The sequence below is a fragment of the Microcaecilia unicolor genome, chromosome 4, assembly GCF_901765095.1.
Source record: "Microcaecilia unicolor chromosome 4, aMicUni1.1, whole genome shotgun sequence".
Lineage (NCBI taxonomy): Eukaryota > Metazoa > Chordata > Amphibia > Gymnophiona > Siphonopidae > Microcaecilia > Microcaecilia unicolor.
Window position 1 is genome coordinate 165,682,649 of NC_044034.1, and position 144,179 is coordinate 165,826,827.

At 43.6% G+C, this 144,179-nt stretch overlaps 2 protein-coding genes across 7 annotated transcripts; one reads left to right on the forward strand and one right to left on the reverse strand.

The window, feature by feature from the left end:
- Positions 1-660: 660 nt before the first annotated feature.
- MDK (midkine) lies at positions 661-30,289 on the forward strand. 2 transcript variants are annotated; one of them, XM_030200858.1, is made up of 5 exons: positions 661-827; positions 26,122-26,198; positions 26,331-26,492; positions 27,740-27,901; positions 29,325-30,289. In XM_030200858.1, the coding sequence occupies exons 2-5, from the start codon at positions 26,123-26,125 to the stop codon at positions 29,351-29,353; spliced, it is 429 nt and encodes a 142-aa protein (XP_030056718.1). In that variant the 5' UTR covers positions 661-827; position 26,122; the 3' UTR covers positions 29,354-30,289. The 2 variants fall into 2 exon arrangements, with proteins under 2 accessions (XP_030056718.1, XP_030056720.1); XM_030200860.1 differs by having other exon boundaries at positions 666-827; positions 29,328-30,289.
- Positions 30,290-31,183: 894 nt separating this feature from the next.
- CHRM4 (cholinergic receptor muscarinic 4) lies at positions 31,184-118,877 on the reverse strand. Of its 5 annotated transcripts, XM_030200853.1 has the most exons (4): positions 118,606-118,877; positions 114,121-114,260; positions 42,972-43,095; positions 31,184-34,006 (listed from the first exon to the last, which is right to left on the reverse strand). In XM_030200853.1, exons 2-4 carry the CDS (start codon positions 114,170-114,172, stop codon positions 32,527-32,529), a joined length of 1,656 nt encoding a protein of 551 aa, XP_030056713.1. In that variant the 5' UTR covers positions 114,173-114,260; positions 118,606-118,877; the 3' UTR covers positions 31,184-32,526. The 5 variants fall into 5 exon arrangements, with proteins under 5 accessions (XP_030056713.1, XP_030056715.1, XP_030056714.1 ...); XM_030200855.1 differs by lacking the exon at positions 42,972-43,095; XM_030200854.1 differs by lacking the exon at positions 118,606-118,877 and having other exon boundaries at positions 42,972-43,082; positions 114,121-114,169.
- Between the last annotated feature and the right edge of the window lie 25,302 nt (positions 118,878-144,179).

Genomic DNA, 144,179 nt, shown 5'->3' on the forward strand with positions numbered 1-144,179 from the left:
GGTTCCTTTATAGAATATCTAACATTTAGCTGCCTGCATTTACACCAACCATAGACCTGGTGTAAATGCAGCAAGATGCTTATAACTTACAGTATTCTATGCAGAAGTGGGAGTCCCATTTCTGTCCCATCTGTTCTGTCCATAAATATGCCCCCTTCCAAAGTTTAGTGGGTATTTGCAGAAGAGTGCTTAGGCAGCACACTGCATAAGCAGAGGAGTGGCCTAATGGTTAGCCTAGCAGGTTGCCGGCCTAGGTTCAATTCTCTCTGCAGCTCCCTGTGACTCTGGGCAAGTCATTTAACCCTGTTGCCCCAAGTACAATGTACCACCTCGATTATGAGCCCACTAGGGACAATCCCAGTAACTGTAAATTTAAGCGGAATGAATGAACATACTTATGTGCACAGTGTGTGCCTAAATCTTAGCTGTAGTGCACAACTCAAACCCAAGGGCTTTTGAGCAGAGATCTGAGCATTTGTTTGATACTTTTTCTCTCTAAAGGCACCAAGGCAGTAGCCCAGCCCCGTGCTCTTTTTAAGCAGCCCAGTTGCCCCACCGCTTTTCCTTGCCCCACACCACGGACGGGAATGGGACGGGCTTTGTCTCACTCAGAGTCTGCAATGGGGGAGGGGCGGGACCGAGTTTTGCAAAGTTTGGGAAAACTACCTTTTGTTGTCAGCAGGGGTGACGTCACGCTGCAGCCCGTGGAAAGGTTTGTTCACATGTGACCAGCTCAAACTAGTTCTTCTCAGGACACAAAGAGAAGGAGATCAGGAGGGGAGAGGAGAGGAGAGGAGCCGGCCGAAAGCGGAGCAGCATCCAGACAAGTAAGTGAGAGAGGCACCGCTGGCCACAGCTGCAGCCTGAGCAGGGACCACAGGGTACAGCAGTGCCCGACTCCATCTGGAGGGCGACCCAGGGCAAATCTTGCTGGGTCCTGTCCCCGGGTGGCGGGGCAGCTCTTCCCGGGTCCCTTTCGTGATCCAGAGGGGGAGCCAGGTCCGTCCCCTGGACCATTGGGCGACCAAGATCTCCCTCCTTGGGCATCTCCGCGGCTTTCCTTTGTCTTAGTTTTGCGATCGCGCTTCCCTTCCCCCCTGCTAAACGAGGAACTTGAGTCTTTAGGCTTTGGCAGTCCTGTTTCTGAGGACCTGTGACTATTCCTTGAAAAAAAACCAAACTTTTGGAAATTGGTTTGCGAAGCTGATTTTAGCCTGCCTGAACACCGCTGAACTTCCAGCGCCTAATCTCCTGGGAAGACACAGTAAACACCTTCCTTCCCTACCTGCAGGAGTTGGTTGCAAGTTTTCTGCTTTGAAGCTTTGCATAGGTGTTGATTCCCCCTTTGTGTCAGGTTTTCTTCAAGTATTTTACTTCTTATTTTCCTAAAAGATAAGTAGAAGCAGTAGGTGATACCTAATAGATTTGTGATTAACTTTGGAGAGCTGTGCGCCTTTCATTGACTTGTCAAAGCTAACCACCGATGTACTAAGCCGGTCCAATGATAAGGTATCACCCGTGGGTGCCAGTTTTGTGGAGTCTATGGGTGCTAGAGCACCATCAAAATTTTATTTATTTATTTATTATGTAGATTTTGCTCACACCTTTTTCAGTAGTAGCTCTAGGTGAGTCACATTCAGGTACTCTGGATATTGGGAGCAATCCTTCATGGGGGGAGGTATCATTGTAGGCCGAGTATAGTACCCCCAAGCTTTTTGAAAAGTTGGCTTGTAGGGTATCACCTAGAGCTTGTTGGGCTTTGTTTCTAGGTTCATAACCCAGACTGGCACGGAAATCTCGATACTTGATCCCAAGAGACAGCTAAAACTATTGATGTTCACACAGAATTGTAAGAAAAGTCGAGCTCTTTAGAAAAGCAATATTTCTGTATTTGTAAATTTATTTGATTTCCATTTTAGTTTACCACTGCGGGAGATGGAGGGGGGGGGGGCAGTTAAAAGAATTTATGAAGAACAGGAACAGATCAAAATCTGAGGGAGAGACCGCAGTGACAGGGAGAATGGGATAATGAGGAGAGAAGAGGGCATGGACTGGGAAGAATGGGTCAGAGGAGGAGAGTGCACTGATGGGGAAGAATGGGATAGAGAAAGGGGAAGATGACTCCAAATGGGAAGGTGGGACTGGACAGGGAGAAGAAAAGGATAGGGTACCAACTGGGGAAGAAGGGGACAAGTGGAGTAGAGGAGCAGCTTAGTGGTTAGAAAAGTGAGTTGCGAACCAGGGAAGCCAAGATTCAAATCTGGCTTCTCTCGCTGATACTCTATCTGACCTTGGCAAGCTACTTTGGGTTTGAGTTTGGGCATAGAAGTCGCTCATGTGCCTGGATATGTCATTTATTTGTCTTGAGCTTGGAACTGGAAAAGGTGACAAATACATCTAAAATCCAAATCCAGGGAGAGGATGGAAGGGAACACAAACTAGGACAGAGAGAGGAGGGGAAGAGAATACCCACTGGAGAGCCTGGGACAGTGAGAGGTGGAACAGAACATCAGTGGGGGTGCATGGGACAGAGGGAGAGAATGGGAAAGGGAGAAGATGGCAGCACCTGGGGAGAATGGGAGAGTGATCGAAAATGTAGCGAGAGGGAGCCCTTGAAACAGAGAGAGGAGAGGGCATAGAGCATATGACAGGCAGAGGAATACAGAATCAATCAACAGGGAGAGGAGGGGGCACTGGAGGAGGAGGGGACACCAGCTAGGAAGAAGAGGAGAAAGGGCAGGGGAAGGAAATGGAGCTTTCTAGGGTAGATATATCCTGTTTTTTTCTGGCCCCTAAAGAGTCAGTTCACCATTGGTCCTTAATTGGAAGTTTCTCAGTGTTGCTGCTTTGGTTTGGAAGGTCTTCCCTCCCCCCCCCCCCCCCCCCTCCATTTGAAGACTTTCTGCAAGGTTCATTTATTTACTTACCTTCCTTCTTCAGTAGATGGACACTTAGAGCCAGATATTTCTATTTTAAATGCTGTCTTCTAGGTCATGTCTCCCAAAAGCAGATCAGGCAGTAAGCCGAGGGGAAGTAATCGCAAGCTTCAGGGTTGTCTGGGTATCCACCCTCATATAAAGTTTTTTTTACATTTTTAAACTTAAGCACATGAAGCAACCAACTTGTCTGTTTAATCACCATAGAATGATGTGGGGCTATAACAGGAGGTTGGCATCCATAACACATGAGGAGCTCATTAAAATTCCAGTTTGAACAATAATTCCTCCACTCCTTTCCCCTGTATCTTTTGGGCACATCCCTCCACAAAAAAAAAAAAAAGCCTCACAGTTGGAGCTGGAGGACTTGATTGATGGTAGGTTTCTGTGGAGGATGGCTGACACTGCAGTAGCCGAACACAAGTCAGGTCAGAGCTCTGAGTAGTCAGTGAAATGTGTTGGTGCTTTTATGGGCTGCACAAAAAATATGGCTTTTCTCGACATTAGGTTCAAGGGATAATCACAATGTCTGTGGAGCAAATGCAGCTGATTAGCTACAGAGCTGAAAGGGCAGAAGATCTTACACCTAGAAGAACATTAACTATCCAATTGAAGTTGATATCTGGTTCCCTAGTCTTTGTTCACTTTTTTTTGTTGTTGTTTAATCTGGTCTATTTCCTCCTTTCTGTTCTTCCTGCTCAGTTGGAACCCTTGCTGGGATCCTAGACCCAAAAGCCTTGGTATGCAACTACCTTAGGGATTTTCCCACTTTTTTAATAGCCCCCTTCGTCCCATAGTTTCTAGTCTGGTCTTTGCTTGGATTTGGATTTCTACACAGCTCTTCTCCAAAGATCCAGAAAGTTACATAATTAATTAAATTAGATCAAGTTCAATCAAATTACAGAAAAATATAACAGAGCTGGTATCCACTTCCCCAAGGTCCATACCTCTCCCCACTCCTTCCCCTTCACTCTCCCCATCCTTCCATAGCCTAAACATAACACCCTGCAAAGAGACACAACACACCAAATTGGAGTAACAAAAAGGCCACAGCTTCGTGTATTATTACAGTTATGCAATAAAACAATTCACGCTACATAAAATAACTTTTTGAGAAACACAGTTCCCCCAAGCTACTCGCCTTATCAGCTGAGCAGCCAAATTCAGCATGCCATCATATAACAACCCCTCTTACCCTGCCCTGGCAGCAAGGGCCCAGGGACAGGCATGAGCCTCCATGCCTGCATATCCAGGTCTTCCAAACCAAAAGTAAAACTCATGGTTCATCCCCCATTGCAACAAAGGCCTCAAGCTCCGTCTATATGGTCCAAAGAAGTCTTCGCATCTGAGGGGTGAGAGGGTGGGAAAGCCACCTCCGAGGAGCAAAAAAAGCCTCATGCCTCGGAGGGGTGGCCCTTAAATATCCCAACCCCTCACCCCCAAAAGCCTTGCCTGTCCAGCATGCACTAGCCAATCCCTGGTCACCTGACCCTGAATCTTTTAAACTTAGCCAATCGGAAACCGTTTCCTTCTTTGATCTGTTTCCTCTCTCCCTCCCCCCCGATCTGGCTGTCAGTGCTACCCCCTGGAATATTCTACCTGGTCTGCCATCATGGGGTAAGTGGGCCCAGCCTTCTGTTAGGGTCACCCTCAAGACTAGCTCTTAGACTTTCTATTTATAAGTACATAAGTACTTCCATACCGGGACAGACCGAAGGTCCATCAAGCCCAGCATCCTGTTTCCAACAATGGCCAATCCAGGTCACAAGTACCTGGCAAGATCCCAAAACAGTAAAATACATTTTGTTCTAGAAATAAGTAGTGGATTTTCCCCAAGTCATTTTAATAATGGTTCTTGGACTTTTCCTTTAGGAAGCCATCCAAACCTTTTTTTTTAAACCCTGTTAAGCTAATTGCTTTTACTACATTCTCTGGGAATGAATTCCAGAGTGTAATTACATGTTGAGTGAAGAAATATTTTCTCAGATTAATTTTAAATTTACTACTTTGTAGCTTCATTCCGTGCCCCCTAGTCCTAGTTTTTTTCGAAACAGTATACAAGCGATTCATGTCTACCCGTTCCACTCCACTCATTATTTTATAGACCTCTATCATATCTCCCCTCAGCCATCTTTTTTCCAAGCTGAAGAGCCCTAGCTGCTTTAGCCTTTCCTCATAGGGAAGTCATACCATCCGCTTTATCATTTTCGACGCCCTTCTCGGTACCTTTTCTAATTCCACTATATATTTTTTGAGATGTGGTGACCAGAATTGAACACAGTATTCGAGGTACGGTTGCACCATGCAATACAAAACCATTATAATGTTCTTATTTTTGTTTTCCATTCCTTTCCTAATAATACTTCATTCTATTTGCTTTCTTAGCCACCGCCGCACACCGAGCAGAGGGTTTCAATGTATCATCAACTATGACACCTAGATCCCTTTCCTGGTCGGTGACTCCTAATGTGGAACCTTGCATTGCGTAACTATAGTTTTGGTTCCTCTTTCCCACATGCATCACTTTGCACCTGCTCACATTAAACGTCATCTGCCATTTGGATTCCCAGTCTCGTAAGGTCCTTTTGTAATTTTTCACAACCTCTTGTGATTTAACAACTTTGAATAACTTTGTGTCATCAGCAAATTTAATTACCTCATTAGTTACTCCCATCTCTAGATCATTTATAAATACGTTAAAAAGCAGCAGTCCCAGCACCAGTGGCGTTCCTAGGGGGGGCGGTGGGGGTGGTCCGCCCCGGGTGCACGCCGCTGGGGGGGTGCCGCGCGCGCCTGTCCTCCGTTGGTCCATGCTTCTTCTCTGCCCCGGAACAGTTCCTGTTCTGGGGCAGAGAAGAAGCATGGTCCAACGGAGGGCAGGCGTGCGCGGCACACCCCCCCCCAGCGGCGTGCACCCGGCGGGGTGGGGGGGGGTTTCTTCGCGGGGGTGTCCTTTCGCTGGGGGGGGGGTCCGTGCTGCATCGGGGGGTGGGGGGGGCGCTTTACCTGGGGGGCAGGGCACATCGGCGATCCGCCCCGGGTGCCAGCCCCCCCAGGAACGCCACTGCCCAGCACAGACCCTTGCGGAAAACCCCACTATCTACCCTTCTGCATTGAGAATACTGACCATTTAACCCTACTCTCTGTTTTCTTTTAACCAGTTTTTAATCCACAATAGGACACTACCTCCTATCCTATGACTCTCCAATTTCCTGAGGTACTTTGTCAATTGCCTTTTGAAAATCCAGATTCCTTGAGACTAGTATGAAGAGAACAACTCTAACAGTCCAAGGCTCAGGATCCGTGCAGCAGGGGTCCTTTTGGAACCCTGGATCATGCACTCTAAATCCAGGTACCAGATGTTCATGACTGCTGCTGCATCCCCAGGGGCTGTGAATTCTTCCTGTGCAACATCCCCACTCCCAGCTGGTCTGGCATGCAAAAAAAAAAAGCTTATCTGAGAATCTAACCTGGACCAAGGTGCTGCCTGAAACAATAAGGCTTAACAACAATCAGGTATTCAGAAAAGCAATCATGTGTGTATCAGCCATTTATTTTAAGCCTTCCTGCTACATTTAGTTTAATTCCTTCTTGGAAGACTCATAAATTGCCTGTGGAAAAGAGAGGCAGAATGGCTCTGAGGAGTACTCATTTCCTCCACCGCCAATTCTGTACACATATTTCTCGTAGGGATAAACAGTGCTTGCACTTCTACCTGCAGGGATGCTGGACAGCATTCAGAAGTGAGACTTATGCATGTTCACACTTGCACAGCTGCAGGACATGCGTCAAATGTGAAACACAGTTTAATTGTTTTTCTGCTGTAATTATGATTCCTAAGGGACAGTGTTAGGTAGGATAACAAAAGTGTTCCTTAAGGAAAATAATTATTAAATAGCCTTAAAAGGCAGTATAAATATGCTCTTTCAAGTGTGTGATTGATAGACTGAACAACAATACCTTGAGTGAATTCCTTCAAAAAGGCAGTAAATAAATCCTAATAAGTGGCCTAATGGTTAGGGTGGTGGACTTTGGTCCTGAGGAACTGAGTTCAATTCCTACTTCAGGCACAGGCTGCTCCTTGTGACTCTGGGCAAGTCACTTAACCCTCCATTGCCCTCCATTGAGCCTGCCATGAGTGGGAAAGCACAGGGTACAAATGTAATAACAAATAACACAGAAACCCAGCAAAATGATTGAGAGAAATATATTAAGATATATTTGATCACCACACACAAACATAAAACCTCTTTACAATCCCCTGCTAATTTAAAGTAAAATATAAGTTTATTCAAGTTCAGACAAGTGATGTCATTTTTGTCAGCCACTACTTTGAGGAATCCCATTTCCATTCCCTCCACTCTTGAACCCAGGGCCAGTGGAGGCAGCAGGAGGGTTATTGGGGATACCCTTGGGTAAGGAGTGGGGAACAGGTCCTCTGCTTTCCCAACCCCCTTCCTCCATTGCCTCTGACGGTCCAGATCCTCCTCCTTCCTGGGCATCCTGTCTCATGTTTGCTGTTTGTCCTGTATGGGCGATGGGTTATTCAGCAGCAGCAGTAGTAAATCTTGTTTCAAAATTCAGTGCTGAACTTGCAAGCCCACCTTCTCCCCTGGCAGGGGATTCCTGTTAGAAAAGTGGAGGGAGTACGGCCCAACAGGACTTGTCAGTGTAGCAAGACTCTTAGGCCCCTCAGGACTGGAGTGGAGGAGTAGCCTAGTGGTTAGTGCAGCGGACTTTGATCCTGGGGAACTGAGTTCAAGTCCCACTGCATCTCCTTGTGACTCTGGGCAAGTCACTTAACCCTCCATTGTCCCTGGTACAAAATAAGTACCTGAATATATGTAAACCGCTTTGAATGTAGTTGCAAAAACTTCAGAAAGGCAGTAAATCAAGTCCCATTTCCCTTTCCCTATTTGAGATTCTACATGGAATGTTGTTATTGCACTAGCAACATTCCATGTAGAAGCCTGCCCTTGCAGATCAGCAATGCAGCCGCGCAGGCTTCTGTTTCTGTGAGTCGGATGTCAGACTCACAGAAACAGAAGCCTGCGCAGCTGCATTGCTGATCTGCAAGGGCAGGCTTCTACATGGAATGTTGCTATTGGAGGAGTAGCCTAGTGGTTACTGCAGTTGACTTTGATCCTGGGGAACTGAGTTCAATTCCCACTGCAGCTCCTTGTGACTCTGGGCAAGTCACTTAACCCTCCATTGCCCCTGGTACAAAATAAGTACCTGAATATATGTAAACCACTTTGAATGTAGTTGCAAAAACCTCAGAAAGGTGGTATATCAAGTTCCCTTTCCCATTGTACAGGACAATGATGTGGTGACCTCAGGGCCAGACTGCAGCCTAGCAGCGGAGTAACATTCCTATGCCTATTGCTATGTTGCCGATGCCTAAATTTGGTTACTTAGTTTCATTTCCTTCTGAATGTGAGCAGAGCTTTTCTGAAATCACGGAGGCTTCAGAGTCCTGGAACTCATAATTAAAAAGAAAAAAATGATATAGCAGCAGAGATTTAGCAGTAATAGCGTGCAAACTTGTTTATAATTAAGGAAAAATCCAATAACCCAATTCATTTTGTATCAGTAACAAAACATATTAAACAAATAAAATCTTTTTCCAAATGGAGGTCTGTTTTCTGGTTGAGGTCTGTCCCCCGCCCCCCCCCCCCCCCTCTTCTGATAGGTCCTGAATGTGAGTATGTGGTCATATCTTTGGAAAGACCTGTGTTTGAGGAGTGATGTGGGAAATTACAGACTGGTAAGCCTGACATCAGTGCCGGGCAAAATAGTGGAAAATATTATAAAGAATAACATTTCAGAACACATAGACAAACATGGTTTAATGGGACAGAGTCTGCATGGGTTTAGCCAAGGGAAGTCTTGCCTCACCAATTTGCTTCATTTCTTTGAAAGCATGAATAAACATGTGGCTAAAGGTGAGCCGGTTGATGTAGTATATCTAGAGTTTCAGATAAAGTTCCTCATGTGAGACTCCTGAGAAAATTAAAGAGTCATAGGATAGGAGGCAAGGTTTTGGTGTGGATTATGAATTGGTTATTGGACAGAAAACAGAGGGTAGTGTTAAATGGTCATTTCTCTCAATGGAGGAGGGTGAACAGTGGAGTGCCACAGGGATCAGTACTGGGACCGGCGCTATTTAACATAGTTATAAATGATATGGAAATCGGAATGACGCGTGAGGTGATTACATTTGCAGATGACACAAAACTATTCAAGGTTGTTAAAACACAAGCGGGCAGTGAAATATTGCAGGAAGACCTTAGGAAACTGGACATCCAAATGGCAGATTAATTTTAATGTGGACAAATGCAAGGTAATGCACATTGGAAAGAATAATCCGAATCATAGTTACCTGATGCTAGGGTTCACCTTGGGGGGTTAGCACTCAAGAAAATTATCTAGGTGTCGTAGATAATACACTGAAATCTTTGGCTCAGTGTGCAGTGGCAGCCAAAAAAGCAAACAGGATACTAGGAATTATTAGGAAAGGAATGGTGAATAAGACCAAAAATACTATAATGCCTCTGTATGGTATGACCTCACCCTGACTATTGTGTTTGGTTCTGGTCACCGTATCTCAAAAAAGATATAATGTAATTAGAAAAGGTTCAAAAAAAGGGACCAAAATGATAAAGGGGATGGAACTCCTCTCGTATGAGGAAAGGGAAAGGGAATGGGACTTATATACTGCCTTTCTGTGGTTTTTTCAACTACATTCAAAGCGGTTTACATATTATATACAGGTACTTATTTGTGGGATACAAATGCAATAAATAATAAATAAATAATACCTGGGACAATGGAAGGTTAAGTGACTGCGACGTCAGACTCCGTCCAACTGGAACTAAGAATGCATGCAGCTTTCACAGCACGACGAAGATGAAGAAGTTAAAGAAGACCGCGGCTGGGCTGGCGGGGGGTTGGGGTCCCCCGCCAGCTGAAGCAATATTTTAAAAAGCTGGCAGGAGGAAGCGGACCTCGGGGGTAGGTGACGGCGGTAGGCGGGGGAGGGAGGGAGGGTTAACGGCGGTAGGGGGCGGGTTGACGGTGGTAGGGGTGGGCGGCGGCGGCCAGGGGGGCTATAATGTGCCCCCTCACTCTAGCCCCTGCCCCCCCTACCGCCGAACCTCAGATAAGCCCCTGGGAGGAGGGACAGCTGTAAAGGAGAACCTTGTGGGCCAAGAGAAATTGTGCCTGAATGTCTATAGAAAAGATCTGCCAGGAGCATTAATGTCTTTGCGGAATCTGTGATTTCAGGACAGGCTGATTGTGGTTTGGAAGAGCAGAACAGACCAGAGACAAGGGTATGGGGCTGAGGTTGGGGAGGGGGGGGAGATGGTACATGGTTTTCTGCTTTCTTCAAGAGCTCTGCAATTTTACAGTCCCCAGGAGCTTCACTCTGCCGTGCTCCCTCTCCACCATCTCCTTGTGACACTGCCAAGTCACAGAACAGTTCTCAGTCTCTCCAAATGTGCAATTAGCTTGGATGGAGATGAAAAAGAAAAGTTTTGAGACCAAACTAAGAACAGATTTAGGAAAGAGAAGCCAATGCTCTATCCTGTGACAGCTGCACTGGAAATGGCACCAGCAGGGTTTGATACTGGGATGCAGAAGTGACACCCTGTGCATGATCCCCTTGTAGACTGCACATACTGCTTTGCAGACTTCATTTGGGGGCCTGACTGGGCTTTATATTGGTTCCTGTAGCATCTGCCTGGGCAGCTCCCAGCTTCTTTGTCAGAATCAGACTGTTTTGTATGAACGGTTTCTGAAATCGTTAAACTAAACAACTTATAAACAAAGCTATTTACATGAAAGATTCAGGCTCTGAACAGCCAGACTTAGCTGGAAAGTCGTTGTTTAAACATGATTAAGGGTAAGGAGAGGAGATTGTTGTTTATTGCCTGGAAAGGTCAGTTTGTGGACCAGTCAGACAGTGTGTTTACACTGGGGAATGTGGAAAAGACCACACTAGTAATTTGAAGCTAACAAGAAGGAAATTTAATTTTAAAGAAGAGCTGTTTTAATGTTGGTTGATAAGGATGTTTGTAGAATCCACAGGGCACAGCTCTGCAGGAACCAGCCAGGAACACTTTCATGATAAATGGGATCATTTCTTGATTATATGGAGTTACTAAGGGACCGTGGTGATATAATATTAGGAGGGGGGGGGGGGGGGGGGCTTGTGAGCCACTCCAGCTAACACCCCATGGCACAGTATGGCACATGGCATAGATGTGTGTGATACATGGCATGACATGGTATGCTTTATGGGTGCCCTGATAGTATGATGCTGTGAAGTGTGAGGGTAGTATGATATCATACGGGGGGGGGGGGGGGGCAGCAGGATACCTTTATGTTTGTAGGGCCAAACAAATCACCACCTGCCCCTGCCATCAAGCTCCCTAGTAGCCAACAGGGGCGTAGCTAGGTGGGGCCACGGGGGGTTGGGCCCTCACAGATTTAGCCCTGGCCCCCTCTACTTTCCAACCCCCTGCCAACGAACCCCACCACTTTCGATCCCCCCTACCGCTGCCGCTGAAGTCTTCAACGTTCATCACCGGCACCTTCGCTGATCAATTTCTATGAGTCCTGACTCCTGACGTCCGTCAGGACTCACAGAAACAGATCAGCGAAGGCGCCGGAGACTGGTGAGACTTCGGCTGGCGGGGATTGGGGACCCCTGCCAGCAAAGGTACCAGGCAGCGGCGGGAGGGGGGATTGAAATTGGCAGGGGAGGGTTGGCAGCAGGAGGGGGGGTCGAAAGTGGCGGAGGTTGGCAGCGGCAGGTGGGGGGTCAAAAGAGGCGGGGGGGTCAGCGTCTGGGGGGAGGCAGGCTAAACTGTGGGTGCGGTGTGGGGTCAGGGGTCAGTATGGGAGTGTAAGTGTGATGCAGTGGGGGGTGGGGGGTCAGTATGGATTTTTGGACATGGTGCAGTGTGGGGGTCAGGGGTCTGTATGGGTTTATGGGTGTGGTGCAGTGTGGGGTGGAGGGTCAGTATGGATTTTTGGACATGGTGCAGTGTGGGGTCAGAGGTCTGTATGGGTTTATGGGTGTGGGGTCAGGGATCAGTATGGGAGTGTGTGATGCAGTGTGGGGTGGAGGGTCAGTATGGATTTTTGGACATGGTGCAGTGTGGGGTTAGGGGTCTGTATAGGTTTATGGGTGTGATGCAGTGTGAGGTAGGGGTCAGTAGGGGCTTGTGGGCATGGTGCAATATGGAATTAGGGTCAGTATGATTTTTGGATGTGGTGTAGTTTGGGATCAGAGGTCAGTATGGATTTTTCGACATGGTGCAGTGTGGGGTCAGGGGTCAGTATGGGAGTGTAAGTGTGATGCACTGTGGGGTGGGGGGTCAGTATGGATTTTTGGACATGGTACAGTGTGGGGTCAGGTGTCTGTATGGGTTTATGGGTGTGGTGTAGTGTGGGGTGGAGGGTCAGTATGGATTTGTGGACATGGTGCAGTGTGGGGTCAGGGGTCTGTATGGGTTTATGGGTGTGATGCAGTGTGGGGTCGGGTCAGTATGGGGGCATAAGTGTGATGCAGTGTGGGGTGGAGGGTCAGTATGGACTTTTGGACATGGTGCAGTGTGGGGTCAGGGGTCTGTATTGGTTTATGGGTGTGATGCAGTGTGGGGTCAGGGGTCAGTATGGGAGTGTAAGTGTGATGCAGTGTGAGGTAGGGGTCAGTAGGGGCTTGTGGGCATGGTGCAATATGGAATTGGGGTCAGTATGATTTTTGGATGTGGTGTAGTTTGGGATCAGAGGTCAGTATGGATTTTTCGACATGGTGCAGTGTGGGGTCAGGGGTCAGTATGGGAGTGTAAGTATGATGCAGTGTGGGGTGGAGGTCAGTATGGATTTTTGGACATGGTACAGTGTGGGGTGGAGGGTCAGTATGGATTTTTGGACATGGTGCAGTGTGGGGTCAGGGGTCTGTATGGGTTTATGGGTGTGATGCAGTATGGGGTCAGGAGTCAGTATGGGAGTGTAAGTGTGATGCAATGTGGGGGGGGGTCAGTATGGATTTTTGGATATGGTACAGTGTGGGGTCAGGGGTCTGTATGGGTTTATGGGTGTGATGCAGTGTGGGGTGGGGGGTCAGTATGGATTTTTGGACATGGTGCAGTGTGGGGTCAGGGGTTTGAATGGGTTTGGGTTGTGAGATGGTTTTGTGTATAGTAACTCTCACATGGCATGCTACATGGACACAGTACAGTGTTTGTTGGGCAGAGCATGCTGAGTAGACGCATATATGCCCAGTGCTGTAAATGGGTTATTTGAATAGTCTTAGGAACTAAAATAGACTGTAAACTCCTTCCTGTAATATATTTGCATAAGTGCTGTGTTTAAACTGTCTGATAGCAGCCCTGCTCCATTCTCATCAGTTCCTGTGTGAAAGAGCTTATTTTGATTTTAAGTCTGTTGAATACTTTTCTTATCTTATCTTCCAGCTGTTCTTCCCTAGCTCCAGGAAAGGGGAGGTGTTGAGCTGGCAGGTTGTGCTTAGCAGAGAGACTGTGCCCTCTTCAAGGGGACAGGCAGAGAGAAGGCCTGGCCCTGGAGACATAACTTATGCTAGAACTGAGGGAATGTTGTCTCAGGTGTTACTGACAGATGTCTCTATGCCTGGATCTCTCCATAGCCTTCTCATTCTGCCTCTTGTCCCTTCACCCGGGTTCTCTTTCTCTTCCTCCTTTTCACCCCTCTCTCCTCCTTTCCTGGCCCTCTCCCTCTCTTTCATCCTTCAGTATTCCCCTCCACATGTGCAGGAGCTAGCTGCAGTGATGTGTTCTTTGTACTGATATGTTAATGTTTTACTTTCAGGGGGAGGCAGCACATTCTCAGGCTCCCCATGGGACACCTTTTGTCTGTTTTATTTTTAATCTCCTGTTTTATTTCGGGTAAAAAAGAAAAAAAAGGCTCCAGGTTTTCTTGAGTGCTGCATTCTTTCTCTGCCTGATGAGGGCTCCATGGTAGCTCCGATACTCCCCCACCCCCCAGATCTTGCGCCCTCATTGGCGCAGGCCAGGAATGCCAGCACACCTGCTGAGCTGGAGAGAAAGGGGCTGGGGGAGGCTGAGAGTCCTCACACAGCACAGAAAGCTGCTGTTCTGGAGCAGTAGGGGTGTGCTTTATGAGGACTATTTCTCTGTTTCATACCCCTGTAAAGAACTGTAGGAGGACAAAGAGCAGTGCAGGAAAGAAATATGCCCCCCCCCCCCCCCCCCCAAACACACACAGGAAGAAGCCTGGTGGTGCAGTAACAGAGAGAGAGAGAGGAGCCTGCAGCCTTCCTACCCACTAAAGAATGAGTGGAAACTCCTCAGGGAGGCTGAAATAACAGCACAATGTTACAACTTGCCTCAGAGCCAGACATGTAACTTGACAAGAGATAAATACAGAACATCAGTAGAATGTGGGAACTGGCTTTATTTCTCTTCTCTGCTCGTATTACTTAAACTATATGACTATGTGTTTGAGAAAGGGGTCAGTCATAGGGCTAATATAGCAGTGAGGGACTGAGTGTCACTCTTTCTCCTGCCTCTCTCTCTGAGTATCTTGCCTGAGGTGATCTCTCTCCTTGACCCATGTGTCTCATTCTTATTCTGTGTGAATGAATAGAAAAGCAGGATATCATTATTTTTAAATACATTAATATTGGTCACTCTATGTTTGTTTCTTTGAGTCTGATTTTCTGTTTGAGTGAGTCTCCATCTTTCTTGTCAAGTTTAGAGGCGTATTTTCAAAGCACATAGACTTAAAAAGTCACATAATGTAAGTCTATGTGAATTGAAAATGAATACCTTAGTCTGTTTCCTGTGTGAGTGTGTATGTGTTGTCTCACTCACTTTTTTCTTTCTCTCTCTTTTCTTGACCTCCTCTGTTAGTGGGCCTATGTTTCTGACCCTGAGAATTTGTATTTCTCTCTTTTGACCCTGTGCTTTAAATGGTCGTTCCCTTCGACCTTCTTTCTTCCTTTCTAGGTATTAGTTTGAAACCAGACGTTTACCCTCTCTGCACTCTTTGTGAATGATTTAGGTGTTCTAAGGTGGCTCTTGTGGTCTCATGTTTTGATACATGGATATGAATCCCATCCTGCTTCGCTTGCTCTGAGGAGTACTTTGATAGTTTATGTAGAGAAATATATTCCTTTCAGACACAGACCTCTTTCAGGGATTTAAGAAGATCCACAATCTGTAGCCAGTCTTCTGGTTTTTCAGTAGCAGTGTGGATTTAGATTTTGGATTTGAATTTAACTCAGATTTTTTTTTAAATAGTAGTTGAAGGTGAGTTACATTCAGGTATTGTATGAGGGCCTGGATTCAATTCCCAAACCAGGTCTTCCACACGCCTGGGGTCATTCAGGGTTGAGGCTGCTGCGGACAACATTCACTAGTCTGGGTGGAAGGCATCCCAGTCATTACACAATGGAGACACCTAGTGGCCATATGTAGAGTCCATGATTGCAGAGCTCTGGTAAAAGCCCTGGTGCATGGCTGCCAGCTGAGGAACTGACTGTGTAGGTGGGTTGGGAGGGGATTATAGTATAAAATAAATTATACAATATGAAGGTGCATGATGCTAGATTTCAGCCCTAGTTCTGACTGAGCTGGAAGCCCAAAGAAGCTGGAAGAAATCACCATGCTCCTCCCCCTCAAAAACGAAAAAAAGACCTCCAGACCAAACAAATCTGACAACCCTCTACCACAAGGTTTATCTATATATATAAAACTCACCCTCAACGTTCTATTTGCACTGACGTCACTGAAGCCAGGTTCGTAAGTTCGAAGCTCTGAAGCCACACAAAATCACAGTCTGTGGGCCCCGCCCTCGTGTCAAACGTTATGACGTTGAGGGCGGAGCACATTCTCAGCTCCAACGTTGTACTGCACTGTAGCTCTGCTCCGCCCTCGCGTCAAAACGCGATGACGTCGAGGGCGGGGCACACGTTACTCTATCGGTTCCTACTGCAGGGGCATTCACATGACGCTAAAATCTTCTGTTTCGGCAGGTCAGTGGGGTGGGGGAGCCTTCGGAGAGGGGGGAGTGCCGGCAGCGACGACATCGGTGGGGGTGGAAGGGGGTGCACTGGCAACACACACATCAGGGGGAAGAGAACGGTCACGGACGCTGGGGGGCGTGCCAAAAGGGCCAGGGTCACAGCACATTCGCACGGAGGCTGCAGGGGGGCTGGCGATACACGGAGACACAAAGGGACGGAGGGGAGCCTTGCTAGCGCCCGTTTCATTGCTATTTGAAACGGGCCTTCGTTACTAGTTTGTAAATAAAAATAAACAGGCATGCCCATTGTTAGATGTGAGAAGGGAAGGGGGTAAGTATGAAGTAAGTGAGGGATCTTGCACGTCCCTCTGTCTGAAATGATATACAAGAAGGAAGACAAGAGTCTTTGGATGCGAAACTTTTTTGTTGTTGTTGTTAATCCTCTACTAAGGTAGTATCTAATGAGCAGGCTTGTGAGTGTTCCTCGGCTACTTCTCCAAAAGTAGTTTATTGCCTTTTGTAAGCAAGGTATCACTGCAAAGACCATGTTGGCTGCATTCCTTTCCAGATGTCAGAAGGTCATGGAATTTGATCTACGAAACATGATCTCTGACCTCTCATTGAAAAAGGTAGAAATATTTGCAGCATCATGACCCATCTTTGTAGTAGCTGAAAAATGCCATACAGGTCAACTTCATCCATTATGCGAATGGCACGAAGTGGCACTTTTATGAACTGGATTTGGTGTACCTGCACTCCAACATGAATGCTAATGTAGTCTTTGTAATTTTATTTGCATTCCACAGTTCAGTGGATACATGATCATGAATGACATAATAACAGTCTGTGCCCATGGCAGATAGGTGATAAGAAGGGGTGCTCTCCTAAGTAACTGCAGGTACCCACAGACCTTAGCAGTATGGGCTAAATTATGATTAGCTACTTGGTTGAGAGGTTGGAATGAATGTGAGCCTGGGATCAACATCTGCCCAGTTGTAGACTCCTATAGTCTCGCAGAACATGCAGAGATGTCTGTAATTCTGCATGCACAGAAAGTACACATTGCCCAGCAATGTAAAGCAAAGTTTGGCTAGGCATATCACCAAGATCTTTGACTTACCATAAAATGGATCATTTAATACCAAGCATGGATTTAGACAGCCTTGCCCCTTCCTCCAAATGGGCTTTCGATTTCCATGGGAACCCCCGCAAGGAGGGGAGGGGGTAGGATTGACAACTAGACCCAGATTCGTCCGACAGGGTTGATCCTGCCCCGGGCTTACCCCAAAGCATGCAGAGACTTGTAGCTTTTTGTAGGGACTCCAATGGGGAAATTAGAATCACAAGTCTTGTATGCAATGGGGTAAGCACAAGACTGGATCCAACCCTGTTGGGCGAATCTGGATCTAGTTGGCAACTCTAGATGAGGGACCGGGAGATGCCACAAGGCCTGTCAGTACATCAGAACTTGCAGACCCTGCACTGATTTATCTAGCTGGAGTTGTTGCAGCTGTGGACCTGGCACTGCTATTAAAAAAAAAAATCAAGTGGTACCACAACTCTGAGGTATGGTAATGTAACTGAGAGAGAGGAGGATGCGAGGGGTGTTGGGCAGAGGGTCTCCTTTTACCCATGATAACCTCTGGGATGGAACACCCCCACCCTACATTTGTTTCTGGGGGAGAACCCCCACATTACATAAGTATTGCCATACTGGGACAGACCAAAGGTCCATCAAGCCCAGCATCCTGTTTCCAACAGTGACCAATCCAGGTCACAAGTACCTGGCAAGATCCCGAAAAAGTTCAATACATTTTATGCTGCTTATCCCAGAAATAGCAGTGGATTTTCCCCAAGTCAATTTAATAATAGTCTATGGACTGTTCCTTTAGGAAGCCGGCCAGACCTTTTTTAAAGCCTGCTAAGCTAACCGTCTTTACCACATTCTCTGGCAATGAATTCCAGAGTTTAATTCCAGAGTTGAGTAAAGAAAAAGTTTCTCCGATTCGTATTAAATTTACTGCTTTGTAGCTTAATCACACGCCCCCTAGTTGTATTTTTGGAAAGAGTAAACAAATGATTCACGTCTACCCATTCTACTCCAGTCATTATTTTATAGATCTCTATCATATCTCCCTTCAGCCTCTTTTCTCCAAGCTGAAGAGCCTGTGGGCACTTCCATTTTAAATCCAGCTCTGCTTAATACAAAGCATATATTGTTCCTATTAAAAGTGAATATGTAGTACTGGGTGTCTCACACATTTTAGGTAGATTGGAGGAGGTTATATGTGCAACCGGTGCTGGTATAATTAAGGAAATGACAAATTGTTCCAGCCCAGGTTGTGGCTGGCTGACTGTCAGATGTGTTTCGATTTCTCATTAATGGGAACACATGTTTATTGAGATCATTGAATTTAAAGCGTGTCTCAGTTCAGCAAATAGCTTGGGGTTACCACTGAACAGTACTTACATAGGATCCGACTTGAAAGATCTCAGGTTTGGAAATATTTATTTATTTGGTAATATTCGATTATCTGCCTTTCCCATAACTTTAAGGTAAGGGAGAATGAAACGATTCTAAGTTTACATTTCCAAACCTTGCCATAAGTTTAAAGAATGTTCATCAGAGTTGTTTCAGAAATGCTAGGACAGAATTTCATCAACATAGTATATAATGACCTTTCAGGAGTGATGCTATTACCTGGAAAACCTTCAATTCCTGAGGATTCTCTCTTAATATGGGCTAGAGAGTCTATAGCTAAAGCTAGTGATCAGGATGACTTTCTGGGTGATAATATAGGGGTTCTTTTACTAAGCTATAGTAAAAAGTGGTCTTAGTGTGTCTTTATGCTGGTCTTTCCCATGCAGTAAGGCCATTTTTACCCCAGCCATAAAAATGACTGTTATTCCTTCTTTTTTTTTCTCTTTTTGATTTAAATTAATGGTCATGTGCTAATAGAAACATAGAATCATGACAGCAGATAAGGGCTGAATGGCCCATCCAGTCTGTCTTTCCCAGTAGCGTAGCCAGAGTTTAATTTTTAGACAGGCCTGGAGGTGGACTGGGTGAGCACGGGCCTCACATTTCCTCTCCACCCTCTAACCCCCCCCCCCCCCCCCCCACGACAGCCCCCTGCACATGGTCAGTTCTGGTCATTTTTACTGACCTGAAGCGCCGTTCTCCCTCCAGCACCGGCGATTCCCGTAGCCAGCCTTTTGCCGGCGCGCGTCGTTGGAGCCTCTTCTCAGGCGCGTCCCACCTACTCTGCAACTTCCTGTTTTCCACGTGGACGGGGAGAGCGGGCAGAAGAGGCTGGGCGAGCCTGGAGCAAAAGTGGCTGGGCCTGGGCCCGTCCAGGCCCACCCGTGGCTACGCCCCTGGCAGAGGCGTAGCCAGACCTGACATTTCGGGTGGGCAGCTTGGTTAAAGCCTGCTGCCGGCGCTGAACTGGGAAATTCAATGCCGCACTATATCCAGCTTAATTTTTCAGTTTAATTTTTGGCCGCTGGAACTTAACTGGTTACAATGATATTCAGCGCTAATCAGTTAAGTTCCTAGCAGTAAAAGATAGGGCTGCTATTTATTAAATACTATTTAACTGTTAAACCCAGTGCTGAATATCGGCACTAATAGGCTATATTGTGTGATATAGCCGGTTAGCCGCTATGCAATAACTGAATATTCAGCAGAGATAACCGGTTATCTCTTCCTGAATATTTGTGGTTAACTGGTTAAATAGCGCTGAATATTGGGGGCTATGTATAGAGGTATTGATGATATTAAGTTTATATTTAAAAATAACCCCCCCCCCCCCCCGATTCATAGAGAGGAATAGTAGAGGTTAAATGTTGGTATAGTAAATAAGATGGAAAATGACTAAATGCTGTCTTTACCACACGTGTGCAGGAAACTTTTATTAGACATAAACATGTTTGGAAGAGAACAGGGAAGTGAATGTGATGCATGCAGATGACTGAGCATACAGATGATGCATGGAATAAATTAAGATAGTTCCACATTTCTATAAATGTTAGATTTTTACCGGAGCCGCTAGCAGTTTTAGGAAGTACCCTGAATTCCCTGAGCTTGCAGATGTAAACAGAATACGATCTAGCCAATGATTTTTCAAAGTTTGTGTCCCATGGTTTGTGATGTAACCAGTTAATTTATGACTTAATGCAGAGATTTTGAGACAGTTCTGGTTGAACTCACTGTCATTATATATATATATATATATATATATATATATTATTGGTGCTGTGTGTGAGGATTTCTTTTCCTTGGTCTCTTACAGTTGAAAATAAAGGACCAGGTATGATCCTGTTCTGGGCAGGGTCCAGGCAATCAGTCAATCAGTATGAGTACTGCTTTTTGGGATACTGCTAAATAATGCCTTAGAGTACACTTGATGATGGATTTTTAAGTAAACAGTCTGCCCAACAGCTGTCTTGTATCAACATAAACCACATACCTTCACACTGTCAACATCAAGATTTTTTGCCACCTACTGTGGAATCTGTAGCATACACAACATAACTAGAATGTTTCATTTTACATCTTTCCATAGAAAAAATGTATTCAAATTGTGGTAGCACCTCAATAATAGGAACACAAAATCCCTTCACTGCCAGATACTTTGGAGACCTTTTACTAACAATTAGCTCATGTTATTTGCCTTAGGCCTAATTTTATTCCTATGGGTCCTGCAGCACAAAACATGCACTATTCATTAGTAAAAGACTCCCTTTGTGAAGTTACACTAAATCCTGCGAAGAAGCTTTTCAGAGCCTATGATGCAAAGCTTAACACCACCAATTCTAAACATACAAATACCAATAGCAATACCTTTAAAAAGGAATCAGTGGATATACACAACAGTAATATGTGTCCTGTTGGAAAAGCCAGACAATTCAGACTGATATAGATCCCTACACTAACCACACGCTAGAAGAATCTCTCACCTTGGTAACAGGAAGAACACAGACAAACCCTTGTCAATTACAGAATAAAGGACCAAAATTTGAAATTGTCCTGTAACCTGACATCAACCCTTCCTGTCCTTACCCCCATCCCTCTCTGTGGCCCAGGTCCCCAACCCCCCCCCCCATCGCTCCCCTCCCCCCTTCACTCCCTATAGCCCAGCATCAGCCCTTCCCTTCCCTACCCACCACCACTACATGTAGTCCAGCATCAGCCCTCCCCTCCCCCTCACTTTCTCCATTGTCTGGCATCAACCCTGCCCTACCCAATCCCCCATCTCCACCCAGAAGTACACCAGCATTGAACATTTATCTTACATAAAACTTTTTTTTTAACTTGGGCACTGCAGAGCCCACCCCCACCCAGAAGCCCACCAACATAAATTTAAAAAAACAACAACAAATTTTATAACATGGCCAGTGCAGAGCCCACACCCCTTCAGAAACCCACCATCAATCCAACATTACACAGAAACCTGCTTTTCTTTTTTTACCTTGGCAGCACTTCCCTGCAGAAGTCTACTGCAGTGCCCCTGATGAGGTCCTGACCTGATCGGTGTGCTGGAGAGGAGGCCACCACCGCCAACTCCAGGCTCCGCCCTTTCTGCCTCGCCTCACCCTATGCTTGGAATAAACTCCCTGAGCCCATACGCCAAGCCCCTTCCCTGCCCATCTTCAAATCTTTGCTGAAAGCCCACCTCTTCAATGTCGCTTTCGGCACCTAACAATTATTCATCTATTCAGGAAATCTAGACTGCCCCAATTTGATTGACTGCACTTTTTTGTCCTTTAGATTGTAAGCTCCTTCGAGCAGGGACTGTCCTCTGTGTTAAATTGTACAGCGCTGCGTAACCCTGGTAGCGCTTTATAAATGTTAAGTAGTAGTAGTAGTAGGGTCAGGGAATAGGCTTGACTCGGTGGGGGGGAGGAATGCTGCTGATGAGTGCCCAGATTTCTGCAGCAGATACGGGATGGGGGCCAGCAGCCAGCCAGCTTAATTTAAAAACAAAAACCCAGTGCCGGAGCTCCCAAGTTCCAACTCCCCGTGACGATTTTGCCGCAAAGCCGAGCCATGCCATCTGGTGCGCATAGGCTGCGGGGGCAGGTGACAGGAGCAGAGGCTAGAAATGCTGCCTGCAATAGAGCAGCAGCAGGCCACGTGGAAGTTGAGGCAGAGCAGACTCGGCAGAGGTAAACTTGTAGCGTCCTCTGAAGCATTGGAGCCGACTCTGTGGGTGCTTGAGCACCCCCAATATTGAGAAAATTCCTTGTATGTGTCCAGGGAGGGGTCATTTCCATTGGGCTTAGCACCCCCATAATTTTGAAAAGTTGGCTCCTATGCCCTGAAGCCCTACTCCAGGCCCGAACAGCAGCACACAAGGTAGGCAGGAGGGCGGCTGCTGCTGCTTGCTTGCTTGCTGGAGGCTGGAGCGTAGATAAATTGTAGCTGCAATGTGCTCATAAGAATCTCTTCCTGCACATGGATGAATGTGAGTCAAGCAGTACTGCGGCTGTGCAGGGTTTCCAACACATAAAAAGACAAGGCACCTGATTGGTGGTCAGACTGAGACTGGGTGGGCCCAGGCCCACCCGTAGCTACGCCCCTGGTAGATCACAAGCTGCTGATGTCATGGTATTTTCTACCAACCAAAAAAGAGAGTTTGATTTATATATATACAAAGATAGTTTGGAGGTGTCCCTTTAAATTGGTGGAAGATAAATTCTTTCACCCCATACACACTTTAAATCTTAACAAATAGAACCTCAAACCTCCTAATAGGGAACAATACCACAGTATTACCAATCCCTTGTATGCACAGGAGTAGGTTAATATCATAGGTTCTGTTTAAGGGAGAAAAAGAGAAAAAAACCCTAACGCAAAAACTCATGCTACATGAGAAAACCGTATGGGATAAAAAACTCTCTTTCCCTCTGGTATTTTCTACAACATAATTCAAGGACCAGCAGGTTATCAGCCTTCTCACTAGAATTCTGCATAGTATACATAAACACTTTCTCAGCAGCCTCTGGCTGGAGGATGGATTTGCAGTATTTCTCCTACTAAGATCAAGAAACTACAGACACAGGCATTTGCACATATTGAGAATGGGATGTGGAATAAGCAGAGATGTCCTGGATCTTCATTACTCTAAGGGGTAAGTTATTAATGTGGGCTAAGGTTCAGATGTGTTATTTTACTGTTAGCCCCAGTTATTAGTAACTAGGTCTCATTGCATAACAGGGGACCTATGCTAAAACAACATGAGTTAATGGTAAAATAACATGTCTTAACAGCAGGTCATGTTGATAACGTCCCCCTTAGTGTGAAGAGTTTCAGTCTCTGGTAACCAGAGTTGATATTGTGATGTCATAATGCCTCATTCCACCAATGCCTAGGAGCTGACCTCATCAGTGATGTCACAATGGCTTGATTACCCTATATTTGTCTCACTTTTATTACATATAGTAGTGATTTTGATTTCTAGAGACACTTCCTTTTTAATTCGTTAAGGGGGGGGGGGGTAGTTATCAATGTGGATAACATTAAGACATGTTATTTTGCTGTTAACCCAGGTTATTAGTAACTAGGTCTCATTACATAAAATGGGATTCATGCTAAAATAGCATGAGTTAGTGGTAAAATAACCTAACTTAACTTCCCCTCTAAACCAGTTAACAAGAAGTGATTTGCAACGCAGGAAACACATTGGGCTACCCTTTGAACTGGGTAACTCAGACACATTTAAATTTTAGGTGGTCAATCAGATTCAAATGATACTAGATTCCTGCTCTCTTTGGACTGTTGAATTGAATATATTTTATGTCCTCTATTATAAAGTCAAATGTTATATCAATTGTGGGTAAACAGAGTATTATAACAAAAATTAAATGTCCCCATCAACTTAGACAACTTTAAGGCACATAAAAATGTTATATAATCAAGGTCATGGGAAAATCAGATGTGTGTGAAGAAAAGAAGTGTCTCCCCCGGAGGTCTACATAATTCCCTGCTAAATTCTAATTTCAGTGTCTGAGAATGCAAAATTTACAAACTATTCACTACAGACATTACTGTGCAGTGTTCTATGCAAAAGGCAGAGCATGGGAAAAAAAACCCTGCCAGTTCGGCATCATTTTGGGGTATTCAAGAATAAAATTAAAAGGGTATGTGAAAGTGTCAGGTGACATGGGGATTTTTTTATTTCTATTTTTTATATTTCTGTAAAGACTTCTCCTTGGAGTTTATGTAAAATAATGAACGGAAATAGTAAATGGGAGGTAAACACTAGCTCGGCCCATCCAGTCTGCCCAGTGAGGCTGTTAGAGTTGTACCTACTGCTCCATGCAGGCTACCCTCCCTCCTTTTCTTTTTAGGGTTATAACTGCTGCTCTGTGCAGGTTACCCCCTCTCTATGCCTTTTTTAAAGTGTGAAAGTCATTTAAGTTTTACTTAGAGTGGAAATACTCTATATTTTTATTCAAATCTTCTTGTCATATAAGACTCCTCTGCATTTATTCCATGCCTTTTTGAATTCTGTCACTGATTTTGTCCCCTCAGAACAGGGCATAGCCAGCCCTCCAATATTGGGGGTGGACTGTGGGGGGGGGGGGGGCAACACAATCCTCCCTCCTTCTCCCCTCTTCCTCCCATGCATATACGCTAAACATACTTTTACTTGTTGGGATGCCGAGGCCCCACCAGCCAAAGAAATACAGTTTCCGAGCTGCTCCCTTCCTTTTGTGTGTTTCTTTAATGCAGAAGTCAGCAACGTGCCTCCAGCCATTGACTCCAGGACTCCCTGAGCATGCTCAGTTCTTGTGTGAACAGAGCATGTGTGAGAAGTCCTGGCATCAGCGACTGGAGGCACGTCGGCGACTCCTGCATTTAAGAAGCAGCACAAGGAGGAGGGGAGCAGCTTGGGAGCTGAATTTCTTTGGCTGGGTTCAACATGTATTGCTTGGAGCAGCCTAGTGGTTAGTGCAGTGGACTTTGATCTGGGGAACTGGGTTTGGTTTCCTCTGCAGCTCCTTGTGACTCTGGGCAAGTCACTTAACCCTCCATTGCCCAAGATACAAATAAGTGCCTGTATATACTATATAAACCGCTTTCTGTGCAAAAACCACAGAAAGGTAGTATATCAAGTCCCATTCACTCCCCCCCCCCCCCCCCCCCATTGTAAATAGCTTCCATTTGGGCATCAATGGAAAACTTAATGAGTTCCTCAGTGGCTAGTAATGGTAGTCTCAACTGGATCCTCCTGCAGCCCCTCACTACCTCTCCACCCTCATCTCTCCCTACATTCCTTCCCTGGAACTCCATTCAATAGGCAAATCTCTCCTAATTGCACCCTTCTCCTCCATCTCTAACTCCAGACTCCACTCCTATCTCGCCGCACCTTATGCTTGGAATAGGCTTCCTGAGCCATTATGTCTAGCTTCTTCCCTGGCTGCCTTCAAATCCGGGCTAAAGGCCTACCTGTTTGATGCTGCTTTCGACTCCTGACTTGTAACTTTTATCTTATCCTTATGTGTCCTTCTATCTGTCCTTCCCTTATCCTTTTTGGTCCTGTCTGTTTGTCCTTATTTAGATTGTAAGCTCTTTTGAGCAGGGACTATCTTCTTCATGTTCAATTGTAAAGCGCTGCGTATGACTGGTAGCGCTATAAAAGTGATTTATAGTAGTAGTAGTAGTAGTAATGTTGCAGTGTTGTTTTGTCTCTTGGTAAGACATTTCAAGAACAAAAATTATTTCTAAAGTAGGAGGCTCAAGGTCTGTTTTGGTTTTCAGCAGCTTGGGAATGCATGGTGTAAGGCAAAGGGGCAAGCTCTGACGGTGTTGTGGGTGCTTGAGCCCCTTCCCCCCCAATATTGAGAAAACTCTTGACTTTTATCCAGGGAAGGGCAGCTTCCATTGGGTTTAGCACCTCCAATCATTTTGGAAAGGTGGCTCCTATGGTGTAAGGCATATAATAACACTGAGGGTTGTGAAGAACTTAAGTGGCTCTTTTGTGCCTCAGATCTAGATCATGCTGTGTTAATTTGAAGTGGTTGGGTTGAGTGGGTTATGCTGGGGTAGGGTAGGTAGAGGTAGAGGTGGCTGGATGGGGTTGGGTTGTGCTTCCATGGTTAAGTTGTGCTATACAGTCACTCCTCCTTTCTCTTTCAGAATGCAGTTGCGTGGGATCATCTTTATCCTGCTCCTGGCTCTTATTGCCATTTCCAGTGCTGCCAGGAATAAAAAAGGTGATATTGGGTTTCTTTATTTGCGGAGGAGGACAGAACAGGGTTGGTTTTTGGCATAACAGGATACAGCAGAAACTTTGGAACAAGAGCTTATCTATAATGTATCACAGCCGTTGTTTCTTTCTGATACAGAGAAAGGGAAGAAAGGGGCCTCAGATTGCGCAGAGTGGCAGTGGGGGCCCTGCACCCCTAACAGCAAAGACTGTGGGGTGGGTTTCCGCGAGGGCACCTGCAAGGAAGAGACTGTCAGACTCAAGTGCAAGATCCCCTGCAACTGGAAGAAAGAGTTTGGAGGTAGGAGCCAAGCTGTGCCTATGTAGTGATTTTTTCTTCATAGTAACATAACATAGTGACATAGTAAATGTTGGCCAATAAAGACCTGCATGGTCCATTCAGTCTGCCCAACAAGGTAGCCAGATTTGTATCTAGCTGTTTGCCCAGTACCAGTCCTACTACTCAACTGCTGGAGTTACCATTGAAGCCCACCCCAGCCTTGATCCTGATCTGTTCTTGCTAATTATGGGACCCTTAGGCTGTAGAAGTTTGTATGGCATTGGTCTTACTTCCCAATCTCTGAAGCTGCCATCAAAGCTCACTCCAGTTGTGAGGCCATTTAAATTTCGCTTTAATTGGATTCCATCCTTTTTCTATGTAGTGATCCTCTGTGTTTATCCCACACATTTTTGAATTGTGTCACCGTTTTTGTCTCCACAACCTCTTGCTGGAGGGCATTCCAGGCATCTACCACCCTTTCCATGAAAAAGTATTTCCTGACATTGCTCCTCAGTCTCCCACCCTGCAACCTCAACTCATGACCTCTAGTTCTACTACTTCCTTCTAGTTCATAGACCCACTGTGGGCTCCAGCCTCCTAGCCAGTTCCAGCGGCCTAATTTAAGCTGCCATCCAAAGGACAAGCACTGTCACTGGCAGATGAATTCACAAGACTTGAATGTATGATAACTGTACTCCTACCAGGCAGTGAATCAGGGGTTTCACTCTCCAATCTTTTAAAGACTAGTTTAAGATTCTCCCAATCACTCCCCCCCCCCCAGCTCCCCCAACCCCATCCTCTGCAAAAAGATTTAAAAAATCTATTTTTTAAGAGTAAGCCACTTCCATGAGTGTACTAAATCTGTGTAGTGCTCCTGTAGTTTTGAGACTTTTAGTTTCACCCCATGGCTCACAAACACCTTGAGCAGAAGCTAAACTTTCTTTAAGATAATACCCAGTTCTGCTTTAGAACTTTCTGGAAAGTCTGTTTTTATGTATATAATAAGAGGAGCACAGGATAAGCAGGGACAGTTCTTTGTCATAGGAGAAAAAGAGTTTGCTACAAACTATTAACCTCTATTGTATGTGTCACTCTTCTCTCCTATCTGCCTCTCTTTCTGTCTGCCTTTCTCCTGTCTTGCCTCTTCTCTTTAGATAACGTCTCCAAAAGGGTTTATTTTGCATATAATATGAGCAGAATGAACCTAACCCTTTCATCAGGGTAGGTGGGGTATGACCATTCTCATCAGCGTTGTTCATGCCTTTCAGCTGATTGCAAGTACAAGTTTGAGAGTTGGGGTGGTTGTGATGCAGCCACGGGGATGAAGGCCCGCTCTGGAACCTTGAAGAAATCTCTGTACAATGCAGAATGCCAGGAGACCATTCAAGTGACCAAACCTTGCTCTCCCAAGACCAAGTCAAAACCCAAAGGTGAGTGAGTCACAGCACCTGCCAACCTCAACCCTTTTTAGCATTGTATAGCAGTGTCAATCATCACACCTGAGAATGGTACCTGGGCTTGACTCTATGTAATAATGCTCAGTCTTCATGTCATACATGAGCAGTTGCAAACTAGGTCATATGAATGAAAAATATTTATTTTTTCAGCTTTATATCTGTACAATCAGTTTAGAGCAACTTGGCCTGGTGGTTGACAGACTTGGGCATCGGCATATAGGCACATTTTGAGCTGGATGTGAACCTAGTGAACCTGGGTGTGCAAATAATAAGTATGGACATTTGTACAATGATATGGATGACTCAGAAATGGACATGATAGACTCACGCATGAGCCAAGTGAGTCTTGGATGTGGACATATGGGGGTGTTATGGGTGTGATAGCCTCAGACATGGATGGAGTAGATGCTGTAAACTCTGACATATGGGTATAGTAGACCCATGCCTGGGCCTAGTGGATGTGGTACTTTTGGGTAACGTCCCAGGTTGTGCATCAGGCATGGGTATGATTGGTACAGTGGACTTAGGTGTTGACACAATGGGTATGGAAAATATAGTCCAAGACATTGGTAGTGGTAGTCATACACTTGCCCCTCACTCTGTAATGTGAGTGCCTAACTGTACGCTCCATTTGCACACTCAGATTATAGAATACTAGCATGTGTTTGAATGTTACAGATTCATGCATAAGTGCCAGTTGGGTGCTAAGGAATATTATATTATCTTAGCACGCAACTTGCACAGCACACAAACGTAGAGCATTTATTCACATGAGTGGGGCATGGCCACCTCCCACAATTACATGCACATTATATAAAAGATTAATTTACGAGTCAAAGTACAGCATTTATCGTGCGCATTAGATATGGTATTAGTGGCTGCGTCGACATGTTGGCGTATAAAAGCTGATTTACACTAGTATTCCACAATGGAATTTGGATGCCCAGATCCTGCAATAGAATTTGCATTTGGCACCTAACTTTTGGCGCACTTTTTAGAATTCCCACCTAGTAGGTACATTGGTCTTAGGGATAGGTACCATGGGTGTGGTTGTGTCCAATGTGAGTATAGTAGCCCTAGAAGTGAATGCAGTGAGTATGGTGATCTCTGATGTTTGCACAATGGGTATGGTGGCCTTGGGCAAAGAGATGGTAGACATGTATATTTGCTGTGATGGGCATACTGGTCTTAGGTGTGACTTCAATAGGTGGATTATCTTTGTATGGTGATACTAATTTCAGATGTGGGCATGGTGGTCTCAGGCACGCAGAAGATAGCTTTGGGTGCAGGTGCAGTAGCCATGGGCACGATTGGTATGCTGAGCCAATTAGCTTTGTGATGTTAATCTCAGACACTGAAATCTTTTTTAATGTGCGCTCTGTGTTTTTGTTTCAAGCAGCAAAGAAAGGGAAGGGGAAGGAGTAGAAGAAGGGAGCTGAAGGGAGACCTGCTTCCGGACCATGCCTGGGACCTCTCCTTGGAGCTACAGCCCAACCCCCTCCCCCACCCCCAACCCTGATCCCGACCCCCAACCCCCGGGCTCAGGCCCTTTCCTGATGCACTCTTTAATTGCTAATCCTGTAGAAAATTCAGAGGAAACCGGAGCAGAAGAAATGACCGACGTTTGCCTTAAAATACTTCCTCCTTGCTCTTTTTTATGGCCAATTTAGTGAATTTTTTTTTTGGTTGTTGTTGTTTTCTTTTTGTTTAAATGTACAGTGGGAAACCTTTGGAACTAAGGTCCTATGCTGTTGCTTTTGCTGTTCCTGTTGAATTTGTGAGAGCCATACCGGCCTCTTTGTGATTCTGCTGCATGTGCACACCTGAAAGCTGGGTCTAGGACAGTGAAAGAGAGAGAATACCACTAACTGTGTCCAGCCCAACAAAGCACAACTTAGCTAGTGGTACGGTGGCAGGGGGAGCTGTGTCATTTATCTGTTCGTACAACATTACCCTCCTTTTACGTGCAAAATGGACCTTCACCTCCACAGAGGTCCTGCCTAACAGGAGGTGAGGGATGAGTTAGCAAACTTTAAGCCAAACACCCAGGTGCAGAAAGAGGATCCATTCTTCTTCTGAGCCAGGAACATCACATAGAAAAGCACACATGGGGGCATCACACATGAAATCCTCTGTATCCTTGTAAAAATTGCAGAGACAAAAGGAAATTAGAGCCAAGACAAGGAACCTCTCAGCTTATAACCCTCTTTTCTCTTTGCCTCCTGGCTCCTTCGCTCTCTGGCATGTTCCCTGCTTGTCTATCAATCAATGACCGAGCTTTCTGTCTGTGGAAACACAGTGTCGGCTCTTTTTTTTTTTATTTGTCATGTTTAAAATTTCCAATAAAAATATTTTAAAGGATCTTTTTGTTCCACCTCATAGCATAGATGTACCACACTAAGGCAAAGTCCTTCTCTAGTGCTGTCGGCAAATTGCAGGGATCTGTTGTCTACAGTCTGTATGTTGCATATACTCTTACAGATTGCTGGTCCCAGCATCTGCTTGACCAAGGAAGTCTGTTAGAGGCAAAGTCTAGCATAGGTTCCTCAAGGTCAGGCTGCTGGAGCATTTGTCCTAGTGCTTGACCCTTCCAGTGGAGTCTGAAGCTTCCTGAGTGTTCGTTTACTTTCAGGAAGGACTGAGGGCCTAGAGTCTGAACCTTGACCTTCTGTGTGTTACTGCCAGAGAAGGAATATTGCATCAAAAACCAAGTGCATTAATGGCAGAAAAAAAGAAAATTGAAGAAATACTGACGTCAGAGACCCATGAAGAAACCTGCAAACTGCAGCCTATGTAATTCTGCATTTCTAGTCCTCATTTGCTGTTGTAAATTGGTGTGGGCTTTTAGGTGACACTACAAAGAGAGCGAGGATGGCACTAATTGAGAGGTAAGGAAGAGAGAAATAGCATATCTTGTGATGGGGGTGTGGAGAGATGGAAGAAGAACAGAACTTGAGAGAAGAGAGAACAGGGGTGCATTAGAGTGGATAGAGGAGATAGGAAGGAGTAGGAGACAGTGCAAGGAAGGGATTTGAGATGAGGGGATGGAAAATAAGAGAGAGGAGGGAAAGTGAAGGCCAGCCAGAAGAAGGTGAGTTCAGAGAAGAGGGCATGTGTACAAGGGGAGGAGAGGGGACAGGTGTTCTGGAGAAATAGTACTTGTGCTTGAACTGGTTTGCTGGAAGAACACCACACAGTGAATATGTAAAGATGCCTTTTTACATAGTTCTTTATTTAAATGAGTAATAGTTGTAATACTAATTTTTTAAAAACGCAATGCATTGTGGGAAATGCTATGCAAATTATGATTAAGGCAAGTTTGATAAATAGGGCAAAGCAGCCTTTTTATAAATTGCACAATATTTCCTGCGTGAACCATATGCAGCATATACTCATACCCTCCCACCCAACCACCCACACATACACATCTATATATTTGTTTAAGTATCCCTGGGGTTTCCTCCTGGTACAGTATATGTGCATGGCAGGGAGAGATGCTTCTGCTGCTTGGTAGCTACTGAAGTCAGTCCATTGTGGGGGCATCTAGAATGTGTCTGTGTGCAGGTTCATTTTTACTTACCCTTAGCGCACTCAGGGAAACTCAAGCATTCAACTATATATGTAGGAACACTTAACCTTGCATGCGGGGGGATGGGCTATTCACAACTTGACAATGTCCCAGAAACCAACAGCTGCCCACTTCCGTGCCCAAGGGAATCTGTTACACACTTTGGTGCTTCTGACAGGGAGCCTGGATCAGAAATAAGTGGGGGCTGGTTTCTGTTTCTTGTGCCCTATGTGGGTCGTTACCTTCTGATTTATTGTTCTGACCATGGGTAGCACTGGCATGGGCCAGGTGAGTCAGCACAAGCTTAAGTTACCCAGTCCAAAGTTAAGCTATGCTTTCCAGGTCAAGAAGTGACTAGCAGGCTTTGTTGTACTGAGCCTGTGCACAGATAACATGGCTTCTCAATCCTTGGCTACTAGAGTCAAAATCACAAGAAGATGGGGCTATGTTATGATAAATATTCCCAAGATCTGCTGCTATCCTGAATATCAGGAAAGGAGAGCACACATTGAGGTTTTCCTTTTTTAAGGGCATCTTGTGGCAAATATCAGATGTAGCTTTACCTAAGCTGTTGATTCCTCTTCAGCCGGCAGCCTCGGAGCCTTCCAGAGGGTGAGATATCAAGGGCAGATTCTTAACATTCTTCTTTATCAGCAGAGAGCAAATCACCACCACTACGAAACCCAGCTGGAGCTAGGAGCCAGGTCTCAGTTGCTGTGTAACTACAGATCATGGAATCTCTGTGGAAAAAATAGTTTGATGGGTTCCAGGGTGCTCTTGTTATTGTAGTTGGTTTTTTCCAGTTTGTAATAGAAATGTACAAAGTTCCATGCTTCTACACCTCAAATGTTCCTGGCACTAGCAGTGAAAGAGTGAAATTTGATGACTGTCCCCATCAGCGTCTATTAGTGTCCAGGGAACGGGGGTTCCTTTCTTCTTAGGAGAGAAATTAAAATGAGGAGGGTAAACCCTCCAACCCAAAGAGTTGACAGTGGCAAGTTCCTGCTGTTCCCAGTTAGTCCTCCACCACTTATCTGGCAGTGCCAATATTCCTGTACTGGCACATAAGCAGATGCTTGAAGGTCTTCTTGAAGGTGGCATTGCAGAGAGCATAGCATGCTGGGTTTATTGTACTGTTGACATAGCAAAGCCAATAGCCAATAACCCACACTGTCTCTGGTACACATGGATTGCAGAAGGTGCTGATGAGAACCATCACATTGTAGGGTGTCCAGGTGATGATGAAGGCCAGCAAGATTGCAAAAATAGTGCGTGTGACTTTCTTCTCCCTGGCTGCCATCTGCCGCTTCTTGCGCACCTGGTTTCTGGCAATGTTGGCAAACTTTCGAGCCACATTGGTTGGGCGAGTGTTGGGGAGAGCAGTCTGGGTTGAGGACACAACTTCTGGAGGTATGATTTCAATGGCTGTGATGCACTCTGTGCCAGTCTGCTTCGTGACAATCTTGATTTTAGACCATTTAGAGGAAGGATTCAGGCGTGGATGGGTTGGACTGTGCCCTGCTCCACCAGAATGGTCTTCCAGCAGCTGTTTTTCCTTGTTGTTCTGAGAGATACTGACTGTGCTGGATTCATTTGATGTCTCCTTTTCTTCTGCCTGGCCCTCAAGGTCAGGCCCTGTAAAGGATTTATCATCCACCTGCGCAATTCGCACTTCTTCTTTCACCTCCACTGTCTTTTTGGGTGAGTTGTTGTTATTCTGCTTGATTAAGGGGCTTTTCAAGAATGAGAGGGGCTTAGGCTTCTTCTCTGACTTGGCCTCAGGCCTGTGCTTTTTGACTCTGCTTCTGCTAGCCAAGGAAATATGAATATACAGTATTGTCATGATGACCACTGGAAGATAGAACGCAGCAATTGCAGTGCCAAAGGTCACAGCTGGGTTGGAAAGAAACTGAATATAGCACTCTCCCTCCTTCACTGTCCGCTTTCCAACAATGAACTGCCAGAACAAGATGGCAGGTGCCCAGAGCACAAAGGAAAGTATCCATGCAGCTGCAATCATCAGTCCCGCCATTTTTGTGGTTCGCCTTGCTGGATAGGTTAAAGGTTTGGTGACACAGAAGTACCGGTCAAAGCTGATGATGAGTAAGTTCATCACTGAAGCATTGCTTACTACATAGTCTAGAGACAACCAAAGGTCACACACCACAGCACCAAGTGGCCAGTAACCCTTGATGATATACACCGTGTACAGGTTCATAGAGAAGACGCCAATGATGAGGTCAGCACAGGCTAAGCTGAAGAGAAAGTAGTTGTTGACAGTCTGAAGCTGGCGATTCACCTTGATGGACACCATAACTAGAATATTACCCACCACGGTGACAAGGCTCAAAGATCCTGTCACTGTGGCAATGAAGATCATTTCCACCATCTTGAACTGGCCAGGTGGCTGCTGGATGGCCACGTCATTCTGACTGCTGGTGGTGATATTGTCGTAAGTGTAGTTCTCCATCTTTATTTGCCAGTGCTGGAACTGATATTCTGCAGGGAGTCTACAAGGGGGGGAGAGAAACAGAGGTGAGAAGAATGATAGGGTAGGCTTGAAGTTCATTGACAGAGCTATGTGTGGGTACTAGTACTCAAAAAAGGAGAACTGCAGGCAGGATTGACATGCATTGGGAAAGTTGTATATAGGGGGTCTTAGTACAGAGCTGGGTGTGTGGTGATCTCAGAGGTGCTACAGAACATGACTAAGGTGCATTGGCAGAGCTCTGTGTGGTGGTCTCAGTACTAGAATAGCATTCTGCAGGACAAGAGGGGGATGAATTAGGAAGAATTTTATGTACTATCCACCTATTCCTAGTAGATCTTTCTGTGGGTTTCAGTTCTGGAACAGCAGGGGGAGCTATAGGACAGGGCTACTTAGTGCATTGGCAGAGGTTCACTTGCAGTCAGTACTGACAGAGCAAGGAGAGCTGCAGGGAAGGACAGGTGCATTGGCAGAGCTCTGTGTGGTCTCAGTAATGAAACAGCAGGGGGTGCTGCAGAGCAGCACTGTGATTCTCTTTCTTCTGTCCACATATGTATGTGCGACATGCCTGCACAGGTTGCTTTAAAAACACTTATGTGGCACCAATAAAAGAGGTTCTGATTTTGGCATTATCAAAACTGATTAAAAAAAGCAAAGCAATGAGCAAATACTTTATTCAGAGTGCACTTCAAAAATGAGCTCAGCTTTGGTCATGAAAATAGAATACTGAAAAATGGGTGGGCCAGGGGACTCAGTGGCCATGCTGCATACTGGGTTGTCCAGAGCTAAGGATCCTGCAGAGACAATATTGATAGTCTCTGGGGAAGGGGGATGTCCACCATCACACAACAGCAAGGGGGCAATTTTCTATAGACCCCCTAACATTTGCACTAAGCACAAATTCTATATCGGCGATTCCATGCACAATCGGTGTTCTAGAATACTAGCGTAAGTCTGCAGTTATGCATCTAACAAATAAATAAACTTTAGGCACAAGCAGTGTAAATGCTTGTGCCTAACAGCTAGTGTTCTGTAACATCTGCGCACAAATGCTGAGCACTGCTCCTGACCTGCCTGTGCCACTCTCAGGTTCATGCTGCCTTTCCACTTACATACCTTGGGTTCCGCACACAGTTTATAGAATATCGACTTAGGGCAGTTATGCATGTAACTGCTAATTAGGGCCAATAATTGATTGTTAATGCCAATTAGCTTGTTAACTGACTATAGTCTATAACTTGCATGCTCAGAATAAAGTTATGTGCACATATTTATAGAATTACAGGGCTAGTGCCTTGATTTAGAACCCATGATTGCAGAGTCCTGGAAGCAGCCCTGGACCCCTAACCCCCTAACCTGAGCTGAGGCTCAACGCTTTGATGACTTGGCTAGTGATTTCAGAATCCTGGAAGTGGCTCTGGAGTGTGGCCCCTAACTTGAGCTGAGGCACAACACTTTGATGACTTGGCTAGTAATTTCAGAGTCCTGGAAGCAGCCCTGAACTGTGGCCCCTAACCTGAGCACAGGCTCAATACTTTGATGACTTTGCTAAGTGAGCTAAGAGGGGAAATCAGGTGGAAAACCTGTAGGTAAGAGCAAATGAAGGCTCAGTCTCAGCTACTACTGAAAGTAATTGAAGAAAAGTGCCAGGCCCCTAAAATAATTAAAATATATTTGTTTCATATTTGATCTTATATTGGAATGTGAAACAATTGCATTTCTAGACAAATGCTGTGAAATTAAGATGGATATCGCAGAGATGCCAAATTACCCAGTTCCAGGCTGGAGATTTCAGGCAGTCCTGGATTTCTAAGCATTCCATCCATTGATTTCAATGCACAGGATCAGACACTACAGAACCCAGTGTTTTGGAATGTAATCTCAAACCAGGACTGGTCAAAGTCTCCAGTTTAAAATTGGCAAGTTGGCATCTCTGATAGGGCATTGGTCTTAAGAAACAAAAATTATATTGCAAGATAATACCAAGTGCTACAATATTCATGGGGCTTAAGAATCTGAAAGTTTCCCTTTTGACCACCAGATGTCCCCCTTACTCTGCATGTACAGAGAAGCTTCCCATAACCTTCTAGACTAGTACATCTACTTTCTATAGGCTATGTTATACACAGATAGTCCACTAATCCCAGTATCAATATTATATTTAATGGAGGGGGTTCTTCATAGACAATCTTTTATACCCAACTCCAAGTATTTCTGAACAATATTCTTACATAGATTTCAAAGGGATTTGAGTAATGGATCTGTCAGATAAACATGTCACCACCATTCAGGCTATATATATATGAGCCAGGCATTTTTTTCTTATGGTGGGCGTGTATTCCTCATTGACCCATACTTTTTAATATTTAAACTTTCACCCATCATTTTAAATCTTAAATGTTCTATCTTGTAAAAAATACACTTAGCTTATGTGAATCTTCCGTTCTTTTTTTCTTTTCACAGATAGTAGCATAGTAACATAGTAAATGACGGCAGATAAAGACCTGTACGGTCAATCCAGTCTGCCCAACAAGATAAACTCATTTTACATGGTATGTGATACTTTATATGTATACCCGAGTTTGATTTGTCCTTGCCTTTCTCAGGGCACAGACCGTAGAAGTCTGCCCAGTACTGTTCTTGTACTAAGGTCTGAAGCTAGATGGCGATGGCTAGAAGTGTGAGCCATCTAGCTAGATGCTAGATGGCTCACACTTTTATACAAGCCAGTACGTGAAAGCTCCAAAGACGTCCATCCTTTATCCTTTTGTTAGCCATGGAAATCACCTAAATGCAGTAATGCCTTACATGCATAGCACCACAGTAAAGGTATGTGTCGGGAAATAAGAATGATTTCACCCATCCAGTGTACTCAGCTGACCATTCCACAGCACTTTAGTTCTGATCATCACCCTTCCTTGACAGTACCTCATTCCACTGTGCTAAGCAGATCTCACAACTGTCAGCCAGACAAGCCTAACCCCACCTGCAAGAAGCAGTTTATCGTTATAGTTTATTCAGGTTTACTATACCGACATTAGCTAACTTGCAGATCAAAGTGGTATACAATTTCTAAAAATAAGCAGGAAACAACAGAAGGGAACTACAATATGAACAGGACAGGTTGGAAGGACTCACACAAGAAAGAGGTAAGTTTAGAGAGGAATAGGGAAGGGGGAGACCACGGGAAAATATGGAGTAAAAGGTCAGATAATGAAGGGAAAGGATGGAAAAGTGAGGGAAAAGACAGAAAGTAGTATTGCAGGAACCAGGTGAAAAACAATGAATACCTCAGGGCAATTCAAAAGCCTGGTGAAATAGGCCAGGTTTTTAGGGCAGTTTTAAACTTTTGAAAGATAATTCTGCACAGATCAGGAGTGGCATAGAGTTCCATAAGAAAGGTACAGCAAAAAAAAAAAAAAAGCCCAGTGGTGGGTTGATTCCAGCTGAGCAACAGGGACCAGGAAGACAGAGGCGGTGGTCACTGATTGAACGAAGTAGCTGTGCAGGGGAATAAGGGATAGTGAGATTAGATAGATATTCATTTGACCTAATTAATAGCTTTAAAAGCAAGTGTCAGAGTTTAAAAATTATTTGTTTTTCTACTGGGATAAATGGACAGTCAACTGGACAATAAGGTCTGCGTGCTGCTATCCAAGCCCCACTCACAAAATATCCACCATTCAGGCATGGACGAGTAGCCTAATGGTTAGTGCAGCAGGCTTTGATCCTTGCAACCTGGGTTTGATTGCCACTACAGCTCCTTGTGATCTCAGCCGAGTCACTTGCCCCTCCATTGCCCTCTAGGAACAGAGAAAGTACCTGCATATAATGTGTACAGGGCTGCATATGCCAAGTAGCACTATAGAAATGATTAGTAGTAATCAATGAGAACAAGAACTTCATTTTGGTTTGCTTTGATAGCAACCAATGACAAGGCAGCTTTGTCAGTGCTTATGACATCATAATGCTGATGCATGACCTCTGATAGGGTACATGTTAGGTATTATTAGGAAAGGAATGGAAACCAAAAATGAGGATGTTATAATGCCTTTGTATCGCTCCATGGTGCGACTGCACCTCAAATATTGTGTTCAATTCTGGTCGCCACATCTCAAAAAAGATATAGTGGAATTAGAAAAGGTGCAGAGAAGGGCGACGAAAATAATAAAGGGGATGGGACGACTTCCCTATGAGGAAAGGCTAAAGAGGCTATGGCTCTTCAGCTTGGAGAAAAGGTGGCTGAGGGGAGATATGACAGAGGTCTATAAAATAATGAGTGGAGTTGAACAGGTAGATGTGAAGCGTCTGTTTACGCTTTCCAAAAATACTAGGACTAGGGGGCATGCGATGAAGCTACAATGTAGTAAATTTAAAATGAATTGGAGAAAAACTTTCTTCACTCAATGTGTAATTAAACTCTGGAATTCGTTGCCAGAGAATGTGGTAAAGGTGGTTAGCTTAGTGGAGTTTAAAAAAGGTTTGGATGGCTTCCTAAAGGAAAAGTCCATTGACCATTATTAAATGGACTTGGGGAAAATCCACTATTTCTGGGATAAGCAGTATAAAATGTTTTGTACTTTTTTGGGATCTTGCCAGGTATTTGTGACCTGGATTGGACACTGTTGGAAACAGGATGCTGGGCTTGATGGACCTTTGGTCTTTCCCAGTATGGCAATACTTACGTACTTATGTACACATGTAAATGAAATAGGATATGAAGGGTGGAGACAACAACATCCAAGACATGCTGCTATCTCTCTACCACATTCCTCCCTTGCTATGATTAGGTTTGGATATTGCTAGCAAAGATCCTGCCTGCCATTGTATGTCAAAGGCTGTGTCTGACAGTCTCAGAGGTGTTTACTAAATTTCACTGTGTGCCAATGGAAGTGTTTTACCCTTGAGACAAGATCAGGGAGCCAGTGAGCAGCTGCCAGCAATCCTCTTTCAGCGGTGAAGTCATCATAACCCTTTTCGAGCATCCAAGCAACTAATAAAACTGACCAGAATCCATGCAGGGAATATTGTAATATATAGTCCTAACCAGGACCCCAAAAAGCTGTACAGTTAATGCTTTATGGAGATGGAGAGAGAGAGAGAGAGACAGACAGACAGACAGTGGGGGAGGGGGGCAGAGTGGGGGGGGGGCAGAGGGAGGGAGATGATGAAAAATGACTAGATAAGGAAAATATCCCATAAGCAGTCCCCAACTCTGTAACTAGCAGCTGGAATATATCCTTAGCAGTGTGGACAGGAATAACTGGTCTTTTCTGCCATTATCTGCTCTGTTACAGTGGTTCTGGGTCAGTTCCCACTGGACAGTTCCCACCCACCAGTTCCCATCTGGACAATTCCCAGTGAACCAATTCCCATCATACCAGGGAGGACAATTCCCACCCATAACCCCAAAATACAAAACACCCTAGGACAAATAATCACCCTCCCTTTTCTTTTCCACATCATTTGGGGGGCCAGTATCCCCTCACACCCCCCCCCCCCCATAACATTATTTTTCAGACATCACTTTCCCCTTCCTGACATGCAGTTCATGTGGGGGGGGGGGGAATGCCCTCCACACCCCCCAAACTAGGTTTCAACCTAATTCATGTTTAATCTGGGATCTAAATGTCATAAATAAATAAGTAAGTAAATAAATAAATAGATAAATACAAACTGCAGTTCATGTGGGGAGAGGGGGGCAACTTAATTCAGCCCCTCAAAATGACACGCTGATTATGATTTATAACAAATTACTACTCTACCTATGAAAAGTTATTCCATTATTATACATTCCCTGTGTACATCCGTATGCTGCTCTAACCTCCTTGTTTCAGATGCCGTTAAAAATTTTTTAAAAACCACCACCAGGACTTATGGGACCAAATGCTACAGTTGATAAAAAAAAAAAAAGGGCTAGGGAGGGTGGGAAATGTCCGGGGGGGGGGGGGGAGTCCTTGGTGGGAATTGTCTCCTTAAGTGGGAATTGTCCCAAGGGGGGGGGGGGGGGGGGGGGAATTTGCCTAGGTGGGAATTGTCTCGGTGGGGGGGGGGGGGGGGGGGGGGGGGGGGGGAATTGGTGGGTGGGAACTTGCCTGATACCCTTACAGTGCAGTGCAAAGTTACAGATAGGAAAGGTTGTTCATCAGGAGAAGAGTTTGTGGTTTCTAGCAGAACTAGAACATTGCACCAGGAGTTCGTGGGATAATAGTTATAGTGCTGGAATGAAATATCACAGTAACATAGTAAATGTCAGCAGATAAAGAGTTATATGATCCATCCAGTCTGCCCAACAAGGTGGTCAGAGCTGTATCTGGCACTCTGCATGGGTTTCACTTCTCCATGATCAAGTACTGGCATCATAAGTAGGGCAGTTGGCACCTTGCTAACTCCATATAGGCAGTTATATGACGCAATTTTGGAACATAATACCATAATACTGTTCCTTTCAACTCTTAAGAATGTCTTCCCCTGCCCACCACTACCTAGCATCATTTATTTTGCTAATATCAACTTTATGATTCTACCCCTCCCCCATAGACAGCACATTCAATCATGACATATGCTTTGAATGTGATAGCATATACGCATACTTATTTCTATCTCTCCTCGTCAATTTTGGGGCACAGACCGTAAACGCCTGCCCACCACTGGTCCTACTTTCCAGCTACTGGAGTTGCCATCAAAGCCCATTCCACCCTTGATCCTGATCTGGTTTTTTTTTGCCATTCACGGGACCCAGAGTGTAGAAGTCTGCCCGGCAGTGGTCTTACTTCGCAACCTCTGGGGCTGCCATCAAAGCTCCACAACCAGCTATGAGGTCATTTAATTTTTGTATCAAGAAATAATTCTATGACAGAATATATCACCTCAGAATCCCTGGTGAAAAACATCTCTAGTCCTTCTCAGCTTGTAGCTTATTTTCCATGAAGAGATACAACCCCTCTCTCCTCATCCCGTCCCCTTCTTCTCCTTGCATCTCAGGCTACACTACTACACATAATCACACATCCCTGTCTTATTCCTCTCCCTCCCCCCCCCCCCCCCCCTACTTTCTTACCTTTTCCCCTGCATATCCCTCCTATCTACAAAACTGGTCCGCTCTGCAGACTTCACTTACCTAGGAACCAAATGTGGAACTCCTTACCACCCAAATAAGAAATATACAGGAATATACTAGATTCCGCAAAATCTTCAAATTGTTCCTGTTCAAACAAACCCTCACACAGAACAACCATATCTCAAACAATTAATTTTGTATCTCAAACCAATAAAACCCTTAACTATCTAGAACACAATACCTCTCCACCTTTACTCAGAATGTATCTTGTTATAACTGCCTGACCAGATACTCTTGTCTTCTTTGACTTCTTTGTAACACCAATTGTATTCTCTACCCTGGTATGTAACAGTGCTTTGTAAGCCACATTGAGCCTGCAAAAAGGTGGGAAAATGTGGGATACAAGTACAATAAATAATAAAAGTAATAATTAATTATTACCTGAATTGGTTATTACTCTATTTACCGTTAACTTTCTCTTTGCTTCATGTACAATTTCTCATTCATAATAGATTTCTAATGTTAAGCATCCATTAGCTATCCCAGTATGTTTATGATATTATATTGTAAAATTGGATTCTTACAATAAATACTTTCTTATTCATTATTCTTTGTTATGTATCCTATACTGTTTATTGAAAGCCACATTAAGCTCAAACTTGCTTGGGATATAAATGTCACAAATAATAAATCCCCTCCCTTTTCTCTCTTACACCCTAAACCCCATCGCAGACAGGATCATACCTATCCTCATCCAGTTCTGTCTCCCACCCTCAGACTCTGTATGCTTAATGATAAGGGTGTTCCACGAGGCTATGAGGGAAAATATGGTGACTGCATGAAATATTTATTCCTTAACAATATAAAGGTGAGACTACAGTTTTCAGGGGTTAAACCATGTCCTTGGGAGGTCACTATACAGTAAAGAATCGGAGTTCCTCATTGTCCAGCTCCTACAATGTGTACCCAGGCACCAGCAGAACATGCAAATCAGTGAAAGACACCAGGCAAGAAGACCAAACAAAGTTTTGCTGAGATAGGACAAGCAAGTCATAGAGAAGGAATGTTGGGAGAGAGAGAGAGGAGCAATGTGTGAGGAACAGCTCCAGGTTCTTGTTTATCTGTAAATGAACAGGATTTAGTACATTATTCTGCAAAATCTCTCACTTTGACACTTTATAGTCTTGCTTTTCATGATTTACTGTCTCTGCTGGAGACGGAGGTGGTGTTTTACTTAGCTCTCAGTCAGTGTTTTTTTTTTCCCCATTACTGACTAGAAGTTCCTCCTTTTGTACTTCTGGTACAGGCTTTCATCAGTGAAGGGGGCCTTTCTCTCACCAGAGGCATTGCTAATGGGACGCCAAGCAGAGGGGGGCATTGAACGACATAAGGAAGTGGCCTCTCCTGTATTTATTTTGGACTTAGCTCACACCTTGCAGTAGTAGCTCAAGGTGAGTTACATTCAGGTACAGGGGTATTTCCCTGTCTGCTTACAATCTAAGGGGCCCTTGTACTAAAATTTGGGCTTAACACAAATTTAGCATGGCACCTTTTGGAAGCATATCCTCTATTTTTTATGCCAGTGCCCATTAATATTACTATTAAAATGCGATATCTGCAGGACTTAATGCAGGACCACTTATGGCCTCCAATTTAGGATGCACTAAGTGCTCCCACATTAACTCTTTGTTAGCTAGTTAGCGTGAGATATGTATAGTACGCTTCTTTTAACTGTTGGTGTTGTTTTCCATTTTCTAACATTTTAATTGTATACCACCTTGACCCTGCTCTGATCGGCAAAGGCGGTATATCAAGTCTGGAAATAAATATAAACATGCCCACTCTCCGCCCATGCCGCGCCCTCTCAGAGAAAAATTCTGAAAAATGCAGTAACGTGCAGTTCAATATGTGGTAACAAACAGACTACCTCAGAGCTCCATTTTCATCATGGACTTCAATTGTTGATAGGTTGTAAAGGTCCAATTTCCCTGATGCAGCAGCGACTCCACGAAACACTGGCCACCGTCGGTAAATGGACCTGGTAAACAGACCTAAAGTTTGGTTAATGGACCTACACTTTGAGCCTAAAGTTAAGAGCTCTTTTTGAATTATTATGCAAGTTTTTGTGAACTGAAAGAAATACAAGCTCTGTGTACATTTATGGAAGTTTTTTTTTTAAACCAATGATGAGATATTAGCGCATGTTTCAGCTAGAAGTCAGACTCCTTTGCAGCTGTATTTTTCCTTCTTCTAATATGAGTGTATGAACATGAACCAGGTTATATGAGCAGCAATATTTTGAATGAAGAAAATTGATTTAGTGACAGCATTCTGTGGCATTTATGCGTACGAGAGCTCATAAATGTGGGAATCTAACGGCTGATTTTCAAAGAGACTTAGCCGCTGCTGACTGGTTAAATCACTTGGTCAGGGCTAGTTGCTAATTTTCAGTGGCATTTAACCGGTTAGTGCCGTTGAAATTTGCGATTAAAGCCTAACTATGAGTGGGGGAGTTCTGGGGTGAAGTCAGCTCTTAAGCAGCCAGGCTTAGCACATAAATGAGACCACATAAATGTCTGACCCAGTGGCGTAGCTACGTGGGGCCATGGGGGCCTGGGCCCCTGTAGATTTGGCCCTGGACCCTCCTGCTGCCGACTCTCTCGACCCCCCTCCCGCCGCCAACCCTCCCCTGCCGCCGCCATCGCCATGGGCTATACCTTTGCGGCGGGGGACCCCAATCCCCACCAGCCGAGTCCTCTCCTTCCTGCGAAGGCTTCGTTTGTTTCTGACATTGACGTCAGAAACAGAACGAAGCCTTCGCGGGAAGAAGAGGACCTCGGCTGGTGGGGCTTGGGGTCCCCCGCCAGCAGAGGTAGCCCATGGCGACGGCGGGGGAGGGTTGGCGGCGGGAGGGCGGTCGAGAGTGTCATCCGCAGGGGGTCATCAAAAGTTGGTGGTGGCGGCGACGGTGGGGGGGGTCAGCAATGGCCGGGGGGTGTCGGCAGCGCTGGGGGGGGGCTAAAATGTGTCCCCTCACCTCGGGCTCTGGACCCCCCTCCCGCCGAAGTCTGGCTACGCCCCTGGTCTGACCTATCTTTGGGGTCCCTTTACTAGCTATGGCAAAAGGGAGCCTGTGCTAGCATCAGCGTGTGTTTATGATGCACGCTGAGGCCCCCTTTTACCACAGCAGGTAAAGGTTGTCTCTTTTTTTAAAGAAATGGCCACATGGAAAGTAACCACTTACTGTGCGTCCAATTCAGGGGGCAGCATTTACCGCCACCCATTGAGGTGGCGGTAAGGGCTCCCATGCTAACCTGGCGCTAACCCGGTGGTGATTACCACTGGCTAAACAGCGACACTACAAAATTAGAAAACAGTTTTGTAGCACTGGAAATGGCACGTGCTAGGGGTGGAAACTGCTGCCAGGCTGCTGCGGTAGCCCGGCGGTATTTCCTGTTTGGCGCACAGTAAGCCCCACGATGGGTTTTCCGCTGCTTTGTTAAAGGGCCCCTTTATGTGCTAACCCATGGGCCACATAAGGGCTGAATATTGACTTAAGTGACTAAGAGCTCATTTTCAAAAGAGAAAAATGTCCAAGAAGTAGCATAAATTTGCATGTGAACGTCCAAATTGGTATTTTCACAACCGATTTTTAGACATTTTTCTATGAAGTCCATCAGAAGTGCATTCAAATCATAATGGGGTATGTCAGGGGCGTGTTAAAGGTGGGATCTAACACTTGGACGTTCCTAACCCTTGGACGTTTTTCAGCCATAATGGAAAAAACAAAACCATCTAGGACTAAAACTAAGATGTTTTGAGCTGGACCTGTTTTTAGTAGTAGAAGACGGCAGATAAAGACCTGTACGGTCCATCCAGTCTGCCAACAAGATAAACTCATTACATATGGTATGAAGTGATATATCATATGTATACATACCTGGGGATGCTCACTCTCTACACCCACAGAATTGGGACCTATATATGTATATGTAAAGCAGAGGTATTCGAGTTTTTTCAGAAATTCATGAGTTTATGGACTCATGAATACATTAGCCCCCTACAGCACAATTTATACTGACAAAATTTGTGAATCTCTTCTGAAATCCTGACTACATACCCACCAAATAGCTCAGCAATGTTTTTATAACTAATAAGGCACAAAAAGGTGCTCTAAATGAACAGATGACCACTGGAGGGAACCAGGGATGACCTTGCCTTACTCCCCAGTGGTCACTAACCCCCATCCCCACCCACCTCAAAAAATATGATTTAAAACATTACTTGCCAGCCTCTAGTGTAGTGTAGTGGTCGGTGCAGTGCACTGCAGACAGGTGGCACCCATAAATCCCCCTACCTGTTCCACTTGTGGAGGAAACTGTGAGCCCTCCAAAACTCACCAGAAACCCATGGTGCCCCCTTCACCCCTAAGGGCTATGGGTAGTGATGTACAGCTGGGGGTATGGGCTTTGGGGGCAGGTCAGCAGACAAGGGAGCAATGGTGAGATGTGTACCTGGCAGCATTTTATGAAGTCCACTGCAGTGCCCCCTAGGGTGCCCTATTGCTTTCCTGGGATGTCTGGGAGACCAGTATACTAAAAATGCTGGCTCCTCCTACATCCCAATGTCTTGATTTTGTGCATTTTGCACTTAGATGTGTTTGTTTTTTTTAATGGACCAAAAAACAAAACGTTCAAATCACAAAACCTTGTTCTAAACAGTATTTATGAAAAAAAAACTTAGATGTCTTTCTTTTTTGAAAATGACCTTCTTTCCTATTCAGACTTTGGACGTTTTTTTTGCAAAACGTCCAAAGTCGGACTTAGACGTCATATCGAAAATGCCCCTCCATGTGTTAGCCAAAGCTCAAAAATAACCAGATATTCAAAGCCAGACAAGTCCCAGCTTTGAATATCTGGAAATAAATCTTTGGCGGTGAGCAAATTGCTCACCTCCGCCAGCTGAATATCAGGTCCCTTGATTATAGAATTGCCCATCACATGAGTACAGAGAATATTTATTGCCAATGTATTCTGCAATTCTTCCCCTGCTCCACCAAACTATGCCCCCGGGAATGCTTAGGCATGGTGTGTACAGAAGCATAAAAAACGTTTTTGATACACATACTTACACACATGTATATGGCTGCACTGTGTTATAAAATCCCTTTTTCACATGTAAAAATAAGCTTTACATACAGAAATACTTTATAAAATAACACCCTCAATGCTTTTTTTTTTTAAATTTTGAAAACTACTTGATCTTTTATTCCTGTGACATCAGGTTTCATCACTGCAAACTTTTATAAGCAGTGGCATATTGAGGGCGGGGCAGCGGGGGTGGTCCGCCCTGGGTGCACTCTGCAGGAGGGGTACAGGGAGCAGCCGTGCAGCTGTCGGCTCCACTGGTTCCCTGCTCCCTCTTCCTGTTCCGGGGCAGAGGGAGCAGGGAACCAGTGGAGCTGACAGCCACGCGGCTACTCCCAGCACCCCAGCAGGTAGGAAGAATGCACCCAGGGGGGGCTTGGAGGTGATGGCGCGGGGGGGGGGGCAGTGATGCTCTGAGGGGGGCCACTGCACCCAGGGGGGGGGGTGTTGTGCTGCACCTGGGGGGGTGTCATGCTGCACACGGGGGGGGGGGGGGGATGACACTGCACCCGGGGGAGATGGACAACGCTGCACCCAGCCCGGGGGGGGGGGGGGGATACGTAGCGGTGATCCGCCCCGGGTGGCAAGGAATGCCACTGTTTACAAGTTTCTATAGATTGCTGCACTGATCAAAGCATTTGAGGTTAACATTAACTTCCATTCTTTTCTCTACACCGGCTTCCACATCATTGCAAGCAACATGAAGCAAGAGAATCTCAAAGACATCACCAAATGCCATGAACAGAACATACAGGCTTAGAGCCCCTCCTTGTGTTTTTGGAACATTATTCCCTACATTGAGGGGCAATGAGGAGCATGGCGTTGTCATCAAGAACAACATTCATGCATTAAATCCAATGTTTCAATACTTGCCCAATGGAGTATTTTCCTGTTTCAGTTCTTCATTATGGAAGTGGAATATGCTCTGATGTACATCTTACTGAAGTCATCCTCAAAACATTTCTTGGGCAGAGTAGATGGTTTTCCTTTGGGCTAGAAGAAGTCCTTTAAAGCTGGAAACATCTGAAGCTGCCTTGTAATTCCAGGAAATCAACATAGCCTGAAGGCCTTCCTCTAATAGAGCAGTTCTCTACATTCAATGTCCACAAAGTTGCAGTCATTTTTCAGGAGATTGATCTCAGTATGCACATCAAGGGCTAGATTCTATATATGGCACCAAAAAAATTGGCACCGAAAAAAACACTATTCTGTAAGCCACACTTAAAGTTAGGCATGATTTATAGAATAGCACTTATGTCCGGGAATTGCACCTAACTTTAGGTTTGGCCAGTTGCAACTACTGTAGGTGCGTAACCCTGTAATTTTGTAACAACACAAGTTAATATTAGAAATGCCCCCATTATGCCCATGTCCTGCCCATTTCCTGCACCCCTTTTCTGATCGCACGTAAATTTTACATATGGATTCCCACGCCTAAATTTATACACATGTCAATTAAATCTCATTAATGCCAATAACTGCTTGTTAAAAAGCCAATTATTGGCTCTAATTGGCTTGTTATTCAATTACATTGCACACCAAATTAGGGGGCAAGGGTGTCTGCACCATCATGGACACAGGTGTTCAAAATGTTTGCAGGGCAACTTAAACCAATTAAAGCCTCTTTTTGCATCAGTTCAGCTTAGCAGAACATATGTTCCTTCTTCGCATCATCAAGTCCACCAACTACCATATTGCAATTGTCATCAGCAAATTCCACACACTTTGTCAGAGTTTTAGAGATGTAGCCTGCAATTGTACCTACAGTCTCACTGGGTGTGCTCTGGAGTCCTAAGTACATAAGTGTTGCCATACTGGGACAGACCGAAGGTCCATCAAGCCCAGCATCTTGTTTCCAACAGTGGCCCTTCCAGTCTGATTTTAATGAATCGGGCCCAGTTAAGTGCATTATTACATAAGTACATAAGTGTTGCCATACTGGAACAGACCAAAGTTCCATCAAGCCCAGCATCCTGTTTCCAACCATGGTCATCTAGGTCACAAGTACCTGGCAAGATCCAATACAGTACAATACATTTTATGCTGCTTATCCTAGAAATAAGCAGTGGATTTTCCCCAAGTCCATTTTAATAATGGCTTATGGCCTTTTCTTTTAGGAAGCTATCCAAACCTTTCTTAAACCCCGCTAAGCTAACTATTTTTACTACATGTTGAGGTGAAGAAATATTTTCTCCCAATTCTTTTTAAATTTACTACTTTGTAGCTTCATTCTGTGCCCCCTAGTCCTAGTATTTTGGAAAGAGTAAACAAGTGATTCACGTCTACCTGTTCCACTCCACACATCATTTTATAGACCTTTATCATATCTCCCCTCAGCTGTCTTTTCTCCAAGCTGAAGACCCTAGCTGCTTTAGCCTTTCCTCACAGTTTGGTCTGTAAACCACCATTCTTCAAACTATTATATTACCAGTGGAAAAAGTTTGATAACACCATGGCTGCTGATATCTTTGGCTACAGCATGGGTGTAGTTTGGGGGGGTGAGGGGGGCATTGCCCCCCCAAATGCAGGGCTAGTGCAATCCGGCTGCAGGCAGCTCTTGGTCCCTCCCCCCCCCCTCAGCTCCCCTTCCTCTGATGATGTATTTCCTGTTTCCTTGAGGGCGGGACACTGAGAGGGAAGAGAAAGGGAAAGGATGGCGGTGAGCCCGCTGTGCTGTTCCAGTGCTGTCGCTGCGACTTAAAATAAAAGGTTGAAATGCAGGGTGGCAGGAACAGAGAGGAGGGCTGTCAGGGAGCTGAGGGCGGGAAGGAGGGGCTAGGTTGGAACTGAACTGGGGGACTGAAAAGGGGGAGCTGGGGAAGTCACTGGACATGGATGGGAGGGGAGGGTGAGGGTCAAAGAAGAATAGTTGGACATGGATAAGGGGAAAGGCAGAGGAGAATCGCTGGACATGGATGGGAGGGGAGGGCAGGAGGAGAGAAGAGAAATCACTGGATATGGAGAGGAGGACAGGGGAGAGAGTAGATTTGTTGGACATGGATGGATGGAGGAGAGGGCAGGGGAGAATGGAGAGTTGCTGGACATGGATGGATGGAGGGGAGGGCAGGGGAGAGAAGAGAAATCACTGGACATGGAGGGGAGGGGAGAGAGGAGAATTGCTGGACAAGGATGGATGGAGAGGGCAGGTGAGAGAGGAAATTTGCTGGACATGGATGGATGGAGGGGAGGGAAGAAAGGAAGGAAGGAGATACACATGGATGGAGGGGAGGGAAGAGAGGAGAAATGCTGGACATGGATGGAGTGGCGGGCAGGGAAGAGTGGAGAAATGTTGGACAAGGATGGAGGGAAGGAAAGACAAAGGAAGGAGATATGGATGGAGGAGAAGGGAGAGGAGAGAAATGCTGGACATGGATGGAGGAGTGGGAAAGAGGAAGTAGATGCACATGGATAGAGGGGAGGGGAGTGAGGAGAAATGCTGGATATGGATGGAGGGAAAACTGGTGAATTTAAGGGTTGGATTGGAACACTGAGAGAAACTGGAGGAAGGATAGGGACAGGGCTACAGATGGTAGACAGGACGCATAAGGACACAGAAGGATGGTGGACATGGTGAGTGAAAAAATATAAAATGGAAAGAAGACACTGCATAAAACAGAAGACACTGGGACCAAAGCGAATAGAAAAACTAAATGCTCAGACAACAAAGGTAGAAAAAAGTATTTTATTCAGAATTTATTAATTGGAATATGTCAGCTTTTGGAAATGTGCATCTGTGATACTTTGCATGTAAGTTTCAATTTCTCTAGTATTGCTGCATGCCAAGTCTGACTTCTTGAGGTAACTTTCCAGTTCAGTATTTTGCCTTCATATTTTTTTATTTCTAGTTCCTTGTGTCGTCTGTTGTGTCATGTGTTTTTCATGTGTGATCAAGGTGCAGTATTCTGCTAGCGTGTACTATTTGCAGCCCTTTTGGTTTTGTTTTTTTTCACAAGGTAGTGTGGTGTAATTACAGTGCTGCCTTTCCACACAGAAGGTTGTAGCTCGTCCTGTCCTTGGAATTAGTGCTGTTATGGTTTGGTAAGGTTATGAGTGTGTTTTTGCACAAGTTTGTGTATAGTGTTTTGCAGTGGAGAGATTGTGTGTTGGCCTTACTGAGGTGGCACCAAAACATCAGAAAGGGTTTTAGAGCCTAAATCGTGACACACTACCTCTTGAAGGATCTACATATAGATCTTATGCATTTCTAAGGTCAACACTGGCATGGTATGGGAAAGGGGGTGGGAAAATACTACTGGAGAGGAAGAGGGAGTGCTGGGTAAGGAGGAAAGAAGGAAGGAAAGAAGGAAGAAAGAAAGAAAGAAAAGAGCTGGTTTTTTTGGGAATAACCATAATTAATATGTATGCGATATGTCATACATATTCATTATGGTTATTCCCAAAAAAGCCAGCTCTTTCTCCCTTCCTTCCTTCCTCCATATTAGCACATTCATATTAGCATATATATATATATATATATATGCAAATGAAAATGCTAATATGCCCCTCCCCATCCTTTGCCCCCCCAAATGAAACAGTCAAACTACACCCATGGGCTACAGCACAGTATAGTATTCCATTGTTTTCCAGTGTTTCTAGGTCACAGTGAACAGGATGAGGTGGAAACACAGGGTTAATAATTGCTTCTGCCTTTCTCTGGGCACCTGGAACATTTTCTTTGGCTATTTCTGAATCAGAAAACACCTTCTTCAGCAAGACAGAAATGTAGTCCATTGACTTATGATGCATAACAGTAACAACTAATAAGTGTTATGATGCATAACACTATGGAAAGCAAAAACTCCTTCATTGTGCTGCAAGGTTTTACAACAACATGTTAATTTTGAAGATGAGCTCTCTCTCTCTCTCTCTCTCTCTCTCTCTCTCTCTCTCTCTCTCTCTCTCTCTGAACAGTCTTCTTATGCTTATCAGAGTGAATGTGAGCTTATAAATTACCAGCACCTTATCTGTCAGAAAGATATTAGTTTAGATTTGCAAACTAAGCACTCAGCTTCCCAGTCAGCTTGAACCTTCTCAAAGCATGGAACTTTTGTCCTCATTTCCTAGTAAAGTGACACTTGCATTTGGCATTTAATTCTATTCAGTGAATCGCAGATTAATACATTGCCACATGCTCTTTTCTTTCAATTTCTTTCTTTCTTGAATGAACAACTTTTAAATAATAGTGAACCAGTGATAGTCACTTCCTACTTATCTTTTCTTTTATCTGAAGAAGCAGGGGAGCACACCTGAATTGAGACATGTCAATGCATTAACCCTACAGAGACTTAGAATGTGGGCAGTAGACAACAAGTGAATAGAAAGTGCTAGAGTGACAGAGAGAAGAGTCCGCACTCCACATAAAGTAAACAAGCAAGAAGAAAACAGCGGAGTCAACGAAAATGGCAGGATTTCTTTAATTAGCAGTTCTTCAAAATGACTCGACCCAGACTGTGTTTCTGCGACAGGGCCTGCATCAGGAGTCTGAAAAACATGTAGACAAAATGTCTACACAACAATTAGATCTATATCATCTGAGTGCACAATTGGCGAATAGTGTTCAGTATGGACTTGTAGAAAACTTCAACTACCGCGTTTGTCGGGTTTATCGCTTGATGCAATCTCAGATGTGCTGCAGTATTTACAGTTTTCAACAAGTTCACATAGAACACTATTGTGTACTCAGGTGCTTTAGATTTAATTGTTGAATAGATGGTCTTTAATAGTCTTATTCAAAAATGACAAATGAATATTAATAACATATTTGTCCATCCCGTTCCACGAGCAGGGCCCAAGAGGCAGAGCTCTGGAGTCTCAATGCGTGGATGAGAAGATGGTACAGGGAGAAGCTGACGAGTTGGAGAAACTTAATGAATTCTCTATAAACCTGGAGGATGTAATGGGGCAGTTCTATAAACTGAAGAGTAGCAAATCTCCTGGACCGGATGGTATTCATCCCAGAGTACTGATAGAACTGAAAAATGAGCTTGTGGAGCTATTGTTAGAAATATGTAATTTATCCTTAAAATTAAGCATGGTACCGGAAGATTGGAGGGTGGCCAATGTAACACCGATTTTTTAAAAAGGTTCCAGAGGAGATCTGGGAAATTATAGACCGGTGAGTCTGACGTCGGTGCCAGGCAAAATGGTAGAGACTATTATTAAGAACAAAATTACAGAGCATATTCAAAAGCATGGATTAATGAGACAAAGTCAACATGGATTTAGTGAAAGGAAATCTTGCCTCACCAATCTACTTACCGCCGCTTTGTAAAAGAGGCCCTTAGTAACTTAGCTATGGGGCCTTTCTACTGACATGTACTAAGCAGTTACCATGAGAATTAGTGTGTGGTAACTATTGCTGACTGGCCATGCTAAGCTGGTATGACAGTGCGTGCTAATTTACGCACAATTATATTTTATGTTTAATCTGATTATTGAGAATCAAAATTATGCAAACTTCAAAGAACAAGAAAATTCAATGAGAACAGTCATGAACGGCAACCAAAAATATAAAACCAAAACAGCATGTAAGAGCATGTTTTGAGTATATTTGATACCCCAAAGTCCCTATAGTGAGAGAAATTCCCTGGATTTTGCTATTGATTACCACAATTTCTAGCTTGATTATCATGGGAAGCCTGTGTCCTTATAGCCACCACCCACAAGGTCTCTAAGGATCCATTCTCACTCCCCTAAGCTCTTCCCACACCCCCTTCCACCCAATATGAACCCCACCCCTCCAACATTTACCTCTTCCTTTTCGAATACAGTGATGATCAAATATCAGGCATAACTGTTACAAGTTGAGTTCATTAAGCACCAAACTACGTGCTTTGGGCAACAGAGACAGGGCTCCGATATGGACCAAAATAACTTCTTCCTTTCTTGTGTAAGACAAGCATCATGAGCTATAATGGGCATCAGGGTGTGGTAGACATTTCTCCAATATCAGTAATTAGGGGGTCACCTCCTGTGTAAAGTATCGGAGTAAGCATTTCATTCCCACAACAACACAGGCCTTGACTCTTGACTCTGTTGTATGTTTCCTGCTGGTATCCAGTTCCTGCCCAGTCCGGTAAGTCCTGCCGGCCACCTGCACCCAGGGGCTCAACTCCTGGGGAAGGGTGGTCAAGTGCAGGTGAAGCCTTGCTCCAGTCCTGTGTTCCAGTCCAAGTGTTCTTGTCCAGTGTGTTCCTGCTTTGCTTATCCCTGTCTGCAGTCCCTGCTTTGTGTGTGTGTTAGCCCAGTGCTGGTTGGGGTGGTTTTGCCTGCCACTGCCGCTCCTTGGCAGCGGCCCAAGGGCTCACAACCTAGTTGCTGCTTTGGAAAACGTGACAGCAATATAGTGTGAAACTCACATTCATGCAACAGTGCGTTATATATGATAGAAGGTATGTTCTTGAGCGAGGAAAGTAGGTCTTCAGAAGTCACCACACTTCTAATTCCTCACTCCATTTCCCGGCCTGTACCATAGCATTCCAAGGGGTAATAGAGTAGCATAGGGTCCTTATGAAAGCCAGTCACAGACTTAGATCTTGGAACCTCTGTTTAGTTAGGATCCCAAAAGAAGATTCTTAAGACTATGCACATAGGGGTCCTTTTACAAAGGTATGCTAGTGTTTTCAATGCACACTAAAAATAAGCATGCACTAAACGCTAGAGATGCCTATATATTCCTATGGGCATCTCTAGTGTTTAGCGCGTGCTAATCAGCCCATGCTAAAAATGCTACCGCACCTTTGTAAAAGACCCCCCCCCCTAATCAGTCAACTGAAAATAGGCAGAGCATGTGTAATATACAGGAGTGTTGCTGTAGACTCTCAGAGGACGATAAAACAGAACAGAGGTGGTGATCTGCATGCAGATAATCCTAAAGTTTGGAGCAGTTTATAGAATAACGCTTAAGCGGAGAGGTTGCACGTAAATTTAGGTGTAGCCATTTGCACCAATGAAAATGTAGTGAAATGCCTGTGCCTAAATTTATGGGTGGAGCATCCATATTCTATAATTATATGTATAACTCAAAACCACACCCCCGATCCTCCCCAAAACGCCCACGATCCTCTCATTTCTGCGCTCCCTTTTTTAGGCCATGCATAAATTTTAAGGGTGGATCGCATGCCTAAATTTATGCATTTGGACCCCTTTTACAAAGGCGTATAAGGACCTACACGCATCCAGCGCACGCCAAATAAGCATTACTATCCGGCTACTGCATGCCCGGGCGGTAATTCTCAATTTGATGTATGCTAAAAACACACAATAGAAAATATTTTCTATTTTCTAATGTGTGGCGCTTACCCAATGGTACACGGCAGTGAGCGTACGCTGCATGCCTACCACCCAGGTAGCACATGAGACCTTACTGCTAAGTCAGTGGGTGGCGGTAAGGTTTCAGACCAAAAATGGGCACGCTCTGGCTTTTATTTTGCCACACGTCCATTTTCTGGCCTCTTAAAAAAGGCCCTTTTTCCAGGATGCAGTAAAAACTGGCCCAGTACGCGCACAAAAGACACAGTCACACTGCCGCAGGCCACTTTTTGCTGCGGCCTAGTAAAAGGGCCCCAGAAGTTCCAATTAAATGTAATTAGTTCCAATAATTGCTTGTTAAAAAGCCAATTATTAGTACTAATTGGCTTGTTAGCTTATTAAATTGCACATGCAAATTGGGCACATGTCTGAATTTGAGCGTGCAATTTTTGGCAACTTTTATAGAATCAGGGGGTTAATGACTAACAGAAAGATTTCCTATTGGTGAGTGAATATAATTTTATTTATTTATTTTATTTATTAGGATTTATTTACCACCTTTTTGAAGGAATTCACTCAAGGTGGTGTACAGTAAAAATAGATCAAACATAAGCAATAGGCAATTACAGCAGTAAAAATATTCAAATAACAATACAAAGTATGATAGTATACTACTTGAAATTAAATTATTTGCTCAAATTGTTAAATCCTTGTTTTACACCTGAAACACAAATGTTATCTAATTTTTAACAATTAGCCTCATAAGCCCAGGGTACCTCTTAGAATTAGGACATCAACTGTAGTGGCTATCATCATTGGCTCTACCACCAGCCAAAAAAACTACAGAGAAAAACTCTCAAACTAATGGTCTAACTGAGAGAAAAGTTCGCATTGATAAGGACAATTTTGTTACTTTCTCTTTTTTGTTCTTTCGCCTGACGAAGTTGCGAAACAGCGGGAGTCCTACGTCTGTTGAGAAATGAGAAATATAGCGTTCGGGTGATGAACCAGATTCTAGTTGGATGGAAAAGTTGATTCTGACTGAATAGATGTCAATTTCGGAACTGACGGATGAATTGATGGAGGAACTTGACAAAACAAGACTTTCAGGGGTTCTAGTTAGACTTTGTTTATACACTTGATTCAAAATTATTTAACCCTATCGACCCTTTCACTACAGACTTTCCTCTCAGTTAGACCATTAGTTTGAGAGTTTTTCTCTGTAGTTTTTTTGGCCGGTGGTGGAGCCAATGATGATAGACACTACAGTTGGTGTCCTAATTCTAAGAGGTACCCTGGGCTTATGAGGCTAATTGTTAAAATATTAGATAACATTTGTGTTTCAGGTGTAAAACAAGGATTTAACAATTTGAGCAAATAATTTAATTTCAAGTTTCTGATTTTGATTTGCTCTATGCAGTTAAAAAAATTTATAGTATACTACTTACAATGTCAACACAATACATAGTAGAACATTTTAATTGATAGTGAAGGGTATAAGCAAAGATGGAGCATATAGATAGGTGAGAGAGTAAGAAGAGTAAGAGTAAGAAAGAGAGTAAGAATATAAAATTCTTTTTATGATTTTTAAGCTTTTACATGGAATGGCTCCTGCCTATCTGTGTTTGCGGATTTGTCATTATATGCCAACTCAATGTCTCCGTTCACAGAGACAAGTATCATTGGAAGTGGCAGCAGATATTAGCCTGACGTCTGCTAAAAATAGAGCTTTTTCTTGTACTGGCCCTAGGAACTGGAATGAGCTCCCTCGAGTTGATGTCTGATCCTGCTCCTTTTTGGAAACATTGCAAAGTGTGGGTCTTTGGGCTGTTTTTAATGTTTGCTTTGGTTGTGTTGTTTGGATATCGTTGTACTGTATGTATGTATTGTGTTGTTTTATTTTATAATGTTGTTCACTTCTTCAAAGCCTCAGGGAAAGGCAGTATAGAGGAATGAGAAATACATAAATCAAATAAATAAGGTGCATTAAGCATTTCTACTTATAGCTAGAAATACTGTAAAGGTCAAGTACACTTCTTACAGCCTGGGTATGTGCTCTTTCCTTTCCTCTTTTTTTTTCTTTCTTAATTGCATTTAAGATTATGGTAGGTCCTGCAGTGCTTATCCTTGATGACAGACATCCCAAAAGCATTAGGTAACTGGAACGCTAGGAAGGGAACATTGCTTATCTGCATTTGTGCTTCTGGAATAATTGTAAGGATTATTATTTGTATAAAGCCTGTGATTACAGACTTGCATAACCAATTTAAAAAAAAAAGTTCAGAGACTATGGATGTCTTTAAGGGGCTCTGTTCAGCACAATCAACCTTAGCATGGGCTTGTAAAAATGTTAACAGGAGCATTCAAAAACCACTTAGGAGAAACTTTTCACAGTAGAAGCTCTGCCAGATTTTCCAAGTGAAAGTATCTGTGTAGTTTGGCTTTGAAATTACCACAGAAAAAATGTACACTTACATCTGCCATTTGGCACAGATAACTTTTGAGGTAAATATGTGCATACTTTTTTGAAAATCCAAAAACCAACGCTAAATGTATAAGTCCCCTGGATAATGATTTTCAGTGGCACTATATAAATAGTGCTGCCAAAAATCCCTTTAAATGTTATGGCACTATCATGGAGGGAGGAAATTCATCCTAATAAATGCCCTGGTACTTCTGGAGAGGGGAGGGAGGGCATTCTTCCTAATAAATGCACTGATGGTATCTGGACAGTGGTGGGAGGGCGTTCTTCATAATAAATGCCCTGGCACTATCTGGATAGGGAGGAAGTTCTTCCTTATAAATTCCCTGGTGCTATCCGGAGAGAGGAGGGTGGGTATTCTTTGTAATAAATGCCTTGCACTATCCGGACAGGGGAGGGAGGGCTTTCTTCCTATTGTACATATAGTGGTAATATACAGCTATATAGATAGTAATTAACTATCATCACTTCACATATAGCCTTCAGGTATGCTTTCCTTGTATATTGAACACCACTTCCTATCCTGATAGCAATGTTGAATATGAACATTTTTAAATGCAGTGGCTTGCAATAAAAAAAAAATACGCCTACTGCTGGATCTGACCATTACCCCTCTAATTTCCAAATTGTAAAATCAGTTTTTAGGACTGGTGCTAAATATCTTCTCTTGGCTTATTAAAACCATGTTTAAACAGGGATGTTTGTTTTTTTCCTGATTTATGGAAGATTAAATAAGCCTGAATTCTTCTCTTACCATGAGGAAGTTTATTCTATAGCTGGGGACCAATTATTTAAAACGCGCCCTCACAAGTTACCTTAAGCGCACTTTTAAAGAAGGCCTTGCTAATAGGTTACTTTGCAAAGTATGGCTGGGGCAATAAGCGTAAAGATAGTTGCCACCTTATTTAGATTTAAAATCTATGAGATTCATTTTTCATTTAGTGCACCTTCATTGATAAAACTAAAGTGCACTACGTGCAAAGGCTGTGCAGTAATGGTTGGGAGTGCGGCATGTTTTCTGCAATTAATGCGTGCAACCTGGTAGCAAATAGCACAGATGCACTTCATGCCTCCTACTGAGGAGGCGCTGAGGGAGCCTGCACTAAGTACAAAAGTGACGATTAGTGTGTGATAAGTGTGCTACACCTATTCTCTGCCCATGATGCACCTAGTTCCTGCCTCCTACTACAACATGCAGCTTAACACACACATTAACATGCACTAACCTGCCACACCAGCGTGATATTTGTCGACGTGCTTGTGCGGAAGCAGTTAACAAATGCTAAATCATGTATTAACTGCTTAATGTATTTTAGAAACAGGGCCCCTAAGTAAAGTATTGTAAACTAAATTGGGGACAATATTAAGACTACAGAAGGCAGCCCACTATCTCCCGCAGTTGGTGGCGAATCCAGAAATTTCTGGGAGATTTCTGGCTGCTATATACATAGCTGGTTAAACTGATATTCATCGGCTGGCTAAGTTATAGCATCTGCAGCTCCTTGTGATCTTGGGCAAGACACTTAACCCTCCATTGCCCCAGGTACAAAAAACTTAGATTTTGAGCCCTCTAGGGATAGGTGTTGCAACCTCGTGGTTTGAATTCAGAGGTGGACTGGTGGTCGCTAATCTGATTGGGAGGTGCAAGTTTTTGGCGGCCCAATCAGGTTGGGAGGTGTTTGATCAGCTGTGACCTATTTAAATTGGAGCGGCTGCTTAGGACGCCGCAGCCATTTTTTCTTTTCATTGCGATATGAAGAAATATACTTTGTGACGGTAGGATCTCATTGCTCAGCATTTTAATATGGTGATAGGCTCTGAATTAAATGTTGAGAGGAATAATGGTTTATATTTTTTTCTCAGCATGCCTCTTCCCTGAAGAAGGAGATCGAAACCTGGCCATGTCGGCGGAGGTTTGCTTTGGGAGGAAAAATGCTGCTGAACTACGGTTGCAAAGCTAAGTTTTTAAATTGAATTATAGCTCAAGTTTATAAAGAAGTACTTGGTATAGATTTATTCAGAAGCATATAAGAAGTAAAATGAAAAAAGAAAAAAAAGTAAAAAACTCTGCACGGGTTGATCAATGAGGATGTAAGCAAAGCCAAGTTACGGAGACAAAAGTCCCGGATGGTGGAGAGTTGGAAATCTGAAGATCCCCGTTTTTGATAAATGTTTGATGTGAAGCACTGGGGTATTAGGAGCTAGTATTGTTAAATTTAGGTATGGGCATTTACACCAGCTTTTCATTGGCATAATTTGCAGTGCCTAGATCTTAGTCGCTTGCATGGCGTTACACGTATTCTATAAACCGCACTTAACCTTAGACACAGCGTATAGAATATGCCTAAGCCTGTTTTCGGTCAGCACCGATTTTTTAGGTGACATATATCATAGAATTAGGTCCTTGGTGTGTACGAATTCAAGTGATTAATACATTATTGTATGTAAAGCAGTGATGTGCACTACACAAGAAAGACAGGGTGAGAACTTGCTGTGATCCTATCTGCTTTTCTCAAGGTTGTAAAACGATGTGCCAGGAGAGGGGAGAAAGATGGTGGTCAGGTCTTGGTAATGGTCAAGACCACGTTGCCTCCTTTTTCTGTCAGTTACACTGGCTTCCAATCTGGTTCAGAGTCTGTTCAAAGATTTTAACTTTAGTGTTCAAAGCTTTCTGTGAAAGTACTTCAGATTACCTGTGCTCTTTGACGATACCATATGTCCCCTCCCCCTCATGTTTTGAGGTCTCTTAATGACCATAAGCTGATGCTTCCATCTCCCTCGAGAGCCCATTGGGAATCCACGGGAAATAGGATGGTTTTCTTCTTGTCCGTTTTTTATGGAACAATTTACCATTATTTCTCCATTCTGAAAGATTATATAAACAATTTACATCACAGTTCAAAATCCACCTATTTACTGCTGCGTTTCATACCTGTTAACATCGCCGCATCTCAAAAAAGAATTAGAAAAGGTGCAGAGAAGGGTAACAAAAATGATAATGGGGATGGAACGACTTCCCTATGAGGAAAGGCTAAAGCGGCTGGGGCTCTTCAGCTTGGAGACAAGACGGCTGAGAGGAGATATGATAGAGGTCTATAAAATAATGAGTGGAGTGGAACGGGTAGATATGAAGCATCTGTTTATGTTTTCCAAAAATACTAGGACTAGGGGGTATGCGATGAAGCTACAAAGTAGTAAATTTAAAATGAATCGGAGAAACTTTTTCTTCACTCAATGTGTAATTCGTTGCCAGAAAATGTGGTAAAGTCGGTTAGCTTAGCAGAGTTTAAAAATGGTTTGGATGGCTTCCTAAAGGAAAAGTCCATAGACCATTATTAAATTGGACTTGGAGAAAATATTTCTGGGATAAGCAGCATAAAATGTTTTGTACTTTTTGGGGGATCTTGCCAGGTATTTTTGATCTGGATTGGCCACTGTTGGAAACAGGATGCTGGGCTTGATGGACCTTTGGTCTGTCCTAGTATGGCAATACTTATGTACTTATGATGTTTAGCAGTAGCGGTCATGATACTTAGCATAATAGTTTATAATGACAACCTTGTTCTTTCTTGTATATCCTGGTTGGCCTGAATGATTTAGACTGATTTTGTACTTTTGTGTATGTTTGTTCTTTTCTATATTGATGATGGAGTTTCTTTTCTACTTGTGACTTTATTTATTTTATACCAGTAGTGTAGCTAGGGGTGCGCTTGGGTGGGCACAGGCCCACCGCTTCTAATGGCCCCCAAAACTCCTCATTGGTGGTGCCTCACTCCTCTCTGTTTCTCTCTCTCTCTATCGCTCATGGCAGCTGCCCATCTCTCTCTGCTCCCCCCCCCCCCCTTGACCTACCTTTGAGCAGTCGCCTGCAGCAATTCCTTTAGGCAACCTGTGCCAGCCCTGTAGGCTTCCCTCTACCACATTCCGCCCTCGATGATATCACTTCCTGTTTCTTCACTGGTGGGGATACGGTGGAGGGAAACCTGCAGGACCGGTGCAGGTTGCTTACAGGAATTGCTGCCGGCAATGGCTTAGAGAAGTAGACTGAGGAGGACAGGGTTTCAGACAGAGACAGGCAGATTCCAAGTGGGGGGGGGGGGGGGGAGAGATGATCTAGTAGGGCGGAGGGAAAGGTTTCAAACAAACTATATGTATATACGGGGACAGGGCTGGGGACGGGAAGGGTCTGCCCAGGTTAACTCGGGGCCCACCCGAAATGGCAGGTCTGACTACGCTCTTATTTTATACTGTAAATCACTGACTTGGTATGTTCTGAATTTGGCGATAAATCACATTTCAAAACAAACATAAGCATTACGTCTGTTTCTAGAGGTCATACCTTCTTCTCTGGATTACCACAATGTTGGCGTATGCACTATTACATGAAATTTAAGGACCAAACTATGTACAATATCCCAGAGAAGAGGAAAAAGAATGGAATACAACACAGACATACCTTAAAGATATAAAAGCAGAGGCTGACCAGCCAAAATTAGCATAGCTACAGGAACCCTCACCCTTACAATCACCCTTTCTGCTTTGCTGACAAAAGGGGAGAGGTGGAGCAGGCAGCCAGGTAAAATGAGCTTGGGGAGGCAAAGCCAAGGTGCCAGGCTCCACACCGTTGAATGTTGTGGGGGAGGTTATTTTAACTGTCCATTGCCTCCAGTACAAAATAAGTACAGAAAGGCTGTATATTATGTCCCATTCTATTTCCCTTTTATTGCAGGCTCCAACTGGGGCAGCCCCTTGCAAGTCAGCTATTAAAAAGAAAAAAAGGATGCAAAGGCCCAAGCTGGAGTGGAAGGTGCTAGGAGAAGACAAGGGGGTCAGGCACCATGAAGTGAGGCCAAAATGAGGGGACAAAAAGGAAATCATGTTATTCTAGTCTCATGGTGCATGAGAGATGATTTAAATATTTGGGGCAGATTATTTGAATGGTGCGGGGTTGTGGCAGGAAGAACCACTAGGCAATGATGAGTTATTCACTGATGCTGTGGATGGGGAAGGCTTTGGGGACAGACTTTTCAGAGGAATGGACAGCAGCAACTTGGCCAGTGAAGCGGGTGGCCATAAGGGGTGGTGAAGAGCATCACAGTCCTAGCACTCTTTACATTTGTTGTGGTGTTGGAGGTGTGAGACTCAGGAACAGGGAAGTAGTGTTCTGCTGTGACAGCCTGGAAGCGGTGGAAGTAATCAACCAGCATTCTGCAAAATGTTTGTGTGTGGCAGATTTATTGCAAGAGTTTGTATTGTAATGCTCACAGCACAATTTAACAGCATGAGGTAAGCATGTACCAGAAGCACATAACTCAATTGCTGAAGCCTTATCTTGTTCCAAGTGATTCACCTTCCGGATTCTGACTTCAGCGGCAGCAGAGCATGGGATACCAGTCCCCTCTCATCTCTGGCGATTCAGAATAAGAAAACGGAACCACCTTTTTGAAAGAATTCACTCAAGGTGGTATACAGTAAGAATAAATCTAACATAAGCAATAGACAATTACAGCAGTAAAAATATTCAAAGTATGGCGTAGGTACATTCCTTACAATGTTAACACAGTATGTAATAGAACATTTTAATAGACATCGTAGGGTATAAGCAAAGAAGGAGCGTATAGATAGGTAAAAGAGTAAGAGAAGTTAGAAAATAAAGAGACTAATTTAAAGAAATTTGCACATGAGGTCAGAGAGATGTTATCTCAGCTAGGGTAGAAATGGATATGGATATGTGGCCCATGCTTGTGATGAAAAACTGAAGCCAGTGGGAGAGGAAATTTCTGGTAATCATGAGATGGAAGCTCATCCAGGAGAGCCATTGTCTCTGTGGGAGTGTGATGTTAGTCAACAAGAGCTAAATTGGTGAGCATTCACCCTGAAGAAGGGATGGGGGAGGGGGTAGTACCCTATGAGAGTACCACGCTCCTGGTGGAGTTGAAGGTTAGCCACGATGGGTTGGTGGCCAGCTTTTAATATCACACTATGCGGAAGAGACCAGAGTTGGAGCTGAGGGGGAACAGACCTAAGGACAGATACACAATTTATTGTACTGGCTCAGGTGTGTTGTGTGCTCAGAAATAAAAGTTGCCACCCATTTTGATCCCAATGCCTGTTTCAAGCTGTATTATTCTGAGGAGGGGGAATAAGCTGACAGGGTCTGGCGATGGAAAAGAGGGTGAACTATGTTAAAGCTTCACAACACAGTTTTCAGGGAAAGGAAGGTCTGGAACAAGAGGTCACAATATGATACTGAAAGGGGACAGACTCAAGAGTAACATTAAGAAATATTTGGTGGATATGTGGAGTACAGAATTCTAGAAAGGATGAAGAATCTTCAGTTGTGAAGGCGAGATTTATGACACTTCAACAGGAAGGAAAATGTGTTGATTAAAGTTATGGAGTTAATGGTCCTTATCTGTCCTTGTATTTCTTCTTCCTATGGAAGCTTGCACCATTGTTACCTGTATTGTATCTGTTCTGTGGTGGGGACAGTGTGTGAGTGAAGCACAATGATGCAAAGTCTCACTCATTAGGTGTGTGTTGTGTACAATTGAAGGCTATCTCATTCTTAGCCAGCGAGTCCCTTTTACCTCTCAGACCCCCAAGTGATCCTGGTGAGATCTCCCCTCCCAGTAGCAAGAAGTTGCAGCAACTTGCCATTTATCTCTCACCTCCAGGTCTGATTGGCTCACTCAGCTGCTGAGCATCATTCAACCCTATGGGATAAGTGTAGGTGAGAAACACTTTTCAGAGTCACAGAAAGGGAGGAAGGAGAGAGAAGGAGAAGAAGACGGAAGAGATGCCTTCTCCAAATTTATATTAACAACCCTTTGTGTGTGTTTATCTCACCCTCCTTCCATGTAGCTGTCTTCTACATCTCTGTTTCCTTCCATTTGTCTGCCCGTGTCTATCTCTGTGTTTCACCTCCCCACCCCAATCTATGCCTATCTCCCTGTCTCTTTTCCACATGTGTGTTTTCCCTTCTGTCTGTCTCCATCTGCCTGTGTCTCTCTCCTCCTGTGTGTGTCTTTTCTTCCATCTCTTCATATGTGTGTGCCTATCTTTTTCTCCATCTACGTGTTCGTCTCTTTCCATTTGTATGTCTCTCCTCCTCTGTTTGTATCTTTCATCCTATATCTTTGTTGATGTGTCTCTCCTTCAATCTGTGCATGTGTGTGTGGGTTACATACACACACACACATAGGAGCCAACTTTTCAAAATTATTGGGGGTGCTAAGCCCAATGGAAATACCCCTCCCTGGACACATACAAGGAATTTTCTCAATTTTGGTGGTGCTCAAGCACCCACAGTACCCACAGAGCTGGTTCTTATGCACGCGTGCAGGCACACACATACACATATATATATATATACATTCAAGGAAATTCCCTTGTGTTCTTGCCTCCTCCTGCCCCATTCCTCTTCCTTGCAGCTAAAAGTAACATATGCTATAAAACCAATATGGTAGAAAGTAACCACAGTGAAGGAATACAGGTGACCCCACAAAAACGAAGCAAAGAATCCAAGGAAAGTAGGGAATAAGGGATGGTTCTTCACAAAGAAACCATGGAACAACATGTAAAACCTACACCCATACCTTTAAGAATCACAATCCTCTCTTTCTTGCTTTACATTTTATCAAACAGTGCACATTCAGATGCAGTAGGTATTTCTCTCTCCCTGGATTGTACTTGAGACAATGGAGGGTTAAGAAGTCCATTTACTAAGCTGCGGTGAAAGTGGCCTTAGCACGCCCTTACACAAGTGTTTCCTCCACACTAAAGCTATTTTTACTGTAGAAGTAAAATGGCCAATTTCCCATTGTTTCTTTTCATGGCCATGTGCTAATGGCGACTTTAGCACACGGCCATTAAAAAATTATTATCATAGTAGCACTTACCGATGCCTATTTTGGAGGTGGTAAGGGCTCCCGTGGTAATTCTGCGCTAATCAGTTAGCACACAGTACTGTGGACATGCTAACTGATTAGTGGAGAAACACCCACTCTCCACCCCCAGACAGGCCTCTTCTGTGAAAAAATTTAAAAATATTTGTAGCATGCTGGTAGCACTCGCCAATTAGGAACTTACCGAAGAACGCCTGAGCATGTCCCACAGAAAGCCCTTTTAAACTGTGGTAAGTGCATGCTAGCACTTACTATAAGGACTTCTAAGTGACTTGCCCAAGATCACAAGGAGCAGCAGTGGGATTTGAATTTGGATTCCCTGTGCTCAAACCATTTACTTATTTTGTTTTATTTATTGTGATTTATTAACCACCTTTATGAAGAGATTCACCCAAGGCAGTGTACAGCAGGTACAGTTTAACATAAAATTTGCAATTTTGTTAACAGCATAACAATAGTAAAATAACCAGAAATAAATGTAAATACAATAAATGAGGTAAATTTGAAAACAGTAAACTGAAACCTAATAATAAAACTTACATGAAACAGTATCAAAAATATACACATTTAATATCACTGTAATTCAAATACCAGAGATATAATACAATGTTAGCATAATACTAATGATACACTTAATAAGCATGCATTAGAACATTCAACTAACATAGATATGATGCTAAAGATGTTTTACAATACAGCTTACCATATAGCTGAGGGACCAAGCGCAGATATATGATGGGAACAAGATGCATGGTACAGAGTCAGTTGGGATAATTTGATGGTTAGCTAAAATTAAGGCAAGTTTCTTTCTATAGTTAAACAAGAGATAAGGAACTGATCTAAGCTACAGTATGTGTAGCAAGCTAGTCCAGGTGCAGAATGGGTGTATAGTCAGTCACCCTACGTATTAAAAGCTTGGGAGAAGAGCCAGGCTTTCACCTGAAGTAGGAGTAGTCTCAAGTTATAGGTAGCCCCTGGAGTAAATTCCAGAGCGTGGGGGTTACTCCTGAGAAGGCTCGCCGGTGGGTATCACATTGTACAATTTCTTTTGACAAGGGTGATGATCCTTGAGATCCTCCACACGAGTGTTGGAGTTAGGAGCATACAGCCAGTGGTGTAGCTAGGTGGGTCTCCAGGGGAACGACTGCTCCCCCAAATGGACTTCTGATGGTGCTGGCACCTATTTTTTTAATGTGGTCCTGCTGGTCCATTGTACTTGTGCGCAACTACGCAGTCTGCTCTCCACTCCCCTGACATCTCATACAGCCTGAAAATGTCTTTGTCATGCCATTTCTCTTGTGGTATATGGAAATGTGTGGGTGCTTTTCAGGGAGGAAAGGGAGAGGAGAATTTGGCATTTTGTTCAATAAGAGCACACATTGTTTTGGAAGAGTGTGCATTATTAACAACAAATGAAAAAACCGCAAAATGTCCTTTTTCCTGTTTTCATTTGACAACAACATGGAAAATGCCAACAACATTTCTCATGTCATTTCAAATGAATGCATATCCCTAATTGGGGCACTGATTATCGACCAGCTTCTCACCCTTTTACAAACATAGGGATAATCTGTACAGAGCTGCCTAGTATTAACTGGCGAGAATGTGTTTAACAATAGAAACATAGAAAAATGTAGGCAAAGACCATCCCCCCCCCCCCCCCCCCCCCCCCCCCCCCAATATTCAAAAGCATTTAACTGGCCAGAATCGGCACCTGGGCAAATATATGCCCAGAAAGGTAGGTGCAATCTCAGTGTGTAATGTTGCTGTGGGCAATAAGAAAAATCAAAATTCTTCTCCGACTTGTGTTTGATTACTGGGATTTTCATTATGCCCCTCGACAGAAAGGCACTTTTCAGTCCCAGGGATTATGTTACCAGGAAAGCTGACTTGACGGAAGTCTCTGCATGTTCTAGACAGGGTGAGTGTATAGCATGAAAGAACTATTTTTTAATTTAGCATTTGGAAAGTCAAGCTTTCCTTTCCTAGAATCTATCCAACCACTGAGCAGGAGCCCTTCAGATTACAGGCTTGAAATTTTTCACACTTAAGTGCCACTGAGTGAGAGTAAACCGTGAAGCAGCTTAGCAGGTGAAAGGAACAGAAGACTTTTTTTTCCTAGCAGAAAATGAAGCAGGATCAGAGTACAATTCATAAGGAGTAGAGGAGTGGCCTTGTGGTTAGAGCACCAGTCTTGCCATCCAGAGGTGGCCAGTTCAAATCCCACTGCTGCTCCTTGTGATCTTGAGCAAGTTACTTTACCCTCCATTACCTCAGGTACAAAATTAGATTGTGAGCCCTCCAGGGACAGAGAAATACCCCATATACCTGAATGTAACTCACCTTGAGCTGCTATTGAAAAAAGGTATGAGCAAAATCCAAATAAGGAAATGCTTGCCTGCAATTTTATTTTTGTGATGATTTTAAACATCTCAGGCTCAAATTTCTAGAGAATACTACAGGTCTGTGTCTTTATGCTCACACCCTCTCCAGCCAGTGGCGTTCCTAGGGGGGCTGACACCCGGGGCGGATCGCAGATGCGCCCCGCCCCCTGGGTGCAGCACCCCCCGGATGCAGCGTGACCCCCCCCCGGCGAAAGGACACCCCCCCATGAAAGAACCCCCCGCCAGGGTGCACGCCACTGGGGGGGTGCCGCGCGCACCTGTCCGTCATTCGTTCCATGTTCCCTCTGCCCCAGAACAGGAACCTGTTCCGGGGCAGAGGGAGCATGGAACGAACGATGGACAGGCGTGCGCGGCACCCCCCCCCCCCCCCAGTGGCATGCACCCGGGGCGGACCGCCCCCACCGCCCCACCTAGGAATGCCACTGTCTCCAGCCCATGTGTTTGGTCATTTCAAGGATAAGTCTATAAGGAGCCATCTAGTGGCAGGCAGCAAGAAAGTGTGTAAATGGTATTTTCATGGATAATTCTATAAGGAGCCATCTAGTGGCAGACAGCAAGAAAGTGCATAAATGGTGGCATTCTAGTCATTTACACAAATGAGTGGCCTCTTATAAAATGCCAACTAGCAGAAAAGTACAGTTAGAAGTAGATTCAGTAAATGGCATTGAAAAAAAGGGCAACAAAAACATTGGCACAGAGTGCTATTCCTTAAATGGAGTTCAGATTGCACGCCATCTAAATGCTGTAGAATAGCATTTAGAGCCATTTCCCAAACGCGAGGATTTATGCCAGCTAAACCTGGTGTAAATCCTGGCATGTAAGTTAGGCACAGATTGCCCAAATTCGACTACTAGTACTTCTACTATTTATCATTTCTATAGTGCTACTAGACGTATGCAGCACTGTACACTGAACATCAAGAGACAGTTCCTGCTCAACAGAGCTTACAATCTAATTAGGACAGACAAACAGGACAAATAAGGGATAAGGGAATTACTAAGGTGGGAATGATAAAACATGGGTACTGAACAAGAAAGTAGGGGTTCGGAGTTAAAAGCAGCATCAAAAAGGTGGGCTTTTAGCCTAGATTTGAAGACGGCCAGAGATGGAGTTTGACGTACTGGCTCAGGAAGTCTATTCCAGGCATATGGTGCAGCAAGATAAAAGGAATGGAATCTGGAGTTAGCAGTGGAGGAGAAGGGTGTAGATAAGAGGTATTTACCCAGTGAACGGAGTTCCCAGGAGAGAAGAGTGGAGAGGTACTGAGGAGCTGCAGAGTGAATGCACTTGTAAGTCAATAAGAGGATTTTGAACTGTATGGAAACGGATAGAGAGCCAATGAAGTGACTTGAGGAGAGGGCTAATATGAGTGTAGCGACACTGTACCATGACCTACCCATGCCCCTCCCATGGCCACACCCCTTTAGGTTACATGCCAAGAGTTTTGTGCACATAATATCATAGAATAGCATGCAATGATGTCATGACGGTGGTCGTGACCCCACTTTCAGTCTCATCTTCTCTCCCGGTGGTCAGCTTCAGAGGTGGCTCCAGTCTGTATTTTCCTTGCATTGTTGCCTATGCTGCCACTTCTGTGTTTCAAGCTTCATTCTGGTGTTCTGTGGGCTTCAAGCCTCAGTTTGGTATGCTGTGCGCTTCAAGCCTCACTTTGGTATTCTGTGTGTTTTAAGCCTATTTCCTGTAGTCGTGATATCATCAGTGAAGGCCCTCATAAGGAAGGTGAGGACATTCATTCAGGGCCTTTGCAAAGCCAAAGGTCTCCAGGTTCGCTGGTGTGCTTGTGTAGCACTTCTGCCCTGTTTCCTAGTCAGTGTGCTTGTGTACCACTTCTGTCTTGTGCAGCACATCTGCTTTGGTTCTTATCTGTCTGTCTGTGTGCTAAGGTTAGCACTTCTGTCTTGGTTATTATCTGTTTGTTCTGTTCTTGCTCTTCTGTTTGGCTTCCCTCTACCCTTGTGGCCGTGTGGCCCAGCCTTGTGTTCTGCCTAATCAGCCTTGTCTAGTGTTCTGTCAAGCCTGCCTTGCCTAATGCACTGCCTAGTCTGCCTTGCCTAGAGTTCTGACTAGTCTGCTTCTGCCTGTGTGTACACTTCTTCTCTTTTTCCTTCTATCATTGTGTGTGGGTTCCAGTTCGGCCTTGTGGCCCGTATGAGAGGGCTCTGGTGTACATGGGGTCCAGTTTGGCCTTGCAGCCTGTTTGAGTGTCTTTCCTCTAGCTTACTTGGCTCTGCTCTAGTGTACCCTGTTCCTGCCTGTGTGCTTCTTGCACTTCTAGTCTGTTCCAGTCCTGCCTAGTCAAGCTCAGTTCCTGTGTACCCCGTTCCTGTCTGTGTGCTTATAGCACTTCTAGTCTGTTCCAGTCCTGCCTGTTTAGTCCAGTCCTGGTTGAACGGTTCGCCTGCCACTGACGATTGTCGGCAGCGGCCCAAGAGCTCACATTTATCCCTGAATCCATGACGGTTTGTAAAGACCAAGAGGTCGTGACCGAGACAAATTAGATATCTATACAACTCCCAATTGAGGCCAATTAATGCCAATAATCGATAGCCACATTGAGCCTGCAAATGGGTGGAAAAATGTGGGGTACAAATGCAATAAATAAATAAATAAATAAAATAATCGATTGTTAGCGTTTAATTATTGGTGTTAAGTTGCTTATTAAGCAATTAAGATGTTCTCACATCTCAGGATCACGCACGAAATTTGGTGCATATCTTTTAGCACCATATATAAATTCCGGGGGTTAACTGGGCACCCTATGACAAAATTACGCTCTATGTGCATCTTGGTTGGCATGGGGTATGTCTGATGCAGAATTTTGTACTGAAGATTGAGGCTTTATTGCCTAATCTCAGTGCTTAAAAAGGGGATAGAAATGGGTGTCCTGATTTTTCTGTCTGCCGAATTCTTTTTTTGTGTTTAGCCTTTTCTTATTGTGTGTGTATATGAGTCTGGGTCTTTGCGTGGCCCTAACAATTTACAAATTTGTCTTAGTAATACTAAATTATCAAGATATGTCAGGAAGAGGATGTGAGGGGTGGCTTTTCTAGAACCACCACTCTGTGGACCATGTGCACCCTGGAAAGTGGATGCGTTTAGTTCTGGATGCCATATCTTTATTTTTTCCAGTATTCAGGATACTTGTGCATAGAGCTGATCCTCAGTTTTGTCTCCCTGATCGTCCAGCATCTCTTAAAATATATATATATATTTTGGCGACTGCCGAAAAATGATAGGACATAGGAAAATCAGCTTTATTCCAACCAAAGGATTCTGGACAAAGCTTCAGGCATCGTAATGGAGCTTTTGTTAATTAAGTACAACTTCTTTACTTTCATTAGTCACTGTTATACTTTGCTCATTTATAAATAAAACATAGGCAGGATGTGTTCATTAATTAAATGTTCAATCTTTTCTCCTCTGAGGACATTGCCTTCTATTGCTTTGTCCCTGATGGCAGGTTAATTTTAGTGGTTTGCCTGGGCTGTGAGACAGTGCTGCTGGTGCATTTCAGAACCTGTGATCTTAGAGTAGGTCCTGCAGAAGTTGAGGTATGGAAAGGAGCAAGGTAGATGAGATAGACTGAGTGATTGACTGGGTGACAGATGCTAGGAACATTGGGTCAGATGCTTATCAGCTTAAGAAGACAGATTTGAAATTACATGGCTAAGTCCTTTCCTTTGAGATCCTGTAAGCTTTGAGACAGGGCCGCCCAACCATTAGGCAAGTTTAGGCAGTCACCTAGGGCAGCAGTTTCTGAGAAGCAAAGGAAAACAGCCACACAAATTCACAGAACCACTAAATGGTACCTTTACATGCAGAAAGGGTGGGCAATTTTCAAATAGCCCATTTACCTAGATAATGACTTTTGGGAATTGCCCCTCTTCATTCAGTCAACCAATTTCTAATCCAGGCACCCCACCCCCACCCCACAAGCTGCTCACTTTAGTTAACAAGCCTCCTATGAGAAGCAATATAAGGTTTTGCTGAAAGCCAGGTAACAGAATAGTAGTAAATAGTAAATGACGGCAGATAAAGATCTGTATGGTCTATCCAGTTTGCCCAACAAGACAGCCAGAGCTGCACTCGCTGCTCCAGGCAAGTTACACTTTGTGATGGAACACTAGCATTATAAACATAGCAGTCAGCAAATCATCACCATGCCAACCACATATGTTAGGTTTAAGCAGTGCGTTATTTCCAGCAAAAGAGGTGCCAGTACTCAAATGCCAGGCCACTCTTCAGAGATGGGGGTGATCGCTGAGGGACCCACCCCACAATAGCCAGGACCCCTGCAACCATCACAGAATCTATGACAAGGCAGAATTGGTGTGTAGAGCCTGAGCTCTTTCATTAAAACTTGAAGACCATGGCTCTATTTTAGCAGACAATGGAAAAGGTGCCGGTACTCAGTACCCCTAAGTACCCCCTCAAAAAAAGCCCTGGGTTTAAGTTACAGATAATGCAATCAAATGATTGAACCAACAATATTGCTGACTAACATTTTACTCTAATTTCAATGTTACGATGTCTTCTTCTCCTTCCCCATTGAGACTCATATCATACCCATGAGTGTGGATGCTGTATACATGATGAGCTAAGCATACTTGATCCTGAGTTGTCTTTGTATTTTGGGGACACAGACCATAGAGGTCTGCCCAGTACTGGCCTTATTTGCTAGTTAGATCATTCAGAACATATCCTCAATCTAGATAACAAAAAAAAAAAATCAGATTCATTTGGCATGACCCAAGGAAATGGTTACCAGAGCCAGATCTTGCTACTGAAGAGAAAAATATAGAGAATTGCATCTTGTTCACCTCCAAAGAAAAGCTTTCAGATAGTTTCTAAACCCCTCTGTCACAAGTTCTGTGAAGGACTACCGCTGCTTTTTCCAATCCTGTGCATCCTCTCCTACTAGGGGCTGGTGTGATCAGGGCTAAAAAGAAGTGGAGACAGAGAGTAGTAGAGTCAGACCAGGAGTCAGGAAGGGGGAAATATGCTAGGGTTGGCCCTAAGAAGGGAGGAGATTGTTAAACTGAATTTGAAGAGGGAGGAATGCTGGGGTTGTACCCGGGGAAGGTCTAGAATATGAAATAGGAAAGGGATATGGGTTTAGCTCACACTTTCAGTAATTCAAGACAAGTTACATTCAGGTACAGTATGTATTTTCCTGTCTTTAGAGAGTTGACAATTTAAGGGCCCTGTTTACTAAGGCGCACTAGAGATGCGTGCACTAATGCTTAGTGCGTGCTAACTGTGTAGATACCCATAATATTCCTATGAGCATCTACACGGTTAGCATGTGCTCATTTTTAGCATGCACTAGAACGCTAGTGCACTTTAGTAAACAGGGCCCTAAGTTTATACCCGAGGCAATGAAGGGTAAGTGACTTACCCAAGATCACAAGGAATGTGAAAAGGTTGGGAGAGAGTGTTTATTTTATTTTATTTATTTATTAGGATTTATTTACCGCCTTTTTGAAGGAATTCACTCAAGGCGGTATACAGTAAGAATAGATCAAACATGAGCAATAGTCAATTACAGCAGTAAAAATTTAGAAAGGAATTATTAGGAAAGGGATGGTAAATAAGACCAAGAATATTATAATGCCTCTATATCGCTTCACAGTGCAACCTCACCTTGAGTTTTGCGTTCAATTCTGGTTACCGTATCTCGAAAAAGATATAGCGGAATTAGAAAAGGTTCAAAGAAGAGCGACCAAAATGATAAAGGGGATGGAATGCCTCTCATATGAGGAAAGGCTGAAGAGGTTAGGGCTCCTCAGCTTGCAAAAGAGACGGCTGAAGTGGGGTACGATAGAGATCTACAAAATCCTGAGTGGTTTGGAACGGGTAAAAGCAAATCAATTTTTCCCTGTTTCAAACAGTACAAAGACCATGGGACACTCAATGAAATTACACTGAAATACTTTTAAAACAAATAGGAGGAAATATTTTTTCATTCAAAGAATAGTTACACTCTGGAACTTGCTGCTGGAGGGTGTGGTAATAATGGTTAGCATATCTGGGTTTAACAAAGGTTTGGACAAGTTCCTGGAGGAAAAGTCCATAGTCTGTTATTGAAAGATTGACATGGGGGACACCATTGCTTGCCCTAGGATTGCTAGCATGGAATGTTATATGAGTTTCTGTCAGGTACTTGTGACCGATTGGCCACTGTTGGAAACAGGATACAAGGCCAGATGAACCATTGGTCTGACCCAGTATGGTTATTCTTAAGGATGGGGAGGGGCTGCTACAAATCTCCACCAATGTCAGCTCTGAGGTTTGTTTATAGATAATTTTGAAAGGAGCTCTGTTATTAATGTCTATAGTCAAAGGAAACTAGGTATCATGCAACATCAGTCTATTTTCTGTGCCTTTACATCCTTGAACAGTGATGTCTAGACAAAAGTATTTGGGTTGGCAAAAGAGAGCAACTTAGGTGTGGAAGGAGCAAGACAAACTGAGATTTCTACACACTGCATAAAAGTGGATCCCAGAAAGGAGAAACTCAGTGGAACTAGGAGGGTGTTGGTTTGCTCCCAGAATCTGGGAAAACAGTTATCCCACTGACTGATTATAACTTAAGGGATTGCAGATAGGTATTATGCAATGTTGTACAACCACAGGACTGAAAAATGACTTAAGTGTTGTAATTTTATATCTGAATGCAGTAAAGAGAGCCGGCACATCCCACTTCAGTTTGAGTTATCATTGGAGGGACTTCTACATCAATGCCTTGAAGAGAAGTCCCTGCCTCCCCTTCCCCTCCCCCTCCATCTCCATAAAGAACCCACTCCTTTAGAGAAAATGGGTATGTTGGAAGCGATTAAGGGAAAAGACCAGAAGAAATAAATATTCAATGGGGATCCTGGGGTGGGGTGGGATTCCAACTACGAACCAGCGCCCCCCCTCCTTTATACATAGTTAGCTGCACAGCTTTTCCTCTAGATTATTACACACGTACTTTCCAGAAGGCTAGTCCCATATAAGAAGTAGGCACCGCCCTCTTCCTGCCTTTTATATTGTCATTAGTCTCAGGCTGATGATCTGGAACACCTCAGCTGGCCTGTGCCTTTCTCAATCCTGGCCCCAGCCCCAGCCCCAGCCCCAGCCCCAGCCCACTCATAGATCTCCTATGAGGCTGTATGCTGGAGTCTTGCTAGTTTTCTAGTAATGAGCCTGTTTGCTGGTTTGGATTTGGTTCTAAGCCTCTATTGCTGTTGTGAGCAACTTTATATTTGTGCCTGGTAGTCTCTGAATGAGTCTCTGGTGAGATCAACCTGAAGAGAAAGGGGCTGTTGAAAGTGACGTATGTTGCTGGTTCCTGGTGCTCTTGAGAATAGAGTTGCAGTAACACTGCTCCTCAAGGCTAAGAGACTGCAACTCGTAAGTAGTTACAACTCATAAGTAGTTTTTCAGTCTTGTGGTTGTACGACATTGGAGAACACTGTAAAGCTCTATACTTATCTGTGTCTGAAATCCCTTTAGTTATAAACAGTCAGTAGGATAACTGGCTTCCCAGATTCTGGGGGCAAACCAGATCCCTCTTAGTTGAACTTAGTTTCTCCTTCCTGAGATCCACTTCTGTACAAATGCTTCCATCAGTGCATTCTTCTGAACTGTGCTGCTCCACCAAGAAAGATCTGATCAGAGCTTCTATGAATCTGCTCAGAGATGGATGCTTAGATAAAACCGTAAAAATGGGCTTGAGACTCATGCCTGACAATTTTGACATCCATGGGGGACGGGGGTTGAGGAGGAAGTTTTGAGGAGAGCAATAAAGAGCTGTTGTGATTGAATCAAAACAATAGATTCTGGTAGTTACAGAAGTTTGAGGACTGATCAGCATGTGCCTACTGGAATGGTATCAATTTTTAACCAGTTATTTGGAAATGCCTTCCTTTTGTAGTTTGTTTACATATATGTTTTATTTTTTAAAGTATATTTAATTAAGCATTTTTTTTACAAGATTATTCTGGGTTAGGTAGTATTGGAGTGATTATGGGTGAGTTTAACTATCAAAATGTTGATTGGGGGGCTTAGGCATCTGAATGCTAAGTTAGGGCTATAAATGTATGTTTTGCTCCTTTCTGAAATCTATCACTATTCTTTCTGCACATCCTCTAGTAGTAAAGAGTTCCAGGCATCTACCACCTTTTCTGTGAAACTTTCCTAATATTGCTTCTTAATTTAACTCCTTGTTTTTTAAATAACATTTCCTTGTTCGACAGCTTCCTTTTCTTTAGAAAGAGTTTGTTTCTGGGTTTTTAAATAACTATCCTCTTCCCAGTCCCTCAACTTTTCTTGTTTACTTCCTGGTACAGAGACTCTACCACATTGGTTGCTTTCCCCGGGACCATGTCTAGCCTCTCTATATCCTTATCAAGGTATAGCCTCCAAAATTGAACATAATAACCAATTACTCGTACAGTGCCTTTTTAGCTACCGGTTATACCTCCAGGCAGTGTAACATCCCTCTGGCTTTGGCTACCACCTTGTATATTTTTTCATAATCATGAGATCTCAGACAATATCACCCTGAGGTGTCTCTCCTCATATTGCATACTGCTTCTTTATATTTGTGTCAAATGCATCACTGCAATTCTTATGCTAAATTGTGGCAGTCTTTCAATTTTTGTAGATAATTTGTGTTGTTTGCTCCCTCAGGATGTTCACTTTATTGCAGATCTGTCATCCACAAAAATGCAAAGTTTCTCCTTCAAACCCTTCTGCAGTATCACTCGGACATTGACCAGAATTGGCCTTAAAAGTGACAACCTGAGACACTCAACTCTCCTAGGCACCAACATTTCAAAATAATTGGAGGTGCCTAACCCAACACAGATTTTTCTTCCCTGGACACATTGAGGGCTGGATTCAGTAAATGGCCCCCAAATTTGGACACTGGAAAAAATCAGCATGGTGTGCTATTCTACAAAGGGTGCTCTGAGTTGATAGCTCTTATTAGCATTACTGACATTGCCTCACTGGAAGGTTGTCATTTTCAGAAGGTCTGGGAACAATTCTGGAACACATAGAGGGGACGACCATCTCTAAGGGCGCCCATCTATAAGGACGTCCCGGCGAAGGGGCAGGGAAACCACTATTATCGAAACAAGATGGGCGTCCATCTTTCATTTCAATAATACGGTCAGGGACGTCCAAATCTCAACATTTAGGTCAACCTTAGAGATGGTCATCCTTAGAGATGGTCGTCCCCGGTTTTCGGCGATAATGGAAACAGAGGACACCCATCTCAAAAACGACCAAATCCAAGCCCTTTGGTCATGGGAGGAGCCAGCTTTCGTAGTGCACTGGCTTCCCTCACATGCCAGGACACCAACTGGGCACAATAGGGGGCACTGCAGTGGACTTTACAAATTGCTCCTAGGTGCATAGCTCCCTTACCTTCAGTGCTGAGCCCCCCAAACCCCTTACCCACAACTGTACACCACTACCATAGCCCTAAGGGGTGAAGGGGGGCACCTACATGTGGGTACAGTGGGTTTCGGGTGGGTTTTGAAGTGCTCACATTTACCACCACAAGTGTAACAGGTAAGGGGGGGTGGGCCTGGGTCCACCTGCCTGAAGTGCACTGCACCCACTAAAACTGCTCCAGGGACCTGCATACTGCTGTCATGGAGCTCTGGGTATGACATTTGAGGCTGGCATAGAGGCTGGAAAAAAATGTTTAAAAAATTTTTTTAGGGTGGGAGGGGGTTGGCGACCACTGGGGGAGTAAGGGGAGGTCATCCCCGATTCCCTCCAGTTTGGGCACCTTTTCGAGGCTTGGTCGTGAAAAAAAATGGACCAAGTAAAGTTGACCAAATGCTCGTCAGGGACGCCCTTCTTTTTTCCATTATCGGCCGAGGACGCTCATGTGTTAAGCACGCCCCAGTCCTGGCTTCGCTACGCCTCCGAAACGCCCCCATGAACTTTGGTCGTCCCCGCAATGGACTGCAGTTGAGGACGCCCAAAATCGGCTTTCGATTATGCCGTTTTGGCCATGTTTAGGAGATGGCCAGCCATCTCCCGATTTCTGTCAGAAGATGGCCGGCCATCTCCTTCGAAAATAAGCAGGATAGGCGCCTAAGCACGCCCAACGTGCGCCAATTTGGAGTTACTACCCGACAACTGCATGGCCCATGCGGTAATTTCATTTCTTAAGTATGCCCGCTACGCGCAGCCAAAAATATATTTTATTTTTTGCTGCATGGCAAAAATCAGGCGATAACTCCGACTTGATGCACATAGACGATTACCGCATGGTTAATGCGAGAGACCTTACTGCTAAGTCCATGGCTGGCGGTAAGGTCTCAGACCTAAAATGACCGCACGGCAATTTTTATTTTGCCACATGTCCATTTTCGGCAAAAATTAAAAAGGCATTTTTTGCAGGTGAGCTGAAAAATGGATCTGCGCGTGCCCAAATTCTGTGCCTAAATTACCATAGGCCATTTTCAGCGCACCTTAGTAAAAGGACCCTTTAGACTTACAAAGTTTCATAGCTTATTATGTAACTTTGTAAGTCTAAGTGCTTTGAAAATACACCTCCTCGACTCATAGAGCTCACAGTCAAGTCTTGAATTTAGCTCTTTCATTTTCACTGTTTAGATGTTTGTGATTTTTACTGTTCCAGATAGGTTTTGGGGGGTGATTGTAGTGGAGGGGACCGTTTAGCTTTCTTGATGCTATAGTTTTTGATGATTTTGCTGGAACTTCTCATAGCTTTAATATAATGTACATCCTTGTTCTTTGTTTGGTTATGTGACTTTAATAATAAAAATTATTGAAACATAGAATAATGCTTAGAGCCCATTCCCCCCATTCAAATTTGGGCACCAGTATTTACGCCAGCTAAAACCTGGTATAAATGCCAGTACTTACAGTAACTCTTTTTTACAAAACCATATATTAATTGTGTGGGGACTCAATATCAGCTAAGTATACATACAATGTCCCAAACACTAAACCCTAGAAATACTTGTTAAATAGTTTCATATCCACAAGCAGTATTTATCATGTCAGGACTTCACCATATCAATATAGATGAGTGCAATTATTTTAGAAGGGGATCATCAGAGTATACTGCAGCACACACCATACGAACATTGTGTTTCTTTGAGATAATGGTTGTGGTGCAAATAGTCATTGATCCACTTATTTCATTTTGTTAACTTTTCAATTGCTTTCTGTGTATTTAAACTTCATTTCCAAAATCATGCCAACATTATACTAGTAACGTATAACATCACTTAACTGGCAGCAAATTTTCACCAGAGGATTGTGGATATGAAACTATTTAACAAGTATTTCTATGTCCACAATAATACGCTGACACCACAAGAGATATAAGGTAAATTAGAAATTTAATTTCTTATGTTGGTTAATTAATAAAATATTGGTAAACAGTTTGGTGACCAGGAAAGGTTGGAGGGAAGGGAGGGAGGGAGAAAATGATAAAAACATTGATGATGAAAACTAAGGTTGTATGTACACAAGAGCGAGGTGTTATTCAACTTGTAAAATGTTAAATTTAACGATTCTGTTTAAAGTGTTGAATCATCAATAAAAACCGTTGATAAATAACAAGTATTTCTAGGGTTTAGTGTTTGGGACATTGTATGTATACTTAGTACTTAACTCTTGGCATTTGGGCACAGGGCTGGCGCTATTCTATAACTCTGCATGCAAGTTTTTGGGATGCCCCTGCTCCATCCCTAACCATGCCCCCTTTTTGAGTTGCATGCTAGGGACTTAGGTGTACAGGGTTATAGAATAATGCCCAGGAAGATGCACACACAAATATTTAATAATGCCAATTAACTGCAATAAATGATTGACATCAATTTCTTTCAATTAATTTGCCCGTGCATCTTCACTTTGGGCACCATATATAGAATCTGGGAGTGAAGGAATTTCCTCAGCATTGGAGGTGCTCAGCACCGACTGGCATCCACAGAGCTGACAACTGAACTGTTTGTGTGCAAATGCCAAAAGTTTTAACATATAAAAATAGAGATTTAGAATGTACGGCACTAGAAGATGATATGGATAAAATAGGCCTCAAATACATGTAGGAAAGAGGATACTGATATCATGGTGCAAATTATATTCCAATGATAGGGTGGATAAAAGCAGTGGGAGGGATGGTTCTATTTGTTAAGGATTATAGAGTCAAGCAGGCTGAAAGGTTCTGCAGGAAACAAAATGTACTCTGGCATCTGTAGTGAGAGAGAGGATCGCAGCAGGATCATACTACCATCCACCAGGCCAGGATGAAGAAACAGTGAAACACTAACAGAAATTGTAATCCGTTGGGTTGGTCGTGAGCCCTTGGGCCCTGGCCAAGGCCAGCAGGGCGCCGACCCAGGCCAAGGGGAGACCGACCCACCACCGCACACCCCAGCTACACAATACCCCCTAAGCTACCCCTCTCCACAGTCCCTCAGGAAGAAGGGAAATAGGCATACAGGCGGGCCTCGCGGCCGAACCGGAACCCACGCACACAGAGCCACTCGTGCGAGCCTCATGGCTGAACTGGAACCCAATCACACATAGGGAGGGGTGAAAGAACCCAGAGGGCCCCAAGATGCCAGACACGCGCTGAACACCAGCAATAGGGCAGAGGGGGACACAAAGGACCAGAGCGGGCCACGTCCACGCAGGGGACTAGCACAGGACAGGGGAACTAACACAGCAACCCCCCCCCCCCCACCAGGGTAGGAGCCCCAGGCAGAAGCCAGAGGAACCAGACACAAAAGGAAGGCAGAAAGCCTTTGCCTCAAACCCACTGTAGACAGAGGCACACGGAACACAAAGGGTTAAGCTTGTAGAGCCAGCAGAGAGAGAGTGCCATAAATCAACAAACAATCAGAGAGAACGCTTCCCCTCCCGAGAGGGAGTGGGGCCCATCCAAACACACTGGCAGAGGCAGGAATACAATACACGCAGTACACAAAGGGTTAAACTCACTGAGCCAGCAGGCCGGGACACTGGGAAGAGAAATCCTTAAAACAAACAAACAAAGGAGAACGCTCTCACTCAGCCCAGAGCCCGGGAGGCTGAGCAATGCCCAGCCCCCACTAAACAAACGAGCAGCTTACCCTGATTACAGAGCTACGCACACACACACACAGCAGCAGCTAACCCAGAGGGAAGGAAAAGAATACTCTAATACAACAAAGATCCCTGTCAGAACCTAGAGCACGTTCTGAGAGAAACCTATCAGGCTTTCCTGTTACCACCAAGTAAGTAACGCAAAAGCAGAGAAACTCTTCAGCTGCAGGCTAAAGTACTATCCCCTGACGTCAGCACAACCCCTGGCAGCCAATCAGAAGAGACGTCCCCCCTCCCCCTCAGCCAAACCGGCAGAATCATAACAGAAATTAGGCAAGTTAACAAGGGGCGTAGCCAGACACCCAATTTTGGGTGGGCCTGGGTCCAAGATGGATGGGCAGAAGAACTCCATTTGTCCCACAGGTGATTTGGTCTCTCCCTCTCTCGCCTGCATGCCATATGGTCTCTCAAACATCCCCCCCTCTCCTACATACCTTTGAAATAGCAGATTTTCACCAGCAGCGAGCAGCAACTAATACACACTGCTCATGTTGGCCCCACAGCCTTCCCTCTGATGCAACTTCCTGTTTCCGCATAGGCGGGAATACATCAGAGAGAAGGCAAGTATGTATCAGTCGCTGCTCACTGCAGGCGAAGATCTGCTATTTACAAGGAATGCAGGAGGGACATTCGTTGGGGGTTTTTGGCTGGTGGGGCTTGAGGATTCCTGCCAGTTACATCATAGGTGTGCTGCTACTGGGTGGGCCTGAGCTCAAAGTAGGTGAGCCTGGGCCCACCCAGGCCCACCCTTGGCTACGCCATTGAAGTTAACAAACTCCCAACACACTAATGGGAGAGTTCACTTACCAAAAACTACACAGTCTGGAATCAAGAAAATAAAACAGAGCATTGCCCCCCAAAAAAGTGTGTGTGTGTATATAGATATAGATATATATATATATAATAGGTGAAGCAAAAAGACTACAGTGAAATGTATTCACATCCTGCAACTTAACCAGGAACAAATCACCATTATAGGTATTCAAAACATTACACCCATATAACGTGTTTGGAGAAACATATTAGACATTTTAAATTTAAAATTATCCTCACCATGCTTCACTTAATCCAATATTGATTTGTTAGATTTCTCAACAGGATATGCTAAGTGTGGTAGTTTCTTCATGGAACAGCTGGTCCTAGAGCTAACAAGTGGGAAAACTAATCTCAACCTGTCCTCATTGCAAAGCAGAGCCTGATGGAAGGGATAACAGTGATGGGGTTACTTGCCAATAATGATAACAAGATGATCAAATTATATTTCAGAATTTTGGTGCAAGCTTTACAGTTAAGTCAATTGCATTATTGTAATCTTATAGATAGATAGATAGATAGATAGATAGATAGATAGATAGATAGATATAGATAGGATGTCTGAGTTCTATAGAGTGGAAATTACAAACATTACAAAACACCATAGCTCATCTTTTGTATTCAGATAAAAGTTATGATAGGGTGACTCCACTGATCCGATCTTTACAGTGGCTTCCTGTACAAGCATGGGTGACTTTTAAGCTTTATACTATGAACTTTAAAAATTCTATGTGCTCAATCACCACATTATTTCATTTGTTGTGGTCCTTCATTGTAGATCTCATCAGACTTCTCATGAACTTCACTTCCCTAGTCCTAGAGGAATGAGCTATGCAAGGAAATTTGAACACTCTTTACTGTCCTCTAGTTCTACCACTTTTCTGTCTCTGGAAAGGTTTGAATGTCTGTACCATATCACCCCTATCTCTCCTTTCCTCCGGGGTATACATGTTCAGGTCTTCAATTCTCTCCTCATACATCTTGTGACACAAACCCCATACCATTTTCATCACTTTGCTCTGAACTGCTCCAAGTCTTTTTACATCTTTAGCAAGATACGGCCTCCAAAACTGAACACAACACTCCCTGTGAGGCCTCGCCAATGACTTGTACAGGGGCATCAACACCTCTTTTCTTCTGTTAGTTATACCTCTCTCTATGCAGCCTAGCATCCTTCTGGCCATGGCCACTGCCTTGTCACATTGTTTTATCACCTTTAGATCCTCAGACACCATCACCCCAAGGTTCCTCTCCTGAGATGTGCTTATCAATCTATTTGGTACATCTCCTTTAGATTTCCACACCTCAAATGCATCACCATTCTTCTAATTTTTGGAGATCTCTTCTCATGGTTTCTACTCCCCCGAGGTATCCACTCCATTGGCTAACTTCATGTCACCTGCAAAAAGGCAATTCATGAATAAGCTGAGAGCTCTCAACTTAGGACCCAAAGTGGTGAAATGGATTGGAAACTGATTGACCAACAGGCGACAGAAGGTGATGGTAAATGGAATCTGCTCGGAGGAAAGGAAAGTGAATAATGGAGTGCCTCAGGGGTTGGTACTGGGGCTGATTCTGTTTAATATATTTGTGAGGGACATTGCTGAAGGGTTAGAATGAAAAGTTTGCCTTTTTGCAGGTGACATGAAGTTAGCCAATGGAGTGGATACCTCGGGGGAGTAGAAACCATGAGAAGAGATCTCCAAAAATTAGAAGAATGGTGATGCATTTGAGGTGTGGAAATCTAAAGGAGATATTCTGTGAGGAACCGTATCAAAGGCTTTGCTGAAATCCAAGTAGATTACATCTAGCTCATGTCCTTTATCCAGTTCTTTGGTCACCCAGTCAAAGAAATCATATTCATTTGGCAGAATTTTCCTTGGTAAAGCCATGTTGCCTTAGATCCTGCAACCCGTTGGATTCCAGAAATTAGCTATCTTTTTCTTCAGCAGTGACTCCATTATTTTTCCTACCACATAAGGCTTACTGGTCTGTAGTTTCCCACTTCTTCCCCGTCCACACTTTTGTGAAGAGGAACCACATCCACCCATTTCCAACCTCGCGGAACCTCTCCTGTCTCTAAAAATCTATTAAATAAATCCTTAAGAGGTCCCACCAGGATTTCTCTGAGCTACCTCAGTATCCTGGGATGTATCCCATCTGGCCCCATAGCTTTGTCCACTTTCAGATTTTCAAGTTGTTTATAAACGCTTTCTTCTGTGAATAGTACAATATCCACTCCATTCCCAGATATACCCTCGGCAGCCAACGGTAGTCCTTCTCCAGGATTTTCTTCCGTGAACACTGAAGAGAAGTATTTGTTTAGCATGCTCGCCACATAGCTATTCTCAGCATCTTTCAATCTTATAATTCCATTCCTAGCTTTTCTCCTTTCCCCAATATATCTGAAAAAGGTCTTGTCACCTCTCTTTACATCTTTTGCCATTTTTTCTTCCACCTGCACTTTCACTAACCATATTTCCCTCTTTGCTTCTTTGAGTTTAATCCAGTCTTTTCCATGATCCTCTTGTTGCGTTCTTCTGTACTTCTTGAATGCAGCCCCTTTTGCCCTTATTTTTTTGGCCACTTGTTTGGAGAACCACATAGGTTTCATAGTTTTCTTGTGTTTGTTTATTTTCCTTGCGTAAAGATCTGTTGCCATATTTATAGCAGCTTTCAGCTTGGACAACTGTGCTTCCACTTCTACTATGTCTATCCATGCCGTCAGCTCCCTCAGGTATTCCCCCATTTTACCAAAAACAGCATGTTCAGTAAAGGTCAACAATCAAGTTGTGGATGATATTTTATTTGACTAATTTATGTAACCTTTTATTTTTGTCTAGATAGCTTGGTCAAATTGAATGTTTGTAGGGAGGCTCTTGAGATGGGACCCGCTTGAGATGGCAGGCTGCAGGCATATACAATCCACTCACTCCACACTTTTTCTCTCAAAAGCGATGACCACAAATGCTCGCAGTCTAAGCAATAAAATTCATGACCTTCAGGCCCTGATGTTGGAGGCAGACTTGGATGTTGTTGCAATCACAGAGACGTGGCTAAATGGTTCCCATGAATGGGACGCAAACATACCAGGCTATAATCTATTTAGGAAGGATAGAGAGGGTCGTAAAGGTGGCGGAGTAGCTCTGTATGTGAGGAATGATATCACTGCGACTGAAATGACAGGGACCTGGGGAAAGGAAGAAGCGATATGGATCACCTTAAAAAGAGATGATAGAACCTCTGTCCACATGGGTGTTGTCTACAGACCTCCGACACATTTGGAGGAATTAGATAAAGACCTGATCGCAGATATTCAAACGTTGGGAAGCAAGAGAGAGGTGCTGTTGCTGGGAGATTTCAATCTGCCGGATGTAGATTGGAAGGTTCCATCTGCGGAATCGGAAAGAAGTAGAGGGATCGTGGATGCTTTCCAAAGTGTTTTGCTCAGACAAATGGTGACGGAACCCACGAGGGAGGGAGCGACACTGGATCTGGTGCTCACAAATGGGGATAGCGTGTCAAATATCCGAGTGGGTGCCCACCTGGGCAGCAGTGACCATCAAATGGTTTGGTTTGATATAACAGCTAAAGTGGAGAGCAGCCACTCAAAACGCAAAGTCCTGGATTTCAAGCGTGCTGACTTTAGTAAAATGGGGGAATACCTGAGGAAGGAGATGATGGGCTGGGAGGAAATACGAGAAGTGGAAAGACCTGTGTAAGGGTGCACTAAAGTCACTTTTTACTGCTGATGGTAAAGGGGCCTCTAAATTAGAAAATGTCAAAAGACCAGTACACTGGCAGTATAGTTAAATGGTGAGGTGAAAGATGCAATTAAAGACAGAAAGACATCTTTTAAAAAGTGGAAAGCAGATTCCAATGAATTATAGCAGAAAAGCAAATTTCATATAAACCTTTAATGGGAAAGGGAAATGGGACTTGATATACCGCCTTTCTGAGGTTTTTGCAACTACATTCAAAGTGGTTTACATATATTCAGGTACTTATTTTGTACCAGGGGCAATGGAGGGTTAAGTGACTTTCCCAGAGCTGCAGTGGGAATTGAACTCAGCTCCCCAGGATCAAAGTCCACTGCACTAACCACTAGTCTTTTATAAGGAAATGAATTTGAAAAGAAGGCAAAGCTTGTCATAGAAGTAAAAACTCTTAACAGTTTAAAGTATATGCAACGCAAGAAGCCTGTAAAGGAGTGGTAAAAGTGGTGGGTCCTTGGGAACAAAGCCATAGCAGAAAAACTAAGGGGGTCTTTTAGTAAAAGACTCCCTAAGGCCCCATTTTCAAAGGATTTATGGTCCTAACTTTGAGGGCGATGCTCATAAATTGACCTGTTTGAAATTTGCTAGGGCTGAGTGCATACCTATTTATTGAAAATCCCACTAAACTTTTAAATTTAGAAGCATAAAAAGTGGGTGACAACAAGGGTATATTTAAAGGTAGGGAAAAAGTGTATATCACAGAGGTCATGGAAAGGTGCAAAGCCTCCATATTTCTAGCTTTTTATTTTAGTATAGCTATATTGCATTTCTGAGCTGGGAGCAAACATGAAATTGCAAGACAGGCTGTGGTTTGACATTTGGCCTATGCTAACTTGTGACAAGTTGCTGGTCAGCAACCAAGAACCAGAGACTCCTATGACTAAGGACACCTGCAGTATCATGATAAGCAATCAAAAGGAGAAGTAAGTGGGTTGGGTAAAACTGTAGCTTCCGCAAGAGGGTGTGGACACTATTATGGTGCCTCTAACCATGATCTTATGCTTTAAATGACAGGCTTTAAACTGTCCATGCAATGAGGGAATAAATGATAGAAGTTGGAAGATGGTAGATAATGCTGGAACAGGATTCACCATAAAAGGAAATAGAATATTCTGGAAAGATGCATATTCATTAGGTAGAAAGGGTAATTATAATTAAGATACTAAAGAAAGGAAGGTACTGTATATAAGAGGAAAACGAATTGAGGATGGCGAGCTTCAATTTGTCTACATTAGCAGGTGGACATATTGACAGCTCCCAGGAAAAACTCTGTTTTTATTTGCTACATATTATACTGTATTGGGAGTTTATTTGTTAATATTTCAATAATTACTGATTGACTTCTTTGACAATCTGAATAAACATTTATTATGTCTACTTATTTAGTAGCCAGAGTTTTTCTTGCCTGGGGTTCTGCATGGAGGAGAAAAGATTTACTCGAGGGTCCACCCCCCATGAGACCTCCAGAAGTCTACTCCTGCTCTGAGGCAAAGACAGAAGTATGCAAAAGTTAGAAGCTTAGTACTGATTTTCAGTACCAGGCTCATAAATCTAGGCAAATGAATGGTAGCCTAATGGTTAATGCAGCAGGCTTTGATCTAAGCAACCTGGGTTTCATTCCCACTGTAGCTCCTTGTGTCCTTGGGAAGTCACTTAACCCTGCAATGCCCAAGGTACAAAAAACTTAGATTGTGAGCTGTCTAAGGACAGAGAAAAAAACCTGCAAATAGGCCTAGATTCTATATAGGGCACCTCAAAAATCCCCACAGAAAAAAAATATACCTACATATATTCTTTATAGTACACCTACATTTTATAGAATAGGCTTAGAATTATGCCTAGCGCCTCTCCATGCAACCAAATTTGGTCGCGTCCATCTAGGCCATGTTTTACTTGACGTGAATCCTGATGCCTAAATTAGGCACAGAATGGTTGTATTCTATAATAATGCGCATAGATTTTAGAAACACCCATGCCCTGCCCATGGCCACACCCCCTTTTCAACTATGTAACTTAGAATTTACACGCACCACGATACAGAATACACTTAGCGAGTTGTGCGTGTAAATCTTAATTAATGCTGATAATTGCTTAACATCAATTAACAGAGCTGATTCGCTAGTTAACCAATTAAGTTATGCACATTGTTACAGAATACGCTTTGATTTCCACATGGAAATTGCCTTATATAGAATTTGGGGGATAATGTATACAGTGCTGCATATGTCTAGTAGCGCTATAGAAATAATTAGTAGTAGTAGTTTAACTTTTAAGCTAATAAACTAAGATTAATTTCTGCTCTAGGGGGCCCTTACTAAAGAGTGTTAAGCCCTTAGCATGTGATTAGCGCATGCAAGCAGGCTACCGCAGAAATGTGTTAAAGCATTTTGTAGTATTTTGCCTGCTTGCACACATTAACATTGGAGTTTTGAAAAAACGTTTTTGGAGGGGGCATGGCATGGATAGGGAATGGACATTCCTGTGTTTTCCAGCTAGCTTGTTATGATTGGTGCAGGGGCGGACTGAGGGTGGTCTGGGCCCTTGGGCACTGAGGGTGGTTTGGGCTCCCCAACCAGCCGCTGCCCGACACCCCCCTGCTACCACAGCTGACGCCTCCGCTGCCCTGGTCCTACCTGAGGGGTCCTGGTAGTCTGGTGGCCTCTGTGGTGGGTTGTGTTCTTTCCTGCCTGCTGTGCTGCCGCTATTCCCTTGCCTGCCAGCGCCACCGTGTTTACAAAATGGCAGCTGAGACTTCCCGCTTAGTCTTACAGGTCTCGACAGACTCACGAGACTTCCACAGGGAGTCTTGGCCGCCATTTTTTAAATACGATGGTGCTGGGCAGGGAGAAATAGTGGCAGCCCAGCAGGCCGGGCAGGAAAAAACATGTGCCCCCCCCCCCCCCCCCCCGCTGAGGCCACTAGATCACCAGCAGCACGACGGGTATCCGGGCACAGCCTCTGGGCCCCTAGAGCCTCTGGGCCCTCAGGCACTGCCTGGTTGCCCGAATGGTCAGTCCGCCCCTGGATTAGCATATGTTAACTGGATAGCGCAGCATTAATACAGGAGCACCTAGCGCTTCCTAAATAGGAGGGGGTATGTGTTCCTGCATTAACTTCCAGCAAGTACCATGCACTAATGACAATATTAATGTGTGACCCACAAAAAAGGAAAAATGGCCTAAAAGTGCCATGGTGAATTTGGAGTTAATGTGTGGGAAGATCCTACGTTGTCACATTAACACCAAATCTTTACCTAATTTAGTAAAATGGCCCCCCTAAGTTTGGCTGAAAATAGTGCACAAATTTGAGCATAACTTAAGCTGAGCTCCTAAATTTATGCTCCTTTTTTAAATGTCGGTCTATATGCAAGAGGATGTCGGACAATACCAAGGCTAAAACATTCTTTGATTTGAGGATTTCAGAGAAAATGAAGCAAATCACAGTAAATCTGGAAGATGTAACAGAGCAAATTGACAAATTAGAGTAATGTATTACCAGGACTAGATGGTGTATACCCCATAATTCTGAAAGAACTCAAAAATGAAATTACAGACCTATTACTCATAATCTGTAACTACCATCAAAATCAACTACAATAGCTGATCATTGGAGGGTGGCCAACATAACAGCAGTTTTTAGAAAGGACTCCACAGGGGATTTAGGAAACTATAGACTGATGAGCACAACGTTGATGCCAGGCTAGACAGTAGAAGCTATTCTGACAAAAAATATCAATATTCTGGCTATAAAGAGACATAAATACATAAGTATTGCCATACCGAGGCAGACTGAAGGTCCATCAAGCCCAGCATCCTGTTTCCAACAGTGGCCAATCCAGGTCACAAGTACCTGGCAAGATCCCAAAACAGTACATTTTATGCTGCTTATTCTAGAAATAAGCAGTGGATTTTTCCCATTTTTATAATGTGCTTAATGGAGTAGCAACACCACAGATTTAGCACAGGAATGTCCTGCCTCACTAAGTTTAGAATTGTTTTGTTGTTGAAGGGAATATACATATGGATAAGTGGGAGCTGCTTGATATAGTGTATCTGGATTTCCAAGGGTAGCTGACAGGAATCCTGTGTGCTGAGGACTAGCTGGGGGACTGACCAATTGGGGAGATAGTGAGATTGGGGAACGAGACTGTTAGGGAAAATAAGGATAAGAGCAAGAATGGGTGATAGGGTGCGGTGGGTTCTGGCTGTTTGTCTGACAGTGGCCTGCAGTGATGCATTAAGGTCCTCATTTACTAAGCTTTCTTTTCCTTTAGACATGGAATGGGAAAAGAGTAAATCAGGCCCTAAAAGGTCTTGGAGGGGATCTGTCTCCCCCTCCCCCTCCCCCACCCTGCTCTTTAACTTCAGTGGATACAGGTGAAAGGTAAAAGGTCTCAGTCCCTGGTTGCCAAGTTTTGGACTGGCTTAAATTCCAAGCAAATTTGTCAGGGCCTGCAATAAGGAATGCTGTACTCTTGTGATCCTGCCTGTGGTCTGCACTGGCCACAGTCAGACAGGATGCTGGTGTAAATATAGAAAAAAAAGAAGCCTTTACCTTGTCTCCCCCCACCATTTTTTCCTGGGAGGGGGGCATCCTGCAGAGGACAGGGAGATACAGAGGTCTCAGGGCAGCACAGCACTGAAACCTTTTAGTTAAAATGTTTAGAGTGTTTAAAATGCTCCAGCACTGTTGTACAAAGAACTCAGATGTCCATGGCTGCTAGATGTGTGTGTTTTTAAAGTTTCACGAGTTTGAATCTGTGTGGAAGGGCCAGGGAAACCTGTTACAAGCCTTCCGATTGGCTGTCTGAGAGCCCAGAGTGAGCTGAGAGCTAGAGAGGGACAGTGTGGAAGACAGCCAATAGGAGCCAGGATCTGCTAAAGGGCACGAATTTGGACCAATGGGATAGCAGGAGGCAGTCTGATCCTTAGATTGGCGCGAATTTCAAGCGAATCCAGGGGACAGAGAGGTGGGACAAAGAAGTTTTACAGTGCAGAGGCTGCCTGGGAAGAAGAAGGCAATCGGAGACAATGGAGACTGCAAGCATGGCTTGAGAGGAGAAATCGGACTCAGGCAGAGGGGCATGCTCAAGCAGGCTGGATGAGGATAAGATCCAATCAAGACAAGGAGAGACAGCTGCAGGCTGATAGAGGACCCACTGATGAGCCCCAGATGAGGAGAAAAAGAGTGTTGGTGAGTGTGGCTGGGCACTGAAGCAGACAGGAACAGAAGAGGAGAAAGGGGGTCTGGAGTGAGCTGGTGCAGAAGATTTGCTGTAACACTGGGAAGCTGGTTGGGAGCAGTGCAAAGCTGAATAGCAACGTGGCAAGGTCCCTGAATCCCAGAGAAGTCTACTCAGTGTATCTGTGTGTGTGTCTGTCTGCCTGTCCAGAGAGGAGAGAGAGAGCTGTCCTGTAAAGGGGAGGCTGATCCAGAGAGGGAAGAAGCTCCTGAGCAGGAGAGAGACAGAGAGACATCCCCCCCCCCTGCACTGAATGCCCAGACTCAAAAGGAACTTTGTTTTTTGAGTACCTGCCAGCAAGTGTCTGCCTCAGGAGAAAATATCAGAAGCCTGTCCTGGGAAGAAAACTGTCCAGCCTAAGCCTGCCCTCAAGCCCTGCATTTAAGAGCCTACCTGCCTTTAGGGTATTTAGTTTAGCAGCCCATCAGTGTGATTAGAGGGGTGGTGTAGCAGAACAAAAAAAAAGGGGGTCGTGTTTTGGGAGGGTTTAGATAGGAATTCCCCCTGCTTATCTTTTTAATTGAATTTAGTTAGTCCACAAGTTCCTCAGCCAAAGAAATTACTGATTGAGGTTAGTGCCCCCACCAGGCACATGGAGTCAGGGTTTTCCTTTTTTGAGTTTTTTTGAGTCAGAGCAGTAGGTACCCTGCAGTTCCTGAACCAGTGAGCTGACCTTGCCAGCCGAGGAGACGTGGATGTGGAGAAGACCAAGGTACCCAACGCAAGAAAGCAGTGATGCTAGCGAAGACTCTGATATACCGGTAACATTATTGTGTGCACACAAATTGAAAACTATATATATATCAGATCTGAGTACACTAATTAGTGCTGTGTACATGTGTGGGATGTTTTGGGTTACTGCAGATGTGGAGTTGGGGTCTTGATAGTTGTGATCCTTGATAACTGTGATTCTTGGTAACTGTGATTGTAGTTTTAAAATTGTTATTGCCTTTATTTCCTTTGTAACTTATCACAAAGCATTTAACATCTTGCACTAGTTTTATTTAATACCATCAACCTGTAAAAATTGGTACCAACATTTAAGAAACATATCCCAGTGTTTCTATTTACTTTACCCTGTAATAAAACCTTTAATATTTCTTTTCTTGTTAAATCCCTTGGTTGTGTGGAGTTTATTTGGGAACCTTATTTCAAACTGTGACATTCATATATTTATTTCTTTAATTATTATTGTAATTCACCTGCTCCACGACTAGGGGGTTTACACTGGCTTTGATGGACCTTTGGTCTGACCTAGCACGGCATGTCTTATGTTTAATTCCCTCGTCCTTTGTTTTCCTTCTCTTTAACCTTCTATTCTCTCTCTCCTTTTTCCCACTCACCCCATCTTCCTCTCCTCTCACCATCTTTCTCTTGTTTTGCATTTCCCTTTTTTTATTTCAGTCCAGTTCTGCTGAGCTACTTTGGAAAAGCTAGTATGGAAGTATTGCCAAATCTATTAAAAGTATGAGATGCACAACTGTTTTCAACTTTTGAAATCTGGCCTTACTAGTCAAAGGCAGTAAAACATCCCTGGCAAGGTAAAGATATTTTATCTGCATATTTAGAAAAAAAAACACCATTTTTTTTGGCATAAATCATCTTCCTTGGTTTGACAGAGACTTCCCTGACAAAGGTAGCACTTGATTTTAGAAACACCAGAAGATCTCAATTTCCTGTACCAGATTCCTACTCCAGTTCTCTATCCTGAAGGTAGGGCCAGTTTCAGGGTGGCCGCCTGGGATGCCTCACAACAAGAGGCACCACTGGAAGTCCAAGCATGTGAGCTAAATAGAATGCAACACAGCCTCCCTCCTCCAGATCCAACTCAACCAAAGCATTGCCTCCCACTGACCCAACCTGCACACAAACCAGAAGCTCAGTGTGGCACCTCACCGACACATTTTCTCTCAAGGTTGGTACCACTGATACCCCTCTCTCCCTGGGGAGGGATGCCATTGACATACCCCCCTTTTGGATGAGCACCATTGACATGTTCTCTTTCTCCAGGAGGCACTGTTGACATCCTTCTTATCTCTGTAAAGGTGTCATTAATATCCCTGCCCAATGCAATACCTGTCCCAGAGAATCAGAAGGGAAAGGGAAGGGAAAGGGAAATGGGATTTGATATACCGCCTTTCCGAGGTTTTTGCAACTACATTCAAAGCAGTTTATATATAGTCAGGTACTTATTTTGTACCAGGGACAATGGAGGGTTAAGTGACTTACCCAGAGTCACAAGGAGCTGCAGTGGGAATTGAACTCAGTTCCCCAGGATCAAAGTCCACTGCACTAACCACTAGGCTACTCCCAATTGGCCTAAAATCTCCTTTAATTGAACTAAGACACTTGGCAGCCATGCTCCCAAGCTCTTTCTGTGGTGATGTAGTTGTATTTTATTGAGCAGGAGGTAGAAGCTTCCTGTTTTGGCAATGGTTGCACATTATCTTGACCTCAGTAGGGTTTTGTAGTACAGTAAGCCATCTTTTGACCTCAGCAGATGGATTTCTATAGGGGACACTGTATCAAGCCTGTATGAACTGCATTAACTAATGATCTCTGCAGGAATTTAGAAAAGGAGATAACTCACTGGTAGTTTTATTAGACTTTTTGGCATCCCTCAACACTAGAATATCCCAGTTGAGCAGTTAGTGTTCCACAGACTCAAAGACATGGCAAGGAACTGGACTGTCTCCTTTATGGACTAAAGATCGCAGTGAATGAAAATTGCTGATGACATTTTGGTCCATGGAAATCAATGGGGCCCTTTGTGCATAAGCGCGCACTTACTTCAGCCCAGAAAGGCTTACTATGGTACATGCTGAGGCATCCTGTGGTAAAATCTATTGAGCGCATGCAAATCACGCACTAACAAAAATCTGAATTCTCGGAGGGGGTGTGTTTGGGGGCAGAGAGCGGGCGTGATGGGGTGAATCAATTAGCGCAGTCACATTACCACATGCTAACTGATTAGCACGGATTAGCATGCGAGCTCTTACTGTCGACAAAATGGGGGGCGGTAAGGACTCACGTGCTAATGTTTGGTAATGGCCATGCAGTTGGACAACATTAACATATGACCATTAATTGGCTATTTTCTGGCTGCGGTAAAAATGGCCTTAGCCCATGCTACTAAGGGCACACTAAGGCATCATTGACTGCAGCTTAGTAAATGACCCTTACATGCGGTGGTTATCAGGAACTGGGCCTATTTCCCCTGTTACTAAATATCTAGAGTCAAATTCTAGATAGAAAATTGTTTGTTCATTTTGGACTTATATATTTCAGCATATAACAAATATTTAACTCTATACCAAGTTAGGTTGAGGTCTGATCAATAACTCACTAATGGGCCCTCTTACTAAACCATGTTGGGGGCTAACACATGTTTAATGCGGAGAAAAAGTCTTACCGCAAAATGCATTAAAGTGTTAGGCAAATTACTGCAAATCAGCATGTGCTAATCCCATGCTATTTTAAAAAATATATTTTTGGAAGGGGGCATGTCATGGGCAGGGAATGTGTGTGGAAGTGCTACCAACTAGCATGTTTGCATCGGCGCATGCTAATTGGATAATGCAAGGAGTATTTAGTGCCTCCTTAACAGGAGCAAATAACTGTTCCCACATTCATATTTTTGCAGGTCTCACACACTAATTGAAAAATTAGCAGGGGACCTGCAAAAAGAAAAACACTATTTTAAGGACATACTAATAATGAGCTTAATGTATGGGAACGTTCTGCATAAAAATGCGCTAAGCTGTTTCTTAGTGCAAATAAACATAAATAAACATAAACACCTCAGTAAAAGGGCTCCTAAATTCACTACCTGTTTGGAAATGCTGCAGAGTTGAATTTGAGAAATTATTAAGGGCCCTTTTACTAAGCCGTGGTAGGGCTACCGCTTGGGTAGTGCACAGCAAAACAGCACTACCAACGGGGTGCGTTCAGGTACCCTGCAGTAGTTTTGTATTTGCCACTTGGAATTCCCTGTGACAGAAAATATTTTGCTATTTGTGCAGGGGTGTGGTGTAGGCGTGCCCAGTAGTAATCGGCCATCGCCATGTGCTGTCCAGTTACCACAGCGCATGAGGCCTTTCTGCCTCCTAAATAGGTGGTGGTAAGGGCTCAGTCAGTAAATTGTTGCGTGCCAATATTTTTATTAGCACATGACCATATACGACTTCCATTTAAAATAATGGAAATTCATGCTGAAGTAACAAGTGGCCTCAGCATGCTGCAATTTCATGTGCCCACACTACTGCAGGCCTTTGTAAAAGGGCCCCTAAATACAGAGAAAACTGATATTTTCTGGGTGAGCAAATCCTCTCTGTGCTCACTCTTCCACAATTGTGGTTGAATAACCACCTGTTATCAGTAAAAATGGAGATAAAGATTTTGAGCCACCCAAGGTCCTGAACTTGTTTTGCAGAAACAGATTAACAGTATCTTCCAGGACCATATTTATTTCACATGGGATTTGACAACCGGTGATCCTGCAACTGGGACGCATGGGTTTGGGGGCAGTGAGTAGCAGTCTTTGAGTGAATGATCTCCTGTTACTACCTGATGTGTGTTGTCCTGTCCTATGATGTTCCTTTTCTAAAAATATGTATTTTTTTAAGCTTGTGATTTCTGTGAACAGCCTAATAAGCGATAAACGATCAGTCTTTCAATGTCAGACTATTTGCAATTTGTCTGCATTGGCTGCCAATGAACCACAGAGACCATTTGACATTTTTGTGTTAATTTTTATCCAAGTCTAGACCAACTTATCTGAAGAAAAAAAAAGCAGCTTTATATGCAATGAGAGTTTTATGCTCATTACATTTACAAGAGACATTGCTATGGTCCCAAATTAGGGAACGCCCTCCCTCTCTTCGTTCAGAAACTTCCTACACAAGATTTAAATCCTCCCTGAAAATTCACCTTTTCTCTCTAGCATACCCTGCCTGTTCTTAGCTTCCCCTCCTCCCTCTACAGCAACTGATTATTGTTTTAGTGCAAAGTGCTCTGAAGCCATATACTGGCATATAACGGTATATCAAGCAATGTGAAATAACTAAATAAATAAATGTCATCCTTCTAAGAGGTGAAATATAGTGTTAATAGAGATCGATCTTTTTATATGCTGGTCCTATTCTTTGGAACTCAACACCAAAGGAGATAGGAGTCAGTTGTGATGATTCATATTTTGGAAAGTCATGTAAACCATGGCTTCTTAAATTAGGTTTTTAACAGGGGAGATAATACAGGACATGATCTTTTTATCTTGCCTTAAGATTTGTTTTATGGATGTACTGTATGTTTTAATGTTGTGGTGTTTTGTCTAGAATTTGATATTTATGGGTTTCTGTTTTAATATTGTTATGCATTAGATATTATAATTGCATCATTTGTTTTATTTTATTCCACATATAGGGCTCTTTTTACAAAGCGGAACTACTGATTAGCATGTGCTGAATGTGAAGAAGTCCATGGGAACTGAATGGGCTTCTTTGCATTCAGCACAAGCTTGTCAGTAGCGCTGCTTCATAAAAGGAGTCCATAGTTTCCTATGAGATAAATAATTTTTAAACATAAATATTTTTACAGGTTCTGGGCACGGGATGGAGCAAGATGGCGAAGTAAGCGTTGCTCTATGGGGTGCCATTTTCTTTTGTTTCCTGATTCCAATGCCGCATACAAAGCATAAAGGAGTGGTTTGAATGCTTCCCCCACCAACCAGAACCTCTTCTCCTGCACAGCAGAGCGTTGAACATTTTGCCACTCGGAATCCCCAGAATGCTGGTGCGGGTTCTTCTGCTGACCACATGCTTGGAGGAGCAGCCGCAGTCTTAGGAACAGAAACATCTCTTTCTCCTCCAGAACCTGTTCCACCACCCTGTCCGGCAGCGCTTTCTACTCGTGTTCAAGCTCTCTGTGTGTCCAAAGTGGCAACAGAAGAAGAGTTTTGTGAGGGGCCTGCTGTTGAAAAGGTCAGCTTGACAGCTGGTAAAGCTCCAGAGATGGTGACTCTTGGTGAGATCTGAGAGGTACTTTGTAAGCTGGAAGGTATTGTGGCCAAATCTTCATCAGAAGTTTCATCCAGTGGTGTAGTTACATGGAGCCATGGGGGCCTGGCCCCCCCTAAATTTCCTCTGGGCCCCTAGTTTTGCTGGCGGGGGTTCCCAACCCCGACCAGCTGAAGTGTTGTCCAGCACCGGTCTCCAGCAACGCTGTGTTGCCTGCCCTGCTCTGTCTTCCCTTCACATTCAGAACACTCCTTTTAGTGAAACCGAGCATGTTCAATTTCACTAAAAGGATTGTCCAGAACGTGAGGGGAAGACAGAGCAGGGCAGGCAATGCGGCGGCCCCGACTGGACAACTCTTCAGCTGGCGGGGGTTCGGGACCTCTGCCAGTCAAGGTATTTGCTGCGGCAGTGGGTGGGGAGCAGCAGGGCAGTGAGGCAGCAGGGGGGGGAGCAGCAGACCAAAATGTGTCCCCCCCACCTCAGGCTCTGGTCCCTTCCCACTGCAAGGTCTGGCTACGCTCCTGGTTTCATCACTTGACTTATTAACTAAAACTGTTTCTGATATAAAGCAAGAAAATTTAAGCCAGCTTTCTGAAGAAAGGGAAGAAATTGTGACTTTGAAATCTGTATCAGCCTCTTTGGTTAAAGATAATGTGCTGATTCATAATAACTTGAACAATTTGAAAATTATAATAGAAGATCAAATCCTTGCTTTCTGAATTTTCCAAAACCACATAGGATGAACCCTGAGGATATGTTTTGAAAGTATGCCATGGAAATTTTGAACTTATCCTCTGAAGCTATTTCTCCTTTAAATATAGCTTACTTTCTACCTGCTTCGAAAACTATATCTGGTGAATTACAAGGAGCTCAACCACGAGTGGAGAAGATTGATCTTAACAACATCTCAGCTATTCTGGAGGACTCCATGTCTGATATAACCCAAATTGTAAAGGTATTAAATACAAACTAACGCATGCGTCTACCTTTTCCTACCTGAGCAAACAATTCTGGAATGCGCTGCCGCGAAACATAAAAACGACCTACGAACAAGCTAACTTCCGAAGTTTACTGAAGACCCATCTCTTCAACAAGGCATACAACAAAGATCAACAAATATGAACTCCTGTACACACATCCAGAACTGCCCTTACAATATTTGCTTGCCAAACCATTACCATGTTTTTTGCTACTACTAAGTGCACATTTTCTATATAATTCTTATATAATTCTTAAATATTTCTTACTATGATTGCTTGCTAAAATACGATCATGTTTTATCATTATCATGTTACACAAAATCCTTCTGTTACTACTAATTGTATACTTTCTCATGTATTCTCATTATTCATTATGTATTGTAAGCCACATTGAGCCTGCAAAGAGGTGGGAAAATGTGGGATACAAATGCAACAAATAAAAAAAAAAAATAAAGAGCTACTTTATTAGCATCATTTGTATTTGAGCAAGACCTAAATGCTGTCATTAGATTATATATACAGTGGTGGAAATAAGTATTTGATCCCTTGCTGATTTTGTAAGTTTGCCCACTGACAAAGACATGAGCAGCCCATAATTGAAGGGTAGGTTATTGGTAACAGTGAGAGATAGCACATCACAAATTAAATCCGGAAAATCACATTGTGGAAAGTATATGAATTTATTTGCATTCTGCAGAGGGAAATAAGTATTTGATCCCCCACCAACCAGTAAGAGATCTGGCCCCTACAGACCAGGTAGATGCTCCAAATCAACTCGTTACCTGCATGACAGACAGCTGTCGGCAATGGTCACCTGTATGAAAGACACCTGTCCACAGACTCAGTGAATCAGTCAGACTCTAACCTCTACAAAATGGCCAAGAGCAAGGAGCTGTCTAAGGATGTCAGGGACAAGATCATACACCTGCACAAGGCTGGAATGGGCTACAAAACCATCAGTAAGACGCTGGGCGAGAAGGAGACAACTGTTGGTGCCATAGTAAGAAAATGGAAGAAGTACAAAATGACTGTCAATCGACAAAGATCTGGGGCTCCACGCAAAATCTCACCTCGTGGGGTATCCTTGATCATGAGGAAGGTTAGAAATCAGCCTACAACTACAAGGGGGGAACTTGTCAATGATCTCAAGGCAGCTGGGACCACTGTCACCACGAAAACCATTGGTAACACATTACGACATAACGGATTGCAATCCTGCAGTGCCCGCAAGGTCCCCCTGCTCCGGAAGGCACATGTGACGGCCCGTCTGAAGTTTGCCAGTGAACACCTGGATGATGCCGAGAGTGATTGGGAGAAGGTGCTGTGGTCAGATGAGACAAAAATTGAGCTCTTTGGCATGAACTCAACTCGCCGTGTTTGGAGGAAGAGAAATGCTGCCTATGACCCAAAGAACACCGTCCCCACTGTCAAGTATGGAGGTGGAAATGTTATGTTTTGGGGGTGTTTCTCTGCTAAGGGCATAGGACTACTTCACCGCATCAATGGGAGAATGGATGGGGCCATGTACCGTACAATTCTGAGTGACAACCTCCTTCCCTCCGCCAGGGCCTTAAAAATGGGTCGTGGCTGGGTCTTCCAGCATGACAATGACCCAAAACATACAGCCAAGGCAACAAAGGAGTGGCTCAGGAAGAAGCACATTAGGGTCATGGAGTGGCCTAGCCAGTCACCAGACCTTAATCCCATTGAAAACTTATGGAGGGAGCTGAAGCTGCGAGTTGCCAAGCGACAGCCCAGAACTCTTAATGATTTAGAGATGATCTGCAAAGAGGAGTGGACCAAAATTCCTCCTGACATGTGTGCAAACCTCATCATCAACTACAGAAGACGTCTGACCGCTGTGCTTGCCAACAAGGGTTTTGCCACCAAGTATTAGGTCTTGTTTGCCAGAGGGATTAAATACTTATTTCCCTCTGCAGAATGCAAATAAATTCATATACTTTCCACAATGTGATTTTCCGGATTTAATTTGTGATGTGCTATCTCTCACTGTTACCAATAACCTACCCTTCAATTATGGGCTGCTCATGTCTTTGTCAGTGGGCAAACTTACAAAATCAGCAAGGGATCAAATACTTATTTCCACCACTGTATATATATATTTTTTTTTACCCTGCACTTTCCCACTCATGGCAGGCTCAATGCGGCTTACATATTGTATACAGGTACTTATTTGTACCGGGGGCAATGGAGGGTTAAGTGACTTGCCCAGAGTCACAAGGAGCTGCCTGTGCCTGAAGTGGGAATTGAACTCAGTTCCTCAGGACCAAAGTCCACCACCCTAACCACTAGGCCCTCCACATGCAGATGCACACACACACACACACACAAATGTTTTAGTGGTCTAGGGAGAATAACATTTTTATTTATTATTTTGATGTTTTTCACTATATATTTGTTACCATTCATGTTACTTTAAACAAGTATTTGCTTGTGATTGTATTTGTCAAATTATAAATAAATAAAATAATTTGTACAGGTTCTGAAAAACCCAAGTAGGGATCATCGGTGTACTTTGCCTGCATATTTTGGGGGCAGGGGGACCAGTTTAGCATTAACACCTATGACATTTGGGGGCTAATACCTCTCCCCAAACTCTGTCTTTGGTAGGGACTGACTTTAATGTCCCAATAAGATGCTGTATTTTGATCTTAACCAAAAGCAGCTGGTTACATACTATGTGGGTTTCATTGCAAGGACAATGAAGTGATGTACCTGTGTTACATCAGAGTGTGTTGGTTGACTCTGTGTGTGACTTTTACATCAGAGGGTTTGTTGATTTCTTTAAATTCCATTGTATTATATATTACATTGGTCATGTTGCATTTGATAGTTTGTCTATCTTTTTGTTACATTGGATTTTAGTTTCTTAGGTTGTATGTGGCATTGGACAAGGTTATTCAGAACTATATGGTACAGCTTTATATTGTGAGTCAATGTATTTCATTGCATTGTACTGACGTATGTTAGAAGTTGTGTGATCAGTAGAATGCATTATGCCTGGTTATATGTTGGCAAGAACTAGCACTTTTGTGCTTGTTTTTTTTTGAAGTCTGAAAGTTCTTTCTTCTGTTCTGTAACTCAGCTGGAACCAGTGCTGGAATCCTGGTGCCATGTGCCCTCCTTCACAACCACTCAGGGATTTTCCTCCTATTTTAATAGATTTTGCCCCCATGCTGTTTCTAGTCTGGTCATTGCAGCAGTGTACTACAGTTTCACTCACATTTAAATATATTCTATAGGGTTGTTTCTGTATACAAATGTATGAAGTTATTTCCATGTTTTATTTAGATATCACAAGGATTTCACAGCCAGGAATTTGACGACACTCGCATTGTTAAGTATTTCTGCCATAACATCAGAGGTACTTTTATAGTTTTTGCTTCTCCATGCTTTTTAAACATTACTTTTACATCCATATATCAAAAGAATCTATGTACATCTTCTTCCTTCTTATTTAATGTTTTACAGTACTTGTTTTTATGAACTAATATTTTCTGTAATACCATTTATGTGTCACTCATTTTTAATATTATTTTATGTGAGATTTGGACATTACTGTTTTATTCATTCTTTTGCATTTTATTGTTTATTTAAATATTCATTTAATTAAATTATTTATTTATTTATTATATGGTTATTTGATGATGGTTACTACATATTCATGGTTTTTTTCATGTAGATTCACCAGACTCCTGAGGCAGGCCTTCTGTGCCGAAACACGGCTGTGTCGGGTCGTCTTTTAGCTGTCTTCCAATAAAAGACCCTTTGACATCCTCCTCGGATCCACCTCACTGTTTTGTTTGTTGCTCACGTTCACGTGAGTCTTGCTCCTGCTTTTCACTTGTCTTTTTCATTGCAGCAATATACCAGGGCTCCTCCCAGAAGTGTTCATTTGATAAAAGTGCTTTACAATCCCTGATGAGGAAAACTTAGAACTGAGGTATATTCCCAACCAATACATTATAGGACTCTCCAGTGAGGAGCACATTCAGAACAGCACAGTACCCTGTAAAAATGCACTTTGCACTAATATAGCAAACCTGCCATACCATGACAGCACTAACTCCCAGGACTCAAACACCAATCTTATCTATGAAAAGGCAGCACAGCAAACATTACAACAGGCCCTAGAACACCAGTGCATGTCCTATTGGGAGGTACAGATTGGAAAACAAAACATGCTGGCATCCTTACACAGACACTACCTGATCTCAGTCACACATGCAGAGCAGACAGGCCCTCACTAAACAATACTGAATCCATAGTGGCCAGTGTTTTTTTTAAACATTGTGTTTTATTCACTGCTGTTTTACTATGCTATTTGTTTATATGTTAACATATTTTATATAAGTGCTTATTTTTATTCCCTGTCTATCTTTTTTATGAGTTATTTACACATCAATGTTTTATATGCCTTGTGCAATTCATATGATGCAATAACATACACATTTATTGCATTAATTTATAGAGACATTTTAAAGCATTATTACACTGTCTATATGTGTATTTTGTGATATATTTTTGTTATATAATTTGGTTGATGTGACCACATTAGCTTTTTCCTTTTAATGAGTAAGTACATAATGTTCCTTGTCTCTTTTTATACTCATTTATACACATATGCCCCCTGTTCTTGCAATGCATATTAGTTGTGTCTCTTTCTGTATTTCAGATTTTGTTTTAAAATTGTTAACAGGAAGTTTAATCCATTGACGACTAATCTAGGAATATATATTTTATTTATTGCACTTGTATCCCACATTTTCCCATCTATTTGCAGGCTCAATGTGGCTTACAAAGACCTGTTATGGCACGCCATTCCAGGGTAAAAGATACAATTGGTGTTACAAAAAGATTAGGCTAACATAAAAGAATAAGCAACAGTTATAGAAAGAAGACTTCCGAATAAGGATGGAGTGTTATAGTTAAGCTAGGGATTCTCATGATAGGCCTTGTTGAAGAGATAGGTTTTCAGAGATTTGCAAAAGTTAATTATTTCGTTAATTATTTTCAAGTTATTTGGTAATGCATTCCACAACTGTGTGCTCATGTAAGAAAAGCTGGTCGCATGTATTAGTTTGTACTTTAATCCTTTGCAGCTGGGGAAGTGCAGATTCAGAAATGTGCGGGCAGATCTTTTTGCATTTCTGGGAGGTTGAATAACAAATTCCTAGGTATGTTATAATTATTTCTTTATATTTACATTTGTTTTATGTATATGTGTGCATAGATTTCCTTTTAATGCGTATAATTTTTAAACTTTTAAACTTTATAGACCCCTGATGCAGGCCGGTAAGGCCGAAACACGAATCGTGTTGGGTTTTCCACATTGTTTTTAGAAGAAATTTCAATAAACATGTTCTTGAACACCACTTGCGACAGGTTCTATTGCTCTACTCCTTTCTGCTTGGCACCTTCCTTTCAGTGGAGCATTTTGCCTTCTGTTTGTGACTGCCTTTTTTAAACACTCACAACTACAGGCTGAATTTAGGCCTGGGTCTTCAGTGCCTGGCCTAATCTGGCTACCGCCAGTGGAGGAGTGGCCTAGTGGTTAGGGTGGTGGACCTTTGTCCTGGGGAACTGAGGAACTGAGTTCAATTCCCACTTCAGGCACAGGCAGCTCCTTGTGACTCTGGGCAAGTCACTTAATTCTCCATTGCCCCATGTAAGCCACATTGAGCCTGCCATGAGTGGGAAAAATGCAGGGTACAAATGTAACAAAAAATATATATATACAGGTCATTGCAGGTTGCTGGAAGTTATCTGACTCTAGCTGGTACCCAGATAACGAACCAAGCATACTTAGGACTGAATTTTTATGTGGTACTAATTGCCTGGTTCGTTATCTGAGCACCAGCATTGGATATACCCAGAGAGCGCTATGGCAGTCAGAGCTAATATGAAGTGGCACTCTCCATTAAGTGCCCTGGAATATTAGCGTTTGAGCTGGCCTGCATGATTTAACTGAGTATGAGCCTCTCCTTCACAGTTAAATTGATCAGAATGCTGACCCCAGACTAAGTGACCACAAATTAGAAATTTATGGAACATACTTGTAAGAACAGATGCAGGCTATAACACTCCATAAGTACATAAGTATTGCCACACTGGGACAGACCAAAGGTCTATCAAGCCCAGCATCCTGTTTCCAACAGTAGCCAATCCAGGTCACAAATCCCTGGCAAGGTCCTGAAAAAGTTCAATACATTTTATGCTGCTTATCTCAGAAATAAGCAGTGGGATTTTCCCCAAGTCAGTTTAATAATGGTCTATGGACTTTTCCTTTAGGAAGCTGTCCAGACCTTTTTTAAAACCCCGCTAAGCTAACCGCCTTTATCACATTCTCTGGCAATGAATTCCAGAATTTAATTACACGTTGAGAGAAGAAAACGTTTCTTCAATTCGTATTAAATTTACTACTTCGTAGGTTCATCGAGTCCTAGTATTTTTGGAAACCTCATGCACAACTGTCTATCAGAGACAGAAAGAGACTGAAACAAGGGCAGACAGGTGGGAAGAGACACACAGCTTCAGAGCTTCATCTTAGGATGAGCTGAGGAGGGAAAGAGGGTAGTAAATGAAGAAACAAAGGACAGAGACAGAGTACTACAAAATATGAAACAGAAGAGAGACATACAGAAGGAGAAAAGAAAGCCCTGTTGCCCTTCTGACATGTAATGACCACAGCTATTCTCGGCCGGTTTCCCTCAGTTTCTCCGGCAGTGCTGCTTCTAAGTATTCACTTCTTTGTTACATTTTTATGTCTCATTTCAGACGGCATAAATTACTCTCTACATATTTGATACGCATCATTTTTGCAAAATTTGTTTAGTTTCAGCTTTTGCATGCATCAGTGTTAATTGTATTAGTTGATTATAGGCTTGGCATGATTTCTGTACTGTGGTAATCATGGCAGTTAAAATATTAAATTATTTGAGCAACAGAGGAGAGCTGGGAGAATGAATGCAAGGGAGGGTGGAAAACAGACGAAGAGACTGACAGGCACAGAGGAGGGGGGAATGAGTGCGAGGGAGGGTGGGAAACGTATGAAGAGACTGAAAGACACAGAGGAAAGGGGAAGAAAAAAAAACCTTGTGTCAGAAAATGAAAATTGATAACAAGAGATCCCCTGATGGTAATACACAGTCATAGGGTCTGGTGATGCCCAGCATTGCTTCGCATTATATTTCAGACCTAGCAGCAGAAAGCAAGAGCTTGCTGTTTCTCCCAGGATGGAGTTTCTTGCTCATCCTTCTGTGGGAAATACTTGATTTGCTCAGTTTGTTTTAGGAAATGTATAGTTTCCATATCCTTATTTTGTGCAGCACAATGAGGTTTTTTGTTATTTCCAGTTCTGCGTACATTCCTATAAAATGTTTCATTTTTAAACTTTAGCTTTCTTCTTAGCAATAGTCTTGATGCTAGCAGGTTCTTGAAAATTTTTGAAAGATTTTCACCAGTAATTTGTGTGTGTGAGTTGGGGGGGGGGGGGGAATTGGAAAATGTTTTTCATCAAAAACACAAAAACACTTATTTTTCTCCTTTTACTTCTGAGTTTTCTATCTTCCAGGGCTGATGCTAATATTTATGTACTTGGTAAACTCCTTTACATAGTTCACATCACCATCATCACCATACTGGGTGTTTATAAAATTTAAAACAACATTAAAATGCTAAAGTCTCTGTGTCTGGTGAAAATATGTATCTAGCACGTAAAAGTCATTGCTTTGCCCATGGAAGTGTCAAGATGCACCAGGGGTGAAAAAGTTGGACAAAATTCAGGTCACTCAAGGCTGAAATTGTATAGAAATGTGCATTTAAGAAAAACTGCTCCAAAAACACCACTTATTTTAATTAGTCTCCACTTTACTTAGCTTCCCTTTAGGATATTATGCAAAATGTCTCCGATTTGTCAGCTTATTTAACTGCATGAGCACGTACATAAATTTGATGTCAGCAAAACCCAGACATGAAAAAAAACATTTGCAGGCTAAACGGTGTGGTCACATGCTGACCTGAATCCTTCAATTCCCCTCTGGTTTGGAACCATGCCCCCACCCCTTGCAATTTCTTTCTGGAAGGATCTTCCTACATTTGCTCCCTGCCTAGCCATTTTCAAATCCTGCCTGAAAACCCATCTCTTTATTCCTAACCTGTCGCTCCCCCTCGGTCCCAAGATTTCCATGGATGTTACAGTTCACGTGTCTTGGCTGGATGGTGAGCTCTAGAGGATGAAGGGGTCTCTTATGTGTGGGTACTGTTTATCTACAGTAACAGTAATAATGATAGTAGTCATTGCTTTCCATTACTGCAGCTGTGTTTGCTCTATTTGACCTTTAAGAAAAGTTCCTACTGCAGATTCCGTCACAGATTCACTGCAAGCAGCCATCTGCCAATGGTCACAGCATAAGGGAATGATAAAATGCTGCTTACACTTCGGGGGCCATATTTGCTCCTCTGTCTCTCCTCTGAGGCTGTTGTTTCTGTGTGTACAGTGCTGGGTACACCTTGGAGCACTGTCTATAAATTGGTGCCAAGTTTTAAGGGTCCCAGTGCCAATTCCATAATGGCTTCTTGGTGCCAAGATTCCATTATAAAATATTAACATAAGTTGGCACGGCATGCCTAAAGTTAGGTGCCAACAGTTACCCCAAGTCAATAGCAGTTGTGACTGTTGGTGCTTGTGCAGTTCAGGCCCCATAACTATTTGACTAATTAATTTTATGCATTGCATAGTCTTCATGTATATAATTTCTATTACCTATTGTACTGCTTTGGACCTTTTTTTTTGGGGGGGGGGGAGATTAAGCAGGTTATAAATGTCACAATTAAATTCTACAAATTACATGCCTATCACAGACACACCCATGACCCGCCCACACTCCGCCCCTCATACTTACATGCTAAGCGAAGTTGGTCCATATGTTACAGATAGTGCCTAGAGCATACAGGGTTCGAACGCAACAATGATTTTGCTACTGAAAGAAAAACATGATTTATACTAAATTGAACCCGCCGATTCCAAATATGAACTCCGAATTTGCCTGACACATCTAGATTTTAAGTTATACATGCAAAGCCTATTCACTTATAATATTAATGCATTATATATTAGAAATATTCCAACGGACATGCCCGGACATGCCCGGACCTGTCCGGACGCGCTCAGACAGGTCTATTGGCTAATGTCAGCAGTAAGTATATAAGGCAAGATGGATAGATGCAAATGTGTTAACGATCCGGACAATTTCTGCTATATATGTGGCAAATACACTGATCAGCGCAAGAATGTGACAAAGCGAGTGCGCCTTGCTTACAAGTATTACTTTGACTGTCAAGTTGGAGATCAAGATAAAAGATCTCTTGTTTGTTGCACTGTGTGTTACTCTGGGCTAACGCAGTGGTTGATTGGGAAAAGGAAAGGAATGGCTTTTGCAGTGCTGATGGTTTGGCATGAGCAGAAAAATCACCATTCAGACTGTTATTTTTGCATGACTAAAATCGCCGGATATCCAAAGAGAAACAAGTCACAAATTGTGTATCCTGACTGTGAGTCTGCTCTTAAACCAGTACCACACGATGTAGAGAATCCAGTGCCTGCCCCTCCTGCAGCAGGAACGGCAATTGAAACTGATGCTTCTGATCCTGATGAAGAAGATGTTGATTGGCATGATGTATTTCCTGATCTAGAACAACTGGAGGGTCAGCCGCACTTGCTCAGCCAATCAGATTTAGATGATCTGGTAAGAGATCTGTCATTATCTAAAGAAAATTCAGAACTGCTAGCTTCTAGACTTCGGGAATGGAATTTGCTACAATGAAGCACCACAACTTCACACTTTCGTCATCGACACACCAAGTTAGCTGCATTCTATGCAATGGAAAGTGATGTCTGTTTCTGTAAATGGTCTTATGAGGGAGTTAGATGGTACACATGTTCCCGATGAATGGAGGCTATTCATAGACTAGCAAAACGAGCTTGAAAGCTGTCTTGTTGCACAATGGTAACGAAAAACCATCTGTTCCATTGGCTCATGGGGTTGGAATGAAAGAGACCCATGCGTCTATGGAGTTAATTTTGAAAATGATCAAATACTCTGAACATAAATGGAATATTTGTGCTGACCTGAAAGTGGTAGCACTGCTGCTTGGCCTACAGTTAGGGTACACGCAGCATATGTGTTTCTTGTGCTTAAGGAACAGTCGTGATGACAAAAATCATTACCAAATGAGACAGTGGCCTCTCAGAGTCGAGCACACAGTTGGTCGGAACAATGTACAACACAAATCACTGGTCGATCCACTTCAAGTTCATCTTCCACCACTTCACATTAAACTTGGTTTAATAAAAAAATTTGTTATTGCACTTGATCGTGATGGAAATGGTTTCCAGTATTTGAAGGAGATGTTTAGCACACTGAAAACTGAGGCTAAAATAACGGCCGGAATTTTTATTGACCCCGAAATCAACAAACTAATGCATGATGACACGTTCAGAACAAAACTCAACCCTCTGGAACTTGCAGCTTGGGATGCATTTGTGCTAGAAGGCAGAACTTCCTTGGGAACAGACGAGCTGAAAACTATGCTGAACTAGTAGACTACATGCTTAAAGCATATGAACGACTTGGCTGCCAAATGTCATTGAAAATGCATTTCTTACATTCCCATCTTACTACTACTACTTATCATTTCTAAAGTGCTGCTAGACGTATGCAGCGCTGTGCACTTGAACACGAAGAGACAGTCCCTGCTCGACAGAGCTTACAATCTAATTAGGACAGACAAACACGACAAACAAGAGATAAGGGAATATTAAAGTGAGGATGATAAAATAAGGGTTCTGAACAAGTGAATAAGGGTTAGGAGTTAAAAGCAGCATCAAAAAGGTGGGCTTTTAGCATAGATTTGAAGACGGCCAGAGATGGAGCTTGATGTACGGCTCAGGAATTCTATTCCAGGCATATGGTGCAGCAAGATAAAAGATCTTGACTTTTTCCCACCCAATTTGGGCCACGTAAGTGATGAACATGGAGAGAGGTTCCATAAAGACATTTCTACAATGAAGAACAGATATCAAGGCTGCTGGAATCCCAACATGATGGGGGACTACTGCTGGTTTTTGCAACGGGAAAATATGACCGGTCACAAACGCAAAAGCAGATGCCTGAAGCACTTTTAACAGTGCTGGGCCTTGCTGAAGTAAGACTTTTAAACTGGAATACGAGACTTTTTTGAAATTTTGTTATTCCATTCCATTTTCATATACTGTTTACTACGAAAACTTTGATGTAGATCAGGTAATTGTTGGAGTAAAACTCGTTCTGTAAAAAATTATTCAATGCTTTCCAAGTGCCTTAATTCATTTGGGCAAACTTATGCGGATTTTCTCTCACAATTAACCAGCAGATTTTCTCTCACAATTTACCAGCGGATTTTCTCTAACAAAATTTCATGACATGTTACAACAATTCTGACTTTGGATTCGGAATACGCGCACTGAATTTAGTAGAGGACAAATGGTTTTTGCCCAGTAGCACACGAAAAAAGTTTTTTTGTTGTGCTGCGCTTTGCTGACCGCTGCTGGCATTATACTTGGAAATGCAATGCTGGGCCTCGACTGGTCTCCAGCATTGAATTTCTGGATATATGGAGCTGGCAAAAGCATAGCTGATTAAGTGCAATATTCAGCATTTAACAGCCATGAAGAACTGCACAAAGGTAGGACTACATTTTATACATCCTACTTATGTGGTTATCTTAGCTGGTCAAGTGCTGAAAGTTGGCTCTTAACCAGCTAAGTGCCGACTCCCCCTCCCTCAGAGTGTCCCCAAAATAGCCTGTTTTGACTCGGGCACTAACTGGACATTTTCAGTGGCACTATCTGGTTAAGTTCCACTGAAAATGCCTGGTTTGCCCTAGACAGGTGCCTTAGACAGCAAGGAGCCTCCCCTGGCCATTTTAAATTCTTTGAAAATTGGGCCCGCAGTTGCCAATTAGTGGTGCCAATCAAGTGAGTGAGTGAGTGCTTATTGTTCTATAAACTAACTCTAGGTGCCAGTTTATGGAATTACCCTTTACATGTTTAATAGTAGCTGAGTAGTAGGTGAGATCCTATGGATTACTGAACTTTGCACTGGCAAATCCCCTGAGATCAGAAGTTACACAATGAACTTGCCGTCCAACCCTGTTCAGTTGTAGGGCAAATTACTAAAATTAGGCATTCCAGAAACCCCTGTCACTTGTTGGACAAAGTAATTTAAAATTGCTTTTTGTGCTATTAGATATGAAGTAGCAATGAAAGTAAAATGAATTATGAAAAAACTACAGGCTCTCCAAGGACCTTCAAAAGATCATGTCAATTAAGAAATCATTTTACAAACGTCCTTCTGTTAAAAAGGAGCACAGGAGCTCTATTCAGAACAAGGCAATCATGAAAATCTCTAGTAAAATGTCAATAGCATCTATGATTGAGCTATGGAGAGAGAACTGAAAAGGCTCGAAGACAACCCATGATGAGATACAAAAGGCAAGTGGTAGAATTATTCCAGGACAATCCATCACAACATTGGAGACAAAAAAAAAAAAAAGCAGAAAGGCCTCAGAAGAAACCATGACAAGGTATGGGAAAAAGAGGTTATTGAAAGAGCTGAACATTTTCCAGGATGATTTATAAGGTCTGGGAAGCAGAGATATAGAAAGAGTCTAGGACAAGACTGATTCATCTGCTTGTCCATGCATTAAAGCTAGTGGTTGCAGTTCAGAAGCTGCTGTATTTGAAGATTCATTTGAAGGGAAGTTTTGAGATAACTGGGTGCCAGAAGCTTGGGCAGGCAGAAATAACAGAGGCCTAAGAATTTAGGAGAGTCAGGGGATGAGGTAGAGACATGCAAAAACTGAGGAGGCAGGACAGAAGGATAGCAGAGAGCTAAGGAGGCTGAATGAACTGATGGGGACACTGACGAAGCAAGAGGGGAGCTTAGAGAGATAGGAAAATGGAGGAGGGTAAATAGTGAAGTGTCGCAGGGATCTGTACTGGGACCAGTGCTATCTAATATAATAATTTGCTATGTGAACATTCTAAAGTGTCTCACTGGGATCGTAACCCCCTGCTGACGTCACTGGCCAGTAGTAGAACCCTGCTTGCCTGACGTCAGCAGGGGGTTACGATCCCAGTGAGAGACGCGTGTTGAAGAACAGCGGGAGCGGGCAGAGACGTCCCTACGTGCACGTCGCCCCCCCCTTCAAAATCACCAACCCCCCTCTGCTACCCTCCCCTCCCCCCTCTTACTGGGGTCCCGGCGGAAGCAGTGAAGAGCCTCGTGAGTCTGCTGCCTTCCCTTCTCTTCACTCAGCTCTGACTCTGATCCTGCCCTTGCGGAAACAGGAAAAGAGGGCGGGACCAGAGTCAGAGCTGAGAGCAAAGAGAAGGGAAGGCAGCAGACTTGCGCGGCTCTTCACTGCTGCCGCCGGGACCCCGGTAAGGGGAGGGAGGGGAGGGTAGCAGAGGGGGGTTGGCAATTTTGGAGGGGGGGGCGACATGCACGTAGGGGGATGGGCGGGGCCAGTATCGGGGAGGGGAGGGCCGCGGGTGGAGGCATCGCAAGGACGTGTCTGTGAGACAGAGAGGAGGGGGGACTGGAACTTGGGGGAGGGACAGAGGGAAGGAGAGAGAGGGAGGGAGAGAGGGAGGGAGAGAGGGAGGGAGGGAGGGCCTGGAAATCGGAAGGGAAGAAAGGGGGCCGTGGGACTTGGAGGGGACAGAGGGAGAGAGGGAGGGAGGGAGAGAGGGATAACCTTGCTAGTGCCCGTTTCATTTCATACCGACACGGGCCTTTTTTACTAGTTTAACATATTTATAAACAATCTGGAAATCAGAATGACGAGTGAGTTGATTAAATTTGCAGATGACATGAAACTATTCAAAGTTGTCAAAACATATGCAGATTGTTAAAAATTGCAGGAAGACCTTAGGAAACTGGAAGACTGGGCATCCAAATGGGAAATGAAATTTAATGTAGACAAATGCAAAGTGATGCACATTAGAAAGAATAAGTCAAATCTTAGTTATCTGATGCTAGGGTCCACTTTAGGAGTCAGCACTCAAGAAAAAGACTTAGGTGTCATTGTAGACAATATGCTGAAATCTTCTGCCCAGTGTGCGGCTGCAGCCAAAAAAGCAAACAGGATGTTAGGAATTATTAGGAGAAGGATGTAAAATGAGACCAAAAATATTATAATGCCTCTATATTGCTCAATAGTGCGGCCTCACCTTGAATATTGCATTCAATTCTGCTCGCTGTATCTAAAAAAAGATATAGCGAAATTAGAAAAGGTTCACGGAAGAGAAACCAAAATGATAGAGGGGATAGAACTGCTCCCATATGAGGAAAGGGTAAAGAGGTTAGGGCTCTTCAGCTTGGAAAAGAGAAGGCTAAAGGAGATGTGACTGAGGTCTACAAAATCCTGAGTGGTGTGGAGCGGATGGAGATGAATCAATTTTTCACTCATTCAAACAGTACAAAGATGGGGACACTCAATTAAATTACATGGAAATACTTTTAAAACAAATAGGAGAAAATATTTTTTCACTCGAAGAATAGTTAAGCACTGGAATTCATTGCTGGAGAATGTGGTAATGGTGGATAGCGCATCTGGGTTTAAAAAAAGGTTTGGACAAGTTCCTGGAGGAAAAGTCCATCGCCTGTTATTGAGATGGACATGGGGGAAGTCACTGCTTTCTCTAGGATTGGTAGCATGCAATGTTGCTACTAATTGGGTTTCTGCCAGGTACTTATGATCTGGATTGGCCACCACTGGAAGCAGGATACTGGGCTAGATGGACCATTGCTCTGACCCAGTATGGCTATTCTTATGTTCTTAGATAAGGGAGCAGGAGGAAAGAGAAGCTTGAGAATAGAATTTTGAAGTTGACAAGGATGACCTTTTTCATTTGATTTGTTCTGCCATATTAATAAGTGGACCATGACGGGTATAGTAGGGCTTTCTTTAGATCTCATTATTTGAAAACTAGTAAAAAAAAAGGCCCGTTTCTGACACAAATGAAACTGGCGCTACAGTGGTGTTCCTAGGGGGGGCGGTGGGGGCGGTCCACTCCGGGTGCACGCCGCCGGGGGGTGCCGCGCGCGCCTGCCCTCCGTTGTTCCATGGTTCTTCTCTGCCCCGGAACAGGTTACTTCCTGTTCCGTGGCAGAGAAGAAGCATGGAACAACGGAGGACAGGCGCGTGCGGCACCCCCCCCCCCCCGGCGGCGTGCACCCGGCGGGGGGGGTCCTTCCCGGGGCTGTCCTTTCGCCGGGGGGGGGGGTCCGCGCTGCATTGGGGGGGCGCTGCACCCGGGGGGTGGGGCGAATTGGCGATCCGCCCCAGGTGCCAGCCCCCCTAGGAGTGCCACTGGGGCGCTAGCAAGGTTTTCCTCGGAGTGTGTATGTTTGAGACAGTGTGTGTGAGAGTGAGTGTGTGAGAGAGAGAGAGTGAATGTGCGGGTGTGTGTGTGTGACAGAGAGAGAGGGTGAGACTGGGTGCGAGTGTGTCTGTGAGAGAGAGAGTGTGTGTGTGAGCATGAGAGTGTGTGCCAGGGCCCCCTCCCTCCCAGTTCCAGGGTCCCCCCTCCCTCCCACCCCCTGAGTTCCAGGTTCGTTCCCCCCTCCCTCAGAGTTCCAGGGTTGTTGTCTCCTTCCCTCCCAGTTCCAGGGTCATCCCCTCCCTCCCTCCCTGCCTCCGAGTTCCAGGGTCGTCCCCTCCCTGCCTCCCTCCGAGTTTCAGGGTCCACTCCCTCCCCTGCATTATGCTCTCTCCCCTGCATTCATCCACATGCAGGCAACGTCCTCTGTGCCCTGCCCCCTCCAACCATCCATGTGCAGCATCTCTCCCCTGCACCCTCCACCTCCCTCCGAGTTTCAGTGTCCCCCTCCCTCCCTCCCATTTCCAGGGTCCCCCCTCCCTCTGTCCCTCCGGAGGGTCCCTCCCTCCCAGTTCCAGGGTCCCATGGAACTGGGAGGGAGGGGGGACGGAGAACGTTGGAGGAGTGACGTCAGCAGGTGGTTACGATCCCAGTGAGACACATTGGAATGTTGGAGGAGCAAATTATTATATTAGAAGATAATTTGCAGTTTCTCTGTGAGTAAATGGGGATAAAGAAGGAGAGCATTTACCATAGATTTGTATCTTTCCACGTGTTTGCTTCCTTTCAGCCTTATGCTGTTTATAGCAGTTTCCCTAAATGTGTAGCAAAGTAATGAGATTCCTTTTCATCTTTGTGTCACCGTCTGCTAGACACACAGCTCAAGATCCAGCCTTTAATGAGAGAAAGGATGATGAAGAAGAAGGAATCAGAGAAATGGGTTAGAAAGAGAGAGATGACAGAAAAATATAGAGAGAAAAATGAGAAAAGGGTGAGAAAACCCTACACAGTAAACTTGCAGGACGTTACGTGCAAAACAGACAGAATAAGCAGCCAGAAACTAAGCTGGAAACTCCAAGAAGCCAGATTCTGCATACAGTGTAATGCTAGAGAAACAGAAATGCAATTCTTCCTGAAATGTGCAAAAGCCAATGAGATTAGAGCTGCATATCTCCCAGAGCTGACAATGGAAGTTAAGATTTGGTATAAAAGAATCAGCAGGAAAAACTCCAAAATAAGGATAGCAATAACAGTAAAATATCCCAAATTCTGTGACTAGGCAGAAATGCAAATAACTAGAGACAACATTAACCAGCACAACTCAGCAAAACTCAGGACATGCCTTTGTTTCTCTTCTGTACCCTATAAATTCTCTCTTGTCAGACCAATGAAGTTTTATTGCAGTGATTTGAATTAAGGAAGTAAAAGATAGTAGGATAGAAAGAATGAAAGAGTGCAAATACTTGCTAGGCTGGACTGGTCCAATGGCTCAGTGATAAAGCTGTGGAATGCCATGTAGTTGGATGAGTGACTCCTGGGTCAAGTCTTCCACTCCCAATGTCATCTGGGGTTAGGGATGCTGAAGAAGCCACAGTCGCAGACCCTGGGTGGAAGGGAATGGCAGTCATTTCACAATGACAACACTGGCTGCACCTTGGGCTCATAACTGCAGAGTTCCAGAAGGAGGTCTGGCACTACAATGAATTGGGCTACAAGAGGTGCATGAAATGTAAGCAAGGGGTTGAAGAAAGGGAGCAAAGCAGTTCCTACTACAGCGTGAACCTGCCTCTCTCTCCATGTTTCTCATTTCTTTCTCTGTGAAATTCAAACTTCTCACTAGGACCAGTCCTAGGTTATGCACATGTATACCCCTGCCACCGTCCCTTGACTCAGACTACTGCATTGTCAATTCTGCAAAATTCCCAAAAGTTAGAAAAATAGCCAATTATCTCCATAAATTTTTCTCATGCTGCAGAAAAGATACACAGGCAGACTGAATGGTTATTGGTTTCTGCAATAGAGAGATTTGATTCTGTGCCACAATTTTTTGCACACCTCCAAATTTCACAGCCTAGCAATGAAAGCATTCAGTACCTCCTCCCCAGATAATTTAGGACCAGATTGAAGATTTGGGCAAAACTATGGCAAAAAGTGTAATATAACTTGTGTCTGTCTTTACTTATGAATCCACCTTTCTCTTGCTCAGTCATATAATTTACTGTAAGAGAAAAAAATCATGTACCCAAAACCTTGCAGAAAATGCTGTGGGACCTTTCATCAAAAGAACTACATTGGGCAAAAATCCACCAGTGAATTTTTGAATATGGCCATTTCCTCCTGCTCAGTTAGAACCAGAAGCAAAATACAAATCACAACCAGGGTCTATTCACTGCTAGATAAACAATTGAAAATGTAAATAGACACCATTAGTCCAAACACGTCTCAATTGAGTCGGGGGGGGGGGGGGGGGGAGAAAAAGCCTCATAATTTCACACAGGGTTATAGTTAAGTCAACAGTGGGATGACTACCCTTTTGTGTTAATCGTAATCATAGGCAAAAGCTCCCCTCCTCCAAATAAATATTTTCATTAATTTTTTGAACTTTTTTACTATTAAATGTCTTGTGTTATAAACTTGAAGTTAAATCACTTAGCTTTTGGTGTTAGCGTTCACGTTCACTTTCTGACGACTTCCTCAGATGTGAATGCTAACACCAAAAGCTAAGTGATTTAACTTCAAGTTTATAACACAAGACATTTAATAGTAAAAAAGTTCAAAAAATTAATGAAAATATTTATTTGGAGGAGAGGAGTTTTTGCCTATGATTACGATTAACACAAAAGAGTAGTCATCCCACTGTTGACTTAACTATAACCCTGTGTGAAATTATGAGGCTTTTTCTCCCCACCCCCACCCCCAATTGAGACGTGTTTGCACTAATGGTGTCTATCTACATTTTCAATTGTTCAGTTAGAACCAGGGCAGGAATCTGGTGACATGAGACTTCATTCACAATCCTGGCATTCTCCCCTCCCCTAAATTGCTTAAACCTTTTGCAGGAGATTTTGAGAGAGATGAAGTTATAGGAGGAGGGATGTTTCATTTGGAAGAGCTGGCAACAGAAATTGTCACCTTGTAATAAGAGCAACACTCTTCAAACAGCTTCAGAGGATGGATAAAGAAACTGTAATGTAACCTAAGAAAATCAATTGTGGGGTCAAGTGATCTGAATAGTTAACGACTCCAGACCCAAATGAATATCTCGGTCTAACTAGTGGGAGCTAATTTTCCTATTGGGCTCAGCACTAACCAATACGATGGGAGTTTTCCCAAGGACTGATGATGTCAGAAAGATGACATGAGAGAATTTCTCATTTAAGTGAAGACCAGTTTTACCCCCTTCACCTTATAGAACTCAAAAATTAAAAGGTCCGTTTACTGAGCTGTGGTAAAGTGGCCCTTACATGAGTCTTTCTTGCATACTAAGGCCATTGTTACCATTTTAAGGGCTCCTGTGCCATCTGTGTGCTAAGCAGTTACCACAGATAATGTAGATATGCTAACTGGTTAGCACAAGAAACTCTACTCTCCATGACATGCCCCCTCCAAAAAATAGAAACATTTTTTTTAACATGCACATATTTCAATGTTACTGCAGGATACCTGAACATGTCCCACCATACTCCAATTTTTGCTGCATTAGACACATGTTAGTGCCTAATGCTGCTTAGTGAAAGGATCAAGTCATTGATTTTAGGGCAAATCCTCAAATCCATTGCTTGTCCCAACAGTTGTAGGGCATGGGATTTAAGTGCCCAAGGGCTAGTTTCGCAGGGCAACACTAACCTTGGACTGGGTTCACCATGCAGTGCCTGAATTGTAGGCAAGTTAGAAGGAAGGGGTCTTGGGTGGGAGGGGAAGAATGAAGAGATTTGGGTGTAGGAAGGGGAGTGAAAGACCTATTGGGGGGGGGGGTCAAGGATTTACTTTTGAAAACGTTTCCCCACTGGAAGCTTGAATGGGAATTGGTCAAGGAGCTTGGGAGGGTTGAAAATGAGGAAGGGTATTTAGGGGACCCACCTCTGGTTAGCGGGGTCTTTTCCCTGCTCCTTGGAGGTAGCTTCACCCACCCACCCTCCCATGGCATGTCCTGGGCTTCAGGACGGTGGTTGTTCTCTGTGTATTGGGCATTGCAGCTGGGGGGGGGGGATGAAACACCTGAGCTAAGGGGGCAACTCATCAGGTGATGAGCACCTAACTCAATTTCATTTGAGATGGAGGATCAGGTGACCAGGAACCTGGAGGGCATGGAGGGCCATGCCATGCACTTGCCCTAGGCATGGCAGTGCATAAAAGGTCAAAGGTTAAATATTTAGCAGTATTTGATATATAGCTTGGTGAAAGTTAAAAAGCTGTGGCCTAAGTTATTACCATGCCTATATTTGAATTGTGTTATTTTATCTGTTGAGGTTTTTGAGGGGATCTTGGTGAGCAGGATCTAAGGAGGTTTGGGGGTGGGGGTTGTCATTGGATGAGTGGTGAAAGTAAGTGTTAACAGACCCATTCAACTCACTTGAGTGTGCATCTGTATAATCTTAGGTCCATTACAAAGTAATGATAAATGAATGATAGAACTAACTGGAGGATGAGAATTTAAATAGATCATTTTTCACTGCCCCCTTTTATGTATCCAATGAGTTATTTCTGTCTTTTATTAGTAAAGATGCTTTTAAGTCTCAGCTTGATGTTTGCATATACTCCTGGTTACCAAGGCACGCTAAGCACATAACATGAAACGCCTCATTCTTTTTACAACTTACTTGGAAACAGGCCTTGAATAGCGGAATATTTTATTTCTTCGAATTTTGTTTCTTTTTAGTGCACGCTCTTTCTTTTAGCATGTACTAACATGACATAACGTGAGCTAAAACGTGTTAAAGGCAAATATTGCATATTAAATTCATGTCAGCCGACGTCATTTTACTATATACACGTTATTTCCTTTTAGTGCATGATGTTCTGTTTTATCGCGTGCAATTTAGTGCGGGCTAAACAAAATGAAATGAACATCCGCGAACTGAAAAGTGCACCATACTGCTTCAGAATCCCCAGGAGTCTGAAAGGGGGGAGATCTGCAAAGGATTAAGAAGAGGGGCGAGCGAAGCAGCAGCCTAATCAATGAAGGAAGGATTTTAAACACGAAAAGCAGGTATTTTTAACAAGGAGAGACAACGTGCAATCACCAAGACAGAGACCACCCACAGCTGAAGCAGACTTATGAGAGACTTCCAGAGAGCGGGAGCCAGAGACTGGAGCAGATTTATCCAACTTTTGCTCCAATGCCAAATATTGATCTAGATTTACCAATGAAAGTCTCCTGATATTGTCAACACGAAAAACACCCGTCCTTGCAGCTTGCAGTTACAGCTATAAGCACAGAGCCTGACCCAAAAGGCCAGATGTATCTCCAGCTACAGCTAAGAGAGGGAGGAAAGGGGGCGCACGCTTTAAGCAGGAGCCTAAGAACTTTTTATGTGCTCCAAGAAGCTTTCGCTCATTCATTACTATATTTTTACCTATATCTTGACTCCACTGTTTTCTTTCGCTTCCGTATTGCTAGCCCTGAGTGTTAAAGACAGCGTGGAGGTGCTTGAGTACAAAAGAAGCCAAAACGACCCCTGAGAGCAATATTCTCTGAGCAGAAAAATAACTATAGGCCTGGAAGGTAGACACGCTTGAAATGGTAAAGTTAGAACTTCAACTTACTCCAAATTCAGCAAAAACTACTAAAGCAGATTGTCGATTCTTCCAAAGTTGTGCCACATTCAATCTGTAACTCTGGTGAAACCTTGTCACTTCAAACCCTACCTCCTGCCACCTAAGCCTGGATGCTACCTCTACTGCATCGGTCCTCGCCCAACTCAATCAAGACAGATCCAAGAACTTACCAGAGATCTCCTCTCTGCTTGCACTGTCAGGGCTCATGGTGCATTTCCCTGCAAGGTGTCTGCAAACCAAACTCAAGGGGAGCTTCTTGTTTTCTTGCTTCCTCAAATCATTCTCCAAGGAGGAGGACAACAGACCCGGTGCAACACCCCCCACCCCCCCTTCCCAGCCCTCCTCAGTCCCGAAAGTAAGCAGTAAGAAAGACGCACAGCACTTCTTCAGCCAGTCCCAACCCAGATGTGGCAGACTTCTTTCCTTTTCGTGCCAAAAACGTTCAGGCAACCCAGAAAAATGATGTAATGCGGAGTCAGCCAATGGTTAAGGCTGCCACAACTATACTTTCTTCAGCTTTCACCACTCGTCAACCCCAGGATCGTACCTTGAGTCTGTCAAATCAGAAGCGGCCAAAGGCGAATAACGGAGTCCGGGGGGGAGGGACAAGGCGACACATAAATATCTTCAGAGCGGTCCTGTTGCTCACTCGAGATTTCCTAAGCGTGCCTTTAGCCTTTCAATTACCTAATCTGCCCCTGAGTAATGGTGCATTTTGCACCACCTTCACAAATCTAAATAGATCCAGCTGCTGGTATTATACAGTCACATTGTTTGCTCGGCAGCAAGAACTGAAGGAAAATTAAAGTAGACTGCACTGCATAAAAAATGCAACAGGGGAAAAGAAAAAGAAAGCGATCGAGCTAAAAATATATTGCAAAACAGTTCATTTCTCTGATTTCTTTCCCCTCCCTCCCTTGTCTCCAAAATAAATACATGGTTTGGATAATGTTTATTCCTATCTTTGCTCTTGCTACCAGCTTGTTGCCATGGCCATGGCATGAAGGCAGCTGATAAATGCCATCTCTACATGTCAAAGGGAAAAACAAACGACACCCCTTCCTCCTCCTCCCCCCCCCCCAAAAAAAAATAAGACCCGGGTCTGCCCAAGAGGAGAATTTAGAGCGGGAGAGAGCTAAGATCTCCGTCTCCAGATTAAATAGAAACCAAGACTGCAGATATGAACTGGGAAGGGTTGTAGCGCAATTACCTGGTCTGATCTGCCTTTTGCTAATTATAGCTAAAGTAAAAAATGTCTCTCTTTTTTTTCAGCCACTTATTTATACGGTTTTCTCTCATATTGTACTTGCGAACGTTTATAGATATGTTGGAATTATCTATCTCGATGTGGTTTATTTGTTTCATTACTATGTATTATATGAAAGAAATCAATCCCTTATAGATGTGAACTTGCTTCCTGAAAGGCTCCAAATGCCGAAAGAAGAGGTTCAGCGCTGACAGACTCGCCTAACAAAGACTTTGAGTTGATTAAAAAGGCATCTGGCTATAGATAATATGATTAACTCTCTAAATAAAAAAATGAACTGATACTATGATGGCAACACTGCATTAAGAACAGAACCAAACCGGTCGGGGTAGCACTTCCTTGATCCTATCTGAGAGTTGTTCCCTTGTCTGCTTCTCTGACGGATCCAATAGTGACCCCCCCCCCCCCTCCCTCAATTAAAAAAAACAAAAACAGTTCGGGCTCCTTAGGAGGAAGACGTTGAGCATGTTAAAAAGGCGTTCTCTGAACCAGGATGCAAAGGTTACCAGTCATCCAACGGTTTAAAAGAATTAAAGAACCAGCGAGCAAACTGCTTTTCTGTTTCACTAGTCCCACCATTTCTCTGGCAGAACCTCAGCTCTTTATATTTGCTTTTGCTGTATGTGTTCTGCATTTCCCGAACTAATGCGTGTTCCTTGGAGCACATTTCCTCTCTTCCTTCAACCTGTTTCAAGACCCCTTAGTATGGCAACCCTGGACCAAAATATCTGAGGACAGTTCCACTTTAGTCCTTGCCTTTAAACCCTACCGCTTTAAGAACATAAGAGTAGCCATACTGGGTCAAACCAATGGTCCATCTAGCCCAGGATCCTGATTCCAACAGTGGCCAATCCAGATCACAAGACCTGGCAGGAAACCCAAATAGAAGCAACATTAGCACACCCTAGCTGACCTTGACCCAATGATGGAGCCACAGCCAGCAGCGCCCCACCAAAGAGGCTGCCGCTAACTGGGGGGGGGAGGGGGAGTGATGGACCAAGTCAAAGTACATCCACCAAGAATGCCAAGCCAGAATCCAGATGGATAGCTTCTGGACACTCCGGCAGCTACTGCAATCATGCAGTACGACCCTGGCCACCGCAGATGGTGACTTGCATGCCCAACGCCCCAAAAGAGAGAACCCAAACTGCTGCTCCGCCCGCTTCTCATGAAGCTCATGGAGAGCTTGACCTCCCTGTATAGGGACAACCAACACCTTGGTGACCGCAGTGAACTGTATAGCCACCTTGGGGTACACCCGATACCTTTCTGCATCCTCAGGGGCAAAGGCATACAAATGCTCCAGAGCCCAGGCCCCCTTAAGGTAACTCCCATTCTGCCAACATCATCTTGAGATGGGAATAACTAGTGAGGTAATTAAATTTGCAGATGACACAAAGTTATTCAAAGTTAAATCGCAAGAGGATTGTGAAAAATTGCAAGAGGACGTTACAAGACCAGGCATCCAAATGGCAGATGACATTTAATGTGAGCAAGTGCAAAGTGAAGCGTGTGGGAAAGAGGAACCCAAACTATAACTAAGTAATGCAAGGTTCCACATTAGGAGTCACTGACCAGGAAAAGGATCTAGGTGTCATCTGCTCGGTGTGCAGGGGCAGCTAAGAAAGCAAATAGAATGTTAGGTATTATTAGGAAATGAATGGAAAGCAAAAATGAGGACGTTATAATGCCTTTGTATCGCTCCATTGTGTGACTGCACCTCAAATATTGTGTGCAATTCTGGTCATCGCATCTCAAAAAAGATATAATGGCATTAGAAAGGGTAGAGAGAAGGGTGACAAAAATGATAAAGGGGATGGGATGACTTCCCTATGAGGAAAGGCTAAAGTGGCTAGGGCTCTTCAGTTTGGAGAAAAGACAGCTGAGGGGAGATATGATAGAGGTCTATAAAATAATGAGTGGAATGGAAGGGGTGGATGTGAATCACTTGTTTACTCTTTCCAAAAATACTAGGACTAGGGGGCACTCAATGAAGCCATTAAGTAATAAATTTTAAATAAATCAGAGAAAATATTTCTTCAGTCAATGTGTAATTAAACTGTGGAATCTTTTGCCAGAGAATGTGGTAAAAGCAGTTAGTTTAGCAGGGTTTAAAAAAGGTTTGGCTAACTTTCTAAAAGAAAAATCCATAAGCCATTATTAAGACAGACTTGGGGAAAATCCAAATGAACATGGATATGTTATTTCTAAGATAAGCAGCATAAAATGTATTGTACTGTTTTGGGATCTTGCCAGGTACTTGTGACCTGGATTGGCCACTGTAGGAAACAGGATACCAGGTTTGATGGACCTTCGGTCTGTTCTAGTATGGCAACGCTTATGTTCTTATGAGTGCTAGTATTCTGTAATTGATGTGCATATTAGGCACCAGCTTGTAGAAATGTCCAGATAATTCTGTACAGGTTGCCTAAAGTGCATGCACTAAGCATGGATTCTATATGCCATTTATTTATTTATTAGGATTTATATACTGCCTTTTTGAAGGAATTCACTCAAGGCAGTGTACAGTAAGAATAAATCAAACATGAGCAATAGACAATTACAGCAGTAAAAATATTCAAATAACAATACAAAGTATAGCAGAGTATACTACGTACAATGTCAACACAATAAGTAATAGAACATTTTAATTGACAGTGTAGGGCATTAGCAAAGATCGAACATATAGATAGGTAAGAGAGTAAGAGGAGTTAGAAAATAAGGTGACTAATTTAAAGAAAGGTGCGCATGAGGTCAGAGAGATGGTTACATATTATCTCAGCTAGGGTAGGAGTGGATAAACATGTCCTGCTGCAGTAGTGCAGCCCATGTCACTCGTGTGCATAAGTGAGACTAAAAGGTTAGTTACTTCTTCCAGTAAAGGTCTGGTTGAAGAGCCAATCTTTCACCTGTTTTCTGAAGAGAGAGGCAGTGCATGCAAATCTCTCTCATGAATATTCATTGTGGATATCCTGAAAACCTGACTGGCTGGGCTGCCTCCAGGACCAGGTTTGGGAACCGCTGCTTGGCACGCCCCTGCCCCACCCATGTCCCTTCCACATCCACACCCTTCTCACGGTTACACACTCTAGATTTTAGGCATTAACATTATAGAATAGCATTTAAATGTCATTATGCCTGTATCTGCAAATTAGGGCAAGTTAGTGCCAATTAACATCAATAATCACTGATTATTAGGCAATTAACTCACATGCATAAATGACACTATCCTATAACCCAGTGTTTCCAAAGTCAGTCCTGAAGTACTTCTTTGCCAATCAGGTTTTCAGGATATCCAATGAATATGCATGAAACAGATATTTCATGCATATTCATTGTGGATATTCTGAAAAACCAGACTGGCAAGGGGGTACTCCAGGACCGAATTGGGAAACATTGCTATAACCTGTGTACACCATTTTGCACGCTAAGCCTGCAAATGTGTATGTAAGATTATAGAACAAGGAAGTTAACGACTAAAACAGCAACATTAGCAAGTCGATAGATTTCACAAAATCATCCTTCCTGCGAGTCTAAGGCTATTTTGTCGGGGCCAGGAATATCACACATAGAATGAAAGACAGAGAGAAGGAGACTGATTTCTGGGACTACATTCAGGTGCAGATGCTGAGGGATTCCACAGGCTGTGTGGTTACAATCGCTCTGCATGCACATTACTGGCCACATGATGCAGAGGTCCACAATGGCAGTTAACACATGTGGTGAGTGCACAGTATATTAAAATGAACGGTAAGGAGGCCATCAGCTATTCCTCCACAATGCACAGAAATAAACAGGGGATTTTAATGTGTAAACAACAGGAGAAATTCACCACCAGGTCTGTGGCAGTGTAACATTGTAACATAGTAGATGACAGCAGAGAAAGACCTGTAAGATCTATCCAGTCTGCCCAACAAGATAAACTCATATGTGCTACTTTATGTGCATACCTGACTTTGATTTGTATCTGCCATTTTCAGGACACAGACCGTAGAAGTCTGCCCAGCACTAGCCCCGCTTCCCACCCACTAGCCTCGCCTCCCCCCACCGGCTCTGCCACCCAATCTCCGCTAAGCTTCCGAGGATCCATTCCTTCTGAGTAGGATTCCTTTATGTTTATCCCACTTATTTCTGAATTCCGTTACCGTTTTCATCTCCACCACCTCCCGCGGGAGGGCATTCCAAGCATCCACCACTCTCTCTGTGAAAAAATACTTCCTGACAAGGGTTAATTGTGAGGATTTAAAGGCCAGTTTGGGGATTTACTGCCTGCCAGTTTTTAATTTTTTTTCTTATACCTGTAACATAGAAAGACAGAACAGAAGTAACAGCCATATGCTCAGATTTTGTCACATCTATCTTAATTTGATCATATCTCCCCAGCTCTTCACAACCTGCATTGGTTATTAAATTTTGACTTTGGTTCAGAAAGCTTTGTATGAAAATGATCCATTAATTCTGGCCAGTTCTTTGAAGATTTATATACCAGCTAGACCTTTGAGCTCTAGTGGCAAATTACTTTTGGATGTCCTTTTTTTTTTTGACAGGTTAGATTGGATAAGAATCATTCTTCCATATTTTATATTGAAGGACCAGTCCTCTGGAATGCTCTTCCTGTGGTCTTGCGTCAAACTTGTTCTGTTGTACAATTTAGGAAGTGTTTAAAGACTCAGTTGTTTGCACAAGCATTTGTTACTATTTAAAGATTGAAGCATGTTTCATTTTTCAGCATTTTGTGTTATGTCGTCCAAATGTTTGAAGTGTGTTATTTGTTAAATTATTGTGTATGTATTTTGGAAACTGCCTAGAATCGTAGGATAGTGTGGTCTATAAAATTTTACAGCAGCTTCACATGTCCGATGAAAACAAAAATGTCAGCATACCTCTGCACATATTAGCCCACAGTGAAACCATCCTTAGCACAGAACCTTTAAGTGCATGTGTCCAGCAGGCTTTCCCTGATTAGTGCGCAAGTTCTGTGCACTTTGAATTTACTACTACTACTACTACTACTTAGCATTTCTATAGCGCTGCCAGGGTTACGCAGCGTTGTACAAGTTTAACATGGGGAAGGACAGTCCCTGCCCAGGAGAGCTTACAATCTAAAGGTTAATTTAGATCTCATCTAAAGGTTAATTTGCATCTCATTAGCTTACTGCATTGCCACAAAGTATTTTCTTACTAATCTCATGGTAGAAATTGAGGCTGCATGGCTTTCTACATTGACCCCTCATGAAATCGAAATATCTGATGTCACAGAAATTCAGTGAAGTGTCTTTTGCTAATTCAGACGTGTTTAAAGAACCTGTACAGCAATGAACTCCTCTCTACAGGGAATCACAGCTCCTAAGCAAAGGGGGGGGGGGGGGGGGGGAAATCATGATTACTTCCTTTCTGTTAGTGTTTGTAGGGAAATGGAATGGGACTTGATATATCACCTTTCTGTGGTTACAATCAAAACAGTTTACATACTATATACCGTTACTTATTTTGTATCTGGGGTGACGGAGAGTTAAGCAGAGTCACAGAGAGCTGCAGTGGGAATCAAGCCCAATTCCCCACAGTTATAGTCTGCTGCAATAACCACTAGGCTACTCCTCCATTATGAGATGCAATGATAGGGACTCAAGAGTGGGGCATTCTCAGACTAAAGCAAGCTGCTGTACAGAATTAGAATAGCCAGACCATAAATTACTGTTATGTTAAAGGGGAGAGGTGGGGGGGGGGGGGGGATGTTGAATGGCATAAAGAAGAAATGTATCTTATTCTGCAGAGTGGACTTCAATGATAGAAAGTATTTGGAAGTTTTATTGTCTGGCAGGTTTTTAAATTTCTGCTAATATTTATGACTGCACAGTTCAAAGATTTTTTTTAAAATCCTGATTAATGGTCTTTTTTTTCTCTCTGTGCACAGGGTTTATCTTAGATATGCAAAACTGTATGGTTTATTGCAGTAACCACAAACAAACAGAGCCATGGGGAAGCTGGAATGATATATCAAAGAAAAGCCACAAATTAGATAAAAATGCCACAAAAAAAGCCAAACTACAATTAGATTAAAAAAGACTGTACCTGCTGCTCTGTAGAGGTTCCCCCCCCCCCCCCCATACTCTCTCTTTTATTATTATTAATATTTTTTGTTTGGGTTTTTAAAAATTATCTATGTGAATTATTTATGTTTTGGTTTGAGTGGTAACATGCTACACTTTTATTCCATCCTCTTGCCATTTTGAGCCCCATGACCTCCTGCAGAAGAGTATTCCAGATATCCACCACCTTCTGTATGCAAAAGTAGTTCCTGATCTTGGTTTTCAGTTTATCTACTTGCAGCTTGATTTCATATCTTCTAGGTCTATAGCAGGGGTGCCCAACCTTGGTCCTTGAGGATCAGAATCCAGTCAGCTTTTCAGGATTACTCCAATGAATATGCATCCTATCCACCTTATAATTGAAAGAGAAAAACGCCTAGATTTCGACCCAAATCGGGAGATAGACGTTTATCTCACAAAAACGGATAAATCGGTATAATGGAAAGCCGATTTTGGACGTTTTCAACAGCACTCCATCGCGGAAGCGTACAAAGTTGACGGGGGCGTGTCGGAGGCGTGGCGAAGGTGGAACTGGGGCGTGGTTATCGGCTGAGGAGAGATGGGCGCCTTTCGCCGATAATGGAAAAAAAGTATGCGTTTGTAGCTAGAATTTAGGGCACTTTTCCTGGACCCTGTTTTTTCACAAATAAGGCCCCAAAAAGTGCCCTAAATGACCAGATTACCCCCAGAGGGAATCGGGGATGACCTCCCCTGACTCCCCCAGAGGTCACTAACCCCCTCCCACCACAAAAAATGATGTTTCACAACTTTTTATTTTCACCCTCAAATGTCATACCCACCTCCCTGGCAGCAGTATGCAGGTCCCTGGAGCAGTTGTTAGGGGGTGCAGTGGACTTCAGGCAGGTGGACCCAGGCCATCCCCCCCCTACCTGTTACAATTGTGCTGCTTAATGCTTATTAGTCGTCCAACCCCCCAAACCCACTGTACCCACATGTAGGTGCCCCCCTACACCCCTTAGGGCTTTAGTAATGGTGTAGACTTGTGGGCAGTGGGTTTTGAGGGGGATTTGGGGGGCTCAACACACAAGGGAAGGGTGCTATGCACCTGAGAGCTCTTTTACCTTTTTTTTTTGTTTTTGTAAAAGTGCCCCCTAGGGTGCCCGGTTGGTGTCCTGGCATGTGAGGGGGACCAGTGCACTACGAATCCTGGCCCCTCCCACGAACAAATGCCTTGGATTTATTTGTTTTTGAGCTGGGCGCTTTCATTTTCCATTATCACTGAAAAACAAAAACGCCCAGCTCACAAATTGGCGAATAAAACATGGACGTCTATTTTTTTCGAAAATACGGTTCGGTCCGCCCCTTCACGGACCCGTTCTCGGAGATAAACGCCCATGGAGATAGGCGTTTTCGTTCAATTATGCCCCTCAATATCTACTAATAACAGCTCCAAAAATTCTAAATGCAACTAATGTGCTCAAAATGTTTTATTATTGTTTAATAAACTTTAAATCACAGTACTTTATCCAAGATTCCATACATCCCAACCACACACTCAATCATACTACAAAACAAGCACTATTAAACGGTGCACGCTGAATTATAACAAAGTAAATGTTCACAACCAATAACCTAACTAGTACATGCAGCACTTACGTGTGAAGATGCTGAAAAGTTCGAGTTTACAGGATAAGTGATTTTTTTGCTTTTCCTTTTGGAGAGACGAACATATTTTTATGTAACTTGTTCAACATTGGGAGAGCTTTTTGAAAGCGTACAGTTATTATGTTAGTAGTGCTTATATACATCTTTTAAAGCACTAGAAAATTTATATACAGGATGTTATAGCATAGTATATAGCATGTACTAGTTAGGTTATTGGTTGTGAACATTTACTTTGTTATAATTCAGCGTGCACCGTTTAATAGTGCTTGTTTTGTAGTATGATTGAGTGTGTGGTTGGGATGTATGGAATCTTGGATAAAGTACTGTGATTTAAAGTTTATTAAACAATAATAAAACATTTTGAGCACATTAGTTGCATTTAGAATTTTTGGAGCTGTTATTAGTAGATATAGGATTAATATTGATCATAACAGGACAGACAATTTCACTCTAAAGTGGGGGTCAATGAATATGCATGAGATCTATTTGCATGCACTGCCCCCATTGTATACAAGTAGATCTCATGAATCTTCATAGTGGAAATCTTGAAAACCTGACCCGGCGAGGGCCAAGGTTGGACACCTCCCCACTTTTGGAAAAGGTTTGTTGCTCATTAACGTCTTTCAAGTATTTAAATGTCTGTATCCTATTTCCCTTATCCCTCCTCTCCTTAAAAACCTTCAGGTCTCTTCTCATAGAACTCATACTATTTTAGTTGCTGTCATCTGAACTGCTTTTCTATGTCCTTGACAAGATACAGCCTCCAAAACTGAACACAGTACTCAAAGTGGGGTCTCACCAATGACTTGTACAGGGGCAGTATTTTCTGCTGGGTATGCCCCATGTCTATGCAGCCAAGTATCCTTCCAGCCTTGGCCATCACCTTATCAAATTGTTTTGCCATCTTGAGATCTTCAGACACAGTCACCCAGAGGTCCCATTCCTAGCCCATGCACATCAGCCTCTCACTTCCTGTCGCATATAACTTCTTTGGATTTCTCATCTCAAATGCATCACACTGCATTTATTTTTCATATTAAAGCTCAACTGCCAAGCATTAGCCCATGCTTCTAATTTTTGTAGATCACTTCTTGTACTTTGCACTCCCTCTGTCCAATCTGTTGCTAATCTTCGTGTCATCTTGAAAAGGCATCGGCAATATCAATCGCAAATATATTGAACAGAATCGGCCCCAGGATAGATCCCTGAGGCACTCCACTACTCATGAGCTTGTGTTCTCCCACTTGTCACCCCTTCCTTTAGTTTAAATGCCTGCCCATATAGAGTAAATGGTTCCCAAATGTGGGTGCCGAAAAAATGAGCGATAAGTGCTATTCTATAAATGGCGCTCTAAGATGGATATCATTTATAGAATACCACTTACTGCTGGGATCCACGGCCAGTTTTGGACATGAGGATTTACACCAACTGAAACCTGGTGTAAATCCGTGCACCAAAAGTAGATGCGGCGCTACCATATTCTATAACATTGCTCACAAACTCTAGGAATGCTCCTCCCATGGCCACACCCCCTTTCAAATTCACGTAGAAAAATTTATGTGTGCGTCTTTACAGAATCCCGACTAGGAGCACATCCAAGGACATGGATTACTGAGACCGAGTCAGCACGGCTTTTGTGTGGGGAAATCTTGCCTGACCAATTTACTTCAATTCTTTGAAGGAGTAAACAAACATGTGGACAAAGGGGAGCCGGTTGATATTGTGTATCTGGATTTTCAAAAAGCGTTTGACAAGGTACCTCATGAAAGGCTACAGAGGAAATTGGAGGGTCATGGGATAGGAGGAAAAGTCCTATTGTGGATTAAAAACTGGTTGAAGGATAGGAAACAGAGAGTGGGGTTAAATGGGCAGTATTCACAATGGAGAAGGGTAGTTAATGGGGTTCCTCAGGGGTCTGTGCTGGGACCGCTGCTTTTTAATATATTTATAAATGATTTAGAGATGGGAGTAACTAGCGAGGTAATTAAATTTGCTGATAACAGAAAGTTATTCAAAGTCGTTAACTTGCGACAGGATTGTGAAACATTACAGAAGGACCTTATGAGACTGGGAGACTGGGCGGCTAGATGGCAGATGACATTTAATGTGAGTAAGTGCAAGGTGATGCATGTGAGAAAAAAGAACCCGAATTATAGCTACATCATGCAAGGTTCCACGTTAGGAGTTACGGACCAAGAAAGAGATCTGGGTGTCGTCGTCAATAATACACTGAAACCTTCTGCTCAGTGTGCTGCTGCGGCTCGGAAAGCGAATAGAATGTTGGGTATTATTAGGAAAGGTATGGAAAACAGGTGTGATGATGTTATAATGCCGTTATATCGCTCCATGGTGCAACCACACCTTGAGTATTGTGTTCAATTCTGGTCGCCGCATCTCAAGAAAGATATAGTGGAACTGGAAAAGGTGCAGCGAAGGGCGACTAAAATGATAGCGGGGATGGGATGACTTCCCTATGAAGAAAGCTTGGAAAAGAGATGGCTGAGGGGAGACATGATAGAGGTATATAAAATAATGAGTGGAGTGGAACAGGTGAATGTGAATCGTCTGTTCACGCTTTCCAAAAATACTAGGACTAGGGGGCATGCGATGAAACTACAGTGTAGTAAATTTAAAACAAATCGGAGAAACTTTTTTCTTCACCCAACGCATAATTAAACTCTGGAATTCGTTGCCGGAGAACGTGGTGAAGGCGGTTAGCTTGGCAGAGTTTAAAAAGGGGTTAGACGGTTTCCTAAAGGACAAGTCCATAAACCGCTACTAAATGGACTTGGGGAAAATCCATAATTCCAGGAATAACATGTATAGAATGTTTGTACGTTTGGGAAGCTCGCCAGGTGCCCTTGGCCTGGATTGGCCGCTGTCATGGATAGGATGCTGGGCTTGATGGACCCTTGGTCTTTTCCCAGTGTGGCATTACTTATGTACTTATGTACACATAAATTTAAATTGTTGTCAATTCAGAAAATGCAACAGTCAATCACAAACAAATCAATCAAAAGATATAGCGATACACCCATGAAAAAAACATCATAAAGCATATCACAGAAGAAACTTATGATCCCATTTTATATGAGCAACCTACTACCAGCCATCCCCAAACCCCCATATCCTTCAAACTATCACAGTGATGTCCCAACATCTGGATTCTGATGGCCTTGGGCCATCTTATTGAAAAGAACATGCCCAAAATTCCATACCCCCCCCCCCCCCACCGCTATCCTCCCCCCTACCCCCCAGGCAGAGGACTCTGAAACAGCTTATGTGAGACAATAACAAACTCATGATACACTCTGGAACTTATTCAGTACCGATGCTTCTTGCCTTACGCAAAACAGTTCATAAATAACTATTCCAAACGGACAAAAAGTTTGTTGTATGGTTCCTTTGATTCTGAATAAAAACCATTTGAACAAAGTTAAAAAGAATGTTGCCAATTTGCACTAATTGACTCGTTATTCCAGTGACGTACCAAGGGCCGGGCAGTGGGGGTGGTCTACCCTGGGTGCACACTGAAGGGGGGGGGAGTGCAGGGAGCAGCAGCATGGCTGTCGGCTCTGCCGGTTTCCTGCTCCCTCTGATGTTACTTCCTGTTCCAGGACAGAGGGAACAGGGAACTGGCAGAGCCAACAGCCGCATGGCTGCTCCCAGCAACCCAGGAGGTAAGAGCAATGCACCCGGGGGGGGGGGGGGTGCTTGGAGGTGGTGCACTAGGGGGGATGATACTGCACCCGGGGGTGGATGATGCACCTGGAGATGATGACACTGCATTGGGGGGGGGGGGGGGTGCACAGCAGCGATCCACCCTGGTTGGCAGCTGACCAAGGAACACCACTGCGTTATTCAATTAAATTGTGCATGCAAATTTAGCATACACCTAAATTTCTGCACACAATTTTGAACAACATTGTAGAATTTGGGGAAAATTGATTACATTTTTTCACTTAGGATCCTTTTTCACCCCACAGAAATTTGTAGCCTCATGTCATTCCATTTTTTTGCCCTAACCACTTATATATCTAAAACCTTCTTGCTTATACCAGACTTGGAACCAATGTTTTTAAAAAAAGCTGGTTATGTCTCTTCTCCCTTACTATGAAGGGGTAGAACTTCTGAAACTGCTGTACAATTGACTAAAAGTTTAAGTTTCCCTCCCAAAATGTGGAAGTCTGAACTTTAGAGGTGCTATTCCTAGCCAGATCATTTGGTTCTCAGAAGAATAATAAGATCAGTATTATAATCTGTGTCCCAGTTTAAAATGCAGTTGAAAACTTGGTTGTTTTGTAAAGCATTTGCCTGATGGGAGGGTCTTCAGGACTTCTGGGGGCATTGGTTGTTTGTATGTTTTATTGTAATGTTTTATGTGTTATTCTATGAGTGTTATATTGTACTCCGCTTAGATGTTTAGATAGGCGGGCTATAAATGTATTAAATAAATAATCTTTATTTTCTTTTCTCATTTCATTCACAATTTCTTCAGGTATATCCATGAAAGGAAAGGCCAAGAGTAACGTGGTAACATAGTAGATGACGGCAATGAAAGACCCGCACGGTCCATCCAGTCTGCCCAACAAGCTAAACTCATATGTGCTACTTTATGTGTATACCTGACCTTGATTTGTATCTGTCATTTTCAGGGCCCAGATCGTAAAAGTCTACCCAGCACTAGCCCTGCATCCCAACCACTAGCCCCGCCTCCCACCACCAGCTCTGCCACCCAATCTTGGCTAAGGTTCTGAGGATCCATTCCTTCTGAACAGGATTCCTTTATGTTTATCCCACGCATTTTTGAGTTCCGTTACCGTTTTCATCTACACCACCTCCCGCGGGAGGGCATTCCAAGTATCCACCACTCTCTCTGTGAAAAAATACTTCCTGACATTTTTCTTGAGTCTGCCCCCCTTCAATCTCATTTCATGTCCTCTAGTTCTATCGTCTTCCCATCTACAGAAAAGGTTCGTTTGCGGATTAATACCTTTCAAATATTTGAACGTCTGTATCATATCACCCCTGTTTCTCCTTTCCTCCAGGGTATACATGTTCAGGTCAGCAAGTCTCTCCTCATACGTCTTGTAACGTAAATCCTGTACCATTCTCGTAGCTTTTCTTTGCACAGCTTCAATTCTTTTTACATCCTTAGCAAGATACAGCCTCCGAAACTGAACACAATACTCCAGGTGGGGCCTCACCAACGACGTATACAGGGGCATTAAAACCTCATTTCTTCTGCTGGTCACACTTCTCTCTATACAGCCTAGCAACCTTCTAGCTACGGCCACTGCCTTGTCACACTGTTTCGTCACCTTCAGATCCTCAGATACTATCACCCCAAGATCCCTCTCCCCGTCCGTACATATCAGACTCTCACCACCTAGCACATATGTCTCCTGTGGATTTCTACTCCCTAAGTGCACTTTGCATTTCTTCGCTTTGAATTTTAATTGCCAAACCTTAGACCATTCTTCTAGCTTCTGCAGATCCTTTTTCATGTTTTCCACTCCCTCCCAGGTGTCCACTCTGTTACAAATCTTAGTATCATCCGCAAAAAGGCAAACTTTACCTTCTAACCCTTCGGCAATGTCACTCACAAATATATTGAACAGAATCGGCACCAGCACCGATCCCTGGGGCACTCCACTACTCACCTTTCCCTCATCCAAGCAAATTCCATTAAGCACCACCCTCTGGTGTCTGTCCGTCAACCAGTTCCTAATCCAGTTCACCACGTCAGGTCCTATCTTTAGCCTGTCCAGTTTATTCAAGAGCCTCCTGTGGGGAACCGTGCCAAAAGCTTTGCTGAAATCTAAGTAGATTACGCCTATAGCACGTCCATGATTCAATTCTCCGGTCACCCAGTCAAAGAATTCAATGAGATTCGTTTGGCACAATTTACCTTTGGTAAAACCATGTTGTCTCGGATCTTGCAACTTATTGGCTTCCAGGAAATTCACTATCCTTTCCTTCAGCATCGCTTCCATTACTTTTCCAATAACCGAAGTGAAGCTTACCGGCCTGTAGTTTCCAGCTTCTTCCCTATCACCACTTTTGTGAAGAGGGACCACATCTGCTGTTCTCGAGTCCCATGGAACCTCTCCCATCTCCAAGGATTTATTAAACAAATCTTTAAGAGCACTCGCCAGAACCTCTCTGAGCTCCCTCAATATCCTGGGGTGGATCCTGTCCAGTCCCACGGCTTTGTCCACCTTTAGATTTTCAAGTTGTTCATACACACTCTCTTCCGTGAACGATGCTATATCTACTCCATTCTCATATGTACTTTTACCAGTCAATCGCGGTCCTTCTCCAGGATTTTCTTCTGTGAAGACAGAACAAAAGTATCTATTTAGCAAATTTGCTTTTTATTCATCATTATCTACATAGCGGTTCGCAGCATCTTTCAGTCTCACAATTCCCTTTTTAGTCTTCCTCCTTTCACTAATATACCTGAATAAATTTTTGTCACCCCTCCTTACATTTCTAGTCATTTGTTCTTCTGCTTGCGCTTTCGCCAGACGTATCTCTCTCTTGGCTTCTTTCAGTTTCATCCGGTATTCCTCTCCGTGTTCCTCTTCTTGAGTTTTTCTGTATTTCAGGAACGCCAACTCTTTAGCCTTTATTTTCTCAGCCACTTGCTTGGAGAACCATATTGGTTTCCTTTTTCTCTTGCTTTTATTTACTCTCCTTACATAAAGGTTTGTGGCCATATTTATAGCTTCTTTCAGCCTGGACCACTGTCCTTCCACTTCTCGTATGTCCTCCCAGCCCATCAGCTCCTTCTTCAGGTATTCCCCCATTTTACTAAAGTCAGCACGCTTGAAATACAGGACTTTGAGTTTTAAGTGGCCGCCCTCCACTTCAGCTGTCATATCAAACCAGACTGTTTGATGGTCACTGTTGCCCAGGTGGGCACCCACTTGGACATTTGACACACTATCCCCATTTGTGAGCACCAGATCCAGCGTCGCTCCTTCCCTCATGGGTTCTGTCACCATTTGTCTGAGCAGAGCACTTTGAAAAGCATCCACGATCTCTCTACTTCTTTCTGATTTTGTAGATGGAACCTTCCAATCTACATCCGGCAGATTGAAATCTCCCAGCAACAGCACCTCTCTCTTCTTTCCCAACTTTTGAATATCCGCAATCAGATCTTTATCTAGTTCCTCCAATTGTGTCGGAGGTCTGTAGACAACACCCACGTGGACAGAGGTTCTATCATCTGTTTTTAAGGTGATCCATATCGCTTCTTCCTTTCCCCAGGTCCCTGTCATTTCAGTTGCTGTGATATCATTTCTCATATACAGAGCTACTCCTCCATCTTTATGATCATCTCTATCCTTCCTAAATAGATTATAGCCTGGTATGTTTGCATCCCATTCATGGGAACCATTGAGTCATGTCTCCATGATTGCAACAATGTCTAAGTCTGCCTCCAACATCAGGGCTTGAAGGTCATGAACTTTATTGCTTAGACTGCGAGCATTTGCGGTCATCGCTTTCCATCTACATTTCAGTGGAATTTTTATCTTCTGTTTAGTTTCTTGTTTAGTCTCACTTTCTGCTGTGTTGGTAAGAAGTGATTTGCTAAGATTGTTTTCATTGCTTTCTTTTCTACTGACGCATCTTGTCTTTAGCTTTAGCTGGGAGTGACCACTTGACGTGAACTGCCTCCATATGCCACCCCCACCTTCTAGTTTAAATGCCTAGAAATATATTGTCTGAATTTCTCCCCAAGGATTTTTTTCCTGCCACAGGGAGATGCAGCCCATCGTTACAGTATAGTCTTTTGTTTTTCCATGTATTACCCCATCCTCCTATATACCTAAATCCTTCTTGGTGACACCAGGCTTTGAGCCAGCTATTGAAATTCTCAGTACTTTGCAATCTTTTCTCTCCCTTTCCTAAGGTAGGTAGTACTTCAGAGAAAGCTATTGTTTGTATCAAAGGTTTTAACCTCTCTCCCAGTTCCTGAAAAGCTCTCTGCGTGGCAAGTGGGGTATTACTGGACAAGTCATTTGTTCCCAGATGGATAACAACATCAGTGTTTGACTCCTTACTTTCTTCTCTGATTATAGAGATTATTTGCTTGGTACTCCTGGTAGCTGAAGAGCCTAGAAGGCATTTCACTTTGCACGGCCCCTTGAACTGTGTTTCAAAGTTAATGCCTCTGATGATGGAATCCCCTAGTAGCAACAGTTTCCTGGTATGAGTGGAATTTTAAAACTGAGGGATGCTGAAGACAAATATGTGGGGAATGATAAGGAAAAAGCAGAAATGCTAAATACCTATTTCCATTTAGTATTCACTGAAGAAAGCCATGTAGAGTGACCTTAAATAACTAGCAAAAGCACATATCAAAATGGAGTAAATACAGCACCATTCACAGAAGAGGACATTCGTGAAGAACTTACAAAGCTGAAAGTGGACAAAGCCATGGGACCAGATAAGGGAGCTCAGATGTTCTGGGAGGTCCACTGAAGGATAGGTTTAACTGCTCCCTGGAAAAAGGAGAATTTCCATATGATTTGAAAAAGGCAGGTGTGGTTCCTCTTCACAAAACTGGTAACAAAGAGGTGGGAAATTATAAGCCAGTAAGCGTCACCTTGGGGTGGGAAAAATAATGGAGACACTGCTGAAGGTAAGGATAGTCAGCTTTTTAAAGTCCACTGGGTTGCAAGACCCATGGTTTTACCAAAGGTAAATCATGTCAAACAAATCTGATTGATTTCTTTGACTGGGTGACTAGAGAACTAGAAAGAGGGCACATGCTGGATGTGGTATACTTGGATTTCAGCAAAGTCTTTGATATGATTCCTCACAGCAGGCTTATAAATAAACTGAATGGCCTAGGGGTGGATCCCAGGTTATCAATTGTATTAAAAGTTGGTTGATTGACCAGATGGTAGTGGTAAATGGCATTCATTCAGAACCAAGAAAGGTGAGTAGTGGAGTGCCTCAGGGTTCAGGCCTGGGGCCAATTGTGTTAATATCTGCTGTGCTTATCCTAAGAAACTATTGGGAAAGTAACTTGCACTGTGCAGTAGGCAGAACCCCCCAAAACTGGCATGAGGAAAGAACCCAGCATCTCTCCATCCATGTTAACATTTCCTAAAATAGTGTATATGTGTGTGGGGGGGGGGGGGGGGGGGGGGAGGAGGGGAAAGACCATTCCCGCAGTCGATTGGCAGCATGCACCATTTCATTGTTTGAAGGACTTAACAGGACAGGTCACTATTATCCCAAGGTCTGAGCAGACAAGAAGAACCCTGTAGGAATGGTGAAAAAAAATACTGTTTGACTTCACACCTTCTCTACGTCTTTCTCAGACTTCCTAACAACAGGTGGAAAACAAGTGTGTTGGAAGAAATCAGCTCCTGTGAGATTGGGTTTTTGCATAGCCTCCTTTTATTGGAAGGTTTAGGGGATCAAAATCTTTTGATCACAATACAATATCGGTAACTGTATGAGAGCGGAGGAAATGCTGACCTAGGAGTCTGGTATAAGTAACTCATGAAGGGCTAATGTTCTCAGTTTGAAATCTCTTCCAATTTTTTCTCCTCATCTCCCCAGTGCCCACATATACTAGACTCTGGGTCAGATATTTCACATTTTTTTCTCAGTTTTCCACAACAATTTTAAATCAACAATTAATCTTCCAAATGTCAGAGAATCACACAGCCCCTTAAGGAAAGTCTCATCCTGTAATGTAATCAGTTACAAATTGGCTTCAATGTTATTCAGAGCTTGTTACAGGGGGAAAAAAAACCTGCTATGAAATAGCAACCTAACGAAATAAAAAATTGCTCAGTGGAAGTGCTGGGGAGTGTCTCGTGACACTGCCAGAAATGGGTTTAGTGGGTAAGAGATGAACATTACACGCCTTGCAGATTTTCTGCATTAGAGATGAACTATCAGAGCAGCTTGCAGATAGTGAAATGGGAGGCAAAAAACTGTTCCTTACCTGATGGACAAGAGACACTGAGAACGCACCAGTGCACACTAATGAGACCAAAAACATGATTAAAAGTTGAGTGATTCACAACACCAGATAAAGATCAGAAACTGCACAAATACATGAAGTAAAACACAGTGGAACCTAAAAATATGTATAAACTGTCATCTGCTATTTCATCATGAAGTTGAAGAGTAGCTTAATGGTTAGAGCAGTGGCCTGAGACCTGGGGGAACCTGGTTCAAATCCCACTTCAGTTGCTTGTGATTTTGGGCAAGCCGCTTAACCTTCTATTGTCTCAGATATTCTATATAATAAAACGCACCTCCAACATTCTGAAGCCGAGAAAGTCAAGCCTTCAAGCCTTGAAGCATTCCTGCAACGTTCCTGAACTACGTGTCGTCAATTGAGGAGATGGAGCCTTACAGAGCACACGAATGCTTCAAGGCTTGAAGGCTTCATTTTCTCTCTCTCTCTCTCTCTCTCTCTCTCACACACACACACACACACTCACTCTCTGTCTCTCACATACACTCTCTCTCACACACAGACTCACACATACACTCTGTCTCTCACACACTCTCTCTCTCTCTGACACAAACACACACACACACACACACACTCTGTCTCTCTCTCTCTCTCTCACATACACACTCCATCTCTCACCCACACTCAAACATACACACTCCGAGGAAAGGGGGGCATGGAACACGGAGGGAAGGGGGGGCCAAGTACTCGGAGGGGAGGGGGAGAGAGAGGGAGGGGGAGAGGGGGAGTGGGCCTGCACCTCGGACGGAAGGGGGGCCTGGAACTCGGAGGGGAGGAGAGGGAGGGAGGGGAAGAGGGGGTCATGGAGCTCGGAGCCCCACACACACACACTCACTCTCTGTCTCTCACATACACTCTCTCTCACACACTCTATCTCTCTCTCTCACACACACTCACACACACACACACACACACTCTCTGTCTCTCACACACTCTGTCTCTCTCTCTGACACAAACACACACACACACACACACTCTGTCTGTCTGTCTGTCTGTCTTTCTCTGTCTCAAACATATACACTCCGAGGAAAACCTTGCTAGCGCTCGTTTCATTTGTGTCAGAAACGGGCCTGTTTTACTAGTAAACTTATATTCTGAGCACTGTGAGGACAGAAAAATGTCCACTGTGCCCGATTGTACACCACTTAGGTTTCAGGTGGTATATAAGAAATTAAAAGAAATAAATAAAATCTTTTTATTACACAATTAAAGAGGAAGAGTGCTTTCCAGCATGGTTAAAGGTAAAAAGGGAAATGGAACGTGATATACCACCTTTCTGAGGTTTTTGCAACTACATTCAAAGTGGTTTGCATACATTCAGGTACTTATTTTGTACAAGGGGCAATGGAGGGTTAAGTGACTTGCCCAGAGTCACAAGGAGCTGCAGTGGGAATTGAACTCAGTTCCCCAATATCAAAGTCCACTGCACTAACCACTAGGCTACTCCTCCACGTATGGGGGCTGCCACTTGTGTGATGGTTTCTTGGCAGACTCTGTCCTTGTACAAAGTTGTGGTAAAACGTGGCCTGCGATAGTATAGGCATGTCTTTTGGGCACGCGCTGGGCCACTTTTTACTGTGGCTGGGGAAAAGGCCATTTTTTAATGGGCCAGGAAATGGCTGTGCACAAAAATGAAAACTAGCAAGCAACTATTTATGGCCTGAGCCCTTACTGCCAGCCATTGACTTAGCGGTTAGGGCTCACTCGCTACCCATGTGGTAACCATGCAGTGTGCGCCAATGTAGCCATGCTGCTGATTACCACTGGGAACGCCTCCCAGAAATAGAAAAATATTTTCTACTGTGGGATTTGGCATGTGCCAAACTCAGAATTACCGCTGGGCACACACACTACCCCAATGATAGTGCCAATTTGGAGCATGCTACCCATGTGTTAGCCTTCCAGTGTTTTTGTAAAAGGGCACCTAAGTGGGGTGGTTTGCCATTGCCTTTCTCAGTCATCTTTAACCTCTCCCCCCTCAAAGTAAGCCCATATACTTATTTACTGAGGGAGTCTTTTACTAAAGCTTAGCTCGAGTTTTCTGCAGTAGGGCCCATGTTATTCCTATGGGTCCTGCTGCTGTCACAGTTGTGAGTCCTTGTGCCGGGCACAGCACAGAGACAAAGACTCGAACCTGCGCTCTGCTGGGCAGCCGAACAACCCCGAAGCTTCACCTGTGGTGACCGTCATTCCCCGAGGGTTGAGCCCCCAGGTGCGGGCGGCCGACAGGCATTCTGGATGCAGGCAGGGGTCAGAGGGCCACAAGCAGCAGGCAGAGGGTGATCTGACTTCAGACTGTAGGCAGAGACAGGCAGCAAGCAGAGAGTATCTGGGTTCAGGCAGTAGTCAGAGACAGGCAGCAAGCAAAGAATATACGGGTTCAGGCAGTAGTGAGAGACTGGCAGCAAGCAGAGAGTATCCGGATCCAGGCAATAGTCAGCAATGGGATAGTCCAGGCAATAGTCAGCAATGAGAGTAGTAGAAAACTACACAAGAGCACAAGCCAACCTACCGAAGTAGAAGCCGACGCAATGAAGTGGGGAGAAGCTGCTCCTAAAATAGCCCCCACCATCAGAGGGAAAAGGATAAGCTGGCGAAGGGAGCCTCCTGTTGGCTGGTCCACCAGAGGAGGAGGCGGAGCCTGGCTGCGAGGCTCCAATCCTGTGGAGCAGAAGGCGGGGCGACGAACTCAGCGCTCCAGGAGGGCACGGCATGCCGCAAGCTAGTTTACCGGCACAAACCCCGCATCCAGCAGGAGCAGGCAGGGGCAATTCCCAGGACACCAGTCCCGCCAAGATGGCCAGCGCTCCGTGTCCAAGGATCCAAGCAACGCTTGGAGCACCAAGCCCGCCAAGATGGTCAGAGCTCTGCGTCATGGGAGTGCTCCATCACCGAGGAGGTGAGGAGCATGACAGCTGCAGATAACTCGAGCTAAGCTTTAGTAAAAGACCCCTTGAGTGAATGAGGATTGATGGCCACCTGATGGAAATCCCAGTGTGGGATGCACACTCAGGTGGTGGGTACAGTAGGCAAGTGACCTACTGATTATACCACAAGGCCTCATTTTCCATCATGGAGCTCACGTGAATATCTAAAGGAGAAGTTCAAGCAGTAATCCCATGGCTGTTTTCTGCTGCTGCCTCCATTGTGGTGGTTCTGGATGATAATCAGGATAATAGATTTCCTAGAGGACAGCCTGATATAGGCTGTTGCCAAAACAAATTCTGTCAACCTTATTCATATTTAGGTTTTCCAACTCACATTTATGCAGGATGCAATGGAAAATAATTTTTGGAATTTATGATTTAAAATGTATGTGTATGTGTGTGTTTTTTTAAAAGAATACTTAGGAGAATCATGAATAAATATCCCATTAAATGATCTATTTGTTGCAGTCTGTGTTCAAGGAGAGTTACATTCAAGAACAATTAGTATTTTTCTGACATAGAGGGTTTACAATCTTAGGGCAAGACTTAGTGAAGTGGGCTAATGCATGTTATTACTAAAGAGGTCCCAGCGCATAAAATCATGCATGTTTATGGTTCAACATTTTTATTGATGACCAATCAAAAAGTATACAACAACCAATTGAAGTACATCAAAATACAATTGACCAAAAAGATGTTCACCAGATAATCAAGAGAACATAGTCCGTCATCAGAATATTTTAACAATATTCACCCTCCCACCCCTGCACAAAACTCTTACTGGGCCATTAGTGTAATATATGCCCATATGATCTAGCTAACATGCAACATAACCAACCAAGGCCAACCCAAATTATAATAGAGGCTAAAGGAACACCAAAGAGATCTATATACTGAAACAAACTAAACCAGACAACAAAGAGCCCGCCCACTAGAGGTTTGTAGGTTAAGAACAGGATAGAAAAAAACCCATCAACTTATGCTTGGTTTTCCCCTCTTTCCCTATACCCCTCCCAAACCCTCCCACACCCTAACAGTATGATTCAGCATGAAAGAGATCTAATACCCAAATAATAAAGAGAGAGTGCATGGAAGCTCACCCCAGCCCCCCCCCCCCCCAAAAAACTAAATAGAATTTAAAACGAGGCTGCGCCCTAACGGAGACAAAGAATGTATATATGGACTCATATGGAAAGAAAACGTGTTCTACTCTTTGAGGACGAACGTGCTCCCCTCCATTCCAATAGCATAAGGCGTGAAACCGATTACGTCAATGCCAGTAGTCTGGGCTTGCTCACTCTTCCAACAGCTCAAAATAACTCGCTTGCCTAAAATACAAGCTTTACAAATCAATTGTTGAGTGTCTGTATTCTGCAATTTAAGAGGGGAAAATGAAATGTGTGATTGCAACAAAACTTCTAAATAGTGAAAAATAGCAGACCAGAATGCCTTTACGCAAAAACATTCTCAGAAAGAATGAAAGAATGAGCCTGGACTTTGCTGACACTTTGAGCATAAAGGCGTGTCAGTACTCCCCATCTTAAATATTTGTGCCATGGTGAGGTACGTTCTATGTAAAACTCTAAACTGACATTCCCGGAGTTCCGCACTCACAGCCAGGGTGGGAATACGGGATAAAATCTAAGGAGAGATTAGGCCAACTCAAATCCTACATCCAGAAGAATCGAAGGACCTCCCTGTCCCTTTGGGGAGAGAGTACTGTAAGCACTTTATAAAGACCAGAAACCGAGAGCTTATCCCCCTTAACCAAAGTAAAAATTGCTTGCGTGCAATAACCATGTCGGGCCCCCAATGCCTCCCTATTTAAAGAACCAATATAATCAGATAATTGGTTATAAGCATAGATGTTATTGAGATTGATGCCTATACCCAATGCTCCTAAACTCAACAGAGAGCCTATATGATTCAAAACATGTTCTAGTCTTGTAATGCCTAGACGTCCCCACACCAGAAATCTCAGCAGGAATCCAGGCCAAAGTATCAGCCTGCCTGTCTGACATTGCTGCCTGGATGTCTCAGCGCCATCTGAAACTAAACATGACCAAGACTGAGCTTCTCATCTTTCCCCCTAAACCAACCTCTCCTCCTTCCCCATTCTCTATTTCTGTGGATAACACTCTTATCCTTCCTGTCTCATCAGCTCGTAACCTTGGGGTCATCTTCGACTCCTCCCTCTCCTTCTCTGCACATATTCAACAGACTGCTAAAACCTGTCGTTTCTTTCTCTATAATATCAGCAAAATTCGCCCTTTCCTTTCTGAGCACACTACCAGAACCTTCATTCACACTCTTATCACCTCTCGCTTAGACTATTGCAACTTGCTTCTTACAGGTCTCCCACTTAGTCATCTCTCTCCTCTTCAATCTGTTCAAAATTCTGCTGCACGACTAATATTCCGCCAGTGTCGTTATGCTCATATTAGCCCTCTCCTCAAGTCACTTCACTGGCTTCCTATCCATTCAAACTACTCTTATTGACCTATAAGTGCATTCACTCTGCAGCTCCTCAGTATCTCTCCACTCTCATCTCTCCCTACATTCCTCCCCAGGAACTCCGTTCACAGGGTAAATCTCTCTTATCTGCACCCTTCTCCTCCACTGCTAACTCCAGACTCCGTTCCTTTTATCTTGCTGCACCATATGCCTGGAATAGACTTCCTTAGCCGGTACGTCCATCTCTGGCCGTCTTCAAATCTAAGCTAAAAGCCCACCTTTTTGATGCTGCTTTTAACTCCTAACCCTTATTCACTTTGTTCAGAACCCTTATTTTATCATCCTCACTTTAATATTCCCTTATCTCTTGTTTGTCGTGTTTGTCTGTCCTAATTAGATTGTAAGCTCTGTCGAGCAGGGACTGTCTCTACATGTTCAAATGTACAGCGCTGTGTACGTCTAGTAGCGCTTTACAAATGATAAGTAATAGCAGTCTTCACCTGGATATTCAAACCCTTGTGAAACTGGATCATCACTCCTGCCTTGCGCTATATTGCCAGAGCCTCCTCCAAACTTCCAACCCACCCTCTCTGAAATTTTGCATGCTCTGCTGAAGTTTATTTTGATTTTTTTCTTACATCTTTTTTCAGTAGTAGCTCAAGCTGAGTTCCATTCAGGTACACTGGGTATTTCTCCGTCCCTGGAGAGCTCACAATCTAAGTTTGTACCTGAGGCAATGGAAGGTTAAGTGACTTACCCAAGATCACAAGGAGTAGCAGTGGGATTTGAACTGGCCACCTCTGGAGTGCAAGACTGGTGCTCTAACCACTAGGCCACAAGTTAAATGTGTTTCCTGCAGAAATGCAATATCAGCATGTCGATGCTTTAATGGCTGCAACACCTTAGCTCTTTTAACCGGAGGCAGACTCCCCCTAAATTCCAGGAGACAAATCTATGTGATGTCAGGGTGCCAAAGGGTTCACAATAGCAAAGATTACATAATGCAATGATGTAGAGGAACAACCCCCAGCCCATGAGTGCCCTCCCAGATCAAAGGCTCCTAGAAAATGCTCAGTAATTCCCAGGTAACTGAGAATGCAGCACAGTCTCTAGAGAAAAAACACAACAAAGCACATACAGACCAACTCTCAATCATGCCAAACTTCCCATCCTTAATTTCCCCTCTCCTTCCCCCCTCCTGACATCCCTACCCCCACTAACAAAGAGAATGCCCTCTTCCAGGACTGGATCACACAGAAATCCTCCTCCCCTTCTCCCACCTGCCTCAGTGATAGAAAAGGTAATCACCCCAATGAAAGAAAATTAGCCAACATAGTGGCTCCACAGAAAAATTAAAAAAACAAAA

Coding starts and splice junctions, on each gene's coding strand:
- CHRM4 (XM_030200853.1), bottom strand. CDS start 114,172: ATGGCATTCCACAGCTTTATCACTGAGCCATTGGACCAGTCCAGCCTA. Junction 43,096..114,120: donor GGACCAGTCCAGCCTAGCAA/GTATTTGCACTC, acceptor ACCAAACTTTAG/GTCTGTTTACCAGGTCCATT. Junction 34,007..42,971: donor GATGAAAATGGAGCTCTGAG/GTAGTCTGTTTG, acceptor CCCCCCTTGTAG/ACTCCCTGCAGAATATCAGT.
- MDK (XM_030200858.1), top strand. CDS start 26,123: ATGCAGTTGCGTGGGATCATCTTTATCCTGCTCCTGGCTCTTATTGCC. Junction 26,493..27,739: donor CTGGAAGAAAGAGTTTGGAG/GTAGGAGCCAAG, acceptor CATGCCTTTCAG/CTGATTGCAAGTACAAGTTT. Junction 27,902..29,324: donor GACCAAGTCAAAACCCAAAG/GTGAGTGAGTCA, acceptor TTTTGTTTCAAG/CAGCAAAGAAAGGGAAGGGG.